This window comes from Pezoporus occidentalis, unplaced genomic scaffold (assembly GCF_034315485.1).
Source record: "Pezoporus occidentalis ecotype Australia unplaced genomic scaffold, CSIRO_AGI_Poc_V1 ctg127, whole genome shotgun sequence".
Classification (NCBI taxonomy): Eukaryota; Metazoa; Chordata; class Aves; order Psittaciformes; family Psittacidae; genus Pezoporus; species Pezoporus occidentalis.
In genome coordinates this window covers 2088508-2211090 of record NW_026913071.1, presented here as the reverse complement: position 1 = coordinate 2211090, position 122583 = coordinate 2088508, and the positions used below count along the sequence as shown (strand labels likewise).

General features: G+C 44.0%; 4 protein-coding genes across 13 annotated transcripts in view; 1 reads left to right on the top strand and 3 right to left on the bottom strand.

Annotated features, from left to right (window-relative positions):
• Positions 1 to 5863: 5863 nt before the first annotated feature.
• On the bottom strand, positions 5864 to 25146 carry VWA2 (von Willebrand factor A domain containing 2). Of its 2 annotated transcripts, XM_062607922.1 has the most exons (13): positions 25092 to 25146; positions 24425 to 24499; positions 22657 to 22790; positions 21019 to 21128; positions 15757 to 15951; positions 15268 to 15398; positions 14526 to 14658; positions 12758 to 12813; positions 11787 to 11894; positions 10336 to 10917; positions 9474 to 10025; positions 6768 to 6890; positions 5864 to 6207 (listed from the first exon to the last, which is right to left on the bottom strand). In XM_062607922.1, the coding sequence occupies exons 1-13, from the start codon at positions 25138 to 25140 to the stop codon at positions 6074 to 6076; spliced, it is 2382 nt and encodes a 793-aa protein (XP_062463906.1). In that variant the 5' UTR covers positions 25141 to 25146; the 3' UTR covers positions 5864 to 6073. The 2 variants fall into 2 exon arrangements, with proteins under 2 accessions (XP_062463906.1, XP_062463905.1); XM_062607921.1 differs by lacking the exon at positions 25092 to 25146 and having other exon boundaries at positions 24425 to 24732.
• An 8409-nt stretch (positions 25147 to 33555) lies between these two features.
• On the bottom strand, positions 33556 to 58411 carry TDRD1 (tudor domain containing 1). Of its 4 annotated transcripts, none has more exons than XM_062607915.1 (25): positions 58390 to 58411; positions 56275 to 56336; positions 55917 to 56064; positions 55402 to 55507; positions 54195 to 54255; positions 52110 to 52214; positions 51566 to 51748; positions 50797 to 50943; positions 49160 to 49331; positions 48209 to 48292; positions 47268 to 47444; positions 45815 to 45922; positions 44256 to 44426; positions 43514 to 43549; positions 42539 to 42787; positions 41662 to 41784; positions 40523 to 40633; positions 39884 to 40054; positions 38580 to 38825; positions 38185 to 38301; positions 37867 to 37971; positions 36650 to 36817; positions 36118 to 36333; positions 35903 to 35949; positions 33556 to 34479 (listed from the first exon to the last, which is right to left on the bottom strand). In XM_062607915.1, the coding sequence occupies exons 2-25, from the start codon at positions 56326 to 56328 to the stop codon at positions 34387 to 34389; spliced, it is 3198 nt and encodes a 1065-aa protein (XP_062463899.1). In that variant the 5' UTR covers positions 56329 to 56336; positions 58390 to 58411; the 3' UTR covers positions 33556 to 34386. The 4 variants fall into 4 exon arrangements, with proteins under 4 accessions (XP_062463899.1, XP_062463901.1, XP_062463898.1 ...); XM_062607917.1 differs by lacking the exon at positions 58390 to 58411 and adding an exon at positions 57497 to 58039 and having other exon boundaries at positions 55402 to 55459; XM_062607914.1 differs by lacking the exon at positions 58390 to 58411 and adding an exon at positions 57497 to 58037.
• Positions 58412 to 65673: 7262 nt separating this feature from the next.
• CCDC186 (coiled-coil domain containing 186) lies at positions 65674 to 103638 on the top strand. 3 transcript variants are annotated; one of them, XM_062607918.1, is made up of 16 exons: positions 65678 to 65753; positions 82424 to 83117; positions 85435 to 85561; positions 87909 to 88037; positions 88974 to 89186; positions 90719 to 90838; positions 91390 to 91494; positions 91801 to 91899; positions 92626 to 92712; positions 93452 to 93594; positions 95112 to 95367; positions 96041 to 96230; positions 97308 to 97388; positions 98630 to 98840; positions 99822 to 100041; positions 100742 to 103638. In XM_062607918.1, the coding sequence occupies exons 2-16, from the start codon at positions 82441 to 82443 to the stop codon at positions 100823 to 100825; spliced, it is 2742 nt and encodes a 913-aa protein (XP_062463902.1). In that variant the 5' UTR covers positions 65678 to 65753; positions 82424 to 82440; the 3' UTR covers positions 100826 to 103638. The 3 variants fall into 3 exon arrangements, with proteins under 3 accessions (XP_062463904.1, XP_062463903.1, XP_062463902.1); XM_062607920.1 differs by lacking the exon at positions 100742 to 103638 and having other exon boundaries at positions 65674 to 65753; positions 98630 to 98851; positions 99832 to 100042; XM_062607919.1 differs by lacking the exon at positions 87909 to 88037 and having other exon boundaries at positions 65676 to 65753.
• Positions 103639 to 120781: 17143 nt separating this feature from the next.
• The window catches only part of ADRB1 (adrenoceptor beta 1), a 17154-nt gene continuing 15352 nt past the window's right edge, over positions 120782 to 122583 (bottom strand). For all 4 annotated transcript variants that reach the window (XR_009962638.1, XR_009962640.1, XR_009962641.1 and 1 more), the window contains one exon: positions 120782 to 120997. Coding sequence is in view for 1 of the 4 variants with exons in the window: in XM_062607912.1 (XP_062463896.1) it covers positions 120990 to 120997 (8 nt within the window). In the remaining 3 variants the exon portion in view is untranslated. The remainder of the gene's footprint in view (positions 120998 to 122583) is intronic.

Genomic DNA, 122583 nt, shown 5'->3' with positions numbered 1-122583 from the left:
AGTCTTGGTCAGACTCTTCCTCATTGCCTAAGCAGCCTTTTTATTCCAACTAGATTTGCATATCCCATATGCCCTTGGTCATCGCGCTTGTAGTAAGCGTGCTTAAAGCCCTTCCCAAATCTTCGCTCACACAGCCAAGCCATCAAACTTAATATATAGCCTTTGGGCCCTGGCCCACAAATCCCACCCATCTCTGCCCTGGCCAAGGTTTCTAATGAAAGACATTGGACATTTGGGACTGCTAAACTTAGAGACAGTGGAAGTTGAAGGAGAGTAGGGAGGCTGTCAGAAATTCATGCACGCTCTCCTCTCTCTAACCTGCTATCATCTCTGATGGCCTGGGGACACCTGAGGCCCAGACTCAGTAACTGAGTTGATGGTGCTAGGGTTGAAGCTGTTTTCTAACCCTGCAAAACTAAAGCAGCACCAGTACCCACCAGTACCCTGGCTGGGTTGCTCTGGGGTCCTGCAGCTACACCAGCAAGCAGCACCCAGAGCTAGGGTAAAGACAGGCAAAATGCTGTACCTTCCTAAGCCTTGAAAACCTTTGGCAGGCCTGAGATCACTTCTAAAAGGATGCTCCTTCTTCACACAAAGGGTCTGCAGGGCAATGACCCCAAGTTGGTGGTGGCACTGGGCTGAGTGAGAATGTGCTGACCAGGGGCTCTGGGCTTGCTTGCCACTGCCATGGGGCTGGGGTGCAACAAAGCACTTGGTCAGGGTATCCTGAAGGCAATAAGGGTGACCTCACTCCTGTTTCTTCTTACTTTGAACTCTGCTGTGGTGCACATGGAGCAATGGCTAATCCCAGGCCTCGGAGCAGTACATCAATCACCCTTGTCCCTGTGAAAGGTTTGCACATGGGAAAAACTCATGCAAACAAACCACTGAATCTTCTAGTTCAGGACCCAGGGGTCTTCCTTCTCCAAAAGCACAGATGGAGGCCATGGACACCATGAAGCTTTTGTTTTGACCCGTGATGAGCTGGCAGGAGACCTCTCTACACCCTAAGTATCTGTGTAGTACCATGCCCTCACCATCCACCCCGCTGTCATCCTCCAGAAGTTGTCCAGACATTTCACAGTGGTACTGAGACAGCGATGGATGAGAGCAGCTCTGCTTTCCCCTCCACAGCCCAGTCAGCATCAGTGGTCCTGCTGGGATGTCTCCATTAGAGGAAGTAAACATAGGCAAGTCCTGAGCAGCACACATTCCCCAGACAAGAAACATAAAACAATTCCTCTGCGTCCCCATTGTTTTCCTAACTCAAGGCATTTCCTTTGTTGTAACTGTGACCTATAAAGTGACGCTTTAGAGGGTTTTATAATAAAATGATGAGTATATTATGTTAGTGGTTTTTCTTCACCGTGTGGCTTGTTCTTGTGCTATTTTCCAGTAGAATTCAAGTACAACCCCCCACAACACTGTTGGTTACTACAAAGTTCCTTAGCTATGCAGTCTATAGCTACAATGGACTATATCTTAAACAATGTAGTCATCTATAGTGGCTACACCGTCAACAAAAAGCATTTTCAGACAGCCACCCCACTGAAAAATAGCAATAACCGTGACACTTTGCATGAATACATGTAAAAGATTCCTGCCTGTGTCTCCATAGCGCAGTTCTATTGCATAAAACCAGCGGAGAAAATTGCGTCCACTACCTTCCTCTGGCCACTAGATAGCAACTGTGTGCAAGGCTTAGTGCCTGCTGCTGTCCCTGAAAGGAAAACCAGGATGGGGTTTAGGTGGGAAGGAAGGAAGAGCATTAGTGAAGTGGTTGAGGCCAGTCTTTACAGAACAGACACCAAGCCAGACACGTCTGTAACATAGCTTTTGGTGGCTGTACCACGCCTGCAGAAAGGCACCCTAGCTATGGCACAAAGTCCTGGGGAAGGTCCTGCTCCCCTGCCTTTCCTAGCCCAGCCACTGACACAAACCTGCCAACAAGCCCATTAGCATCCTGCCAGCCTCCAAGCCTGGGATTCCCAAAACAACAGCTCGATTTGGGGTTGCTGTTTCTGTGAGCTGAAGGAGAAACAGCAGTCAATTCTGTCTTTTCCTAGCATCTCTCACTGGCGCTTTGTAACATCTCTATTATCACTAGCTGTCCCCAGCACAACACTGCCTTTAGATGGCTGTGGACCATCCTGGTAGCAAACACAGCTGCCTCCCAGACTAAAGGGCTTGCTCACCCCAGTCTCGTCCTACCAAATACCGTGTTGAAGGACTGGGTCTAAAGATACTGCTGTGCAGGGAGGCATAGCTCCTACTGCTGCTGACTGCCTAAGGCACTTTTTGTTACTGCTTTGATAGTTACTCCCTGTGTAATTCTCACCCCTGCACAATGCAGCCACGCCACCATGGGGCCTGCAGGGTGTCACAAGCAGAAGCCCATATTCTGCTGGAAGGGAATTTGCTGCTACAAATGCTTTTTCTTATCAAGTTTCTCACATAAGTACCTTCAGTTATTGCTTTGCATACTTGGAGCAACCCTACAACAGCTACTGGGGGATCCTGCCTAGCACATCCAGTGAGCTAGTGGCACTTTGATTTGCAGCTAAGACGCAAGTGCCAGGGGGAAAAAAAACCTGCCTCTCATTGATGGAGAAGTTGGCCTATATAAGTTGTCTCAGATATAAAAATCCATTTACTTCTATTGAGCAGAGTAAGACTGCAGGTGTTTTGCAAGCTGAAGAAGCCAGCTGGCTTTAAGAGGAGTATCAACCGACCTCTCACAGCCTTGTCTCAGCTCTTGGTGCTCAGAGAGGGTGGTACAGCAGGATCTAAAGTCCAGCTTCCCTGCTGCAACCTCTACAGTATGGGCACCAAACACATTTACTCATCACAAACAGGCATGATTTTGCTTGCTGAGGGAAGGTAAAAATAAAGGGGCTAAAATACATGCTACCTGCTTAAAACCCAGTTTCTTAAAGGAGAAACAGGCTCAGCCAGCAATCCTACAGAGCGAGAGTAATTCACAGCTCCATTAGTAACAGCAGCCCAGACATCTAATGACAACCTGGCACAGACAGCATGCTCTGTGCTCCCCCAGTGCCAGACAGGATTAGTGCTGGCTTCATAGGAACCCCAGCTCCTCAGCGGCTGTGCCAGTCTCAAGGGGATGAGCTCCCATGAGGTAAGTTCTCATTAAGTATTTCTGATTGGATCCCAGTCTGTAAGAGTGAATTTAATACAGGATCATGTCAAAGACCAAAGCCACTTATTCTTTCTTAATTAAAATTTGCAGGAGAAAGAGCCTAGAAATTAGCCTTGATCTTCAACTCAGATTTGCAAAAAGGAAAAGCCAACAGCCTCAACAACTGTTCAGCAGTGTCCTGCCTGCCTGTGGGATCAAGCAGGACTCTCCAAGACCATCCCATATACCCTGATCTTTGTTAGCAGCTTGGCTTTTCCCACCTCCCCAAAATGCCCCACCACCTTCTTACCTTGCAAAGTGTTTTGCCCTGTCCCAAAGGAGAGCTGGTGGGTGCTGCCATGGCCAGAGCACATCTAAGCAAGCATCCAAGGCTTTAGTGATCACTCGTATTTAGGAGGAAGGTTGCACTCTCAGCACATCCCATCATAGATCACTACAGCTCAACACATAGATCACTAACACATGGGGATCCCTGGGACACTTTGGGCACCGAGACCCCAGCCAGATGCACTTGGAGGCTAAGGGCTGGGTTTAGGAAGCAGCTTTCCTGAAACTGCTCCATGAGTTTCCAATCTCTCATACCATCCCTACCTGAGGAACTGATGCACAGGGCTAGATGGATCCCACCCAGCATTAAAACTTCTCCTGCGTGAGATTTTGCAGTCTGTGATTCATGAATCACACAGAGAGGTTCGGCTATCAATCAGTGCTTAAAAGCCAGCAGGATGGTATAAACGCAGGGTTTCCCCAGCTCAGACCCAGGCAAGCATCCCTTGTCCCAGTAAAGTCCATGCACTCTAAAAATGTACTTGCCAGCTATGTATTAAAGCAAAAAGAAGCTACGAAGGTTACACCAAACCACAGCTGCCACAAGACAAAGTGCTCAGCAGCTGTGAAAACTATCCTGCAGGCAACAGAGATATGGGGGAAAGGCTTTAAGCATGTGTATGAGGCCAGGAAAGCACACCCCAGCTCCAGAGCTGTGTGCCAGACAAGGTGAATACGCTTCCATTTGAGAGGGAAGACCAGTCTTACAGAGTACAAATGCCCCTGAGGAGTGAACATTAACAGATTAGTTTCTCTTTCTATCTCAAATATCAGCCTTCGACTAAACCTCTATTTTGCTGTGCCTTAGGACACAGACAATCTACTGAGTGACAGTGAAAAGAAAGAAGGAATTCTCTCTTCTCGTAGCCTTGTCTCTCCCACAGGGTAGGACTGTCTCAGTGCCAGCTTTCATCCCCGAGAGTGCTTTTAGACCATTCTTCTCTTGACAACAGACCTGAGGAGTAATTTGTGTCTCGCTTTGTACATCTAATGTTACTGTTCACACACAGGGCCAGGACATCTGGGTGAAGGCATTTTTCTTCTTCTAGGAACAATAGATGCTATTTTCAGGAGTGCTGGCAACCACAGTTAATGTCTCTGCCTCAGCCCTGTCCAGAGCTGCTCCTGCTCTCCCAAGGTAATGAACACCATGGGAAAGGCAGCAGAGAACAGCCCCACACTGTGAAGCACAGGCCCTAGGGAGCAATTTTACAGCATCATGGGCGAATTGATCTAGTGATCCACTGAGGATGATGCTCCAAAGGATGCAGGCAAGTGGCCAGACTGTCTTTGGAGACACGTGAACCACCCCAACACACCAGAGACCCAGCTTGTGCTATAGACTGCTGTGCCAGGGACAAGATCAGTTTAAACAGCAGGGGGAGGCAGAAATGCCATTCAGCTTGTCTGTCCGGGTTCAGGCCAGGACAAGCATGCTGTTCCTGTTCTCCGAAAGGAGAGCTAAGTAACATGGCAAAGCTCTAAGCCATGGAAACAGCACCAAAAAGATGAGGTGGGGCTTGACCTGGAATGTGCAAAAAAGGAATGAATAAGAGAAAAATATGTATGGGTAAAGGAGAGAGTAAAGATGTGGCCTGCAGGAGGAGAAAGGAAAGGGTAGATGGGATCAGGGAAGAGAGGTTCAGCCTTCTTTCCCCTCTGACATATTCTGGTCCAAGCACCCATGTGAAGCCACTCAGGAGGTTGTCCTGGTCCTGTCCCCTCCAGGTCAGACTGTGGCTGGCAGATAACAATGAGGCTGGCAGGGAGTTAAACCTGAAAGCAGACAGACAAAGGCCAAAGACCAGCAGGATGGAACAAACTATGGCTCCATCCAGAGCCTATAACAGAACAGATCTTTGCTTGGAAACGGTGGGGGATTGCCCTTACTTGGTGTATTTGAAGCCCTGCTAACTAGATTCGACCTGGGTTAAATGTGGGTGAAAATCAGTCAATGAATCTATGGAAAAACTGCCTGTCCCAGCTCTTTGGAGCTGCATAAACCATTCGATGATCTTGCCAAACCCATGCTTTTCAAACCTCTCCTTATTAATGCTTACAAATGACTGTGAAGCTAAACCATATTCAATCAGCCCAAATAAAGTCAGAGAAAAAAGCAGCATGGGCAAAAGCAGAATAGAGGCTCATAACCATTTCTCCTTCCTCTTATTTGTCTTCCTGGGTGTAGCAAACCGTTCACTCCAGCACCTCCTCTGCCAGTGCATTATCTACATTATACCCCTAGCAGGAGCTCCAGAGTTGCTCAGACTTCCACGTATTTTTAGACTGAAAGATCTCTTAAGAAGTCCATTAAAGAAATAATAATACTCACACAGCACTAGAACCTGAATGAGGAAATGCTAAATGTCAACAGTAAATACTTAAACACAAATATTTACTGCAATTACAAAAGAAAGAGAGCACTGGGAAGCCCAGTTTGTGCAATGCAGAAACTGGGAATGGCCTCAGCACAGTCCCTGTGCTGGAGCATCTCAGTCACTGCCAGGGACAGTGGTGGCTTGCTAGGTTGTGCCTAAGAATGGCAGTGTTCCTGGATGGAGAACTGGAGCACTCAGTGCATCTGTGTCAGTGTCCATGACCCATGTGTCTTCTGGTGTGCTGGGGGGCTCTGGAGAAGTGCTGCAAAGCCCTTGGAGTCCACTGCACATGGGAGTGTGGAGGAAGGACTGGGGATCGTGGAGAATCACCCCGGAGAACTCCTGTTGTAGAAGAGAAGTGCAGAAGTGGAATAGGGGTTTTTGGACCAAGGGATAAGCTCACACTCAGTCCATTACAACCCAGGAAGCATCATCTTAAGACGTCAGACATTAGAGGCTATGGGGTGGAGGTCAGAACTCCTGGGATCAGGTAAAGAGCACAGCATTGGACCCACCTTAACTAAGAACTTCCCACTATGGGCACAAGACCACCTCTGGAGGGCTAGAGACTCACCAATTCCTGGCCATTGCCTCCCAGCTATAGAGAAGAAAGGCAATGGGGAGGCTTTCACACCATGGAAAGCACTGAAAGCAATAGGGGTGGTGTCTCACATTCCAACAAAGACAGCTCCCTCACATTAAAAAGGAGGCAGAGATTTCCACCTTGGGGGTCAAGGAGGGATTGTGACAGAGGCCACATTAGCACCAAGACCCAACCACCAAACAACTGCCCAAGAGTTACAGCCACATCTCTGCTCAAGGGTGGGAGATGTGGGATCCCTTCAGAGGGGCTGGCAGACCAGACGGTGTCTGCTGTGGTTGCTCTATCTGCTGATCCTTACTGCTCTCACAGTGGGGTCCTTCCCAGCCGTGGCACTCACACCGGTAGCTCCCAGGCCCAAGGATACATACGCCCTGGTTCATGCATGGGTTGGGCTTGCAGAGGTTCACGGGGCTTTTTGCTTCTGCAACAGACATAAGCAGAAAGCAGGCTCAGGTGCATCTAGCATTAACAGCTAGGACACGTGTTCACATTCACTGGGAATGCTGCAAAAGTATCAGGAACTATCTATCCCAGACATCAAAAAATGTTACCTAGGGCTAAAGAGATTGGAAAACCACATTAACATGGCAGAGGATGCAAGCTCACAACCCTGTCTTGCCACAAAAGACAAACTCCTCTGTGTTTAACATAGAGAAGAGGAAGAAGAATGGCTTTGCTAGATGTTCTAAACTGGAGAACATTCCTAATAAATGACAATTCCTAATGACATGGGTTAGTGGTGGACTTGGCAGTGCTGGGGTAACAGTTGGACTTGATGATCTTAGAAGTCTTTTCTAACCCAGTTGATTCTATGATTCTAAAGCTTAAAAATATGGCAATATGTTAGGCTGCCTATCAAAGAAGAGCACAGTGGAGCATCTTCAGAGCTCTGCACTGAACATGTGAGCACTCTAAGTCCCTGCATCCAGACACTGCCAATACAGAGCAAGACATATGCCCTGCTCCAAGCAGTTTACAACCCCAAAAGCTACTGGAGTTCAAACCCCATTCTGCCCTGGAGAGGACCTGAGTTCCCACCAGTGAGGAGCAAGGACAAGAAGTCAAACGGGAAGCAAGGGTGGCATGAATGGGAAGCAACACAGGAAACATTTCTGTGCTGCTTTCTAGGAGGCTCAAGAGAAAAGCCTGCAACCACAGCCCAAGTTGTTATTAGCCCTGCTCATATGAAGTATGTGACAGCTTTCCCAACCCTCTTAACACCACAGAGCCCAGCTGTCAGCAGGGCTGGCAGTATTTCATGCTGCCTTCCTGCAAATACTTTAGGTGAAGTAGCAGCATCCCAGAGGGATTTGCTTCCAGTCTGCTGACAACACCACTGCAGTGTTGGTAAGGGTGTGAAATTCCTCTGCTGAACAGCTATGTGGGGTAGAGAGTAGAGCTGCTAGCCTTGCTCTTTGCTCTGTGGTAGAAAACGCATAGGAGGTGTAGGAAAAGGGGGAAACGAAACGATATTAATTCTATCCTCTATTCATCAGGAAAGTTACTACAGCTCACCACACTTTGTTCTTGTTCTCCCTGTACAGATAACGATGTGCACATCAACTCTCAACCTCTGCCTAAGCTTGGCAAAATTATCATTGAAATTCAGGTTTTTGACAGTCAAATCCTAGATCTGAGACATCTCAGTCTTTAGTTCTTGTTGATTTTTTATGGAGCCAAGTTGGGTTCAACAGCATTGTCATCGTGGGACATCTCAGATGGGGTCCTGCCTGACGCTATATCCCCAGGGATCTGAAATAAGTTTCTTCCACTTGAGGGATTATAACCTTTGATGATCTCAAGACTTTGTCTTTCCATTAATCAGATTCATAGACATTTAATGCTTAGGATATTTTCTCCTTGCCCCAGATCTTTTTTTTATGGTCTCTCTCCAGCTGAGCCTCAGAAGAAATGGGATATTGCAGGTGTCCAGAGGCAGGACCTGTTTCTAAATGCTTTAATCATAAGTCATAAATATTTTTTAAGCCCTTTCACAGACAATGATTTTGTTATTGAGCCTTGGACTTGGAAGCAGAAGCCTGAATGAAGGGTTTATCTCCACATTGCCCTTGGTCCTAGCCTATCTAGTGCAAACAGTGATTACCTGCACATGAAATGAAAGCAGCAATTCAGTCTCAGGAAATGATATGTTATTACCCTGACTCATTGAACCTTGCCATCTTTTCCCTTTCATCTGTGGAGCTGTAGTTAATTTCATGGTACAGTACATTGTTTTTGTAATAACACAGCTGAAAATACCACTGCAAAAGGAGCACATTGAAAAGCTCCAGGTAGAAACCATCTGCAGAGCCTGCCAAGAGACCAGCTCCTCACCCCAAAGAGACAGTGCTTTAGTTCTTTCTAACCCTGAAGGAGCCACAGGCATGCCCAGAGATGAAAAGGACCTTTGATAGTGCTGAAGCTCAACGTGCTTCTTCATTTGATCTTACAAACGAGTTAAAACATAACAAAAACAAGTAGCTAAGTGTTAGACTATTTTGAATGAGAAGCAAGGCATGGCATTTTAACTAGAAGCACTTTGGCCACCACTAATGTCTGCAGACCAGGGCTGCTATGCTTTCTGAAGGGCTGATTTTCAGTGAACACATTCAACACCATTGGCTGTGGAAACGTGTTCCATTAACCCCCCCAGTGACACTGCAGGGGGTACATCAACACAACTAATGCACAGCAAGTTCTACAGGTTTAAAGCAACCTCAGAAAAAGAGCAAACTTCTTTTTCTTCCAGGGAAGGCAGAACTTAGGCCTGGCAGGACTGGAAAGAGCCACTCACACTAAGCCCAGTCTCACCCAGTGGACTGAGTCAGTTGGTTCCTACTCCTACAGAATTGCTTTGAACAGCCATTAGATCTCTATGCCATAGTTTGCCCATCTGTAAAAAGCAAAAGATAGTATTGAGCTTACTTGGTAAAGCATCAGAAAACCTACAATAACAATGCCTGGTGGTACCAGCATAAAGAGCAAGGATGGGATGTTCTCTCACCTTCACAAATTCTTTCGATGATAAGGTCTTGGTAATACTGCAGGTCCTCATAGGAGGAGATGTGGACCAGGTAGCTGGGAGACCCAGCAACCCTCAGCAGCGCGTCCCTCTCTGCATCCCCAATGGCAGCCACAAACACCAAGATGCCATTGTTCCTCAGCTGCTGAGCTGGGGCAGCCGCATCTTCCATGCCACCTCTGCTTGTGAGCAGCACCACCACCTTGTTGACACCAGGTCTTGCTCCTTTCTGCACTGTCATCACATCACCATAAACATGCAGCAAGGCGCTGCCAGCAGAGCCCGAGCCCCCGAGGAAAGGCACCTGTTCGATGGCTTGAAGGAGAGCAGAATTGCTTGTGTGGGTGTCCAAAGCGAACACAGTGTGAGCTCTGCTGCCATAGATCACAAGGGCAATTTGGGTGACATCCCGGTTGATGCTGAAATGTGAACAGCTGCTCCTGACAAAGGCCCTCAGCTGCAGGAAATTCTCCAGGCCAACTCCAGATGAAGCATCCACCACAAATGCCAAGTCAAGAGACTGTGCCTGGCAGCCTGGATAAGAGAGTGGAAACATGGGATTTCTCAGAATATGTATGTACCCTTTTCTGACCAAAAGAAGTGGTCAGAAGGGGAAAATGGTGGGCAAAATTCATCACTGCTGATCACTGAAGGGTGATTTACAAGCCTTTCACACCAATAAACACAGACCCACCACAAAAAGCAGGGATGGAAGGTTAGTCCTTGGATCTATGACTGACACAAACAAAACAAGGACATTCATCCTTCTGTCCTTCCCTTGTCCCCAGTGGAGTTCAGAAGACCTCCTCGTGGTTTGACAAACTCATCCCACAATGAGTCTTACCTCCAGGATTGTCCACACTGCAGATTTTTCTCTGCAGCTCCGGGATCCTGTTGAACAAGTCCTGGGGATCAGAGTAGACAACAGTCTGCTTTGGACTGCCAGTCACCTTGGTCAGCTCTGCTCTCATGAAGCTGCTGCCTACACCAATCAAGAAGAGGTCTTGGTCTCTTGTGTACTTGGCAGCTTCTGCCACTGGATCTTGGGACCTGGAGTCAGTGAGCAAGACAACCACACGTGGGATATCATCCTGCATGTCTGCAAAGACTGGGGTGCTCCTAAAACCGTGCTGTGCGACGTACTGCAAGGCTCTGCCTGTCAGGGTTCCTCCTCCACTGAAATTCAAAGCATCAATCCTCTTCATGAGACTGACTGCATCCTTGTGTTGCTCCACTTCAATGGGTATCCTAACACTGCTATCATACTGGGCCACTCCCACTTTCATTGGCGAGTCCTGGCCCATCACTCCTTGGAGGAACCTCTTGAGGAATGCCTTGTAGCGTAAGAACCCTTCTAGCGTGACTGCCGATGAGCTGTCCACCAGGAAAAGGAGATCCACGCTGCACTCCAGGCTCAGCTTTGGTGCTGAAAAGGGGGGTATCAATTTGTCAGTGACAGGGCAACAAGACCAGCCCTGTGGTGTGGAGAAGGGACATGGTGTCCAGTAACCTAAACTGGTTTGCCAGGCACACCATGAGCTGGAGGACACCTGTGCCAGGAGGGTGCTTTGTTTTGGTTGGATGCCACACAAGGCTTTAGAGACAGGAAATACCCATGGGAGTCTGGGGGGATTCCTGAACTTTCGGATGGCAAACTTCAAATTAAAAGGGACAGCTCCTCTCGCGGAGTACTCTGGGAAAAACACCCCAAATTTTCCAGAGAAAGGAGAGGGTCCAAGCACCAGGCCCTTTTTTTTGTAACATCCTGAGACACTTTAAAGTGGGAGCTTTGAATCTGGGGGAAGCAAGTACAAAGCATGTCCTGAAATTGGGACCTTCTTGGATTTCTTACATTGAACCCCCAAAATCAGGAGTCCCTCTTCACCCTATGGGCTCAGGGAGGGAACCAACAGCCACACCTATGTGTCTGTCCCAATTTCTCTGTTCTGCTCACATGGCACCTGCATTTAGACCCAAAGGCCCAGGATGAAACTGTCAGTATTGCTGCTCTCCATATCCACAAGGTTTCTGAGCAGTGAGACCCAGTCACTGGGACTGACACAGACATAACCAGCATGAGACAATCATAGAAACATAGAATACCAGGTTGGAAGGGACCTCTGTGATTGTCTGGTCCAACCCTTATAGAATCATAGAATAAACTCATCCTGTCTTCTGGAGAGAAGCTCAAAGGCTGCAGCCCAACCCCAGTTGTCCCTATGGCCATGCAATAGACACCACAAAGGGCAGGACTCGGCCAACAGGGAAGGAGGAAGAACGCAGGTTTACACCTACCGCAGTGGATGTCACCTCCATACCCCACTGGGCACAGGCAGTGGTATTTGTCCAGTCCCTCTGGGACACAAGTGCCCCCATTCTGGCATGGCTGGGAGTCACAAGGATCTAAACGGCATCAGAGAAAGGAAAGACAGGGATTCAGCAGGGAGCCTGTCCCTTCCCATCTGTGCCATCAGTGGAAAAGGGGTCTCTTGCTGCAGAGTTTGAACTAACACAGGGCCACGTGCACCCTCACCTCCAAGGCAAATTCATTTTGGGATGGCTTTCCAACAGGCAGTGTTGCAAATCATGAGCTCACTTCATTTCCTTTAGAATAACACCAAGGAAGTTACATTCATGTACATACAGGATTGCTAAAGGTCAAGAAGCTTGGTCAGATTTACACTGGCAACGAAAGGATGAGAGTGTGGCCTGCTGCTTGAGCAATGTTGTACTGACAAAGAAAATTAAGCCACTGTCACCTGAACCAGGAAAAAGATGGAGTTAGGGGCAGAACTGAAGCACCACAGCTATTTTCATGGTCACAGAAACAGGCTGGCAATCAGCAAGGGTCATGTTCCCTGCTAAACTGACCATGGTACCAAGTGAATGAGTGGAGGCATCTCACTGCATACTCCTTTAGCTGGAGAGCAGTGACTCCTGGCAGGCATTGGGAAGCAGCACAAGCCTCTACCCCAGAGACACAAGCAGATGAGGATTAACTGGCTCCTCAAGTGGGAGGAGAAATGACAGGGTGATATTTTAATCCAAAAGACCTCTGGCTATAGATACCGATGACACAAAAAAAAAATGGATGCAACATCAACTTCTTGCTAAGGATGACATTTTCTCACTCAGTACAAAACTTTTAGAGATAAAAGTAAAACACCTTTCCTTTCATTCTTTTCATTCTTTATTTTAGTCTTTCTGCTGTTTAGTTCTCATCTTTCCTGCTTTGTAAATAAAAATTTTCAAAGGCTAAATCCTACCTGGACATACAGTTCGGAAGCATCTGGATGGGTGTTTTATCAAGACTCTCTTCCACCTGAAACAGGAAGAGTAAAACCTACCATGAATTTAAAGATGAACAAGGTGTCTTCCAGATTGACCTCAAGGTTTTTTCAATGGAACAGATTTTCTTTGAATACACAATTTTTCAAAACAAGTATTTCAAGAAAATGTCCATTCTGCATGGGGTGGCAAAAGAAAGAAAGAGAATTTCATCAAATCTACTCTTTTGAGTTTAAATTCTATACAAATGTTTTGCATTTAAAGATTATGGATGTATTTTTCAGGCTCCAGATTATTTTTTTTTGTTATTGTTACTGCAGAAAAGATGTCACAGTTTTTATTCCAAATTTGAATGAAACGAAAAATTTACAGCAGTGAGAATTTGTCATTCAGTGCAAATTCTGGCATCTGATTTATCCACCTGTAACTAGTGGACAAGCAAGGTTTAGAGTGGGAGGAAATCCTCAGTCTTCAGCTGTGCCTCCCAAGTGAGATTTTTTTAACTTCCTCCATCATTTCCCTTCCCTAAGGTGACCTGAAATAAACCCAGACCTTAGAGGACAAATGTATATTTGCCCCGCGTAAGAAGGCAGGTAACGTTGGTTCCTGACAGCGAGCTGATTTCTGCTTATTCTCATCCCTGTTAATGAGGTTTCTATTTATCCCATACCTGCAGCTTCACTATGCCACTGATTTTCCAGTGCTTTGCATTAGGGCTGCTCAAACTTGCAGCAACTGTGGCCAACACCATCACAGCTGGGATGCTGTAGGCAAGCCACAAGTTGCTCAGCTTTCCCACGCTGGCTGTAAAGTACAAGGATCTGGAAACACCCTCAGACATTAAGACAAGCCTGAAATTATCCATACAGTCATCCCTGAGTATATCCATGCACAGGCCATTATGCACAGCCCAGATCCAGGGTGATTTTCAAACATGAATCTGACTGCCTGGTATTAAAACAAACACACAAAGCATCTCTTCAAAGGAAGAACAACCCCCCACACACCAATTTCTGCACACCACCACTTGCACTCAGCTGCTTTTATCAGCAATGAGCACGAAGCAGCTTTTCCCTTCACAGCTCATTTTTAAAGCATTTCTCCCACTGTGTCAACTACAGTGACAATGTTATTTGAAGGACCTGACATGGTTTATGGGTTTTCAGCTCCAGCCTCCTCTCCCTGAGCAAGAGAACATTTCCTCCATGCAACTCATTGCCATTGACCTGATAATGCAGCTCTTTGTGCGCATTCTGGTTTTAGCACTGCTGCACAGGGGGTATTTTGCCAGTGACTGGAGCCTCTCCATAGGAAAGTCCTTCCCATGTCCCCCAGGGCAGCCAAGCAAAGGAAAAGGGGTTTCTGCAAGGAAGAAACCCTGAGTGGATGAAACCAAAGCAAGCACCAACACAGGGAGCCAGACCTAGAAACCTCTGCAGCAGAGACAGTACAGAGATGTAAACTTCAAAGCATCTCAGTTCAGCAGGTAGGTAACCAATCCCAAATCCGTTTTCTAATATTCATGGTTCTCTTGGGCTAATGATCCTCTTGTCTCAGCTCCTCCTCTTACCCTTTGCATCACATATAAGTCAATGGTCAGGGCAGGGAGAGCTTCTTCCCATGTCTAGGGACCATGTTTGCACCAGTCTTCCAAGCAACCTTCATCCCCATAAAGAATTAAGGTCAGATAAAAGCCTCAGATTCTTTCAGCCCCGCTCATTTCTAGAGCTGTGGTGTCCAACTCACCTGTAGAAAGGGCATAACGAAGCCCCGACTGCATTTGGCTGCTTTGAGCCTTTCCAGCACACATAGTTTCCAGCCAGCTCTTTCACAGTCTCCAGGGTGCTGCGTTCACAAGGGTGGGATTCAACTCTGCAACCTGTAGCAAAGAACAAATGCAAGCTTGGATCAATGCAGGAAAATGCAAAGTCTGTATGGGAGTGAAGCACCATTCCAAAACACGTTAGCCTTCCTCATCTACCTAGCATCAGCAGACCAGGCAGTGATTCACACAGCCTCCAGAGACTCCAGAAGGGTATTTTCCTGTTGACAAGCTCATCAGCCTGTCCCACTCTCTGGATGCTCACTATTTAGCCTGCTTTGCTTCTCTATAAAACTCTCACTGTTGAGTTCAGAGGTCAGTGACAAATTTTCAGCCCCTTTGGTGCCTTCATGATGGAATCATGGAATCAACCAGGTTGGAAAAGACCTTTAAGGTCATTAAGTCCAACCTCTACCCCAGCACTGCCACGGTCACCACTAAACCATGTCACTAAGGGCCTCATCTACACGCTTCCAGGGATGGTGATCCCACCACTTGGAATCACCAGCATGCCATCCAGTTTGGCCACCAGAATCAGGATAACCCAGAGCACAAGACCTACTAATTCCCTTGTACACTTTCTGACACTGCCTCATCTTCCTCACTCAGTGACACGATCCAAGCTCAGAGCATGGACCTGAAGAAGGAGCCAGGACGAGGGGTTACCTGGAGCGGTGGTGCTGCAGACAGAGCCGGTGAGGGTGCTGTACAGGCCGTTGGCAGCATCATCAGCATCCCCAGCAAAGACCACATGCTTCTCAGTGGGCTCACTAGCCAGCATGTGCAGCTCCTCCCACCTGCAGAACAAGGGGGTGTTCAACCACTTAGCTATGCCCAAAGAACCAAGTATCAAAACAGACCCTGTGCAGTGAACAGAGAGCTGATGCAGAACCATGACACCCTTCAAACAGTTTTCAAAGGCTTTGTATGTTTAATCTCAGGCAGTAGCATAGCTCTAAGTCAGTGGAAGAGCTTCCTTCAACACTAGTTCTCCTACACCAGCAGCCAAATCAGCATTCCCTCCCTTTGTTAACCCACAAATCCCCCTTTTCTCTTTCCAAAGCTCACATGAGGCACAGGGCCACCCTTTCCTCATGAGAACTTGCCATTTGGCTACCTGGACCTCCATTTCCCACTCTATGGGAGGTTTCCTACCTTGGAAACTTGATTCCCACTGCAAAAACCGTGATGTGTCTGTCCTTCACCTGCATTGCGGGCATCACGGTGCTGCCCTGGGACTCGCCATCCGAAATGATGATCAGGACTTCAGGGACACTAGAGTTTCTGCCACCAGGGAATCCCTTGCGGAGAACGTACTTCAGAGCCCGACCCGTCTCTGTGCTCCCACCTCTAGAAGGAAGGGAGATAAAATCAGAACAGTGGGAAGCAAAGCTCTTCTCTTGCGATTGTATTTACCATTTGATTTTCAAACTTCCACCCTCTGGTAAAAGGGAACTTAGTATATTTCTGCCTGTTGCAAGACCACACATCCACAGAGATGTCTAACCCCGTCATTCCTCTCATCTTCCTATCGATAGGTCACATCTACTCACCCTTGCCTCTCTCATCTCCAACAAAGCTTCTAGCACACAGCAGTTTCTGCAACTGGAGCAAAACCAGAGCTCTCAGATATTTATTTACAGCTTTGACAAATGCCTCAACTGCTTTTGGTCTTCCATCTAAAACTGCAGTCACTTCTGCAAGAGTTGTGAGGAAAAGCTGTTTCACAACAACCTCTTGTATTCCAGTCAGAAACACAGTACAGGTGGGCAAAACGAACAAACACCAGCATCTCAAAGTGGTTTCCTTTCTCTTGATGGATAAAGATGCTATAAATTCTTGCCACATTTCATCCCTTTCCTTCCACGGAACCTTCTGCCATTCTTACACCAAGAGCAAGAAGGGAGATACGTGTCCCAGTTTGTAACCGAGTGTCTGCAGTCCAGCAGTATGCAGAGTCTTGGCCTTTTTCTCCATGGTTTATTTGCAGGTTAATTTGATTTTCTACTAAAAGGCATGTGTCCATCCTGTAGTAAAGCTCCTGGAAATACAGATGCTGAAAGCTTCTTAGTGTACCTCTAGAAACTCAGAAGGACTGGACACAAGCGATGCTTTCTTCAGGGCTTCACCAGTGCCTTTTATGTGAGGAAAGTAAATGTTAAGAAAAGCCACCTCATGCTCCAGTTATCTAAAACCATGAAAAACGCAATCAAAATCAATACTCTCATCTGTCAGGTTGCTTGCCTCTGGCAAGATAGAGAAGGTGCACCAGCCATTGATATTCACACAAGCTGTACCCATCACTTCTCATTTTGGAGATGGGATCACCTGGAAGAAGCACAAGGCCATTTGAAACTGGCACAAGTTACCTGCTTCAGCTCACTTGTGGCTCAGATGCCAAAGCCACCTTACTCCTCATACTGCCTGCACCAAGTAGTGTCCTGAAGTCCCTGTGGGGCCTGGCTGCCCTCAGGTCTGGGCTATCATGGAGCTTTCCTGTGTGTCTCTCCTGTGAAACGTTTCTTCCAATGCATGTAACTCAAACAGTGGGTTTGGGTAGCCCTGCCACCCTTCATTTACAAATTAATGGGATCTCGAGAGTTGAGGGGACAGATGTGTAAAAGCATCAGATGATCCCATCTGAAAATCTGCTCTGAAGAGCTGACTGGTCCTGAAGAGAGGTGAATGTGGGGAGTGGGATCGAGGGGTGCACATGCTGGGCTCTGAGGGAATGAAAACTGTTACCTTGGACCAAAGGTACCAGAAGCAGATTTCAGTGCTGATTCCAGGTCCTTCTCCACAAAACCATTTACTTTCTCTTTCCTGGCTCCCCAGAAGCAGTTCTAGGGTGTAAGAAACCAGCTACTTCCATATTTTGGCAGCCCCTGGATTCTCCCCTGGAGAAGGGAATGTTTCTGAGGTAGAAAGTGATCAGTTCAATACTCATCAATCCTCTCAGTAGCAAAGTACTAAACCTGCATCAGGATTCAGGTGCTAAAGGGCACACAATCCAGCAGGGACACATGCCAACGGCAATATAAATCAGCAGGTAAAATGTGCTGCTGCTAGGCATTAGGGAATGGCAGGCATCAAGCCTTGCAGCTATGCAATAGCACCCAAGGAAAAGCAACCGTGATTGCAGTATAGGTAGAAAATGAGCTACGTGTTGCCAGAGAACAGCTTTAGTCAATGATGCTTTAGAGATCCTGAGACTCATTTCTTGTGAGATTATTAAAGAGTAAGATTTGCTGACTGCTGGATGCCTCCTTAGCCTAAGAGCCTGACTGGCCTCCCAAGCCTGTAGGCACTGGAGCTGTACGCTGCACACCAGCACAAAGCCACAGGGAAGGAAAGAGAGTTCCCTCTGGCAGCAGGGATGCTCACCACAGGCAGGGTTATGGCCAGTGTCTGCACAGCACAAGGGTCTCGGTGATGGCATGCTGGATGTGAACTGGGAAGGAGCCCCTCATTGCAAGTGTGCTGAAGATAAAGCAGAAGGGAATAAAAAAGGGAGTGCTATACATACACATGGGTCTAAGAGGGGAACAACAATGCGTGTTTTTTATGGGCTGTACATTTACTCTAGTTGTTCTTTCCTCTTAGTGAGCTCTGTGGAGCAGGGACTGTCCTCTGCTTTCAATACTCCAGACTGGGCTCTGTGTTTTAGGTACCATAAAACATCACCAGAATTATATATAAAACGATCACCTGTATCAGGCTGAGGCAGGAATGATGACACTGTGAGCCAAACACTGCAGTTTTATTTAAGTAAAAGCCACGAGTAACCTGATAGAGACCTTGGAGAGGAGGCAGGAGATGGTCTCACCTCTGCCTTGCAGGGTGGACTGTGCAGCTGGACCCAAAGGTGAAATCGGCCCCCACTGCCCCAGCTCCCCATCCATCTCCTACACTTGGAGATGTAGGCTACCCAGGCAGCCCCTGGTGCAACCAACTTAAGCTTCACATCAACACCTACTCTCTGCACCCCGTCAATACCAGGCTAAGACCTTGCTACAACACAACACACTGGGAAAAAGCCTTTCACCCCCTGTAAAAATCAAGGGCAACCCACACAGCAAGTTCTTCAGCTGCTGTTGACAGCTTTGACCCCTTCCTACAACTCATTAACTCTTTTTGGTGTTGGAGGAACAAACATTTGCTTATCTCAAATGGGTAAATCCTGCATTGACACGAGTCTCCCTCTTCCATTCTTGGTAGTTCTCCATCTGCACAAGGCGAGAGGTCTGTAATGTGCCATGCCTGACTGGATGTTTGATACCAAAGAGAGCCCAGTTCACTGGGAACTTGCTCCAGACCTGTTGATAACTAAACCGTGAGATCAGAGGAGACATTTCCAGCTGTCTTCTACCAAGGAGCTGTGCTGTAAATCACTTCCTATAATTGCCTTTTACATCTGCTTTTATAGGCATCCAGAGCAAGCAAGGAGAACCAAACCACAAGTGTTATTCATTTATTGGAGGCATCATGTTGTCCTTCAGCTGTGTTGACACAAACACACCCCATTTGCTTTCTGAACATCCATCCTGTGCTTTAGCATCTGATTCCTGATTCACCTGTTCAAGGAAAGCATTTGATCGTGCCCAAGTTCATCATTTCATGCTCATTTCATACTGTGTTCATAGCATGTCCAAATATGCCATTTCCTGACCAGATGTCAGCAGCTGTCAGATGCTTCAGTGAAAAGTGCTGTGCATGAGGGAAAATATATTGTGCATAGTCAGTCTGATGACTGAATCTCGATAACTCAGCTGTGCCCACATGAGCCCTGAGGGTTAGAAAAACCTAATGAAGAGTCTCTGCACAAAAGCTCCTTAAATTCAGTTTCTTACCAATTTTCACTGGTTTTGACACAGTGGGTGTGTGTTTAAGGCATTACTCCAATGAGGATTTTCTGAAGCTGAAGGAGATGTGGATTTTACCTGCTGCCTTTCCTCCAGGACAGCGCTAAGAAAGTTTTTCTCCTCTAACCAGTCATTGACTCGTATGAAAGAAATTCATGAGAAGTTCAGCTTCTGAGATTACTGCCAAATTTGGTTGGGTTTGGCCAACGAATTCAAAGGCTGACTGGACAGGATTCACAGAGAGAGACCAGCAGGCTCCAAATAAATCACAGAAGCTTCACTTTAGTCTGGTGCTGCCTCCTTTCAAGTGCTCTCAGCTCCATGCCTAGAGCACAGGGCTGAAGTCAGGAAACGCCTTGCTGGCCAAAGGCTCATCAGAAGCGCATCAAGAAGCCTCTCAACCGAGACATCAGACACACAGCTTTTTCAGAAGCCAACTGGAATCCATCCATAGCTGTTTTATCTGCTTTGAAATGTCAGCTTTTCATTTAAACTAGATGGAACAGCCAAGCACAAGGTCATTCTTTCTGTTTGATCTGTCAGCATCCATGTGTTCTCATCAAGGAATTTCAGTGCCAGACACCAAACACTGCTCCGCTTTCTCTGTTCTCACTGACTTTCAGCCAACAGCCAAAGAGGAGGAGTGTAGCTTGTTTTCTGAGAAGTTTTTCCTTTAACGTTACACGAGAGATTTTCTTGATTTGATAAACTTACCAAAAGCAATGCAGCAAAACCAGCCAATTGGTCTTGCTTGAGAAAGTCAAAAGTGATCCCATTTGCTTGCACTATGTACATCATGCTGAGAGTAGCAGACATCCGTAAGAAATGCAGAGCTAACTTTACCCCTAATGCATACGAGCTGAAGAAGGAGTAGACTCCCACAGGCCACACCAGTATCTTAGCTATCATCAAAACAAGAGTTATTTGGGGGTGGTTGTCAGATCCTTCATAGATCCAAAAGTATTTCGCAGACATGAAGAATTTGGATTTGGAGAGGCTGTAAGGACAGGTCTTTTCTGGGCTTCTGGCTCCATTTCCTGAGGTCGTGGGAACACATCCAAGTCTTATCATCAGGAAGAAAAAAGGTTTCCCTCTGAAAACCTGATCCTGTTGAGTTCAGCAGGTACACATGCACAGACATCCGGGGAGCAGGAATTCATCACTACTTCATAAGACAAAGGAAACTGTAACCACCAAAGCCATGTCCTACCTTTGCTCAGGTGTGTGGAACACCACACTAGCTTTTCCCTGGAAGCATGTAACCTACCGCCCGGCACAAATGGCAAGAAAAACTCACCAGGAGGGTCATGGAAAATTCTCCCTATTTACCGTGTTACAGTGGGACACTGAAAACTCCCTCCCATCAACTTCCACCAACAAAGCCAGACCAGGTTTTAGCAGGCTGTGGGTTATGGGCCACAGTGCTCATCCACCCTCCTCCCTGAGGGCATCACATTGGTGTATGCACAGCAGGGCTGGAGGTGTCCTGACCTCAACAAACTCCCAGTCCAGAGATCATTCATAGCCCCCAAAAAGAGCTGTAAAATAAGCTGACCTGAACACAATCCTCTTGATTCTCTCTTTCACTTCTTGTTTGGTTACATATGAATCCAGCGGGAATTCAAGGTGAGGAGTTGAGCTGAACTGTATCAAACCCACGCGGACCTAACAGAAAAGGTTGAAGATTATGAAAGGTATCTGTGAGATTCTAAATAAACTTCAACAAGGAGCACAGACCACAGCATCTCCTTTGCAGACTGTATACAAGGCAAAATAGTTCATTAGCAAACAATGCAAGCCTCTGCTGCAGTCACAGGCAGCTCAGGATCTATATTTATCCATTCAGAGCAGCAAGGAGCCTCAAGCACAGTAAGTTCATAAATAACACCTCTTACGCCAAGCCAGTTATACACTGCACAGCAATCTTTCCATTACTAAAAGCAGCTCCCTCCGGCATCGAGCACAGCAGGCAACACAAACCAATTATTTTTCCACTACCTCCTCTAAAACTGTTTTCTATCACTGAAAATGCAAATAGACTGAATTGTCTGTATTGGGCAATACAACCAGGATGTTCCACTGAAGCCTGACAAGAAGTTTCATGGAATGTGACAACTTCAAAGGTGAAAAAACTACTGATTTTCAATCTATAGGCCTATATTGCAGTCTAGTTGAAGGCGTCCCTGCTCATTGCAGAGGGGGTGGACTAGATGACCTTTGAAGGTCCCTTCCAACCCAAACCATTCTATGATCCTATACAAGTCTCTACTCTCAATCAATTTAATATGAGCCATGAAAAGGGAATGTCCATTTAACCTGAGCTGCCCAGCATCTCTCAAAGCCTCAAGTGTGCACTGTGACTCCTTGCCATCATTGCCCAGGCTGCAGGAAGCTCCCTGTGCTGTGTGGCTGAGCTGAGATCTGAAAGGTGAAAGATTTCTTACATAAGAAAATGATGAAGGGGAATGGTGATTTCAGCATCCAAAGGATCCTTCCACAGGGGCAGAGCAGCGGCTTGTGGTTTTAGGATCTGGAGCAGTAGAGGCAGTTGGTCTGGAGGAAGTTTTTGGGTACAAATCTAAGTATCCCTGCTGTGGGAACCAGAAGCAAACACAAGAGCTGCCTCCACTCCTTTGCTCCCAGAACTCTCTAGAGAATCAGACATGGACCAAGGGTCCCCAAAGCTGCAGCAGGCTCAGACCCACCCCCTGTCCTGCCTCAAGTTTCTCTTCCTGCTACACAGATACCTTGCATCCCTGGCACAACCTTCCCAAAGACCTGCCAATTATTTGGAAAGGCTCTGGCAGGGAATCAAGTACAAAAACCACTCCAGCCTGCTCCAAGGCCCCTGACTAAGATGCCTTGCAATGAACGTTTTCCCTTCCAGTCATTTTAATCCATGAGCATCCAAACCAAACTAAAAATCGGTAAAAAAACCCACCCAAATCATAATCTTTAACCTGAAATATTATGTCTTTTTCTCAAGACCAAATGGAACTGCTTAAAATCTGTGGAGAATCAAGAAGTGTCCTCCAAACCCACTGCTTCACAAACCTCCACCTCATCTGTCTGGATAAATACCCCATGGTAACTGCTAGGTTGAATGCTGCAGTTTCACTCAGCACGTTATCACTGGCCTTTCCACACATTGACAAGCTGTTTGAACCTAAAATGAGACATTCCTGACACTCACCCTGTCTGGGTGGATGTCCAAGGCATCACAGAGCTTGCTTGTGAAGCGCTTAGACCTTTCAAAGCTTCCTTTGCCAATGCTGTAGGAGCCGTCCAAGAGGAAAAGGACATCAAATGAAGCAGAGCACTGCATCACTAGGAGAAAAGATAGACACTCTGAAACTGCACCTTATTAGTCTGACTGTCTGAAAACAGATAGCCAGGAGCAGAAAATCCAGACAAATAGATTTGCAGAGGACAGACACAACCCAAAGCCTGGATGCACTCCTGCTCTGGCCTGCACTGGTTCAGACTTGTCATGGTTTAAGCACAGCCGTGATTTTTGCTAGCAAAACCCTGAATTTAGAGTTAGGGTTTTCTAACAGCAGATTACAAGGGATTGAAAGCTGTAAAGCATTCCCTTCTGGGTCACTGGTTCTTCTAATGGGGCAACCACCCTTGCCCTGGAGCACTGCACTGGGGATGAGCTGGAGCACAGCCTGCCCACCAGCACTGTCCCAGCTTGTCAGCCTTGCCCTCACTGCTGGTCTGGATGCGGAGATGCAACAACCTGGGTGCTGAGTGCAGGCACTAGCCACAGCTGTCTGCTTAAGCATGCACAGAGAAAGCTGCTGTGCCTCCATCCCAGTGTGGGCTTGGCATGGGGACTTGGAGACCAGGCTGGATGGGGCTTTGAGAAACCTGCTGTAGTGGAAGGTGTCCCTGCTCATGGCAGGGGTGGGAACTGGATGAGTTTAAGGTGCTTTCAAACCCAAACCGTTCTATGATTCTATGCCTGCAGCCCACCAAAGGGCTCTTGGTGATGTGCATCAGTGAGAAACATCCAAATAGGGCACATCAGGATGGAAAGTCTGAGCTGAACACACAGTGCTAAGGATGGGGGCATGCCTGACATAGAAACATAGAATCATAGAATAGTTAGGCTTGGAAAGGACCCTAAGATTATCTAGTTCCACCCCCCCTGCTATGGGCAGGGACACCTCACACTAAACCATGTCACCCAAGGCTCTGTCCAACCTGGCCTTGAACACCGCCAGGGATGGAGCATTCACAACTTCCCTGGGCAACCCATTCCAGTGCCTCACCACCCTCACCACCCTCACAGTATCTCCTTATATCCAATCTAAACTTCCCCTGTTTAAGTTTTAACCCATTACCCCTTGTCCTATCGCTACAGTTCCTAGTGAAGAGTCCCTCCCCAGCATCCTTGTAGGCCCCCTTCAGATACTGGGAGACTGCTATGAGGTACATGTAATTTATCACTTGACAGGCAGACAACAGGAAATAATAGCTAGCAGGAGAATGCATGATACTGGTTGTGAGTAACCAATTGAGTGTACGTCAAGGGAGCTGTAGGTGAACATGGTTTGGTGGCAGCCAGAGCGCAGTCATCCCTGTTCACTGCACTGTGGCTGTTGCTGGCTTCACAGGCTGAACAAATTAGCCACATGAGAGGTCTAATCGAGCCTGTGATTAGACACAGCTCCTTAAACCAGGATTGCTTGAAACAGGCTCTGAAGGAACTGACAAACACCAGCCAGGTGGCAAATATCCAATATGGGAAAACCAGAGCAGGTCACATCCCAAAAGAGCTATTACCAATGAGGGGGGAAACCAGGCTAGGGCAGAAGCAGCCACAATGCTGTGCTTGCCAGAGCATTACAGACTGAATGAGGTCCAATAAACAAACAGATAAATTTAGGGGAAAAAAAAGATAAAGAAAGAAAAAATTCAAAAACCAGAAAAATTTGCTTTAAAAATGAACTTACACTGGCCAGCAGCTGCGATCTTGCTGATCATCTCCTGGTCAGCATGAATCTCTTGTATACCCCACACCAGCAAAACTGTGGGATCAAACAGACAATCACCCATCAGCACTAAGACCTGCCTTAATAAAAACAAACAAACAAACATGCAGGCTTTAATCTAGAGCAGCAGAACTGCTGGCTTGCTGGAGAGATTTCATGTTTGCATTGATGTGTGTCTATGGGAGGAAATTCCTTCTGGCAGGGACACAGAGAGCATGAAAAATGCCAAGGACCCACAGCACAGGAGACAGTCCTCTGCTCACTGCATGCAAGGACACAGTGCAAGAATGACAGCAAGGCTAGGCTTAGGCTTCAAAGATTACAGGCATAAGCAATGGAGACACCCAATAGTCGCATTGGAGGCATTAATGAGCTTTTAATATCATAACAACATCAGCTTTTCCCATATCAACAGACACTTCACATATACAGATGTGCAAATTCTCAGCAAAGCTGTTTCTCCAGGTATTATTTTCTCCTCTTCTGTGTGAAACTGTTTCAGAGATCTATTTGTAAACCTCCTGGAGAGGCACTCATTTGGCCCTCATTCCTCAGAGCGAAGAACTCCAGAGACAGGGAAGCACCCGCGATAGAAACCACCGATGAAACATGGCAACTTCAAACATACCTTGGGAAAGCAGGAAAACACAGATGGACTCACGTGACAAGAGGCTCATGGTGACAAATCTGAAAGAAAAATAAAGGAGAGGAGCATTGATCCAATGCCTAAGGCTGGATTCTTTACCTGCAGTTGATCACCTCCTTGCTGGTTGTCTCATGGGATGAGTTCAGATGAGTTCTGAAGAGCAAAGGCAGCTCCTGGGGAGGAGGGTGGGAAACAAATAGAAGGAAAAAACAGGAAAATGAGGAAACTATGGAAAAGAGTCTCCCTGTGCACTCATCTCCTTTCCTATTCAGACTGGAGAAAGCAGGTTTCAAGGGGAGGGAGCACCCAGCCGCCCTCCTCTCCTTCTCTCCATAGCCACCCAGACCTCTGTTCTCCTTCTCATCACTGCACCTCACTCTCAAAGCCGAATCCCACCAGGTTCCCTGCTGCCCTCAGGGAGCCAAACACAACTCCTCAGGGGGCTCACTGAGCATGGGGCAGAGCAATGTCCCCCTGACCCTACCATCCAACTGAGACATCCCTGCCTCAGCCAGCGCTGCAGCCCATCATTGCGGGTCTTCAATAACACTCAACCACAGGCTCTTTCATGCCTTATATCTCCCAAGGACTGGCTTTCTGGGGACATGTTTTCATGCACAACTGTCCAGCAAAGTCCATTTCCTGCTCATTTCCCCTTTGAAATCAGCAAGGCTGCCATCACATCGCAGATGGACTTCAGTGACACTTTCAAGCAAGCACACATTTAGACCAAGCACATCTGACTGAGCTATGGCTTTCAAGTTAAAGCATGTGTATTTATTTTTCCTCCAGATTAAGAGCACTGGGTGCAGTCGCTAGAGCAAATCTGACCAGATTCATGCTGGGTCTCTGCCTCTCTCATTACAAAAGCAGATTTTCTCATGCAGTTACAGACAAATACATGCATTTCTTGATAACCGCCTCTATTAACCAAGTGTTTTCCTATGAAAATAGAGAGGGCTTTTGCTCAGGGAACACTTAGCCTCTGCAGCAAAGGATATGTTTAATAAGCAGGTGGGAAGAACTGATGCTTGTTAGTGAAAACACCAAAATAGGCACATTCCCATCGCTTCAGGTGTCAATTCTTTGTAATGTGGCAGACCTCATGAGTCACAGCAGCAGTGGTCAGGAAACGGCTTCATGGAGTGTCCTCACACTGCCTACCCCAGTCCAACCCTCGACTGCTATTGCCCTGGACACATCTATGTTAGCTCCTGTGGGAAGGAACACACTAGTCTGAGAAAGGTTCCTCACTCTCACTGTTTGACACTGGATTTGGTGCTCTGTGCTGGCATCTCATTTCCTCAGTTTCCCCAGTCTTTAAGATTGGGTGCCACCATCCCTTGTGCTTCCGTAGGTGGGAAGACCTCATTAACACAGATGAGTCCCCGGGGACACATAAAACTTTAAACCCCAGGACACAAGCCAAGCTTTCAGCAGTGGAAACTTCTCCTCTGGACAAGCTTTTCTATTCAGAGGAGCACATAAGACACCTGAAGTGACGGACTTGCCTTGCCCTAGAGCATCAGTCTGGGATCCTTTGCTCTGCCAGGGGTACCTCTAGCACCCACCCCCAGACACCAAATGGTAGGAGCAAGGGCCCATTAAGCCCATGCCTGCACCTCAACACCTCTCACAGACAAGGCAAGGCCCTGCTCAGTTACCTGCATGGGGCCATAATGAAGAGGGGAACTGGAAAGCATCATTAGGGATTACAGACACAATAGCCCTCTGTGTCTTGCAGCTCTTTACCCAGTACCAGGTGCTTTATAAGCATCACTCTTCAACACATGCTCCCAACACCCCCAAATTAACAGATCCCAAGCTTGCTTAAGTAAAGGGGGGTAAACATAACACATGCCTTCATCAAAGAAGCCCTTGTGTCCCTCAGTAGCTTCAAGCCCTGGCACATGCCACAGAGGTAAGGTCATCCTTTTGCCATGCCCCAAGGACATTCTGTCTAGCAGCTAATTCCAGTGCACACAACATCCAAAGGAGGACAAGCTTCTGCCTGCAACCAGATGTGAGGGGATTTCAGATTGTTTTCATTGCAAAATGTTGACAGGTTGAGATATTTCTACAACTTAGCCTTATCTTGGGTTTACATCAACTAATTTGAAGGATGAATTCTTTGTCTTTCAGTCCAGTTAGACTCTCAGCATCAGGAACTGAAAGAAAACTGCATCATCATCCACTGTTCATCAGCATTACCCCAGGATCTTTAGACAGCAGCTTTGCTGGGGATGCTGTGGTGAGTGAAGGAGTTTTTCATTTCATCTTTCTGGACATTAAGAAAGGAAAATTCAGAAGTATCTGCATTAATACTGAGTCAAAATAATCTCTTTTTTTAACCATGATTAGTCAAAAGCCGTATTTTTTGTAACCAGATTCTCATGTATATGTAATCACAGCTTATGTAAAGCTGAGTAAGAGCATAGCCACATGTACCTTATTGGGAGGAGTAAGACAAGAGGGGTAGAGGTGGAGAAAGCTCCTCTTGACAAGTACTTCTCAACATGGCTTTCACCATCTGCAAAACATCTCACCTTCCCTATCCTTACTAATGGGACAGACCCAAACCCTGATCTGAAAACACAGTGAACCAAAACCATGGGGTTGCTCACCTGGATGTTGACCCATGTCCAACAGCAGAGCTGTGCCTACAGCAGAGCAAGTACCTGCCTAAGAAGGGATCTAAAACATAGCATGGGCTGGTGTCTCTAAAGAAGGAAGGGAAGGGAAAGGGCTAGCAGCTGATGTCATGTACCTTGCCAAACTTGCCTGCAACAAAACACCACCATGAGATGCTATCCTGTGTATATCTATAAGAGCACATCCCTTTTTTACAGTGCGTTACTTCAACAGTTATCATCACGTACATTAATTTGGGGCAAATGCTACTCTTCTAGTGGGACAAGTAGGAGATACTTAAAATCACCAGTTAGCTGCTGTAATTGATTACCCCCTCTTCTCATCTCAGAGACCTGGCTTGCAACAAAAGGCATTTCCAGCTCATTTTTCAAGCTGTCCACCTTTCATTTCGTAATAGGGGGGAAAGCAGAAATTATTATGCTGCATATTCATTGAAGTATGTTCTCAACAAGCCAAACAACCCTCTGTCACTGTAGGTGTAACTCCATAGTTCCATTCAGTCTGCCTGAGGATGTGGACCCACCTGCTGAGGGGACCCACTGTTCCCCTGATGTTTAGGTGTGAGGAGAGAAGAGAGGAGGCCAGTTTTGCTTCCCCCTCTCTCAGCCTGTTTCCCATAAGTCAGTTTCACTTCTTGCCCAGGCTTGGAGGCAGTTGGGCATCCCTATTGGGAGCTCTGGGTGTCCACTCTGCCCAGCCACAGGAACAACTAATGGGGGAGTCAAAACTGAAAGGGGAAGGAGGAAGATGACAGGGAAATATTTAACTTCTCCTTAAAGCAAACAACACAAACTCCAGTCCCAAACTTCTGACACTTTTTTTCTCCTCAAGTGGTAAGATTTAATTTCCATAAGATGCTCTGCAAAACCAACTTGTTTATTCTCCCCCCTGTTTCTGCGTGGAGGAACAGTTTTGACAGGGCCTTTTCCCCTTGTGCAATAAGGGCTCCTGTATCTTAAGAGACTTAATCTTGCAGCGTTCATATGGGGTACTATCAAAATCAGCACACAGCGATCAGGTACAACCCACAAGTTATGGAATAAAAGGCACTTTTCTTCCCCCAGAGCTTGTGCTAAACTCACTGTGCGGTTTGCTCTGCCAGAAGCACTCGTGCTACCGACTTTGCCTGTGGCAAAGCAGCAGGAGTGTCTCTGTGAATGCCTCATCTTTCTTACCTTTTGCTGGATGTCACATATGCAAGACCACCCAGGGGAGCTGGAGCCTGCCTCAGCATTGCAAGCACTCAGTACTTGAGTACAGCAGCAGGCAGCCAGTGCTGGTACCAGGAAGAAATGCATGGAGTGACAGAGAAAAGGGGTGCAAGGGATCTGGGGTAACTTGATGTCTTAGGAGAAACCAATAGCATAAGGAACTGAATATGCAAATAGTGTAATTATATTGAGACTATGAAAGAACACAGGTAACTTGGTCACATACCCACTGAGAACTGCTAATTCAAGGGAATGGATTCTGGTGCAATGATTGTGACTGTCCCTGTTGCCCCTCTCTGTGAAAAATCTGTGGAGGCTACAGCTGGGGCCAGACACTACCTTGTACCAGCCAGAAACATGCCCACCTGAGTCAGATAACTACTGATGTGCCCACACTGTGTGCAGGTGTGAATGGTTCACAAACAACGAGGGTGCTCCCTTCTCATGCACATCAAGACATCTCCCTGCTTCATTCCTTAGATGCATCGCCATGCCACACAGGTGCCTTGGTCCAAAAGCTTCCCAGAAGGACAGGAAGACCTCAGGTTGGTCACCTTGTCTTACAAGACAAAAACCCCTCTGCTACGTCACTTGGTGGTGTCACTGCCCATGCTCCTGCAGGACTGGAAGGGGTGTTTGCTGCTGGTTGCTAATGAAGCCATCATTCAGACCACAGGCGCCTGCTGGATGGCTCAGAAGGACAAACCTCACAAGCAGGAATAAGGACTTCAAGGCTGCTGTGATGAGCCTGCCTCTTGAGGAAACTAAATTGTGGTCTGTCCTTCCCCAGGCATCCAACGCTGCAGAAGAGGAGGAACTCTGCCTTTCCAAGCCAGTCAGTTGCAATGGTTGCCTGCAGCAGAGGTAACATCTCTGGTATTCAGTTTAGTGAGACAGCCTGTCCTCACCTCATCATGCATGACGCCAAGATGTTCCTGATCATCTCATACCCAACCCCTCTTACAACACTAACCCACGTTCACACCTTATCCTCCTGCTGCATCTCTGCAAGCCCCAAGGACAAGCCACGACCTGCAAATTTTCTCCACAGCATCACTCCTGCAGACACATACAAGCTGTTACCTGCATGTATTTCCAGGGCAGCAGTCTGTGTGCCCTTCCTAAAAGACGTTTAGAAAGCAGGACTCTCCCACAGGTTTGGGTTGTTTTACAGAACCAGGGTAGGGTCAAAAGAGAAGGTTTTGTTATTCCATCCACTTATTCCTCTTAGAGTCTTCTCAGAAGACCCAGACATCTTTAGGGACACCCACAGAAGATGATGTGGCTAACTACCCCAGCACAGAGTACACGAGCGCTGGGTCAGCACACACACACAGCCCCTCTAAGCAGAGCCCTTGCTGAAGGAAGTGGGAAAATGTGTTTGTACACGGGCATTGCCCCCCTGGTGATGCCTCACCTTCACTGTGCAAAATCACAGAACCCCAGACTGGTTTGTGTTGGAAGGGACCTCAAAGCTCACCCAGTTCCAACCCTGCCACGGGCAGGGACACCTCCCACTAGGGCAGCTTGCTCCAAGCCCCTGTGTCCAACCTGGCCTTGAACACTGCCAGGGATGGGGCAGCCACAGCTTCCCTGGGCACCCTGTGCCATCGCCTCAGCACCCTCACAGTAATAAACGAACACAACGGAAGCCAACTTTGCAGAAGCCACTTGTAAAATCACTTTCACAACTTCCAAGTCACGTTTTGGTGTCTGTTCACATTTCCTCAGATCACTTGCAAAGCAGGGTCCTGGCACCTCCCTGCTTCCTTTCCACTCCAGACCACGTGGGAAGGCATTTTCATCCCTCTTTAACACACACAGGAACCAAGATACAGAGAGACAAAGCGACTTGCTCACAGGTGCATGAATTTATAGTACAAGTGGGATCCAGCCTGAGCCCTCTAGCCACTGCAACACATCAGGAATACCAGCTATCGTGTGTACTCAAAGACAGGGGCTTCTCTACATTCTTCCATGAAGTGCCACTACCATTCCAGGTCCTTCATTCTTTGCTTCATCAAGCTGCCTTTGTGTCTTCTGCAGGTGGGTTTTCATTAAGGACGTGAGACACAACCTGTCTGAAGCCTGCCCTGGCAAGTTCAGCACATTTCCCCCTCGCCGCACCTCAAAACTGCTGGAAACGAGTCAATTAAAGCATTAGAGCAGGGGCCAGGGCTGCTTTTCTGGGTGGTGGTGGTGGGGTTTTGTTATTTCAATAACCCAGCATGGCGCTATTCCTTTATTACAGTGAACAAATTCACCCCTTGCTCAAGACGAGACTGACCCAGTCCGCCTTACCAAGCACAGGAGCAAACCTTGTGCTCCCGGGGGTCACCGCGCTACCGCACCAAAGGCGGAACACACAGAGGCTGGGCTCAAACCCCCCCGGGTGCCAGGTCCTCCCCTGGCCTGGGACTGGACATCGGCTCAGCAACGGGGTTTTCAGGTGCCTTGCTCCATCGCCTCCCTTCATCCCAATCGGCTCACGGGCTTCAACGTGGCCAGCAAGGGCCCTCGTTGCTCCCCAGCACCCCCTACACCCCGCCGGGGGCCCGCCCGGCTGCCCGGACCGTCCCGGCGCTGCCCGAACACTCACCCCGATGCCATCGCCTCCTCGTCCCGCCCGGACGGTCAGGAGAAGGCGACCGCAGCCCCGGTCCCCGAGCTCCGGGACAGCGAGGAGAGAAGGAGGAGGAAGAGGAGAAGCTGCCCGCCCGGCCCTTGCCCCTCTCCCGGTGCCGCAGGGATCCGCCGCCAGCCCCACTCCGGCCACCGAGCGCATCACAGCCACGGTACCGCTGCTGTCCCACATGGTGCTGATCCCGATTCGCCGAGGCGGAGCTTTAAGATGTTACGAACTGAAACGGGGGAAAACCACCCAGTTTAAATTGCACGTTACCTTTTGTCTGCCAGGTCTGCTGTGCGAACCCTTGTGCACCTGAGGGTTTGTGAGCAGCTCCCTTCACACTTGGGATTTATATCGCGTTCAGCTGTGCCAGCCTCTCGCCTCACCCAGCACATCCTGCCACCTACAGTTAGGACCAAACCAAACCGGACAACACCCACCTTGCTCTAGGTTGCCTTCGGGATGCACACTGCTGTACCCACTCATCCCACAGACTAAACACAGCTGGAAATGGTGGTGCCCCAGAGCACAGGTAACTGGAGGAGAGGTAAAACCACAGACCAGAGGTTGCTTTGCAACACCCACAGCCATGATGTAATTTCATTTATGAATCAGCTTTTTAATGTTTTTTAGAGAATGTCTTCCCTAATGTTTTTGCACAGCAAACTATTCTCTACCTGTGAGTGAAAATACCCTAATCATACCTGCTACACATAGAGGAATCATTTAAGGGACCCGATTTAAATAATTATGGCTATTTTCTTTCTCCTTTTACAACTGAACACATGCAAAAGAACTCCACATTCCACTATTATTTGAAAATTATTAACTATTAACCTAGATTTTCTAAGAATAAAGCAGAATTTAAGTGATAATATTATTCCATTAGCAGAAGCCATACCAAAGTACCAGATCTCATTCCTGCATCACTTTCCTGATTCTGCTTTTCACATCTTCTCTCCTGCAAGCCATGGGGTGCCTGCCATACTCACCATCAACAGTCCTTATTTACCCTTGAAAGCAGAGCAATGCAGACTCCACAGCAAGAATAAGGACACACAATGAATTGTGGTCACAGTAAATAATTTCTTCCTAATATTTGACTTAAATCTTCAGACATAATCACACACTACAATTTAGATTGTGTACTAGCATTTAGATAAATATAGCTGATGATTTGTCACTTCAAGACCAGATTTCAATTACAAATTAAAAGTAGCAGACTAAAGCAAGAGGAACCCAGAGCTACATGAAGAAGTCACAATAGGTTTCCAGATTGTTGCTTGGTATGTCCCTACATCAGTGTTCCCAAAGGTTTCCTCTGAAAATAAGGAGTGAAATAGGTCTCTGAACCATACCAAGTCTCTTCTCTCCCAAGAGGGATAGAGGAATTACTGTCAGATACCATTGTGCTGCACCAGACATACACCTTCAACCGAGACACAAACCACTGCGTTCCAGAGGTTTTTGCCCAAGTATAACCAGCAAAAATTCCCTTTTCCTTTCCCCTGCTTATAAAGTGTGGACAAAGTCATTGCTTTTGACTGCTATAGTCAGAGTCACCTTCTGAAATGCAGTGCCTAGGTGCTAGGAGAGTATGTGGAAAAGTGAAAAGCATCAGGGAGTTGCTTTCCAAGTGGGTAAATGCTTGGTAAAGTCACACTTGCCCCAGGAAGTCAAAGAACACTTGACAGCCACAATCTTGGTTCAGAACCAGGGGCACAAAGAGCTCAACACCCCAGCACTTTTCATTAGAATAATCATTAGATTATGACACAACAGAAACCAAGAGGCAGGAAAGCAAGTAATCTGAGCCAAGTGTAATAAAACATTCAAACATAAAATATTTCACTTTCACACCAAGTTTAATCTCAAGATACTTCCGAGTTGCACAGAGCCTCAAATACATACTTCAAGTGGAAAAAAAAAGCTGACTCCACAGTTCCAACAAGTATCTGCTGTGCTGTATGCACAGTAACTTGGCATCCTTAGCAACATTGCTTCTGGATTAGTCAGAAATGATAACTAAGTATCTGCTCCACTTTAGAGAGGTACCAAAATCCCCACAATAATCTGATTCAGTATTTTTGTCACAGCCCAGAATGAGACTCTATTATGATGTGAAAGAGCATGATGGTATAAAAATCCCAACAATGTAGCTACAGCCAAAACAGCTCCAATACTATTTACTTCAAAACAATATTCACAGATGCAGATTACACAGTATAAGTGTAAATAAAGAACTGTGTGCTTTTACATGTTTAGTGATTTTTAGACAGAACTACCTTCAGGTAGTCCAAGACAAGATTCAGCCGTTACTGATACTGAAACCAAGCCGATGTAAAACAATCTTCAGTCTAACTTCAGACTGGATATCAAACTGAAAGACGACTATATCAAGATACAGTTTTTTCATGTAAGACAAATGGATCAAAATTGAAGTAAGCTTTATGATTACAGTCATTTCAAATGTCAGTTTGAAGACTAGACTCACAATGCAATGACCATTCTCAGTTATGTGCATTCAACAGCAAAATGAAAGGCAAAACCAGCAGCACATGGTTGTACAAAGCAAAAACATAACATTAATTTGAGCTTGCTGCTTTGAAATCCTTCAAGCTACATATTTCAGAACAACAATCCCAGTATACAGATAAATACAGGTACTTAAACAGAAGAATTCCTATAGAGCTACTCATTTTCAAGCTGATGAATACACCTGGCTCTTCCAATATAGGAACTGCAGCAACTTGGTATATGTAGAAGTGAATGGCCCATTGGAGACTTAGTGTTCCAACAGTTTTTTCATTTCATTGAATCCCTCCGGATTCCCATACTTGTTTAAAAGGAAGAGTAGGATCTGCTCATGCTTTTTAAGCTGTGGAATAAACAGAAACATAAGATTTGTCTTTTAAATTGCTGATTTCCTATTACGATACTTCCTAAAACTACAGAACTCTTGCTAAATCCTGTATTAGTTCAATGAATATACAAGTCCTTTCCGCTGTAAAACCTTCTGGATGTGTAAAAAGCCAGTAGAATTGTAGCTGACTCCCCCCTGTCATTGCTCCCCTTTTTTCCCCTGAAGCAGCAGCTCCCTTGAACCATACTGATGAAATACTCAAATTGGTTATTCACACATCTATTTCCTGATGTTTTGAGTTATTTTGGAATCTCCTGTCCTACCTTTATCTGTCATGACAGTGAGCCAAACTTATACAGTAGGATAACAGAAAACAGAAAGCTCATATTGAAGTCAGAAGACATTAGCTAGATCTAACTGGAAGATCAAATAGATGTAGAGGGGAAAGGGAAATGGAGGTCCAGCTACCTACAGTGGGACAGACAAATGAACTACATTCAGGAACAGCATGGTTCTGCCTTTCTGCCACTAAACTCCTGGTAGCAAAACTTACTCCAAAGCAGTAAAGGTCTAAATGACCTTGAGAGAAATGCTTTTCCTACCTCCAAAATATCACAGGGCATGTTTTTGCTTTTGACCTTGCTGCCACTGGCTGGGGTGAGAGGGGAAAGTTTGAACCACACCTGAAAGAGGTTTCCATCTTGAAAATTCAAGGTTTTTCTCATCCCTCTGACAAAGATCCTCACTTTGCAAAAGGCCGATGTATTTTTTCTGGTATACTTTAAGTTACTTTTAGTAAGCTTAAAGTTCTAATTTTTCATAAATAGCCCAATTCAAAATTATGAGAAAGCTTAAAGCCAGAAAGCTTTCCAAAATTACAGGAATATGTCCTAAGTGTAAAGAGACAATCTAGCAACACTCTTACAGATTCCAGTATTCTGAACTCAGGTTCTCACCCCTAGCTCCATGAATGACTGTGGCACACATTAGTATTAATCTCTGCTACCTGAAATACACACTGTAAGACTTATACGGGCAGCTGTCTGCCAAGCTGCAACCACAGCAAAACATTGCCGTATTACTGGAAAAATCCAGCTGCCCTCTAAGTGACATAGTTTATGCAAAACACCACAACTACCTTTACACAGCAGACAAAATGAACCCTCCTGAGCCTATATACTCTAGGAAAAGAAAGAAGAGAGCTGTGCATGGGGCAAAACAGACTAATGGAGTGTGTGTGATCTGTGCACTATCCTCCCTCAGTTTCAGGGTGCTCTAATTATTACCACTTGTAAAACAAATCGAGAACAAGTGTTGGTATGTTCACTTTGCTCATCTTCAATGTTAGCAATTATCTCCCTGCTGCCATCTGTGTCCCACATGGGGTTTCTTTTAAATCCTGGAAATGTAGAAGAGTGTTGCTTGGACTGAATCTTACTTGTATTTTTAATTCTGTGCAGCAGCATTTGGTCCCACATGCATTGCCTATAAAAAAAAAACAGAAAGGAAGTGAATGAGCAAAACACACATGGACATTGCTTCCCTAATTTAAGGGGGTGACACATGGAATTTGTCTGAAGTTTTTAGAAGGAAAAGCCAGGCATCTCATGTGCTCACAGTTCTTCAAATTAATCTGAAGTATTAAGTGTGTACCTTGACGCTCAGTGCGTAAGCTTTCAGCACTGCTGGATTTGACCAAACCTTCTGTTACAGCTACTTTCAGACTGCCGTTTTCCCAAAGTTTCTCCACTGTTACTAGATTAGTATTTCCATTAATCCCTTTCACTTTAATCATGATGCATTTATTCAATAACATTTCTTTCAACTTGTCAACTTGTAATAATGGAGGCTGCTCAGATTTCTCTATGCCTGCAAAAAAAAAAAACCCCAAACCAAAGTTTGCTCTATACAGAATTCCTTTATGATGCGACTTGAATCTTACACATAATGCTATCACCGCTTTTTGAAAGTACGATACTGCTAAATTTTTCTAACATAAATAGCTTAGATTCTACAGATAATTAACTAAAACCATAATTTCTGAAACAGCTTCCACAGATTACCTCTATTTCAGCAGATCACCTTATTGTTTATCAGAGTTAAGGAATTAACATGATCATCAGAATAGGTACAGATTTATTTATTTACAGGTTTTTTTGGGGTGTTTTTCTGTATATTTTGTTACCTGCAAGTGAACATGTAATTGCCTGAAATGGCAGCTTTAAGTAGGAATCAGTGATTGGCAGCACTTCTGAAAGTGGTAAAGTTTCTTTGTTCCCGTAGTCTGCATACAGGACTTCCACTACAGACCGAAAATCTTTCAGAACAAGAGCTCTGTACCAACGGCCATCACCTGAAAAAGATTAAGACAAGAATCACATGAAGTACAATCTTGCAAAACACAGCTCATCCAGAGAACAAGACTCTATACAGCCTTCCAGGCGTTTTTAAATACTCTGGTACGTACAAAAGGCCACTTGACAAGTAGCAAGCCCACAGAACAAGCTTCTGATTGCTGTCTTGTAAATAGGTAAGATTTTCACTACAAGACTTTAAGGCTATCTGCACACTGTATTACCAGCTTCTTAATTTTCCAACACATACTCCCTCTCAAAACATAACCAAAATTAAAAAAAAGAGAAAACCCTAAACATTTTCCCTCAGTTATCCTGAAGAGTCATAAACAAAATATAATGCAGAAATCAGTGGAAGTTAAACCCAACTGTCAAATGCTTAGGTATGCTCTTGTTGTCTGCCTAGTACTTTAATTCACCTGTTTCCTAGGAGCTGCTATCCCATCTAACACCCAAGCTCATTTTCAGCACTCAGATCTCCTGCAACAGCCTGCATGCAGTCAACTTACAATAGTTATGAGCCAACACTCCTCTCTTAAAATACTGTGCTAATAATCCAGCAGAGCATCCCCTCTTCTGAAAGATTAAGGCAGTAAATTCCCTCACTTAAGAATACTTCTGACTTGGACTAAGTGTGCTAACATTGGACAGCTTGTTACACTAACAAGGCTGAATGATCAGCTGTCACAGCCAGCATCAACAAAACACATGCTCAGGGACCCACAAACCAGAAGTGGGTCTATATAGATGCAAGTACACTACTGCTCTGCCACAAATCTCATGTTCCTGTAACTCAGACACTAATTTCAGTTTAAACAGTAACTAGCTTTCTTTTCTCTTAAAGCTCCATGCATCCTGCAGGGCACAACCTATTCCTTATATTTTTTAGGCTGTCAGATGGTTTCCTTGCCCTAAAGATGCAGCCAGACTACCTTCTGGAGCAGAATTAAGAGCTGGCACTTTCAAGCTGGCAGCTGTCCTTTTCCTAAAGCAAAGGTGAAAACTGTTTAACACTAGTCAAGGAAATAAGAACAAAGGATTGCCTCACCTGAAAACCTGGCACAACAGGCTTCACCCGGTTTTGGTTTGAAGGGCTCCTTAATACAAGATTTACAATAGTCTTGTAGTTCAATCAACTGCCTATGTAGTTGATCTACAGGAAAAAAAAAGCAATTTAATAACTAACCACATTTCAGTATAATGAAAATACCTACCTTTAAGCTCCTCTGCTTCCACCTTTGATATTTTGTTTCTACTGTCCAAGCTACACTTCCACAAGGTTCAGTTCACTACAGGCATTCATTTTATGAACGAGCTTGCAACAGGGACTTTTTACTGGTATTAGGAACAGTGAACACTTTCTTACCTTTAGTTTTAACTGGTACAGCATAGAACAAGTCTGGGCTTACAACTTCTGTTACACAGACAGACATGGTTTCATCTATAGCCAATCTGATCGACTTCCAGTGCCCAAGTGAGGTTTCTAACAGAACAGTAAGAAAAGGTAGTGTATCACTTTTCTCCAAGCACAGACATACCATAAGTAACTGTTACAGAGTACCTTTTCATTTTTATCTTTCTCTTTCTGTCTATAATGCCACCTGCAGGGCAGCTTGTGTTTAACTGTAAAAACTGATAATACAATCAAAACTATGCATGGTTATTATTGATATTAACTACAGCTGAATGGCAAGATCGTGGTTAAAGACTGGAATGCTGAAGTTGCTTGTGGAATCTAAAGGTTACCATTCATTTAGTTACCTTTCTTGTCAACAGGCTTGTTTGGAAGCTTATTTTTTTCTTGTAGAACTTCCTTTACAGCCAGTTTTTCAGAAGTTAGTAACTCATTGATCACTTTAGGACAACCTGTGGAATTATCAATAAGCTCTACACCCGCCCCATCCCTGGAAAGGGAAGTTACTCTGGCTTGAAGCTTCATCCCTACAGCATACGTATGAAATCTTGCTGTAGCTTCTGGAATCCATTTGCTGCTAACAGGCTTTATACCTAGGAAATAGAAGAACTTTTCAAAATGCCTTCATTAAGTGATTTTCTTGAACATTTTATTTTCCTTTACCCTCCCCACCACCTTTATTTTTAAAGATAATTTAAAATTCCAAGGCTACTTTTACTACATTTGGGATACACATTGTACTTCACCCTGTTAACTGGTTTCCCTCTTACTCCTTTCTTCTAAAAGGAGGCATTTCCTCAAGACTCTCAAGCTTGGTTTCCTACATTTTATGGTATTTTACCAAGTAAATCCTTGTGCCTTAGCACAAGCAACAACTGTTAAGACTGTTTATGAATCACTTTAATATAACCACTTTGTCAAAACAGCAGAAAAAAAAACAAGTGTTTAAGAGACAACCCCCCCTCCCAAACCAGCAAAACCCACTTTGACAAAGTGTGGTCTCAAGCTTTTTCCTGTTTCCACATTTTTTAAGTCAAATACACTACATTAGGAAAACAGAATAGTTCTAGAATTCTGAGTGATTTGGTACAGAAAAGGCAGAGAACTGGTAGAAGACTGAGAAATAGCAGCATGGTGCTAAACTCTGCAAGAATCAATTAAAATATCTGTGAGAACTGAAAAGCCAATTTGCTTCACAAAAACAGACGAGCTCCTTTGCCTGCAAGAGTTTTGAGTAATAATTAAGTTCTGTACAGAAAAGCACATTTATTCTTAGCAAGGCAACAACCAAAAGTTAGTAAGCATTACAGATGAAGCAGAACTAAATGACAAGTTCCCTTTGACTGGTGAATCAGTAAGTAACCTCCATGCAGATCGCTCCATAGCACTGTCAGGAGCTCAGGGAAGAGCCACCATCTTTCTGTTAAATGCCAGTCTGCTGTGTAGTAAGGCTAAAACAAGAGTTCCCACAATTTCCAGAAGCTGGAAGCAACAGACACACATACTAAAAACCAAACAAATAAAACCCACACACCCCCCAAAAAACAGAGTATTGTGAAGTACAGACCATGTCACCACCTCCACCCCACAGAGCAGCAAGTCTCTAAATGCAATAACTCTTAGAAGAGAAAGAATCCATATGAAAATCCACCTGAGAGCCAGCATTTAATTCCTTGAAATGGAAGTTTTAGGAACGAGGATGAGATCTGACGTATTTTATCCAGTGGTACCTCCTCCACGTTTCCATAGTCCACAAAGCACACTTTAACAGTCCCACCTGAACAAACATTTTGCACCAATGCACGGTACCAGTAACCATCATCTAATTAAGAGAAAAAATAAATTACTTAGTACATTTAGTAGGTTTACCAGCATTTAGCTTCTAATAAATAAATCCAATTCTTTGCTATACTCTGCCAATTCACAGAATCATGGAATGGTTTGGGCTGGAAAGGACCTTAAGCTCATCCAGTTCCAACCCCCCTGCCATGGGCAGGGATGCCTCACTCTAGACCATGTCACCCATGCTCTGTCCAACCTGGCCTTGAACACCAACAGTGATGGAGCATTCACAGCTTCCCTAGGCAACCCATTCCAGTGGCTCACCACCCTCACAGTAAAGAACTTCCTTATATCTAATCCAAACTTTCCCTTTGTCAGTTCAAACCCATTGCTCCTTGTCCTATCACTACAATCCCTGATGAAGAGTCCCTCTCCAGCATCGTTGCAAGAAATTAAAACTACTTTTTTTTTGCTTTACGTTCACCCTATAAAAACAAAGACATTTTACCAGAGAAGAAGGCACAGCAAGGTTCTCCATTCTCAGGCTTAAAAACATTTGGTGGTGTTTTCTGACAGTATTCAGACAATGATTTGTTAAGTAAGTTTAGAGCATTTAACTCTGAAAGAAAGAAAAATCAGAGATGAGATCAACAAAGTAACTTGACTTGAACTTGATCAATGGTGTTTGCTGTGCAGCTTTCTTAAAGGTTTGATGGGAGATTTCAGTGAATTTTAGAGCTTCATGAATAAATAACTGTTGACACTGGGTCATTTCACCTACCAGACAGACTTAGTAGCAGGAAGAAGTGAGATAGCTGATTTTTCTCTGACAAATTACTTCAGTATAATAACTAAATGATAAGCAATTCTATCTGCTAATCCAGCAAGCCCCCTCCACTCCAGAAACTGAAGTATGTTTTACAACCGCTGGAATTATCTAGTTCAGCCAATGCATATGACAGGTTATGGGATCTCATCCTACTTGCTTCTATATTTCTTTCTATAGCATCACTTCTAGAGAGGAACTCGGTTGTGTTTGAAAGGTGAGAAGCCATGTATCTATACTATCCCTAGAGACAAAGAACAAACCTTCCCCCCCTTTAATATCTGCCTTATTTTTGGTTTGAATGCATTTATCTTCCACTTCCAGCCACTGAATTTCATCATGCAGGTCTTTTAGTAGGTTAAAATGGCAGTGGCTATTAGAAGTCTTTATACAGGATAGCACAACAACATTATCTGGGTTTTTTTTTTTTAGCTTATCCAAGGGGAAGTCAAGTCTCAAAAGCTGGGTACTAGAGGAGAGCACTAGTAAATATTGTACGGGCATAGGAAACCTCTTGCCATCTTCCGTTTATCTCTCCATTGCCTTGGTTATAGAATCATATAGTTGCTCTTCTCACTTTTCTCTACATTCTTTAAATTTCATTTAACTGCTTATCTTCAATATCTTCAGCTTGCAGTCTCAGAGTCACTACATACCATCACCCAACTTCTCAAATATTCCACTTGTATCCTCAGACCAAAACTTCAGAGGTAAGTATTCATGCAACAAGCTCACTTGAAACCATAATGCATTAGAACTACAGTAAATGACAGTCAGGAAGCACATAAATCAGCAGAAAGAAAAAAGCTGAACAAACTTACCACTGTTATTTGAAATATGACAGTAGAATTCTCCAGGACTGTACAGCGTACACACTATGACATCAACTGTTTGTTTCAGAGTTAATTTATTCCACTTGCAGATGCTTTTGTTTGTTGTGTCCTCTAGAAAGGACAGAGATGAAAAGAAAGGAAGAGAAAATAATTTTTACAGGAAAAAACGATACATCCTGAATGCTCATTCATGTCCTGGGATTTCTTGTTTTAAATAATCCATCAGATTCATTACCAGGGAGACCCTTTTTGCAGAATAAAGTAAATTAAGAGAAATGTGCTACTTGGTTAATGTACTTGATCAATGGCACATGAAGAGGTATGGGCTAGTGGTAATAATTTGAGCAAGAGGGACTCTGGGAAACAGGGGAGGGGGCATAAAAGAGGGGAAAAGCTGTCACAGAGTACTGGAAATAATCTAAGGACAAGAAGAAGAACAAAAGATTACAAAGAACAACAAAAAGAACAAGGACAGAAAGACTGCTTGTAGAAACTTACACTCCATATTATACTCCAGTACCTGAAAAAAAGCTTATTATTTAACACAAGTTGTAGAACAGATCACATGAAAACTAAATGATGGCAGATTGGAGAAGCCATAATTTCATCCATTAAGCATATTATTAAATCTTCTTGTATTTTTCACAGCTGCCAAGTTTGTGACACTTTGTGGTAAGCAGCAGCATGCAGAAACAACTGACAGGCTTTTTAAGACTTAAGCCTAGCATGGCTGGCATCCACTGTGAAAGCCAGACTTCATGAGCTCGGCTGAGAAGTTCTTACCAGTTAAGGACTTGCATTCTTTCTACCCACTGTAGCAGGGAGGTTAAATAACTCCAGTTCAGCGGAACATGCCTGTACTCACCATTTGCTTGCTTAACATCATTCATTCCAATTGCTGGCAAGGCCATTCTTGGTTCTTCAGCTCTACAGCCTCTCTCTATGAGATGGCTTGATACATTTATTGCTGGAGTAACTGATGCATCTACAAGCTCCACCACAGATCTGTAACTGTGTTTACCTACTACTTTTACTGTAAACACTTTGTCTTTTACCAGTTGTTTCATAAAACAAGTATCTTCTGATGTCCACCCTCCTAATGGTCGCTTTACACCTAAAAGGTGACATAGTATGGAAAGGGTCTGAGGACAGTCCAAGTTTCAGCATGTCAACATCTTTTACAGATTTATTCTCAAGAGCGTATTTCACAGAATTATTAAACACTGTCTAAAACAAAAGATTAAACAGCTAATGTATCAAGTGACTCGTCCTCACTCCTCGTGTTTGTAAGATTTCAAACCTAGTTACTTAGATTCTGAACTTTAGAGTACTTGGATTTAATAAAAAGACAAAGATCATGTACAATTAGCCTACTACTCAAATAAAAGCATAAATTCAGGTTTAATACTTCCTTAGGATGAACATTTAAGAAGTATAGTCATGAGACTCAAAGACTTGCAACATACAGTTTTGAAGAACCTTAACCATCTCAGCCACTGTATCTGCTCCTCTAAGCTTCTTCCTCCTTAAATGTTTACTCTCCATACTACTAAATTTATGGCTAAAATGCAAGTTATAACCAGAACTTTATAGTAACAGATTGGCAGAAGTTGCCTTCCATAAGGATATTTTATGCAGCAGTAATATTTGAGTCTTATCAGAAAAGATCTTCTCTGATCAGTTCTTTGCGTCCATGTTGTGTTTAGGACCTTTTTTCATCTTAGAACACTCATCCTCTATAGGCATCATGGCTTGTCCCAGAAAAGAGATTTGTTTAGGTCACATTCCATATGCACTGGTTATATCTCTACATACAAGGGAACCATTGTTTCATGTTTACCTTCTGAAGTCTGAGGAGCATATTCTAGCTTCCTGACTTTATAAAACGAATGGAAAGCAGATTAAATGTCACATAACATAAAGAAAGGATAAGACATTGAGTATTCTAAAGGAAGGGCATAGAAGCAAAGGGGAGGATTATTTTGCAGAGTGACAGGAACAAACAGAAAACAAACAATTTCCAACAGCAGGTTAAACAAGTATGTCAAAAAGGAAGTCATGATCCTGGTTTAAGACAGAAGGATGAACTAGAAAGTGTTAACATCCTCTCTATAATTTGACAGATTTTACAAGACTACAGAGAGGAGTCTACTGGTAGTGTCACTCGATTTGCCCTAGAGCCAGGGGAGGACAGGAAAGACAACACACAGAGATACAATTCAAACTGCAAGACATAAAATGGAATTGTAGCTTCCCCTGCAGCGTCAGAAGCACATGGATTAAAGAATTCCACAATCCAGTAGGTGACTGAATTTTGCTTAGAAAAAAAGCACACTGAAAACCTAACAGGTACGTTAATATAACACAGTTTTCCAACCATACAACTGCAGATCATCAGGTACATTAGGAAAGACTCAGCCCATTTTGTAGATGTGCCACAATTAAGAATTCAGGAAATAACACCTTCTGTTCTCTATCCTTCCCCATATTTCAACAGAAGATACTACAGATGTGATCATTATGAAACCCCACCCCACTTATATTGCCTTTATCCAGTTTGAAACTGCCGATTTATTTCATACCTGCCAAGGTACACCTTATGGCTTGAGCTGGCAGGTCCATTAATCTTGGAATCATAGGACGAAGTTTAGTTAGTGGAAGAACTTCAGAATTACCATAATCTATGTACTCTGCCACAACAGCCTCTTCAGAGGCATATGCTACAACAGTAGCACGATACCAACAACTGTCTTCTGAAAGAAAGATACAAGTGTTCATTGTAGTTTAACTTCTGAGCACAGAATGCTCTTTTGGGTAGACCAATCTAAAAATACAACACGAATCTCTACATAAACCAACAGCATTAAGTTCATACAGACCTTCACAAAAGGTGAATGGATGATGCAACATCCACCACCATCACCCTTTGCACAACTTCATTGTTGCAAACTTATCCTTCCGTAAGGACATCCCCCCCCTTCACAAATACATATAGCAACAAAGAATTGGTTACATTATGTGGATGTAGTGCTGAAGTTAAATACATTTAAACAAACAGCAGTCTCTCAGATGATCACAATGACACACAATTCAAAAGCAAAACCACAGATTAATGATTTCAGTATTTGAATTCAATTGAAAGATGTGAGGAACAGAAACACAAGCTTAGTGAAGTTTCTCATGATATCTCAGGTATTGATCTCATAGCTTTTCCCAGCTAGGCACCTGAAACCCATACCCATTCAAATGCCAAGACAGCTTACTGTTTATCAGAACATAAAAAAAAAAACAACATTTATTTCCGATAAGTTCCACAACTAATTTGTTCAAAGCAGCAAAGCTACAAGAAACAGAAAGAAAGAAATGACCAGGAATGCCTGTCAATCGCAAAGTAACAGCAGCAACATTTCTGAGCAACAAAAAAGGCATAAGAGCAGCTTTTTTTCTTCCTTAAAAGCTGATGAACGGGACAATGATCTGTGAGGAAGAGAGATTCATCTTCATTCTACTGCCTTCAGGCAAACAGGACTTCAGACTCCAATCAATAAAAGGTATGTCTTTCATACAGACTTCCAGTTCCTAGCACAAAACACTGCTTTATGCAGAGAATTTGCCTATGTTTAGGCAAGGCTCAATTTTATCATGAGACTTGTAAAAGCTTGACATTAGTGATCACTGTCAGACAGAACCTAATTTATCAACATACAACTCAGGACTATCAGGCGTTTGCTAAATAACATTAAGAAGCCATCTATCAAAGAACCATCACTAGATATTATGAGCCCATTTCTTCTGTCTCTCTTTTGGGAGCCTGTTTACTTCCAGCCACAGGAAATGGTGCTCACCAACACAGAAACCCCCAAATTTCTTTCATGGTCTCTTACAAAGCTCCTATATACAAAAATTAATCCAGTGTACAGAGTCTGCACAATGAAGGCACCAATTTATGGTCTAAAATTTTTTAAACTAGTGTTTTCTAGATGTCACCATTTGCTATTAATAATTTCTTTACATTATTACCAAATGCTATCCACAGCTAAAACCAAACAATAAAATTAACTATGAAATATTTCTAAACATAATCATAACACTGTTTTTCAAATAAAGTGATATAAGAGCCATATTTTCACTCCATTTTTACCTGTGAACTGGGCACAGCACACATTCCCAACAGGAGGACGGAAAGCTGGACTACTGGGAAGTTTGCCACAGTGTTCATTAAGAGACACTTGAAGCTCAGCAAGTTGACCTAACGTTAAAATAGAGAGAGATTTGGAACATACACTATGTTGTAATTATTACTAAAGTATACAAATCTTAAGATCAAAGAAGATCTTGCAGTGTAATGGAGATTTTTCACATAATGTTTAATGTAATACCAAAATAGTAATGAAACTAGGACTCTTCAAATCAGAAAAAAAACAGTCAGCCCTCATGTGAGCCTGGGGAATCAGTGTTAAAGAAAATGAACAGGGAAAAACAGTCAATATAGGAAAGAGACTGAAGCCAGTAGGAATTGAAAATGGAAACTGTAAGCATACTAGAAAGAAACCAAAGAGACAGCTCTTCAGACAACACACAGATAAGGTCACTTCTTGCCAAACGACATGTTATGCATTGAGCCTACCCAGAATTAAAAGGCTGCACAAGTACACAGAAGAGAAACCCAATGTAGGAGACACACCATATCACATCCAGCTGCAGAAGCCCTTTTAGCTGAAAACACACAAACACTGGCTTGGACAGCACTAGGAGGTCACACCCCACAAACTTATTCTGCTATTATTCTCCCCCAGACATCTGCTTATGGGCACTGTGGGGCACCAGCAGTCCCTGCAGCCTAGCACTCTGGCCCACTATTGTGTTACTCACAGTCTTACTGTATCAGATGACACCAAAGTGGGTTTGGGCACTCTAATCAGACTTTCTCATACTCAGATATTCTCCCCACACTACATAACAAAGTTCAGGCCATGCAGCCAGCCCACAAGGAAACATTTCCCTCCAGTGATAAAGCAACAAGGTATTGTAGGAATAAAAGGAATCAAACACAAGAGGTTCCACTTAAACTTGAGAAGAAACTTCTTCTCGGTGAGGGTGACGGAACACTGGAACAGGCTGCCCAGGGAGGTTGTGGAGTCTCCTTCCCTGGAGACATTCAAAACCCGCCTGGACACATTCCTGTGTAACATTATCTAGGTGTTCCTGCTCCGGCAGGGGGATTGGACTAGATGATCTTTTGAGGTCCCTTCCAATCTCTAGCATACTGTGATACTGTGATATTTCTGGCACATGTGAGGCAATATATTTAACATTAAGTATTTGTGATACAAACTGACTTTGGATTGCTGAAATCCACACCATCTCTTTATTCTGCAATACTCGGACTCCCCACATATTATCACCTCACAGGCTAATGCCGCTCAAATCTATCCTACACAACGCCATGGCTCTTAACGGACTGAGACATGGCCTAAAGCTACAGGGAAACATCATCTCAGGTCAAACCACAAGAGCAGCAACACCTCCCTCCAGCCACTCTACTGAGAAACCAGAATACCACAGTAGGCATCTTGAATCCCACTGGCACTTACGGCAGTTGCGCACTGGCTGACAGAAGAAGTCTTCTGGACTTTGCATGCCAGAAACCATAGCAGAAAACACATCTCCAACACATACAGAGACATCCTCTGGAGCTGAATGAGCACAGTGAAGATATTCTTCATCTTGAGGCATTTTTGCTTTACTTTTCTTCAAATGGTTTTCTGACACTGTAAAGAAAAACCCAAACAACAAAAAAAGGAAGTTGCTGATCAAAAGCTGGATGACTAAAAATTTAAATATGCTGAAGCAGGTTATTGTTTTTCCTGACTCTTCAGACTTTGAAGGCTCTTGTCATAATAGCCATGAAATTGAATTAGCCATTGAAGTGTGAGCTAACAATGCTCACACGTTCAGCCTGGAGTAGAGAAGGCTCTGTAGAGACTTCAGAGCAGCCTTCCAATATCTGAAGGGGACCTACAAGGATGCTGGAGAGGGACTCTTCATCAGGGACTACAGGGATAGGACAAGGGGTGATGGTTTTAAACTGAAACAGGAGAAGTTCAGTTAGATACGAAGAAGTTCTTTACTGTGAGGGTGGTGAGGCACTGGAACAGGTTGCCCAAGGAAGTGGTAAATGCTCCATCCCTGGCAGTGTTCAAAGGCCAGGCTGGACAGAGCCTTGGGCAACATAGTTTTGTGTAAGGCATCCCTGCCCACTGCAGGGTGTTGGAACTAGATGATCTCAAGATTCTTTCCAACCCAAACCGTTCTATGATCATCACTAAACAAGTGCTTTATACTATTAAAAAGCATATGTGCTACTGTCACTAGTGAACTGAAGGAAGCTTCGCTAACCAGTGCTTTTAAGCAAGACAGTGGTGAACAGCTAGAATATTCACTACTTTCAGAGTATCATGCGACATGGAAGGACCTAAAATCCCCCAATTTTTTTGTTCCTTCTCTTACTAAGAAGCTTGATTTGCTTGCTTACCTCTTGGAGAGTCCCCTCCTTCAGCATCAGTTCCTGTAGTTATATTAGACTTCGTTTCTAAAGGCACTGTAGCTAGGTAGTCTCCTAGAATACAGATGTAAGAAACAAAAGTTATTTACCATGCAAGACAGTCATGGCTTAGTTTCATTTCAGAATCATCTTCTGAGCCTGACCTATATCCCCATCACAAAATCAGCACGCTCTAGTTATTTGTTGAACATTTAATATGCTTAGGATGCAAAATGAAAGTAATTTCGGAGTAATCCAACTACTTGAGTTTTCTGAAAGCATTCACAGCTCCAAGACTGACAACATTAAACGAGCTAGGCAGTAATAACAAGTATGTACTCAAAAGTCATGGCAGACTGGTACAGCTTTTCAGACAAGGATTCATAACATACCTCCATATTTACAACACTCAGCATGCAATGAGTTACCAAGGTTTACAAAGAAATCCTGAGTTTCTTAACTATCCCATATTCCATTTCTAATGCATCAAACAGTATTCCAAGCTTTCTATACAGTCATTTTCAACTGAAAGCCAGAATACAGGTGTTTAAATTGCTTGTAAAGTCATGGAATAGGCACATGCAACGTTCCATGAAAAACCACATTCATGAATGCAGTGGTGTTTTTCGTGGTCTTCTCTCCAAGAGGGTGGCAAGTTACATAGCTTTGTCATTAGTGAGCATGTACTAAATAGACCAAAAGCTAGTGAAATCCTTAGTGGAATTCAAAACTAACACCGTCATTTTTAAAGAGTTAAAAATGCATGTGAAAAAAGGAACAACATGGTCCCAATTTTGCATCTATTAAAGCAAAAGAATAAAGGAGGAAAACAACAAAAATTCTTCTTTTAAAGGTACCGGGCAGGTGGAAGGAAAGTGAACACAGAATACTTACTTGCATTTAGGCTTCCCCCCCCGCCCCACTATACTACCAAGTACTCACCAGAATCTGGAATAACAACTTCTACAGCAAAACTCAACATCATTTCCTTCTGTAATATGTCAACAACAGTTAGCGAACAGTGTTTTCCTATGAGCTGAGAAGAGAATCTGGCAGCACCTTCATTCCACCCTTTTTCTTTTGGATTGTAATTAGCAAAGGAACACCTAATGGCCTGCAAAGAATTGCAATTAGAACATGAGGGGATGGGGGTCGTTTGCCCTTTAGAAAAAGCAAGTGAATAATTAGGGCTCTTAGAAATACCACCTTGCACATAAAAGTTAAAGCTGCTGTTGGCATTTGAAGCAATACCAATTCAGCTAAATTCTTTACAGAAGAGTTAAGAATGAGGAAGGTACATTCAAACTGTAAGCTACATTTCCTCCTATTCTCCCACTATTTATTTTATGCAAGGCATTTTTATATCACACATCACATATGACCACAAATGCATGTCCTAACTTGCCCTCAACAGACACTGAAGGCTCCAAGCAAAGATTTAAACAGCTCTCAAAATCTTTCATGGACCCAGCAGAAAGTCATCTGAACAAGTTATTAACAACTACCTCCAATAGCAGATAGTCATAGTTGTCACCGATTAGAAGAATGCTTTTCTATCCTTCTTTGTGCATAGCTAAAGGTACCAGTTTAACTCACAAATTAAAGCTACAACATCTATGTTATAACGGAAGACATTCACATAGTATGGCAATGAACTCAGATCAACAGCTGTCCTTAATCCAAATTAAGTCTTCACAAGCTAGAAACCATTTTTCCTACTGTACAAGCCCAGATTAAAATACACAAGCAGAATGTTTCCTCTGCCTTCCTCTAGTACAGAATCATATAATAGGTTTGGAAAGGACCTTAAGGTCATCTAGTTCCAAGCCCCTGCCATGGGCAGGGACACCTCGCTCTAGAACATGTCACCCAAGGCTCTGTCCAACCTGGCCTTGAATACTGACAGGGATGGAGCATTCACAACCTCCCTGGGCAACCCATACCAGTGCCTCACCACCCACACAGTAAAGAGCTTCCTCCTTGTATCTAGTCTAAACTTCTCCTGTTTAAGTTTTAACCCGTTACCCCTTGTCCTATCACTACAGTCCCTAATGAAGTGTCCATCCCCAGCATCCTTATATGCTCCCTTCAGATATTGGAAGGCTGCTATGAGGTCTCCACGCAGCCTCCTCTTCTCCAGGCTGAACAGCCCCAGCTTTCTCAGCCTACCTTCATACAGGCTGTGCTCCAGTCACCAAGCACCTTGCTGTTTTTCATGTGCCTTTGCATGCCTTCCAGGAGAATCTGCTCCAAGATTTTGCCAGGCACACAGGTGAGACTGACTGGTCTAAAGCATACAAGGGACATGTGGACCTAAATGCCCTGGAGGGTTCTTCTTATCAGCTCAGAACCCAAGAATTCTGTGACTAGCAAGGAAAAAAGCTAAACAGCCTTCCTCACCCCTATGGATTAGAGAGGAAACATTTCAGAGGGTGAACTTCATGTAGCGTAGCAGTTTTCATGTATCACTTTCACTGAGCACAAAATATTAGTGACAGTTACACTGAGACATGAGTTACACTCACTTTAGAGCTATTCATTTAAAATACCTCAACCAGCATCAGGTAAAGAGAACTTACACATGGAGGAACCAACAGTTCAATGTCTTTGTGCAAAGCTTTAATCCAGGTGAGTGGAATATCTTCTTCATTTCCATAATCTATATAGAATACTTGTGATTTCTTTTGCAATATATCCACATCCTTTACCAGTGCTCTATTCCAGGTCTGTATAGGAATAAACCATAATCTTTGTAAGGACACCACATAAATTTGCTCTGCTTCATCAGATTTGTTTATTAGCAAAGGCACTAACAAATTCTGAAGTGACTTAAATGAAAACAACCCACTGTAGTGTTCACTGCAGTGAAGGTGAAATTCTGCTCCTACAGACACTGGATACTGAATAAGTCAAGATTCTGCCAGTAATGCAGAAAAAGGGGCAGAAATACAAAAAAGGGGTGGGAAGGGAAACAGGAACTACATGTGGCTATGGAAATGCAACCAGAAAAGCTAGGTGAGACACGAAGAATAACTTCTTAATTAAGCAGAGTCGTATTCCAAACTGTTCTAACTACAGTAATCTAGATTTGTTAAAAACACACACATCCTTCAAGCAACAGTAGGACAAACAGCACTTATGGGGTTCAAGTACATAAACACACGAAAGTAAACTTTTTTGCAGGAAGTCAATACCCTAAATATGAGTTCTTGATGACAGGAAACTAGTTAACTACCACAATAAACTAATCTCTAATTAGCAGCCTTCACTGGTAGAGATATAAAAGCCAAACATGCAAAACATGATGAGCTTACAGGAATGGTTATTTTATGGACAACCAGATGTTACCTGATCCAAAGAACACTTTGCAACGCAGACTTCCCCTTTGGTAGCAACATATTGGTCTTGAATAACTGTGCTAGCATAACAGTCCTGCAGTTTCAGAGAAAGTTTACTGATCTGGTCTAAGAAGTCTGGAGAACTCAACTGTATATAAAATTCACTTGGGCTCTTGAACTCTGTTACTATACCCTAAACAGAAAAGCCATAATAGATTATAATCATGCAAGAACAACCTTCAGTATGTAATTCAGGACCAGTGTTCATTTCAATCAATGCATTTCAACCTAAACCTGGTTTTATTCTTTTGTTTTGAATGCAGCAGTAATTAATTGCAGGGAATAAACCCCGTGATGTTCACTTTCACAGAAATAGTCTTCCTCACTCCCCCCAGAGCCGTACTTGCATTTACTCATCTTCATACAAATAAAGAAATTTTACATGCAAGCAAAATGATACAAAATTGCTGAGGTGACATGCAGCTATATATGCTTAACAAAGCTTCCAATGCAACCTAATAAAGCATTGTGGGATTCTTCAGAAGCAAGAGTACCTGTACTTCCATAGCTTTTTTGATCTGTAGAGCCTGAAGATCCGAGAGTGTTATTTTCTTAATGTGCTCTTCTGTCTTGCGAGAATCCACAGAAGCTGAGCCACCCTATTTAAAACAGCTACAAGTTATGCTTAAACTGTAATTATTTACCTTTAGCACCTTGCAGTAACAAAACAGAACTTCTGATCATTTCAAGAAATGTGAAAAAGTGCTGCTATTGACTTTCAATAAGGAATCTTACAGACTTGGTACTCTTGAAAATAACAAACATTATCACAGAGATAAACTGAAAAGACAATGAAAAACAAGTGCTGAAGTCTCACACATTCACCTCTTCCTCTAACACCCGCTTTACAGGACAGCTCAGCTACATTTCCTGCTTATGATGCTCTCACAAATAAGACTAATTGAATTCCACCTGCTTACTTGTGGCCTTAACACCCCAGAGTAGATTACAGCTACTGCTTTAACTGCTGGCATCCATATTAAAAGAAACAAAGAAAATCTAAACAACCTCCTGTGGTGGGTTCATCACACACTGTCTCTGCTGCTGCTCCTTCCTCCTTCAGGGGAGGACACCTCACACTCTTCCCTTGCTCTCCCATGAGACAGTCCTCCACAAACCTCCCTAACCTGATTCCCACAGGCTGCAGTTTTTCATGCGTCCCTTCCATAGGGTGCAGTCCTCAGGAACCAGCTGCTCCATCGTGGGCCCCCTGTAGGGTCACAAGTCCTGCAGCAAATGTGCTCCAGTGTGGACTCACTCCCCCCATGGAGCTACAGGTCCTGCCAGGAACCTGCTCCAGTGCAGGCTTCTCATGGGGTCACAGCCTCCTTCAGGCATGCCCCTGCTGAGTGTGGGGTCCTCCATGGGCTGCACATGGGTATCTGTTCCACCATGGACCTCCATAGGCTGCAGGGGACAGCCTGCCTCACCATGGTCTGCACCACAAGCTGCAAGGGAACCACTGCTGCAGCACTTGGATCACCTCCTCCCCTCCTTCTGCACTGACTTTGGGGTCTGCAGAGCTGTTTTTCCTCACACATTCTCACTCCTCTCTTTAGCTGCAATTGCTCCTGTGCAGCAACTTTTCCCCTTCTCAACGGTGATCCCAGAGGCGCTGCCACCATCACTGATGGGCTCGGCCTTGGACAGTGGCAGGTCCATCTCGAAGCCCACTGGCATTGGCTCCACTGGATATAGGGGAAGCTTCCAGCACCTCCTCAAAGAAGCCACCCTTGTAGCCCCTCCGCTAACAAAACCTTGCCACACAAACCCAATACACCTAATGCATCTGTGTCTGTGACATCCTAAAAACATCAGAAAAATAACCTTATACACATCCTTAGGAAAAACCTCTTATATTTGGACCAACATACTACAGACAATGCGTAACAGCCGAGTTTACTGTTGCAGCTGCCAAATTGTCTACTTACAAAAGATCCTTCTAGATTTTCCATTAAAACATATCTCACAGTACAATACTAAAACCACCTTAAGTATTGTTCAATATGGAATATAAGCTCTCCTACTTCCACAGAACTTCCTTGAGTTTCAGAAGATGAATGAGGGATAAATAACACCTTCTGTTATTTATGCATATTGTATACCCTCTTGAACATAAAGGTCCTGTGTGATCATTGATCAACTTTATCAGAACACAGTCACAAATACACACCAGACATTTATCAGGAAGTTAAAACAGACGAATGAGCTACTTCAAAGAACCACATGGAGTTTTCTTGTACAGTGCAAACATAAGGCTTGTTGCAGGTATGCACATTTACTCACTTTCAGAATTATCAGCCCAAGAAACCAGGAAGACAACAAAATGATTTCCTGCAGAAGAGCTCATGGGAAGACTACAAGAAATGTCTGGTTGAAGCTAACATCAAAAGGCTTCAAAACGTAACATGGTTTTGAATGCTTCTCCTAGTAACTTTTTATTTGAAGCACTGATCTTTCTAAAAGGAATAGATTATAACCTTTGGAACTTGCTCCTTTGCTGTACAGTTTAAACTAAGCATATTGCAACTAGCTCACAGCAGACCTATTTAAGACATAGTAAAAAGCATGTTCTGTACCTTAAGATAAACTCCCTTCTTGTTTTTACCAGGTGACTTGCCTCCATTTTTATTACTTACACTATAACCAAAGAAAAAAAGGATGTTAACTTTGAACAACCAAAGACAGACAAGCAGCATTTTTAACACCTACTTGCAAATACAAAAGGCTGTGTTTATAGCATGTGGTTATCAACCCTTATTCCTCCTCCAGAAAAGTGCAGAATGGCAAATTTGTTAGTTCCCTGTTACCCAACATCTGGTGTGTTTTTTCCCAGTGCCATCAACAGCAACAAAATAAAGCTCTTCTGATTAAACTGTAGAAGAAATTTTACACTACTGTGGAGTTCTGCTATACTGTTGTCCTAGGTTCCCTGTAATCCCAAACTAACTGTAATCCCAAACTAACCTCAAGAACTGTAAAATTGAAATAAAAAAAGTTGGTATTTCAGCTGAACACATAAGATCCAGGTAACACACAGGCCAGATTGTCCCCATTTCTCCCCATTCAGTCACTGTACAAAACTTGGGGGGGGGGGGGGGGGGGGGGGGGGGGAATAAATCTCTAGTAAACTTTTATTACAGACTTCTGGATGCAGACCTACTGAACTGCAGTCACCACTCCTTGCTACAGTGTCAGCTTGAATAGCCGTATCACTCCCCTCAACTGCTCTAGAGCCACCCAGTCAATTCGTACTTGTCATAACCTAATGATGCTTATTTTAATTGAATCAGATTAGTGATCTCTTGAGCATCTAAACTGGCATGTCAAGAAGCAATAATGAGCAGCTTAGAGAATGGCCTGGCTGAGACAATTTCTAATTGCAGCTGTGCTTATCAAAGATAAAATATCCATGAAATTAACTGAGGTAACAGTGAGATTCAAAGCGTGCCTCTTCGGAGTCTGTTAAATGCAATCCATTAAGCATGCCACTGCTGAAAAGCAGTCTTACTTCTCCTCCCTTCCTTACATCATCAACACTAAAGACGTGATAAGCTAGTAAAAACAATGCTTTTGCTTTAAGCAACTCTACGGAACACCTTAAGAACTCCAACATCTTCCAAATTACATTTCTAAAGCAACAGATTTTTATGACAAATATGAGATAATGCAGCACTAGCAATTTATTTCACTGTAACAGCACCTTTAAATGGTCACTTCGGTTGTAATGGGATGGATATTGTCTTTATGTAAAGATTATCTGGCAGAACTTTTTAACAAACTTACTTTGGTTTAACTGGCTCACACACAATACGATGTGCTGGCCAATCTTCTTTCTGACAATCTGCAGAGCAATAGTATATTTGCTTGCATTGTGAACATCTACGGGATCCTTAAAAAGAGAGAGAAGAGTCCAAGAGAAACAGCTATATCATAAGAGACAACAGCTGCTAAGATACACACTCAATGTATTAAATAACTGCTTTACAAGACAGTTCCAAAATAGAAATAGGTGTTTATATTTACATACAGCTAAGATTACTAACCCAGATGCCCCAAATTCCTTCTATAATTAAGGAAAAGAAAAACCCAACAACAGAAGAATTCCCCAAAAGAAAACCAAAACTTTAATGAGATGCTCACTTCTGTTAATCAGTTCTGTAACTCAAAACACGTTCTGAACAGTCTCTACACTTGCATCTGAGATATAAAAATATCTCTCCATTTTAACACATTTCTGAGCAAACCTTCTGATGGGGTTTCACTGAAATACACCAGACTACAGGAAAAAAGGCACTTACCAAACAGACCACAGTGATGACAAGTCTTTGTTTGAGGGGGTGGTACTAATGAACAGAAGACACTCTCATCACAGCTGATAGAGAAACCATTCTCAAAGGAATATTGAGATTTCTTTAGCTTTTCATGAACAGAATCAGAATATGATACCTGTGGAAGAAAAGCATCTTGACTGATTCTTACTAGAAAAAAAAAAGCTGCCCCAAAAGTTGCCCATTAGGGTAAAAATAGTCTAATATACCAAAATGTGACAAGATAGTCAAAATTTTAGTGTTCTAGAAACAGCAATATATGATGATCATTTCTGCTACCTAGAAAGGGCTCAAATATTTGGGGCAATGATGAAGTACAGTAACTCACATTATCAAATGCAGCTGTCAAAAGTAAGTCCCTTCCTTCAGTTGTGCCTTCCATGGATCTTCCTAGAAGCAGAAGTATTTGCAAAAGGATCTGATTACAATAATGCATGCCTGTGTTATGAAGTATTTGCAGGAAGACACAAGGCTCTTATCTACTCCTCCTCTTCTGCTGGCACATTTGAGTAAATGAAGATGCTATGACCATGACACACTTTGGAAGTCACTTCTTGTTACCACTCTGATACGATGTTTATCCAAACCTACCGGCTTCACTGCTCTGTGCCTATCACTTGACCTAAGACTTAACGTCTTTCCTCAATATATTTGTTTTCAATTAAAGTTGTTCAGCAGGATTAAAAATAAAACAAAGCCAGTATGTAATTCCCAAAATCCATAGAGCAAAAATTTAGATTAGGCAATTATACAGTAGCTGAAACAGTATCTCTTCCAATACTGGCCCATGTTAAGCTTATACTTAGAGTTGACCATGAGCAAGCATTCAGAAACAAAATGCTTCAAAAGAGATTTTGACTTTCCAGTGAACACCTTATAAGCCTTGTGGCATTTGCAAGCGAGTTTGTTCTCTATCAAGCCACTATTACAAGACAAATATTCAGCTAAGCCTGCATACCAATATACCATGTTTTTATAAGTATAATGAGTTTTTATAAGTGGGCAACTCATTTACCTACAAAACATTTGTTTCAGCTGTAGACTACACATGCTATTAGGAGTTTGCTCCAGTCTGGCAGGCTTATTAACCCAAGTTCTCCACTGAGACAACATAAAGCTTGTATGACCTTTTTTCTCCCCACCTGGAAGCAAGTTAATCTTGTAAGCTTTGCCTAACCTGAAACTCTTGCCTAACACGCAATCAGATCTCCATGAACCCTCCAAACCCAAGAGGGCTGCAAAGCTGTCTCAAACCTCTCAGAATTAATTCACCTTCCCCCTATTTGGAGTAGAAGAGAATATGGATCACACAGTACTGAAGCACTCATGAAGGCAAGAAACATTGCTGAAGGAACTCCCAAATCCCACTGCATATAGCTGTGCCAAATTCCCTAGTATTCCAATTTCCCAGGGTTTTTTTCACTTATCTAAGACACTGCAGCCCACACAAGTTTAGATAATTATAAATTAATTCTATTTATAAGCCATACTGATGATGTTCATCAATAATCAAGCACATATACAATTAGAGAAGCACAAAGTCAAGATACCTTTGTCAAGCTTTGGACAAAGTCTCTCTTTTATTGCACTTGTGCTGCAGCTAAAACTTCCTGTACTATTTCTACACTTGGGAAAAAAGTATACCCTGTGTCTTCTGTTTACAGAAAACTGATTTTTGTTAGGTATTTCAGAAGCTCAGCCTTGAACTTGAGAGCTTTTCAACAGGAAGTCGGCACCTGCGATTCTGCCACTTTAACTTCCACCTACAACTTGATCATGTTTGTTCTTCATGTGAAGAGGTTCTGACATCACATAAATGTTCGCACTGGTATATGATGAAAGGCAGCTGTAGACGAGTTCACTACAAAAGCACAGATTTAAACATTAAGTCAGGCAGGCACAGAAAATAAATATAACAGCATTTTTAAGTCATGGTCTGAATCTATGCTTAAACATCCATTTTTAAAGGTCAAATCTCTACTTCCCATTTGCTTAACCTGCACAGTAAAAAGTAAAATACTTTTTGTATTAAAGACATAAACAAGGCACACTCTAGACTAACACGGCAAAGTCCTTTAGGAGAGGAACACCCTAAAACCAGGAGGGGGTGTCACTACCTGCACACCAAGCTTGTCGGATCGACAAGAGACCCCTCTCTCTGTAAGAGACCCCGCTCTAGATAACCCACCACTCCACCAAAGCATAAACTGCACCCACGGCTTTGTTGTGACTGGGAGCACAGCCATAGTGAAAGGCTGAAACCTTCGACCACCAGGAGGAAGAGCACGAAGAGCCCATCCCTGAGAGAACAACTGCACGGGCTCTGCCAAAATGAACGTTTAGCACCTTCTATCTGAAGGTTAACACGCAATATAATTACTTTAAATATAAAAATACCCTCTTGCTACACTACCAGAGAGAAAACAAGTTAAAACAAACACACTTCAACTGACGCTGCAACCAACCAGAAATGAGCTTTCTCGTCCACAACCGAGCAGCACCGCTACACGCTACCTTCATTAGCTCCCAACAGAATCACACACCCCACAGCACAGCCTCCAGCCCAGGCCCGCCCCGAGCTCCTTTTCCCGCTCAGCGCGGAGCCCGTGGCCGACCCGCTCTCCCCGAGCTGCGCCACACGCGAGGCTGGGCCGGGCCCTCACTCGAGGGCCGCCGGCAGCTGCAGCGGAACCACCGCCCCTCCAAGGGCTCCTCAAGGGCTCCTCAAGGGCTCCCCCAGCCGGGCCCTGCCGTCGCGCTGCTCCCGCCCCGCCCCAAACTACGCGGCCAGCGGGAGCCGCAACTGCCATCTTACCGGGGAACGGGCGGCCCAGACGACGCCAGCCGTGGCGGAGGGCGGGTAGCGGCGGCTGGCTTTAAAGGGCTCGGGGGGGCGATGAGGCCCCGGCACGGACCAGGCCCCCTCATGAGATGGGCGGGCACCGGCCATCAGCGCACGGGGTCAGGTCACCTGAGGGAAGCAGGGTGGTGAGCAGAGGGTGCCCAGAGAAGCTGTGGCTGCCCCATCCCTGGCAGTGTTCAAGGCCAGGTTGGACACAGGGGCTCGGAGCAACCTGCTCTAGTGGAAGGTGTCCCTGTCTATGGCAGGGGGTTGGAACTGGATGAGCTTTGAGGTCCCTTCCAACCCAGGCTTATGGAGCTATGAGAGCTTGAGAGCTGAGCTGTGTGGTGGTCACTTAACTATGGCCAAAACCATGTCAATCACAAATGGTATTACTCCCAGTGCGTTGCAGAAGACTGCTTTTATTACTCAAAAGCACTACTAATTTTCTCTGCATCAAAACTCATTGAGGGACAACAAAACATCCGTAGTTTCACTCGTAACCCCATGTGTTCCTTGGGGATTCTTGTACTGTACTGCTCTTAGTGATGCAGAAAGAATAACTAAAAGTTACAAAATACTGGCTAGAGAGAGCAATGAGTAGCACTGTCCTTAGCTCTTCATTTCAGAACAACCTACAGGCAGTACTCACAGCTGTGTGCCTGAGCAGCTTAGGGTGGTGAGGCACTAGAATAGGTTGCCCAGGGAGGTTGTGAATGCTCCATCCCCGGCAGTGTTCAAGACCAGGTTGGACGAGGCCTCAGGTGATATGGTTTAGTGTGAGGTGTCCCTGCCCATGGCAGGGGGGTTGGAACTGGATGATCTTAAGGTCCTTTCCAACCCTAACTATTCTATGATTCTATGGCTTGGCCTGTCAGTGGTTCACAGCGGCAGGCACACTAGCATGTTGGGCCAACATTCATAGGTGAGCAGCAGGAAAGCAGTGTAGCTGCTTAATGTAATTTCTTCAATAAAGGAAAATCAGGACATCAGTTAGACAGCCTTGTTTATTACAAGTTCAGAAGGTGGCTGTCAGTTTTATGAAGAATGATGACATTCAATGCATTAAACTGATGCATTTGTATTTTATAATATTTTATTTGGGCTGCATCACCAGCAGCATGGCCAGCAGGTCAATGCAGGGGATTGTCCCCCTACATTCCTCTCTTGTAAGACCCCCCCTGCAGTCCTGTGTCCTTCCCATGCCTAAAGGGGCTACAGGAAAGCTGGAGAGGGACATCTACAAGGGCCTGTAGAGCTAGAGCAAGGGGAAATGGCTTTAAACTGAAAGATTTAGATTAGATATTAGGAAGAAGTTCTTTCCTGACAGTGGTGAGACCCTGGCACAGCTTACGCAGAGAAGCTGTGGCTGCCCCATCCCTGGCAGTGCTCAAGGCCAGGTTGGACACAGGGGCTTGGAGCAACCTGCTCTAGTGGAAGGTGTCCCTGTCTGTGTCAGGGGTTGGAACTGGATGAGCTTTAAGATCGCTTCCAAACCAAACCATTCTGTGATTCTATGATGATTTTTGCCCTGCAGCCTGAAAAATACATCACTTCATCTCCCACTTCCAATATATTCTCTGCTTTCATTTGTTCTTTCTCCTCTTCCTTTTCTATAAAAGGTGTTTTCCTCCTTTAACTTTTGTTTTCCTCTTTTCCTCCTTTAACTTTTGTTTCCCATCCTTATGTCTCTATCTTCACTGGAAAACATACTTTGTCCTCAACGCTGATGCAGTTACGCTTGTACTTAGACATGCCCTCAGGTTTTTCCAGCGCTGTGCAATTAAATTTCCACCAAAACTAAATGAATCTATTCTATTTTAGTGCCTACATTGCACTTATTATTAAAGTGCATAAAGTCAGTGATGGATTTTATTCTTACAAGGTTCTGTGGGGCAGGGAATTAATATCTCTGTTCACGGAGAAGAAACTGAAGCACAGCTATTCTGTCTTAAAGTCATTTGGAGTCTGGCTGTGATGGCATTTCAGTCCAAATCTCCTGTGTTTTAAGACTAGGATCCTGCCTGCCAAACTATTGTTCCCTGCTAATCATTCTCAAGAGAAAAAGGAACAACACATCAAAGGTTGTATGAGATTTTTGTACCTGGTTCAGATACCCCCTACTAAAGTCAGAGGAAAGACTTTCCCTGGCTCCAATAAATCTGTGGCCCTCAGCTGCAATCTGAGTAGAAGCTGACTGTGCTGGAGGCTGCCCTGAAAGAAGGAGGGCAAATTAGGTAAGATTAGGTGGGATTTCAGGAAATCCAGCTGCCAAATTGCCCAGCTTTGCATGTCAGAGTAGGCAGAGTTGTATATGGGAGGCTGTGGGGAGATGGAGCAGTTATGATCCATTACCTCCCTGCACCTTGTGCCTAGGTCCATAAGATAAACCCAATAATCCTTGTGCCTGAGTAGCAATAATACCACTCAGGCATTACAAAATACTTCTCTGTCATTCAAACTTCTCTCTGGGGAAAAGAAATAGACTTTGTGACTTACAATATTCTAGTACATTTAGCTAGCTACACATTTCCATTCCCCAAGGCCTGCTGAACCAAAACAATGTTGCCAGTCTGAACAGTCTTTTGAAATGACAGTAATTAGCACTATAGATTGCGCTGGAATTATATTGACAGGGTGCAATGAAAAGGAAAACCACGTATCCCACTGAAGACAGAACTTTATCAGCATGTGAATTGGCACAAAGTTTTGTTGCAGTTAAAAGTGCCAAAGCATGATTGAGACAGGGCAAATGTTGTTTTCACTGGTTTTGTTCTTAAATGTCAGTCATTGAGGGCTTTTCATGCCTCAGGATACTGCAACAAGAAAGGGCAGTAAATGACCACAGGAAAATGAATGCTAAAATTAAAATCTAGCAGGTCTGGCTGCAGCAGTGAAAAAAGATAAATGTGAAGGAGTGTGAGAGGGAACTAGAGAGAGTGCTGTTAGCATGGAGGCTGATCAGGAGCAGCATCACAGGAGCTGCAGGAGGTTGATGTGGCTTGCCTGCAATTTTTAGCAAGAGCTTTGGGCTTCCCTATGTGCAAGTTCTGTAATAACTGTACCAGTGTGTCATTAGCTCCAATAATGTAGAATCTAAGTGCCTAGGAACTAGGTGGGACACCACTAAGTGCCTAGACTAGCTGGGACACCACTGAGCTACATGCTGAACAAAGGACAGTCCAAGCAACTTATAATGAGAGTAGGTTTTCCAGGTATAACTTACTCAGAGCACTTGTATGATGACAGTCACAATTAGGATTTGCTGTGCATGGATTGGTGACAGTGTGACAGGGTCTTAGCCAGTGGGACTGCAGCTTCAGCAGAGATCCTGTCCCTACCGGACATGTGGGGGGAAGATGGGGCTCCTGTGGTTTCGTGGATGGTGCTCCCTGAAGACCCATGGTAAATCATGCTTGCTTAGAATAAAATAAACAATGAAACCAATTCCTAATGAACAAAATAGTATCTTTTTATGTAATCTTGCCATGATGTGAAATGCAGGAATCAGATCAGCCCAGGGTAATTGCATTATAGCAGACCTGCCTTGTGACAAACACAGAGGATGGGAATCAGGCAACCTGGACTCTGCTCCCAGCTCCTTGGCAATGCCAGCTATAGCCTTGCAGTGCCAGTAGTCCCAGAGGAGTGTGGGGTGTTCAGCACATCTGCTATTTCAAGCCACCTCATTGTTCTCTGTTGAAGTGGCATTGCTAACACTTTAGTTGAAGGAGAAAGCATAGGAACAGTAATAAAACCCAGGAAAGTAAGGCCCTTCAGTGGGCAAAGCTGTAGAAATGCTCTGTATAATTAAAGTCACCTGGAAATTGAGCAATTACATGAACACTTCTAGATAACACAGCACGAGCCAAAAGCTAGAACTACAACCTTGGGAAAATATGGTCTAAATTCTGCTTCTGCCTCTGCAATGCAGAGCTGCTGTCTCCAGCAGAAGTCTGTTGTGTGTGACTGACTGTATTTCAGATGGTAGGTTCTCTTATTCAGAAATTGTCTTCCTCGGCATTTGTACATGCCAAATTACAGTAATTTGGTCATTCTTAATATGAATGCAGGCAGTTTGGGAAAGGGGCTTTCTCTGTATCCTGTCATTATCATTCCCTAAGTATCTGTGGATGCCTCCTGGGGATAAGATACTCATTAAATAAAAACCTGGCCTAAGCACAGATACTGTAAATCAGAACTGTCTGAGCATCAGTGCCAGGACTAGAGCCATGGGGAGTCCAGCCGAGTACTAAAAAAGTGCCTTTTCACTTGCCTTTAAGGGAGAACTGTAATAACCAGGTTCAATTTTCTGAACCTGATTTCAGTCCTGCTGAAAAAAAAGGTCCAGAATAAAAGGTGAAAATCAGCTGAAATTCTGCCAAGTCTGATGGGACACAATAAGCCATGCACAATTAATGCCAGGGGGGCTGCAGACAAAGCGTACAGCAAAGCAGAAGCATAAATCTGAGAAGGCCAGAGTACACTGGTGTCTCTGTAGTTGCCTGTGAATAAGCAGAAGACCAAATAAGAAGCGTTTGGGCACTGAAGTGACTGTGTTACAGAGCAGCAGGACTGTGTGAACTTTGCCACTCAGCTGCAGAACAAGAGCAGGAGTGGCAAAGAAGCATTTCTGAAAGCAAAGCTTAGACTTGGGCTGCATGGCAATTAACAAGTGTGTGTTGCATGGCACTGCTTTCTGAAAATGGACAAATTTTGCTTGTCTCTATTCCATACCTGATTTTTATGTTTTTTTTTAGCAATACTGAATGCACAGCATATTACGAGCAAAGCAAAATATATTTTGCCTCCAAAATATTATTTGGAGGTTAAAGCTGAGGCCACATGTTTTCTCTACAACCTACTCTTGTTTATGCTTTTACCTAAATGACGTTATAAAGACATTCATCTGACTCCACTGCTTTAGAGGTGGTGGTTAGGAGATTAATTATTTGAAGCAGTATTAACTTTCCCAAAATAATGAACATACAAACTTTTCTAGTTATGGCAGTGTTGAATAGCTTGCATATTGATTGTCTCTAAGATCCCATTGTTGTTTTTAACAGTCTGTAACAGAGTTTTGTGCTGGTTTCAGCTGAGATAGAGTTAATTTTCTTCCTGGTAGCTGGCACAGTGCTGTGTTTTGTATTTAGGATGAGAATAATGTTGATAACACAGCAATGTTGTAGTTGTTGCTGACTAGTGCTTAGACTGAGTCAAGGACTTCTCAGGTTCTCATGCTGTCTCACCAGTGAGCAGGCTAGGGGTGCACAAGGAGTTGGGAGGGGACACAGCCGGGACACCAATCCCAACTGACCCAGGGGGTATCTCACACCATATGGCATCACGCTCAGCATGGTACACTGTGGAGAAGCTGGCTGGGGAACTGCTGCTCAGGAATACGCTGGGAATTGGTTGGTTGGGGGTGAGCAATTGCATTGTGCGTCACTTGTTTTCTATATTTTTTCATCTTTATTATTGCCATTATTATTATTTTCTTCCATTTCTGTCCCATTAAACTGTCTTTATCAACCCATGAGTTTGAATCTTCCAGCTCTCTCCTCCATCCCACTGCTGGGGGAGTGAGCAAGCAGCAGCGTGATGCTTAGTTGCTGGACGGGGTTAAATCACAACAGCTTTCAAGGGAACATTTTCTAGGACCCCAAAACTTGCATTTGTGTCTCTGAAATTCCAAATACCTGGAAAGAATGAGGAGGAAAACAGTTCTCCCAATTAACATTTCTAAGTAATGTTATGCAGCACGTTCTATTTTCAAAGTCATCAAAGGTATGCACTGAAGAAATCATCGCTGGGGTTATAGATATGAAGCATATAGGTATGTGTATGGTTTTATATGTATATAAAAGTAAATTGGCCAAAATAAAGGAGCAATCTGATCTAACATCAAAGTTTACTCTGCCATGCATAGGAGATTAAACTACGTATGCATCTGAGGTCCCTGCCAAACCAAATTGTTCAGTGATTTTAACTTGCCTTCCTATTGTTCTGTTTAACAGATTCCTGCAGGAAACAGCCAGTGCTCACTTTAGCTGATCTGCTCTAGTAAATGCAACCGTTTTCACTTAACAGCTTGCCTGCCAGGGTATTTTTTTTCCATTTATTTTTAATTAAATAAAATAAAATGGCATTTGTGTAGTGCTCTGGATTCCAAAGCACTTAGTGTTCCACTGAAAAATTGCTACTCCCCACACTGAGGCATCCTCCAGGTTTTTGATGCCCAATCGTGTCAGAATAAGCAATAAAGAGACTCTGGATTTCCTCTTACATGGCATGTGGATCCAAGAGGCTTTTGACGACGTGTGTAGGGGTTGGTTCTGGAAAACGAGATGCTGTTTACTTAAGGAAGAAGCCACTCTGTTAGTCTGTGCACTGATCTTGCAAGAAGCAGGGTATCTTTGTGCCCATCTCTCTTAAAAACCGTTGGGGTGAGGAGTTTCTCCTGTGTGGCAGCTCCTCCACCCTCACAGGGAAGAACTTCTTCCTAATGTCTAAGCTAAATCTCCCCTCTGGCAGGTTAAAGCCACTCCCCTTGTCCTGTCCGTACAGGCCCTTGTCCAAAGCCCCTCTCCGGGTTTCCTGCAGCCCCTTTAGGCACCGGAGCTGCTCTAAGGTCCCCCCTTAAGGAGCCTTCTCTTCTCCAGGCTGAACCAGCCACGATGAATCACGTTGTCACCGCGGGGTGCCGGGGCCGCGTCAGCCGGCTCTGGGATGCGCCGGGACTGAACTGTCCCAGCCCCTCCGAGCCCCTGGCAGCACCGTGGACCCCTGCACGGTCGGCGCGGTCCGGTCCGGCCCGGCCCCCGGCCTCCCCCGGTCCCGCGTCCCGCCCCCTGGCCGAAACCCCGCCCGCCGCCGCCATCTTTGTTGATGTGTCAGCTCGGGGGCCGGTCCCGCCGCCGCCATGGGGCAGCTGTCGCGTTTGTCGCCGACCTCGTAGAGCTCGGGTAAGTGCTTGCTGCCGGGCCCCCGCAGGCGCTGCCGGGCTCCCTGAGGCGGTGTGCACCGCGGGGTTACCCGCTCGGTCCGGGGGGAGGCCAGGCGGGCCGGCGAGGCGCTCCCGGGAGGGCCCGGCGAGAGGGCGGGCGGCGGTGCCGGTGACCCGCTGCGGCCGCCTGCCGCGGCCCGCCGGAGGCAGCGGGCGGTGGGCTCCAGGGGGAAGGTGGCCGTGGCGGCCGCTGTGTGTGAGGACGGGGCACCGGCTGGCAGCGGTCCCGTCAGCTCTGCGGGTGAGGCTCAGGTCCCGCAGGAGGAGGGGGGCAAGGGGACGTGAGGGCCGGGTGGGAGTCATGAGGTGCCTTAGTAGCGCTTCAGAGTCAGGCCCTCCGAGTGGGCAGCTCTGGCTCCCGTGAGGGCTCAGAGTCTCTTTGTTTCTTGACAGCTTGCTTCTCCGCGTTGTTAATCATCTTGTCCTGTTTCGTTGGTTGTGTGTTGGTTTCACTATGTGGTTAAGTATATTCGGCAACAAAAGGCAGCAACTGTTTCACCGGTGTGTAGGTTGTTTTTTGGAGGCGGCTGCAGTGGTTCGTTAGGGTACGTCTCCTTGTTTTGGCAGATGGTAGTTGCAAAAGCTGCTTGTCCTTCTAGGCTTGGAAGCAGGAAGCTTTAGTGTAACTTCAGTAGGTTGATGATGTGGGCTTGCAGATTTTGGGTCTTGTCGTGGAAATATGGGTGAGTCCGAGACATGTATATGGTCAGTGAGACTGCAGACCAGGAGAGGGTCTCTTGCAGAATTGAAACCTCCGTGTAAGATTAAAAATCTCTTAGTCGGGCCTTAGTGTTTCTTTGCTTTATCTTCTAAAACTGCTTTTCAGAAGTTAAAATATTTTGAGCAGAATACTGTAAAACCCCATATGTGACCAGTGTCCCAGTGTGTTTTGTGATCAGGAAATCGTTGAAACAGCATGAGCTACAGCTGTCTTTCTGTATTGACAAGGAAATGTAATTGCTGACTGCTATGAATGCTTTATATTGCCATTGATTTTAGGAGGAGATGGTTACGCTCTAGGAGTAAGAGAAACTGAAAGTCTGAAGGTGTTTTAAGAGACTGCCAATGCAAAATGCCATCCATTTTGTGGGGCAAAAAAAACCCTTAACTTGTTCTCTAGTACCTTTGAGCCCTCCTTTGACTGAAATTCTTCAATTATCCGTTCTTGACTTGACTTTAAAGCAGTATTTTCTGCTGTTTGGTAAGACTTGTTTTGGGTTGTTGAGAGGTGTTTGTTGGTGTTGTGAGGTTTACCATTTCAAAGTGTTGAGAAAAAGGACTGAAGAACCACATATGGAGAGTGGTTTCTTTGGTCCTAATTAGCAGCTGTATTGGTTATCACTACATAAGGCTAATACTGAATTTCCTGAAGCTTGCTTTTTAAAGAGCTATGGAAAAAAGCAAGTGCTTTTCTGGATTTAGTACTGTTACTAGGCAGTGAAAGTAGATTAAGTCAGTAGTCTGCAACTTTTCGTAACACATGGGTTCCAGTAGGCAATCCTGTACCTGTTCTGGGTTGGCTTGCTCTGAACTTCTTATCCTGTTGCCAAAAACAATACTGGAAAGCCTTATGGATAATTCTTATCTTCAAGGCGTAGACCAAGAGCCTGCTGCCTCAAACTGAGAGGGGAAAAGAAAGAAACTGATGTCAGAAGAGAAAATCAGGACTCTAATTTAAAGAAGTACCCAGAATACTGATTTTCTTTAAATGTACTAATACTGCATATAACACTATCTCTTACACTAGCAGAAGTCAGTCTTCTGTAGAGCTTAGAGTTGACTCTAAGCTCTACTCTGCTCTTGTGAGACCTCACCTGGAGTATTGTGTGCAGTTCTGGTGTCCTCAACATAAAAAGGACATGGAACTGTTGGAACAAGTCCAGAGGAGGGCCATGAGGATGATCAGGGGACTGGAGCACCTCCTGTATGAAGATGGGCTGAGGAAGTTGGGGCTGTTCAGCCTGGAGAAGGGAAGGCTGCGTGGAGACCTCATAGCAGCCTTCCAGTATCTGAAGGGGGCCTATAGGGATGCTGGAGATGGACTCTTCATTAGGGACTGTAGTGATAGGACAAGGGGTAATGGGTTAAAACTTAAACAGGGGAAGTTTAGATTGGATATAAGGAAGAAGTTCTTTATTGTGAGGGTGTTGAAGTACTGGAATAGGTTGCCCATGGAGGTTGTGAATGCTCCATCCCTGTCGGTGTTCAAGGCCAGGTTGGACAGAGCCTTGGGTGACATGGTTTAGTGTAAGGTGTCCCTGCCTGTGGCAGGGGTTTGGAACTGGATGATCTTAAGGTCCTTTCCAACCCTAACTATTCTGTGATTCTATGACTCATTCAGATTCTTAAAGGACTGAAGTCCTTATTTGATTCCAGGGATACTGGAGAAATTCTGTAGGAGAATCAGGTATGAAAACAGAGCCTTCCCATCCTCATGAATGGTGTTTTTCAGTATGCAGTGGTCATGCAGACAGTAATGCCATGGTTGGAATTTTGTAACCCTGTTGCATGTTCTGGAAACATTTGAGAACAGCCATTGATAGCAAGCATGCTGACATCTTCAGTGCCAAGTATGCTAAGACACCTATCTTCCCACTACCATGACGCTACAGTTCTATAAAGTCTGCCAGTGCTCTATTAGAGTGCGAACGAGAGGTATGACTTGGTTATAGGTGGAGAAGACCTGTCACAGAATGTATGATTTTCCACGTTGTGCAGTCGATCATAAATTGATTTCTTCCCGTTCTTTACAACATTCTTCTTTGCACAGGTGATGTTATCAGTGTCAGAATGTAAATGCAAACAAAGGGGTGACTAACTGACTGGTATTAGCCTGCCTGTAAGCAGAGCTGAAGGTGTAAACCCTTAAGTATGCAAGTCTCATGTGAAGTTCATAATAAAAAGGTGCTATTGCTGCATCTTAGACACGAGCTTCTAACCTTGGGACTAGTATGACATAAAATAACACTATCAAGGTGTACACCAGGACTTGTGATAGGAACAAATGCACTCCCACTTGTTAAACCTTAACTGATTTACTTAATTTTAGAATTTTGCTGTTATTTGACTCCATACGTAGAGTTAATATGTCCATAACATCAGTGACTTGTGTGAGATGGGTAGAAAACCTAGTGATGTGTTGAAGGAATTTCTACAGTGTTGCTTAAGGATCTAACTTGTGACATAAACAGAGATAAAGTTTTGAGTAAACCTTGTCTTCTAAAGTACTTGACTTGTGTTAAAAGGATTTATAGAAATGCTGAGCTTTGCACTTTGGCACTGCCGTAGGGCTGTGCAATCTGCCTTTATATAAATTCAGATTAAAAAAGCAAAAAACAGTAGAGATTAAGTATTAAACTGGTAAAAGTAAGGAAATCCTCATAGTATCCACTGCGTATACACACAGTTCCATTCCCCTCCCTTCAGGCATGGGTATCAAAACAAGTCTTTGTGTGAGCTGAATCAGGGAGTTGTGTCAAGTTATGTCTGGGCTGGAGGACATGGTGTCCCAGTACACGGCCAGCATTACCACTAGTACTGTGAGTCACAGTTGTCCTATCTGTGTTGCAGTCCTCTAGCTTTTCTGTGTAAATGGACCATGGTATATTGCACCTTCCTTCTCAGCAATATTAGGTGATAGCCCAGTAATAATCTTCCTAATTTAGAGCAGTGTAGTGGGCAGAAGTGAATTAACATTGGGAGAGCTAGCATAAGTGGGACTCGGGGGAGGGGGGGCGGGGTATGGGGTGTGTGTGGTCTGTAAATACAGGAACACCATCAGTGTATGAAGCTTCATGGACTCATTCTTGTCTGTTTTGTATGGAATACAGGCAGTGATGATCAGATTAATCTCTTAAAATATTCTTTTCCTGACTTTTTCTTGGGTGCTATGATACTTTTCATCCAGTTAATCTCCTTTTATGGTGTTTCATCACTTCTAAACTTGGGTGGCTTGCTGCTCTGATTACATTTCTATGTGGAGATCTAACCAGATTAATTTCAACCAGTCCTTCTGGCTCCATGTTTATACGTCTCATATCTGGTTTTGAGGACCTTTTCTACCCTAGTCCCTTTCTGTTTTGTTGAAACCTTTGTTTATCACCTCTACGCAGCTGGTGTTCAGTAGAGCTGCTTTTTGTTTCTTGTCATGTAGAATATGGCAAGAGCTTTGTTTAGGTGGATCTTCATTTCTTTATAAACTTCAGTTGAAAATAGAATCATCCCTAGGATTTGAGTTTCCATCTTTTGCAGTGTTACTAGGTAGCGTAATGCTTAGTCTGGGAAAGCCGTTTGTGATGGGGTCCTTATGAAAGATACCTTGCAAAATACAGGTAAGTTGGGTCTTAATTGGAAACAGGAAAGTTTTGCTAGTGAATGCAATAAGCAGTAAACAGTAGTTGAGAGTATTTTGCTCTAGAAAAATTAAAAACCTTACCCAACAAGTGGAGAGGTGTGTTCAGTCTGTTCAGATTAGTTTAGGTGAAAGTATTATTAGGATAACGGTTCAGGTAACTGCTGACACAAACAGTAAAATTTCTCTTCCATTTAATTTTGGTTGTATTGTCATGTAAAATCTTTAGCAAGAGTTCTGATGCAGTGACAGCTTGACACTGATTGGGAAAAGCATTTTAGTTTGTTCAAATAATGATTGTCTCGTAAAGGTGTGAAAAGCTCTTTGAAAGATGCATTTGGGTTTTACATTGAACAACACAATTATAAGAAGGAAAAAAACCTGTTCCCATACCCCAAAATCAGTAACTTCTTTATCAGTTTTGTTGAACATCATTGTATGCATGCTAGCACATCAGCTGTCCTACAGCTTCATCTCTAACTTGAGTGTAGTAGGTTGGAAATAAAACCTGAATTGAAATGAAGTGGCAGTTCCTGTGATACTAACAGTTGTCCAGTTGTTAATGGTGACTTTAATGTCTCTGTCTTAGGATAATGTGTTCAAAGATAATAAAAGTGCTTTTTATTCTATTGTGATTCATCTAAGATTATGCTTCTAGTAGAATATTTTGTAGCCTGATATTTAAAGAAGAGGAATAGTCCTTTGTGGAACAAACTGTTCAGACACATAAATTATGGTCTTCCTTGTAAGTGCTGTGGCATTTGTGAAACGTTTTGCCTGCAACTTCTTGCAGTCTTACTATGTGTCGTGGTTTAAACCTAGTCAGGTAATTCGTTCGCTCACTTCCCCCCCTTTTCTTGCCCTCCCCCTGCTCTCGGAGGGACGGAGAGGAGAATCGAAAAGAGTGCAACTCCCACGGGTTGAGATAAGAACAGTTTAGTAACTAAGGTATAACACAAATCACTACTGCTACCACCAATGATAATAATGATAAAGGAAATAACAAGGGAAGAGAATACATCATCTCACCACCAGCCGACCGATAACTCGCCCCCCCCAGCCCGACCAAGCTCTGACCGATACCTCCTCCAACCCCGCAGTCTCCCAGCCCTTCCGGCTAACTCCCAGTTACATCCTGGGCATGACGTGCTGTGGTATGGAATACCTCTTTGGTCAGTTTGGGTCAGGTGTCCTGTCTCTGCTTCCTCCTGGCTCCCCTCCTCCCTGGCAGAGCATCAGGCTCACAAAGTCCTTGGCCAAACCAAAACATCGCTTGTTATCAGCTCTGTTCCCGAGCTGAAAGTCAAAACACTGCACTACACCAGCTACCAAGGAGGAGAAAAATGACTGCTACTGCTGAACCCAGGACACTATGGTTACTTCATATCTGTTGGACTTGTCAGGAAGACTCTAAAAATCACTATCGTTCTCTTCAGTATTCTTCAGTCAGTAAATCCCAGTTAACCCTGTGATATAAAGTTCATCTTCAGTGTTGTACTGGATTGCATTGTCTCATCTTAACACATTTCCATATCTTGGAAATTCACATGACTGCATTTTAATTTACTACTGAGTGATACAGAAAAAAGGTCAGTATTTTCTTCAGCAGCTATAATTCCATAAGGATAATGCTTTTCATTTAAAGGAAGCCTGACTTCCAGATGCCCCAACTGGAGATCTAGCTGTTAATTTGGATTTCTTTTAGTAGGCTTTTTGTGTGTGTCTTGATTTTAAAACTATTTTTGTTATTGGAGCAGCTTTGAAAAGTTGCATAACTAAGTTGGTGGTATTTCTGTCTTCAGATGTAAGACATGCCAGTGAATAGACCTCATGGTGTTTGGAGACCTATTAGAAACACAGAATAAAGAAAGTAGAGGGAACAGTTCGGGTTTCTGCTTGAAGCATCTTCAGTTTCAGGTTCTTCGGTTCTTGTGTTGCTGGTTGGACAATTGCAGGTGAACAAATTGCAGGTGAACAAACAGGGCAGTCAATGTGAAAGCATTACATTTCTGACTGACTTAACTGGGGTATAGATTCTCTGTTCATTTAGCACCTGGGTTATACAGAGATAAAATTCACATCTTTCTAAATTCGTAGGCAAGCTGTACGTCTGCTTTCCTAAATCCAGCTTTGCCAAAACTGGGGTGATTCAGAAATGTCTGCATCTGGCACCTCCAGTATGAAAGTGAAGCTGTTCTCTCCTCGCTTGCCCCCTCAACATTGGGATCTGCTAGCAAAAAGAATCTCTGTAAGTCCATAGAACAAACTGGCATCTTTTTTTTTTTTTTTTCATGGAATTGGGAGAGGAGGACAAAGAGGATTAGAAATGTTTGTTAAATAAGTTGGAATCTGGTGAAGAGGACAATAATGCATCATCAGGGGACAGGTTTCTTGAGTTAGGTAGTGCTGCCCAAGTCTTCTGATCTGGTACTATGGAAAAGAAGTAGTGAAAAGAAGGGATGCTGGGGATGGACTATTCATTAGGGACTGTAGTGACAGGACAAGGGGTAATGGGTTCAAACTTAAACAGGGGAAGTTTAGATTGGATATAAGGAGGAAGTTCTTTACTGTTAGGGTGGTGAGGCACTGGAATGGGTTGCCCAGGGAGGTTGTGAATGCTCCATCCCTGACGGTGTTCAAGGCCAGGTTGGACAAAGCCTTAAGGTGACATGGTTTAGTGTAGGGTGTCCCTGCCCATGACAGGGGGGGTTGGAACTAGATGATCTTAAGGTCTTTTCTAACCCTAACTATTCTATGATTCTATGATATGCTTTCATGGTGCAGGCTGAATATGTTCTAGCTCTCTTCATAAGAAATTGTCCAGAGGACAAGCTTTAAATCTTCTCTTAGTAGATGACAGGCCAACTTGCACACTAAACCTGAATGGCATAGTTCCGATACAGAAGGTTAGTGAGCATTACAGAGCATTTGAAGAGGCTATTGCTTAAGGGTGTTTGCTTAGATTTGTATGATGAATTTCCAGTGGAGCATATCTTGAGAATGTGCCATCTCCTAAAGCAAAATAAAGAGTAGCAGCAGCAGTTTTCTGCGTTATCAATCCAGTGCAGTTTGAGAAAGAACCAGGAAATAAGGATCTCTGATAACAGTGTGAATAGAATGGCTTTGAAGCAATTTCAAGGGGCTTGTCTTTTAGGACGGTTTTTCCTGTAAACATGTGGACTTTGTTTAGAGGTACGCAGTGCTTCCTTAGCAAGTTTACAGCACAGAGTGCAGTGGTAATGCAACTGCCTGATCACTGAGGTGACATGCTGTTGTGGTTTAACCTCAGCCAGCGACCAAGTCCCATGTGGCCACTTACAGTCCTGTCCTCCACTCCCTGTGGGATGGGGGAGAGAATGAGTGGTGAAGGTAAAACTCATAGGTTGAGATAAGAAGAGTTTAATAATGGAAATAATAATAGTTGTAATGAAAAGGGAGGCAACAAAAAGAGGCATAAAACCCAGGCAAGACAAGGGATGCGCAATACAATCGCTCACCATCCCCTGACTGATATCCAGCATGACCCGATGAGCAATCGGTTTCTTCTGGGTAACTCCCCCAGTTTATATACTAGGAATGCTATGCTGTGGTATGGAATACCCCTTTGGCTAGTTTGGGTCAGGTGTTCTATCTCTGCTCCCTCATCGGTCTTTGTGCCCCTCCTCACTGGCAGAGTATGGGAGATGAAAGTCCTTGATCAGAGTGAACATTACTTAGCAACAGCTGAAATAACCGTGTGTTATTAACATTATTCTCAGACTAAAACCAAAACACAGCCCTGCACCAGCTATTAGGAAGAAAATCAACTCTATCGCAGCTGAAACTAGGACAGATCCATGTAAGAGTGGTAGGGACTTGTGGGAACTCAGGCTGCTTGTGTTGGTGTCACCAGATTTTTCTGTCACTTAGCTGCTTGCCTGGCCATATTGTGACAGACATGGAAGGGAAAAGAGGATAGCTTTGCAAATTTACATTGTACTTCTGTTTGAAAATGAGATTGTAAAACCTGACTGGATGTTTTTGCATATCCAGAGGTGAAGAGAATGCATAGTCTTGACTGATGTGAGAATTGTATTTTCACTGTTTTGTGGATTGTGTGTATACTTGCTCAGAGAGTAGATGATTCCCTCTTTTGTCAGTGTCCCTGCTACAAGGTCTCTTTTAGGAGCACAGCTATGAGTGAAAAACATCTACCCAAAGATGATGCAAAACCCTTCTTGTTGAAAGGGGCTGATGTAATTGACTGCTGTTGGCCATTATATCATGCAATGCATGGCTGAATATGTCTGCTGTCCAGTGAACTGCAATTACTGTGTTAACTTCTTGTTATTATTCTCCTTTCAGAAGATTTTGTGCTCAGTTACTTATCTCGGTGCTCTTCGCTTTCACTTTCTTTTAGAATCCACCCTGCTTTGAACAAGTTCTTGTATATACACGCACCTGTGAAGCATTACTCGCTTCTTAGAATCATAGAATCATAGAATAATTAGGGTTGGAAAGGACCTTAAGATCATCCAGTTCCAACCCCCCTGCCATGGGCAGGGACACCTTACGCTAAATCGTGTCACCCAAGGCCTCGTACAACCTGGTCTTGAACACTGCCAGGGATGGATCATTCACAACCTCCCTGGGCAATCCATTCCAGTGCCTCACCACCCTAACAGGAAAGAATTTCCTCCTTATATCCAATCTAAACTTTCCCTGTTTAAGTTTTAACCCGTTACCCCTTGTCCTATCACTACAGTCTCTAATCAAGAGTCCCTCTCCAGCATCCCTATAGGCCCCCTTCAGATACTGGAAGGCTGCTGTGAGGTCTCCACGCAGCCTTCTCTTCTCCAGGCTGAACAGCCCCAACTTTCTCAGCCTGTCTTCATACAGGAGGTGCTCCAGTCCCCTGATCATCCTTGTGGCCCTCCTCTGGTCTTGTTCCAACAGTTCCATGTCCTTTTTATGTTGGGGACACCAGAACTGCACACAATACTCCAAGTGAGGTCTCACAAGAGCAGAGTAGAGGGGCAGGATCACCTCCTTTGACCTGCTGGTCACGCTCCTTTTGATGCAGCCCAGGTTACGGTTGGCTTGCTGGGCTGCAAGCACACACTGCCCGGCTTGTGTTCGTTTTCTCATCAACCAACACCCCCAAGTCCTTCTCCTCAGGGCTGCTCTGAATCTCTTCTCTGCCCAACCTGCAGCTGTGCCTGGGATTGCTCCGACCCAGGTGTAGGACCTTGCACTTGGCATGGTTAAACTTCATGAGGTTGGCATCAGCCCACCTCACAACCGTGTCGAGGTCCCTCCGGATGGCATTCCTTCCCTCCAGGGTATCAACTGCTCCACACAGCTTGGTGTCATCGGCAAACTTGCTGAGGGCGCACTCAATCCCACTGTCCATGTCAGTGACGAAGATGTTAAACAAGACTGGTTCCAACACCGATTCCTGAGGGACACCACTCGTTACTGGTCTCCAGCCAGACCTTGAGCCATTGACGACAACTCTTTGCGTGAGGCCATCCAGCCAGTTCTTTATCCACCGAGTGGTCCCTCCATCAAATCGATGTTTCTCCGATTTAGAGACAAGGATGTTGTGTGGGGCAGTGTCGAATGCTTTGCACAAGTCCAGGTAGATGACATCAGCTGCTCTACCCCTGTCCATCAGTTCTGTAGCCCCACCATAGAAGGCCATCAAATTGGTCGGGCAGGATTTCCCCTTAGTGAAGCCATGCTGGCTGTCACCAAGCACCTTGTTGATTTTCATGTGCCTTAGCATGCCTTCCAGGAGAATCTGCTCCAAGATTTTGCCAGGCACAGAGGTGAGACTGACTGGTCTGTAATTCCCTGGGTCATCCATTTTCCCCTTCTTGAAAATGGGGGTTATATTTCCCCTTTTCCAGTCATTGGGAACTTCACCTGACTGCCATGATTTCTCAAATATGATGGCCAGCGGCTTCGCAACTTCATTTGCCAGCTCCTTCAGGACCCGTGGATGGATCTCATCAGGACCCGTGGATGGATCTCATCAGGACCCGTGGATGGATCTCATCAGGACCCGTGGATGGATCTCATCAGGACCCGTGGATGGATCTCATCAGGACCCGTGGATGGATCTCATCAGGACCCATGGACTTGTGCACGTTCAGATTTTTAAGATGGTCTCGAACCAGTCCCTCTCCTACAGTGGGCGCAAGGTCTTCATTCTCAGAGTCCCTGCATCTGCCTTCCAAGGCTTGGGTGGTTTGGTCAGAGCCTTTGCCAGTGAAGACCGAGGCAAAGAAGTCATTCAGAACCTCAGCCCTCTCCAAATCTTGTGTAGCCTGTTCTCCCGAGAGCTTCCTGAGGGGGCCTACATTCTCCCTAGTCTGTTTTTTATTTGCTATGTAGTTGTAGAGTCCCTTCCTGTTATCTTTAATACCTCTAATTAAGTTTAATTCTAAGTGGGCCTTAGCTTTCCTAACCTTAGCTTTCCCTCTATTGTTCCCTTTCTCTACAGTGCATTTACGTTTTGCAGCTTAAATAGATTATTTTTCTTATAGCAGTGATTTTTATTTCTTTGGACCATGACTGTCAGTCTGCTTACAGAACCCAGTCTGCAGGCACACACCTGTCATTCTTCAATGTGTTTATTGTAGAAGAGCCCCATTGTGATAGTTTCTAGGTGACAAGGCACATGCTTTATTCTTTTCCCTTGTTGTTACTGAATTCTATGCAGCCACACCTCAGAAAATGCTTCCTCTAGTTGTCATTTAGTATGTTTCTTTGAATGTCATCTCGCATGTATTTTGAAATTGGCTGAAACAAGCTCATTTCTTCCTTCTCAACTATTCACAACAGAAGTGTTGATAGCTTCGGTCAAGCTATCTCTTTTATGGAATTAAATGCTATTGTTAATAGTGTATCTGCTTAGGAAAGTCCTTTGTAGCCAGGGATTTAAAAGAATCATGTTTGCACTCTGTAAGAAGATTGAAAAGACAGGCTGTTTGAATATTGAATTAAGATGTACCAGCTTCTCAGTGCATGCCTGTAGTAACAGAATAGCAGGCTGTAGCTGAGAAAGGTTCTGGCCCTAATTAGATCTGTGCAGACAGCAGGAAGCATACAGGGAATTGCTTTCATCATGAATTACCTTCTAGTTTCTGGGCATTAGCAGTACTGGAATGGGGGGGGGGGGGGGGGAATGGGGAGAAGATTTTCAGCTAGTGTAGTGGGTAACCTGATGGACAGACAAGGGTGAGGTTGTCAGTTGCTTCTTTAAAAAGGAAGAGGGCATGTACTTTTCAGCAGAGGAGAAGGGAGGCTTGACCGTTAGAAAACTTGCTTTTCTCTGTGCCAGTGAATGAGCTCTGAAGTGAGAGTTTACTGTTGAAGCATGTATGGAAAGGAACAACTTTGATACTCAGGTTTTCTTTTACCCCCTCCCTCTGTCTTACATCCTTATTACAGCATTTTCTTTCACTTTATAGTGAGTAATGGGCAGAAAGAAGGGGAAGTAGAGAGGGGGAGAGAAAGGCTTAAATTTTGATGTCAAAGTGATGGGTCTTAGGCTGGCTGCTGTGCAGAAAAATACAGAATTCTTCCAGTGAACAAGCACTAAGGATGACTGCTACTGGAGGCAGCTAGAAGAAATGTTCTTTTCTTTTTTTGAGGCATGTTTCAGGATCATGTGTCAGGGGTTTCAATGATCTCCCTAGATAATCAGTACCTATTGTATCACATACTTCACTGAGGAGCTTAAGTGAGTGTTTGCCATGTTTGTTATCTTTTCCATTTGGTTAGCAGTTAATAAGAAGGATGTTTCTATTGTGTAACAAAGCAAGTGAATAAAAAACCCCACTATTTCCTGAGTCTTTGCCTTCTCTTACATACCTGTGAGACATTTCTGCCGTAAAAAGATGGTGTGCTGTCCCCTGGCTGTACTGGCAGGATCTCTGCTGCTTGCTTTTGAGTCAGTTGCGCAATCAGCAGTTTAGCAGATAAGCACATCTCAGTTACAGTTGTATGAGTAGTTGCAGCCTTTGCCAGTATTCACCTTTAATGCTGTGTGTTCTGTGACTGCAGTTTAACTACTTCAGGTATTAATGTAATATTTAAAATGAGCATCAGATGGGCTGATGCAGGCTTAATTTTTCTAAGTACCATGAGATGAGGTAAAGTCCATCTCCTTGCTGCTTTGGAGAACACATTTATGATGAAAAAACAGTGCCTCTTTGAAAAAGGTTAAGGTTTGGTTTTGTAGGGTGCAACTTGTCTGTATTTTGGTGTATATATGCAGAGAACTCTTTTCTTTACTTGTGCAAACAGCCCCTGTGGGCCTGTTGCTGCTCTAAACGGAGTTTGGCTGAGCTGTGTACCTGTTCCTCATTCTCTGCTACTCGCATCACCAGGTTTCAAATTGATGCGTTTCCACGTGCTTTGTGGTAATGCATTGTGGGGAATACACAAGAGGGCTGTCTCCTTAGCTTCAGAATAGGGGCAGGAACATGGGGAAGGTGTATTAGTGTCAAACTAATGGGGAGCTGGAGGAGGACTGGTCAGACCAGTTGTGTGAGTGCCGAGTCCTGTCACAGCAGCGGAAAGTGTCACAAGGCAGTGACAGAAAGCTTTCCACATGCTAGGCTGGCTGTATGGCAGTCTCACAAGATGGATGGCTATTTGAGGTATGCAGTCAGGCTTGGGCTGGGCTAATCTCAAAGTCCCTGCTCTGGGTTTAAATTGACATGGTAGTGATTCTGTCCTCCTACAGCACATGTACTGTGAGGGTGAGACACACATCACCTGGAGGGCACTGAGGAGCAAGACACTTTTGCCATGGTTTGATGATCAACCCTGAGGAAAGAGAAGAGCAAGTGGTTAAGGGTAGAAGGTCACCAGTGTTCCCCTGGCATTTTGCTGCTACTCATCATACTGTGTGCTTGGCTGATGAGTAAACATCATCTCATAAACCAGCTCATCTGCTTGAGTTACCATTTGCCTTTTTTTGTTGTTTTTGACACCTTCTGAAGATATAAAAGACACTAAGCTATTTTGTTTTCTTAATGCAATATTTTGTAAGAGAATGATACCATAAGTTTAGTACTTTCCTGATTTTGGAAGACAACAGTTAGAATAATGAAAGATAGATACTAAACCTGGAAAGACATGGAGCTGCCATCAAATATGTATCTGGTGTCCAGATAATATCCGGGACTTGCTGTATTTGTGCATTTGAGACAAAAAACTGTCAAATATTAGCATGTTTCATTTCAGCCAGCTACTGCTAGGCCAGCAGTATCGATCCTTCTAAGCTATTGCCACACAAAACCTTTTGCTTACAAAAAGCCTTTAATATTCTTACTGTAGTTTTCTGTCTCTGGCCTTAAGAAGGAGGTATTTGCTATATTCAGTTATCTGAGGTAGGCGTAACAAACTGAGTATTCCAGAGACATTTGAATATCAAGATGAACTTACATTGACAGTTGCCTCACATGATTCCTTCGGATTTTTCTGATGTGAAAATAAGTTAGTAATTAGTACATGAAAACTATTCAGTGGCAGTGGGGGATGAGAAGATGTGTGTTGGCCATGAACAGACTCAGATTTGGGTAGATACATACAAAATCCAGTGTATTAGCAGTGAAAAGACTGGGAAATTAATGTGGTAAATTGTATTCTGTGTATGATTGAAAATTCAGAGTAGGTCTGCAGGGAACACTGAATCATCATAATTCCCTTTTCATGCTTTAACTGATTTGTATAGTCACTGTTCAAATTTCTCATGCATTTGATACAAACCCTAGGCGTTATGATTGATATTAAGTGTAAGATGATATGGAGTTGGTGGCATTTTATTGCTCTGTGACTAATTGAGTTATGCAAATAATTGTATTTCTGCTTCCACAGAGATTAATCTTTCTAACATCAATTCACAGTATTATTTACAGAAGGAAGAAGCGCGGTAAGATGAAAACTTAGTATTCCTTCCAATGTGCTGTCTTAACAGGGCTGTATTTTTCACCCATTGCTTTCATATGAAATCCCATCCAGTTTGTTGACTGGACTTCTTAGGTGTAACAACCAATATGGAAGTTCATGTATCTGATTTTACCACATGGGAGTGAAGAACTGCAGAGGTTGGGCAGCGATGAGCAGCTTTGAGGCAGTCCTGCGTCTAAAACTGCACATTTTCGGGGTTTATCTTTAAGAGGTACTTTAGAAAAGGCTTTACATGAGCTAATAAAACCCTCGAATCATTCCAGAGAAAATGTCAGCAAGAACTTAGACTAGAGTAACTGCTGTAGAGAAAGACGGTACCTCAGCCTTATACTGATGCAGTCTCTTTTTACAGCTGAGTCTGTGGGTTATAAACTGCCTGTGACAAGAGGGAACAGATACCAGGTGTGTTTTTGTTCCCTCAGCAGCATAATTTATAAATTCTTATGGTTATTGACTCTACTAAATGTACTAGTCTCAAAACGTTGGTTTTTTTTTTAACAGCTTTTTAATGAAGTAGGATCTAGTGTGTTCTGCTACTGTCAAATTGAATGCTGCTTCTTATGTTTGTTCTCTGCTTGCAGATTGAGATCATAATTGTTTTTTTTGTTTGTTTGTTTTCTTTTGGAATAAGAGCCAGTACGTTGTGAACTTTCATTACTAGCAGAAGTTATCAAAAAGTATAGGCGCAAAGAAAGCCACTGTTTTGGCTTCACAAACCAAGTGGGTGAATTCTCTCACATTGACCATCTCTATTCTCAGAATTCGCTATCATTTGCTTTCTGGTTCTTACTGGTTTGTACTGGATTAGGGCTATAGCACTGAGATTTTTTTTGCTTTAAAACCAAGAAAGAAAAGTGGTTTGCTTGTTACTTAAAAATGTAAAATTGTCATTTGATGTTGTCGAATTGTGGCATGTTCCCTTTCATACTTTCATCCTTATCCTTTATGCTTGCCTCTTGTTGAATAGCTCACAGTTATAGCCCAACTGTTGGTTTCAGATATGAAGTTTTAATTTGATAGTATTTGCTGGTAGAAACATTTGGGACGAGGCTACTGCTTTTTTGCTTACCTGATTTTTATACCCAATATTGAAAGGCGATAATGGTAGCAATTAGTCACAGTCCTGACAGGATTCATGTATCCCTCTGTTTTACCAGCGTAAGCCTCAATACTACGTGGTGGTTAATTAGGCATGACTTGGAGGAGAGGAGCCAAGCAGCAGAAAGGGTTTGTTTCCACACTGAGTCAAAGTGCAGGGCCTGGAGCTTGTAGCTGTATGACTCAGGCTGCAGAACTGCGTAAGAGAAAGCAAGTATGAAAACAAGCTTGGTGTTGCAAGATGGCTTTGAGATGGTTGTTGGAATAGCAGAGTTGAATTTATAAATGAGAAATTTGCCTTGTTTTTAGACTCATTTATCCAGTATTGGGGGATAGGATTGTGTGTAAAAGTTACTACTGCTGTGGTGAACTTCTAATTGAAATGATATAAAGGCTTCATGTGCTTTCTAAAAATGCCAATGGTCTTTGCAGACACCTGACCATCTGGGACTCCTGAAAACGAAGATAGAGCATTCTACCCAGGCTCTTCCATAAGAGTTCTGGCTATTTGGATCTCAGTATGATGTCCTCCTAATAGAACACTTTCTACGCAGCTTTTCAAGTCCTCTGGTGTCTGCTCTGCAGATCTGCTGCAGACCATCTGTGCTTTTCCACAAGGGGATTTTTGGTTGCTTGAAAGCAGATGGGAAAAGAGAATCTCACCCCCATCCTCCCCCAGCCCCTTCCTTTATGGAATGTGGGTACAGATACATTTTTCTGTATGGGTGGTGAGCGAGGATGTGACAGTAAGGAAGTTGAATGTTCTGGCTGGATGAGGGAATCGCACTGTTGTAAAAATGATAAATCATGACACGTTGTTGCTTTCAAATCGTATATAGGAAAATTAAAGGTCTAAGACTCTACAGTCTTGCATATTTTTTATTTTATGTCTGAAGTGTTTTTCAGAAGTGATTTCGTGGAATTTTTGTTGATATAATTTTAAAAAGCTCTGCTGCTTTCTTGTTGTCTTGGCGTTTACTATCTCATTACTTCCCATTTGCTATCCTTGATTTCTCACTTTCTCTTAAAAAAACTTATATTGGAGCATTTACTTTTGAGTCAGGCTGGAAAATCAACAAGCTCTGCATAACACTTAAGTATCTGAATAGTTTTGCCCTTTCAGTTTTGCTTTCCAATAGCCATTCCTTCCCCTCAGTCTCTTTTCATTGTGATTTTGAGTATAATATGTTTTGTAATGTGGTTTTTACTTCTAGATTTGCAAAGGAAAAAGATGGAGGTACATCTACCAGAAATTCAAAGTGTGCTGGAGCCAGTCAGTGTCTCAGATAATGCCTCTTTGGGGTCCCTAGGTAATGAGAAGACTGATGAAAGACCTGGAATGAAGGACTGCTCAAGCATCAGTTATACTGGAGCTGATGCTGGTTTATTGGAAGGGGAATCCAGGTTGTTGCCCTTGGACCAGGATTCAGCGGCTGTTGGCATGAGCAGCAATGGGGCCCTGGCAGAAAGACTGGAGCAGCAGTGTGGAGGGGCAGACTGCTGTGCGAATGCATGCTCTGATAGAAAGGTAGACGGCTCCACAGAACCAGAACATTTATCTAGTGAAGAATTTGAACAGCAAGATCCCAAAACTAACCAGACGGAACAGTCGTTGATGGAAATATTACAGGAGCTAAGGGAGGAGTCTGACTTTGTGAAAAACTCAAGCGATAAAATCTATTCCGAAAGTCCCTACGACACAGACTGCACAAAGAAGCTCATTTCCACAATCCATCAGACTTCCTCACAGGAGGATTTGCTAAAGGAAATAGAGTCTGAACTCTTATCTACAGATCTTCCGAAGGAGCGAAAATCCCCCAATGGTGTGCGGAAGGGTGAACATGCCTTGGCTGTGTTTGAAAAGTGTGTGCAAGAGAAATACCTGGAGCAAGAACAGACTATAAGAAAGTGAGTATTTGAACATGCTCATCACAATTGGAGTCATGTACTGAACATTTTCGGTTGCATGTTGTGTGCAGCTGCATACAACATCTTGGTATGAACCAAGTAGTCTCTTGTGAGTTGTTACAAAGACAGTTAATGAGCGTTTTTAATTATGTTCTTTAAGTGAGGAATTATTTCTACTTGTGGCATGTGCTTGTAAATACAAATGTGTGCTTAGATCTCTGAATTACTGTGGAATTTGGCAGGGACTGAATAGCCAACTGTTGAGTTGAATAGCCTGCCAATGTCTGGAACTACTCAAATACTGTAAAAGTAAGGGCTATATAAAAATAGTCCAGGATTCATTCAGTCCATGTATGTCTTTGGAGAAATTAATCTTCATAATTACTAGCTCTCACAATGTATATTTTATTTGAGTGTGAAATTGCTTGTTTCTTTTTCAAGTAGTATCCAGTCTCCTGCTATGATACAGCAAAGTTGCTAAGCAGTTCAGAGCTAATCTCTGAGTTGGAGATGTCATACATAGATAAACTACTGTCTTACCACATTTTATAGGGGGGCTTTTGAAATGCGTGGCTGATAAAATTTGCTATAATAAACTGGGCTCAATGGTTCTACCAAGCCGTATACTACATAAAAATATTTATATCAAAGGCAGTTCACTGTTTGATTTCTTCATTACCCGCATGGTGTTTCATATTCTGTTACCCCTTTAGAAGTGTTTTTTGCTAACAAAATGTAGTCTCTAACTCCAAATTTATTTCTGCTTTCAGAGCTGCAAATGAGTGTCCCACTCTTTATATAAGGCTCTGATACCTGGTTTGGGAGGGAAACTAGGCAGAGAGATGCCCACTAGAAAAAGCACCTCAGCAGTTAACCTCTGACAGAAATCATAAATGTGAGAGGAAAGTTGATGACAAGAAAGCTTGGGAGTACCTAGTTAAACATTCAGTAATTACAGAGGAGGAGGAGTGGGAATCTGAAGTGGTGGGTGTGTAGATGGTTGTAATTCCGGGAGATCATAAATTTAGAAGTTATCTGGGTTTTAATTGTTTACAGTAAACTCAAAGGCAGGTCAGTGTTGTTGGCCATGGACCAGTTACTTTCTTAAAGACATGCATGTATTATGTACACCTACAGACAGTTTTACATATAAACATGTCTTTGGTCTCTCTTTTTGCCAGCTGCCCCAGCTGTACCCCTTTGACTCTTGGGGACTCACCTCAAGAGTGTTAAAACTGCTGTGGAACATTTTATGTTTGGTCCAAAGGGCATTCTGGGTTGGATTGATTTTGTCCCTTAGTTCATGATTAGCAGAATTGCTTGTTGTGTTGCTTTGGCAGTAGCCCAGTGGTCAGATCTAGGACATATAGCTGAGCAGCAATTGTGTGAATGAAGAATTTGCAGTCCTGGAATAGTCATTAATAGATTAAAAACCAGATCAGAAGTGCTAAGCTTTCCTGCACTGATGATTTTGAATTCCTTGTAATTCAGTAGACTAATTTCTTCAGTGAATTTTTTCAAAGGAGGTAAGCTAGAGGTGGAAGTGTATGTGTAAAGGGATGTTTAAATATCTTGGTTAGGTAAATGCATGCTTCCCACAAATTCATGCAGTTAGTGGCCTAAAATATCCATCATCTAGCTGTATCTTCAAACATCTAAATATATTTGAGACTCTCTTTGTTCAGCAGTCTGACATTATAACGTCTGAGTTTTGGGTGTAGCTATCTTTTATTGCAGTGCTAGGTCAGACTAAATATGTCAGCTTCAGCTCAGGCTCTAAACAGTTCAGCTGCAAAGGAACAAACTACTGCTCAATAAACCTGAACTTTATAAGGAGCATGAGCATGAATGCTATTGTAGTAGTTACATACTTACTAGTACTGGAAAAAGCAGGGTTGTGTCTCTTACCAGGTTGTGAACTTCAAGGGCTGTATTAAATGAATACAGTATCTGTGTTTCCAGACATCTGACTGTCAGAGCTGGAAGCTACTGTCTTATGACTACCTGAAAATTATTAACATTTGCAGTTCTGTAGCTGCATAGAGGTACCAGATGTCTTATGTTATCATGTGCCATGTAATCTCAAAATGCTGGAAACAAGCAATTTCCTCACAAAGAAGATGCTGGTTTGGAATTGTCACAAGCACAATGTAGTTCTGATTTGGTTTTGTAAGGCTGTCCTGGATTTCACTAGTATTTCTGGCTGTGACTCCCAATAGAATTTGCAGATCAAAGAGCAAAATCTCAAAACTAAACCCAACCAAACACCCCCCCCCCCAGTAATGATGTACCTTGTTTTATTTGTTTTTCTTTACAGATTGATTAAAGAAAATAAAAAACATCAAGAACTTATTTTAGAAATCTGCTCAGAAAAGGAGAACTTAAAAGATGAATTGAAAAAACGAACAGAAACAGAAAAGCAGCACCTCAACATTATTAAACAGGTACAGATAATAAACCAGAAGCGCTGTTTAGTGTCAGACTTGTATACAGTGTTAAACAGTGGCAATAGTGACAAGACATCCTTGGTGGCATAGAGAAGGAGAGAATGCCTGTGCTTATTATGCTAAACTTAAGGGGGTAAATCTGCTCTTCCATTCCAAGAAATATTCTTTGTCTAAAAGCAGATAGTGTCTTTGGATAAATTGACTTTCTACATTCACTTCACTTAAATATTCTGTTTCTGCAAGTCTCTCTTCAAGTCAAGAGAGTTCCCATTTCATGGGTTGCCCTCAAAGGTGAGTCTTGTGTACCTTGGCTTTCTGCTGGAGAAAGTGTCTGTTGAAGGCTGTGTCATTTTACAGAGAATGATGCATTCAATCTTTCATCCTGATGGGATGATTTATTTCTTGTATGTAGGCTTAAAGGAGGTCTTAATTTGTCATCTTTATCTTCTGTTAACTCCTATATCTGCTAATAGAAGTGGCTGGAGGTGTAGTTACAGCAGTTAACAATATGTGGAAAGTGTATAAAGAGTAGAGCATATTAACTGTGGTCTTTGCATGTTATTTTGGTATTTTCAGTTACTGTACACAAGCATTTCCCTAGTGAATTGTTAGAACCATGACAGGTCAAAGAGGAACATAGAGCGTGCATTGGTGTAGGCTGTTATTAGTATGGGAAGGAAGGTATCAGATGTCATTGCTTGTTTGATATAAAGTTATATGCTAATGTTCCTACAGTTTGTTGCCCAGCTTCATACACTGATTACAGCTTGGGAATCTGCCAGGAGAGAACATTTAGAATACTAATTTGTCAAAGTACTGCTGATACTACCCCACTTGTCAGGTTTCTCTGTTAGTGTCTGCATTGCGCAGAAATCTGTTCCCAAAGCAGTGTATTGGGCTAGTAGTGCTGCTGAGGAATGTTCATGTATGTAAAAGCTTAGTCTGTCTTTTGTTAATGTCAAAGAATCTTCAAAATCCATGATGTGATTGAAAATGGAATTGAAAAGTCTTGTTTTTAAGCTGCAAACTGGAATTGCATATGCCTGAATATAAATCAGTATGAGAAGCTTACTCATTCTCTCTTGTCTGTGTTTCCATGATAGCTTCATGAAATCATACAGTGCTGTATCATGCAACAATTGCTTTATCCCATTTGGGGGGGGGGAACAAATTGTAAGGGAGTTTGCTTTGCTTTCTGGTTGGATAAGTAGGATGGTAGGATTTGTGATATTACATGCTTCCAAGTAATATCAGAAAATACCAGTATGGATAACTGTAGTTGGGTAGCACCTGAAGTTGTAAGAGACATCACAGTAAAACACTTGAAGTTTCTTCATTTGTGATGTGTTTTATTGTTACAATTTGTGGATTAGTGTGTTCTGCTGGCTTTCAAGTCAATGAAAGCTTGGCTGCGCTCACAGCCATAAGCAAACCATAAAGACGTGCTTGTACACGTAAACCTTTTGGTATGGGTAGTGATTCATTTGCAGAGCTGAAGAGGGTGTGATCAATTTATTGTGTGGTAACAGAAACATTTGAGGTTTTGCTTCCCTTTTATTCTTCCAGCAGTTCAGAGTAGCCCAAAAATGTAAGATACGGACCCTGTGCTTCTTACACCTCACGCCAACCCCAAAACCAAGCCAACTTAACTGTGGTGACTTGGCTTCCCCTGGAGCAAGCAGATAGTCATTAAGGCACAATTTGAACAGCCTTTGGACAGTTATTACAGCTTATGTTCACAACTTGCTCTTGGGCTGCTGCCGCTTGTACTGGACTTGCCTAGCTGTGCAGTGAACATGCACTGGACGTGTTCCAATTGAACACTGGTAATTATTCTTCAGCTGGATCACTGACTTGCTTCACTAGGTGGTTAAAAATGTGCCAGCACAATGACTAAGCACCTCTCTATTTGCTGGGTTATTTTTCAAAGATTTAATTCCCAGTTCAGTTTGAATGCATGACTGCTTTGCTGGCATGGTGGAGGATATGGCACAGGGATAGCAGCAAAAGGGTGTGGAAGGTGAGGCAGCTTCAGAGAGCAGCCAGCTCTACTCTGGCATCTCAGCATTTTCCTGTCAATTTAACTTTTTGTGTAGTAAATTACTATGCCTCATGTTTTACTTGACTTGATGCATCTTCAGTCTTGCTGAAGATGAGAATTGACATCTTTCACGCTCATACTGTAATGCAAAGCTAGGTGTCAATATGGATAGTTGCAGCTTGACAAGTGTAAAATACATGTAAATATCTGTTGAAGCTTCTAATGTTGTGCAAAATTTTCTTGCCTGTATGAAACACAATTAAAGTCTTATTTTCCCTATAATTATATGATGATCTGTTTCAGCTGGAAGCGAGAATGGAAGAGCTTAATAAAGAATTGAAAGCTAGTAAAGACAAACTTGTAACTCAAGATGCAGCAGCCAAAAATGCTATTCAGCAGTTGCATAAAGAGATGGCCTTTCGAATGGAACAGGTAATATGGAAAACCTTTAATTGTTGAAATCATCTTATGAACAACCTTAGTTCTGGTAGGAAAAATGTAGCCTCAGTTGTTAGATAACTGGGTAAGGCAGGATGTTCCAAAATGGGAGCTACCAGCATGAAGTTATGTATGCTTTTTTGGTAAGTGTCATCAGTGAATTTCTAAATAGCTGTTAACATTTTAGGGTGCCTGATAACTGTTTTTAATGTGTATATTTATCTGTATGGAATTGGGCTCTTGAGGCAATCTCATTTTTTTTGCCTATAAGCTGATCCTGCTTCAGAAAGAAGTTAAAAAAGGCTGGGAGTGGCTTTTTCAGTCAGGATATCATGAAATTAATATTTTTCTTGGCTCCAGCACAAAGCTTTTATTTTGTATTACTGAAAACGGATTATTTTTTTCACTTCTTAGTATCATATTATGCCAAGTGTTTTCTCTGTTGTGTGAATTCTAAAGCTATATTTGATTTTTTTTTTGTTATTTTTATGTAATTTGAAGCAGAATTTGTTAGGTGTGGGGTGAGGGGAATCTGCAGAAATAAGACACTGTATATTGATTGTGCAGTTGGCATGTGGGTGAGGGAAGGCAGAGGAGTAGCACTGGTATTTGCAAAATTATTTTGTCACTGAATCTTACCAAATACACTTGTTTCCTTCTGAAACAACAAATTATATTCCAAGTTACTAATATATTGATATCGCATTTGAGATGTTTGGCTGTGAAGCTGCAGCTGCTTAGATACAGATTTACTGTTAGAAGTATGAGTAATTGCAGTACTTAAGTGGGATATAATGTTAGTCTTTGCAGAGCTGGACCTTTTGACTCCTACTCTGATACTATACTGTGATACTGAAAATATCCAGTAATGTCCTATGAAGGCTAATTATGAAATACAGGATTGATTCCTTCTGTCTTCATATTTTTAAGGCAAACAAGAAGTGTGAAGAAGCACGCCATGAGAAAGAAACAATGGTGATGAAGTACGTCCGAGGGGAGAAGGAGTCGCTTGATCTCCGAAAGGAAAAGGAGACACTTGAGAGAAGAGTGAGAGATGCAAACAAAGAGATAGAAAAGCATACTAATAAAATCAAACAGCTTTCTCAGGAAAAAGGAAGGTTGCACCAGCTCTATGAAACGAAGGTACTCTAAGCTGTGTGACTTGAGTGAATGATTAAAAGCACTATCAGAACAAGCTTATCACTTGTTTGCTGTTGGTGGAAGAAACCTCTTTTCTTTCAGTTTGGCTGTACTACTGTGAAAAAACCCTTTTCTTCAAGGGAAGGAGAGGAAGTTACTGAGTTCTCATTGCCTTTTTGAAGTTCCTTTTCATATTTCCTTGAATATTAGTTTGTGAAGCATGAGGGCTTTTTTCTTTAACTGAAAAAACTGCTTGTTGCAAATGCCTGGATTTTGAGGGAATTTCTAGCTTGGTTGGATTTATTTTAAGATTGTAATGACATTAAATTCTTGCAGTCTCTTGCTGGTTTTGTGTGGTTTTGCTCTGCATTTTCTGTGGTACTAGAAATTAGTAATAAAATAATAGGATTTTTCAGGCTCAATTCAAATAATCTGCCATTCTTTTTTTTAGAAGCTGGTAAGAGATTTCCACCAGCCTCTTAAATTTTCCAGGTCTTCTTTTGTTCTGCTTCATAATTCTATTTCATATGAAAGACCAGAAAATGGGTAGTAAGGCTCAAACCTTGTTTTGGCCCTCTTCTGAGCAATTGTACTATGCACAGAAGGGTCAGAAAAATACATCATAATTCTAAAAGTTAATGTTTCCATTAACCACCATTCACTACAGCATCCTGTCTCACATGAACAGGAAGCAGGAGTGTGAGTTCAGGTTTTCTAAACAAAACGTAATATACTCTGTCTCCTGAGGATTACACTAAAGCCTTATAGGACTTGTGCTGCCCTCATATGGTGCTGCTTTAAACTTCTTTTGTAAGATGAGCCTATTGCTTCAGAAACACAGAATGGAAGTTTGGTTTAATGCACTGGTTTACGGATGTTAGTGGAGAAGGTTACACTAGGAGTATGCATGTGTTTACATCCTTCTTGGGACAGGTTAGTGATTTGACTTGCATATCATAGAAACATAGAATGGTTTGTGTTGGAAAGGACCTTAAAGCTCATCTAGTTCCAACCCCTGCCATGGGCAGGGATCTATTCTACTATACCAGGTACGTTTTGCTCACGCCAGGTGCTCACACTGGTTTGCACCTCTTTAGTTAGTATTACCATTCCATTAGTGACACTATTATTTTTCTGTAGCTTTGTATAATATATGATTTTACCACTTCACACCTGTGATTTCTCATCCTTTTACCAAAAAAGAACAAAAATAGGGCCATGCAGCTTACACAGGAGATACTTATTTTAGATTGGAACACTATGCCATACTTTGACTTTTAAAACAAATATGTAACATTGATGTATACAATGAATATATAGTCTTACCTTGCTATTCAAACCAGAACACTAATGGGCTTTTTTCCAGTGTATTATGGACTAAAGCATTATTGACTGCTCTCAAGAATGTGCATGCTTTTGTAAAATCCAGACATTTAAGGAAAATAAAACCCTGCATTTGACACTTGAGCAGGAGACTTGTTGTAGAAGTACTGGATGATTTAATGGCTAAAATAAAATCCATGACATTTTCACAGGATGGTGAAGCCACTCGACTCAACAGAGAAATAGAAAAATTGAAAGAAGAAATTAATTCTCACGTTATCAAAGTCAAATGGGCTCAGAACAAATTGAAAACAGAAATGGATTCACACAAGGTTAGTGAAGTGGTGCTGATACCATGACGTGAAAATGTAGTCAGAGGAATGTAGTTACTATACTGTGTGTGTATTACTAAAATCTGTTTTTAAAGTGGGTTTTGTTTAATATGAATGCCTGCAGCTAAAGCCAGAACAGTGGTTTTAAAGATACTGATACTGAGATGGAAATGTTGAAAAGAGGTGAGAGGAGGATGTGTGGGGGAATTCTGTTTAATCTGGTGATGAACTTTTAATTTGGGGGTGTTTTTGTGTTTTGTTAATTAACCGTCAGCTTAGTTTTTATGTGATGTTAAATCTGTCATCCGAAAATGTTCATGGCACGTAACCAGGAGATGCTTTTGTTGTGCTTTCAGTGTTGGAACAAACAAAATTGCATGAAGTAATAGTTGAATGGAGGCAAGATGAAAAATAATGCCAGATGGGGTTTTTTATTGTTATTTTGTTAATTCTTTCCTGACTGAAATAGGAAGCTTGTATTAGGAAAAATGCTTTTCCCAGATAAAGGTAGATAAATAGGTTTAACCCATTATTTTCTCCTGTTTTTATAGGAAACCAAAGAACGTCTCAAAGATGCAATGACAAAATTAACTGAAGCAAAAGAAGAAGCAGACCAGATCAGGAAAAACTGTCAAGAAATGATAAAAACTTATCAGGTAGGCATGTGTTCTTAGGAGGTGAAATTAGTGTTTAGCGTTTGAGTCTTCTTTATTCCTCCGTTTCTGTCTTAAGCTGTATCGGGAAGAATTATCTCGTGTAAGCTGAAAAGCTGAGATGACTAGTCACTGGTTCCTTTACTTGGAAAGTTGTTAAATGGAAGGGAGAATGGTTCTCTTGATTGACGTGCAATGGTCTTGCTTGGCACGTTCACATTCTTATATGTGATGTGAAAAGCTGTGTATATGCTCAGAAAACCAGAAAGGGGAATGTGAAACTCTCAAAATCTGCTTATGTCCTTTTAGGAGTCAGAAGAAATTAAGTCAAATGAATTGGATGCAAAACTCCGAGTAACTAGAGGAGAACTAGAGAAACAAATTCAGGAGAAGTCTGATCATCTGGAGGTAAGTATGTGGTGTGGGGAGGCAAGTTGGCAACTTAGTAGTTAAGAATGCCATGAATTTTTAATGTTGAAAATCTTATTTTAAGCTGCTTACAATTTTTGGCCTTATATTTCATCCTACACTACTATACTTACATCCTAAGTGTTTGCCTCCAGCTCTGCTTTTTGGAGGATTTTTTCAATTATCTTAGATTTGTGTATTAAAAATGAAGTTATGGGAAACGTATGATATGGTGAGGATGAAATAACTGCATTTTGATTTATAAACATGAGTGTTGCTGTAATTTGGAGTACAAATTCAAATGACAGGCAGGCCTTTCTCTGACTGGTATTTGACCAAGCTGTGTGGCAAGGAGAGACAGCCTTTGTTCTGTGTAGAAATTTGCTAGCCCAGAAGCTGAATTCTCTAATCATGTAGTACCTGCTCACAGCTCAGATGTGCATATGCTGTCTTCAGAGTTAACCAAGTGCCTAGAACTTTCCTCGGTGGCTGTTGTGGCATAGATTTGTACACCTAAAACCAGAGTCTGTAATCTCACTTTTGTTCTCATTTCTTTTGAGAATAAAGCAGCTTTTAGGCTTTGCTTTTTGAATAAGTAAAACAAACCTTTAGGGTACCTGTTCTGCCTCAAGTCCTTTCAGCTGTTCTGGCCTGCATTGGCCTGGATATTTTTGAGATGCCACTGTCCATTTAGATTTCACAAGGAGCTTCTCACTCTTTAAAAAGGTGCATCATGCTAAAATAAAAGAACTGGAAGACTTGAAGAGAACATTTAAAGAAGGCATGGATGAGCTTCGAACGCTGAGAACAAAGGTAATGTGTGCTGTGTTGGGTTACAGTGGGGCTGAAGGCATACTTCTTTTGGAATAAGTGGTGTGACTAGATGGGCTGACTTGAGACTAGTAGTAGTATGTAACTGTTGACTCTGGGTAGCCTTTCTCAGGATGTTTCAATTGATCCGTAGTACAAAGTGTTGTTTCATGGTACATACCTTGTTTGACTGAAAAGTGGGGAGGAACATTTTTGTAGACATCCAGTAAATTTAGTAACTTTGGAAAAGGAAAACAATACTTGTAAACTCTTCCCACCTGTGAAGCCAGTTCTGCAGAGTACATGCGACCTCTGGTAAGGAGTATATGCTATCCATAACTTCTGAACAGTCAATAGATTAATGTGCAAGTCCCTCCTTCCAGAGCAGGGATTTGGCTCAAAAGGATCTTAGAAAAAAGGATGAAGACATAATATGGGGTTGGTCTGGTAACTGGGGAAAAATGATGTCTTTGTGTCGCTGTCCATTAGACTGATAAGTTTGAGGGTCTGGACAAAATTAATGTTACTCACACTTGTTTAATTTGGTTATTTTTTCCTTTTTCTCTTTTGTGTCTGTTTTAATCAAAAATACTTCTAAAATGTTCTAAGCTTGGCTTGGAGCCACCAAAAATGACACAAGAGCTTTGTATAACAATTTAGACATTTGATCAGAATGATTCAGTTCTGAAGTTTGGGAGAATAAATAGCTTCTGATTTATTGTTATGTTTTTCTTCTATTTAGGTAAAGTGTCTGGAGGATGAGCGCTTAAGAACAGAAGATGAGTTATCCAAGTATAAAGAAATCATTAATAGGCAGAAAAGTGAAATTCAGAATTTGCTGGACAAAGTGAAAACTGTGGATCGGCTGCAAGATCAGCATCAGAGGTACAGCTGTGCACTTTGGGAAATGGCTTAAAAGATTGTCTGGGATATGGAAAGTTTTTGCTTACTGAAATTATTTATGCTTTGATTTGAACTTTGATTTGAATAATCCATGTCCTAGTGTAAGTGTTTTTTCTAATCTAAATCAATATTGTTAGTACTGGAGATAACCTTGGCAGCCTCTTTATTAGACAAGAGGATTAAGACTAATAAATCTAATTTAATGTCTGTCTTTATTACATTAAGTGCTTGCTTTCTGGCACACACTATAGGAAGTTAAGTCTAGCCCAGTGCTTGGTTTATTAAAAGACTGGGAAAAAGCAGCTAAACTGGAAAGATAAATTTCTTCAAAATTGTGGTGGATGAATGAAAGCATTTCACAAAAACAATTTTTTGTATTTGCTCTTTTGCAACATAAATGGCTGAAATAAATCAATGCCGTAGTTGTTCAGTTTTAAGTCTTCCGAAATGTGGAATTAGCCTAAAAAATCCTGAAGGCAGGGTGCAGTACATCTGATGTCATCCTTTGGTAGTCCAATGCTAGCTGACTTCTGTCATCAACCACACAAACTCCTCGTTCTTGTAGCTGGAAGCATATAACATACAGCAGTAAAGTTCTAGCAGAATTCAGTTACTTAGTTTTGCTAAATTATAGTTCATTTTCAGAATTATTAATGATTGAGATTGCCTGAGCCTCACCTCTACTTGAAGAAACATGTTGAGATGAGATTTAAATTTGAATATATACAGTCCATGTGAGAGAAGTGAGAGGTTTTTCTGCTGCTGTTGGAAGATAAGGTTTTAGAATGATGTGGGAAATCCTATGATTGAACAAGTATGAAATAATATTGTAAGAGCAAATGAGAGGAGGAAGTTTTTAGTCTGTAACTTTAACAGCTGTTTAATTTTGGAATTAATTTCACTCACTGAAAGATAGGCTGTATTGTCAGTTACAGTTCTTTCTCAAATGGATTGCAAGTGATAAAGTGTCTCCTAATGGGAGTGCTTCAGTAGAAACAAGAGCTGTTTTGTAGAGGGATAGTGGAGTGAGACAGTCCTTTGAATAGAGCTGCACTGTTTGGAAAAGGATGCTTGAGAAGTCACTGTACCACTGTCCTGGAGAAGCACAAAGCTGGAGTATTTCCCCATCTCTTAAAGACAAGTCCTCTTATGGAATGACTACCTTTGGGTTTGCAGACCTTCCTTTTACCTACAGAATGTTGTTTTGAAGGTTTTGCTTATACTCTATACTGAAGCTTATGAAGTGAAATACAGAGAAACTGTCTTCCTTGAGGAGGCAAATGACTACACATTATTCTGTGGGATACAGATATCCGTCACATGTCATGAAATGAAATCTGCAAAGTCCCTTGGCATTTACAATGATCCCGTGACAAACAGATGGCCCAGCATCATTATTTCTGTGTCTTATTTGGTCTTGACCTAAATGCTTTTATTTCAGCAAAGTTTTGTATCCTTAAGCTCAGGCTGTCCCTAATGAGATACAATTGTTTTGACAGAGATGAACAAGAAATCAGTGCTTTAAAGGAGGAAATAGATGGTTTCAATTCTCTGATTGCTGATCTTCAGAAGGACATTGAAGGTAGTCGGAAAAGAGAATCTGAGCTATTGATATTCACTGAAAAATTAACCAGTAAGAATGCACAGCTTCAGTCTGAAAACAATTCCTTACAGAGCCAGGTGGATAAGCTTTCTTACAGTGAAAGAGAGCTGCAGAATCAACTGGAATGTGTTCAACAGACTAAGGATGATCTGGTGAGTACAGCATGCAGCTTGTTTTTTGCACTAATAAGATGTCTGATACCGATAAAAGAGACTGACACCTTGTGTCTTTACTTACCTGACCACAATTACTCACCGAGTTTGCCAGTTGGGTAGAATAATAGCAGTGGGATGTGAACACCTTGTTTCCTAGGGGAAAAGAAATCCTGAGGCGCGCTGCACTGGAATGAGGGGGTGTTACTGTGGTTCTCTTTCTCTCTGTCTTGGAATACAGAGTTGTTATCTTGTGCAGCTGTCATTGAAACAATCAAAATGTAATTTCAGGAACTTATCACTGTGAACTGTTTCTTAGGTCAAATTTGTACTATGAGATAAATGTAATTTTTAGTAAACTCAGTGTGTCATGGAGTGTAATGTGACTGCACTGTACAGCTCTCTACAGCCATGCAGATCTGTAGAAGGAAGACTCCTTAACTACCTCAAAAACATTTGCATAATGTACTGTATCATGCAGTACAAAATAGCTCAGGAGTCTTCCTGCAGCATTGCACGGTGCTGCATATCCTTTTGCAGTGATAATCTTTAGCCTAAATAATAAATGTAAAATGTGAATGATTCTGAGGTGAAAAGTGCAGAATTAGAGCTTTGTATGGTTAAGCTGGAGCTTTTTTTTGTATATGACTGAAAAATAAAACTGCAATTTCAGGCCACCAGGTTACAGAAGGAGCAGGATCAGCGAAAGCTGGAGGTTGAGACACTACAGGCTCAACTGGCTTCAGAGCAGAAAGAACTAGCAGCACTGAAGACCCACGTGGATGAACTGAAAGATGAACTGGCTACCCAGAAGCGCAAGCATGCAGCAAACCTGAAAGATCTTGCAAAACAACTTCAGCTAGGTTGGAATTATTCTTGGTTATAATGAATCAGTTCCCTCTGTAGCCCACTACAGTGTCTGGTAGAGATGAGGGTCCTGTCTGTGTAGTTTGAGTGTGGCACGTCAAGCTCTCCCTGTTTCTAAAGACAGTGAGAGTGAGTGAACAAGTTAAATCTTGTAGAGCAGAAACTGCAGTTCAGGAAACAATCCTTAGTGCCAATTTTCAGTCTTAAATGCAACGTCTGAAATTGGTGTAGATATAAAATGAAATATTTGTTTTCAGTAGAGCTTGGTCTTTGTTATCACATACATGACTACAGAAATGTCACTGTGGGTATATTTGGATCCTGGTCTGTGTAGGAGTACATTCAGAAGTTGCTAGAAGTTTCTTACTTCCTGTGACTGTATCAGGAATTGCTGGTGACAGTTCAATTTTTTTTTTAGTATATTTAACAGGTTTTTAAAAATAGATATGGAGAGACTGATGACTAATTCTGTCAACAAATAGAAGTCATTAAATACCCAATAATACATATGCTCTGAATGCAAATAGATTTGAATATCAAAGCCTTGCACAATGCCAAGAGGATCTCTTCTCTGAAATAGTTCCTCAAAAGAGTTCCATATCTCTTCCTGTACATAAATGAACAGTTCTGCACTTTCCCTCTTCATCCCTGATGAACTGAGTGGTTCTTCTGGCACAAGTGCTACACTCAGTTCCCAGTAGTGGTATAGTTGAGAGATCTTAGAACAGAGTTGCCATTCTGCCATTCATCAGTTATTTACATGGCGGTCCTATTCAAAAGTAAAATCAAATTTAAATCTTACGGTTCCCAGTTAATCCTATGGATGACAGCTTCAACTAACAACTGCTGCAGGGTATAGGGGTCATTGTGGATGTCGCATCCAGGTGCTTCATGGTTGAGGCAGGGAGAGGAGCTGCTTGGTGGGTTTTCTGAGTTGCTACCTTTACCTTTTAGTTGTCAAGCCCTGTTAAATCAGTGCAGATCAGAGACAACTCGAGGTTTTGTATAGTGGGTGACACTGATACTTGGGTTTTATTCTGCTGTTGTTAACCATCATTTTGTTAAACTTTTAGCACGGAGGAAATTGGATCAGATGGAAAATGGTAATTATGACAAAGAAGTCAGCAGCATGGGGAGCCGTTCCAGTTCATCAGGTAATATAGCACATAGCAGGGCTGCCAAAGCAATCCTTTCATCTTAATATGGTTGCCATGGCATGCTGCCCCAAGCCTTGCTCTTTCTGTGCTTGTGCAGCATCCCAGTAAAGCTGACAAAATAGCCTTTAAGCAACAACAGGCACTTGGCCGAATGCAGTTGTAGGCTCTTACTCGTATTATGAGATTGAAGTTTAGTGTTTATAATGTTTGTGTTCTTGTTCTTTTTCAGTGCCTACCTTTTTTACTTTGTTGCTTTTATGTTCAGAGGGCTCCAGTTTATAGAGGACCCTCATGCATACTGCCAGAGGCAAAGCAAAGATGAGCAATGGCTTCCAACCTTGTTTAATTGCACTATTTACAGTTGCAACTGTGTAAATGAGAAATCAATTGACATGTTTGGAGGCATCAGTGTATCTGTGTCAAGTTCATTACTTTCTATCCAGTTAGAAGTGGTTATCTTTAGGGTAGCAAACAACATCTGTTTTCTTCCCCAATATCTTTGGGTTTTAAGTTGGGTTAGTTGTGTCCAAGTGTCCTGTAATCTCAACTGTATGAGAGAGGGAAGTACTTAGAAGAAGACAAAGAAAGTAAGATACTTCAAGCTCTAAGTGATCAGTTTTGCATAGTGTTTATATAAAGGGCTTTTTTCAGTCTGCATGGTTTTCATAGTGCTGCAATTTTAGCAACCAAAACATAGAATCAACTAGATTGGACAAGATCTTTAAGATCACCAAGTCCAGCCATTACCCCAGCACTGCCAGATCCACCACTAAACCATGTCACTGAGGGCCTCATCTACATGGTTTTTTGAATACTTCCAGACACAGTGATTCCACCACTTCCCTGGGCAGTTTGTTCTAATGCCTTATCACCCCCTCTGTGAAAAAGTTTTTTCTAATATCCAGTCTAAACATGTATGCTTAAAATCAGCTCAGGTTTGTACAAAGCAATATTAATGAACATGAGGATATTTGTGCAGGAATAAGTATTACTGAAGCAAGCACACTTATGCTAAAGGAGCTATGCCAGTGTTAGGGGACTGTATTGCTGACTGCATGTAGCACTTAAATGTTAAGGACTGTTTATATAAAACCTCACTAACATATAAGGGAAACTGACATTCTGAAGGAAGCATTTTAAGCTTCCGAAATGTAATGAATTCATACACTGCACTGATAGAGATATTTTGCCTGGTATGAAAGCAAAAAGAGCTTTTACAAATACAAATGTATTGGCAGGGTCCCTGAATGCGCGCAGCAGCAATGAGGATCGGTCGCCTGAGAATACTGGATCTTCAGTAGCTGTGGATAGTTTCCCAGAGGTGGACAAGGCTGTCTTGGTTGAAAGAATACTAAGGCTGCAGAAGGCACATGCTCGAAAGAATGAGAAGATGGAGTTTATGGAGGATCACATTAAACAGCTGGTGGAGGAAATCAGGAAAAAAACAAAGTATGTTCTGAGTCCTGTTAATACAGTTTTTCAGTGTTGAGCTGGTGCATTAGACAAGTATTCTGGATTTTATCTAAGACAAGTAATGGAATGGAAATATTTAAAGCAATAAAAATATTGCAGTGTTAGTAGATCTTAAAGGTAAGATTAGTCTTGAGGTATTTTTGATTATCTTTTCCCAGCAGTTACAGTAATTACCTATTTGTCTATTACTATGTGTTTTCAGGAGGAATAGACTGGTGCAAGTGGGTTTTTTCGGTAGCAAAGTGGTCACCAGGTGCCTGATTTGAAGTGGACTGCTGCCACTGGCTAACAGGAGAGTCTGTTCTTTTCATGTGTTTAAAAGGGTGCTGATTGTGCCTGTTTTGGAAGGAGAATCTGCGTAATTCCAGATGGTAGTCTGGCATGCCTGTCAAACAGTGCATCTGAGTCTAAAGGGGTCAGGATTTAACATGAAACAAGATTCCACTTACATGGAAGTCTCTTCTTACAGAATCTCATCTTCTGGAACTTCATTTAGGAGGGGAAGAAACTGTGGCATACACCTTCCTCTGGAAAGTCCAGTTACATGTTAAGTATAGCTCTTCCTTAAGAAGCCTATGCATTTATGCCCATCTGGTGCCATTTAATAAACATGATCACAGCTCATGAAGGTTCTTGAGCAGAAACTTGTCTCATCTGTAGAAGGCTTAAGATTCCCTGTCCAGAGTCTTTCAGCAAAGTAAAGGCATTTTTTGCTCCAGTAGCAATATTACTTCCTCAGAATACTTTTAAATATGTAAACTTTGTGTATTGTAGTGAGTCAGCTTACCAGCACCTCCTATTTTGGTGTCCCAGGTTTTCCCTGGCCTAGAAATCGCGGGAGTTGATTTTTACTGTCTTATTCTACCAGGAACTTATTCTACACTGCTTCAGTGTCTGATTTTCATTGCCTTGTAATGCTGGGATTTTCCTTTCAAATTTTTTCCCTCCCCCCCCCAGAATTATTCAGAGCTACATTTTGCGGGAAGAAGCTGGAACACTGTCATCAGAGGCCTCTGACTTCAACAAAGTACACTTGAGTAGACGCGGCGGGATTATGGCATCTCTGTATACATCGCATCCTGCAGATAGTGGTCTCACCTTGGAACTCTCCTTAGAGATAAACAGGAAGCTACAGGCTGTGTTAGAAGATACGTTACTGAAAAATATTACATTGAAAGTGAGTAGCTATGCCAGTTATCCCACACATTCTTGGAGTTCTGAGATACTGCCTTCAAAGAGATACATGCTGTTAAAAAGAGGTGGTTTTTCAGAGCCATATCACTGTGAATTGGTGCTGCTGGTAGCATTGGGTTAAGATTAAGTTAACATAATTCATGCTGAACGTCTAGTTTGGGACCCTTGTAGTTTGCTGCACTAATGAGTTGCTTCTTGAAACAAATTGTAGGCTGCCTGTGCAGGAAGGGGTCTTTCCATACTTTCCCTTAGTGAAATGGAGCCAGGGGCACAGTCTACATGCCTGGCCCTGTGCCCTGTTCAGCTACTGGGGCAGTGTGTCTGCTGCAAGGGAAAGAATGGCAGGCTGGGAAATGTTGTGCAGGCTGCCAGCTGGACTGCAGTGTTCTGCAGGAGTTGGAAATCTCTTCCTATAATCATCATTTCCCTTAAATACTATACTTTCTAGACAGCTTGTAGAATATTAGTAACTGCAAAAAAAGACCTGCTGAGAGCTTTGCATCCTTTATTGAAATGAGCTTGGTTTTCTCCAGCTTGTCTAATCATTTGTGCTTGTTCTGGATACTTGAAAGTAACAGCCTGCTGACATATAAACAGTAATTTTAACTTCTTGGGGCATTTTGTGCTGACTCACTTTCCCTGTATAACTTATCCTATCTTTTTTTTTTTTTCCACCCCCAAAGGAAAACCTTCAAACTCTAGGAACAGAAATAGAACGGCTTATTAAACACAAGCATGAACTGGAACAGAGAATAAAGCAGACGTAACTAAAACTTCTGCGGAATAACCAACATGAAGATGCAGAAAAGGCAGGTGCGACACACCACTCTTTTTTACATTTTCCCTGGAACTTGATGGCCTGCCAGCACAAGCATCTGCTATTTTGCATATACAACCTTTAACCCTCCAGGCTAACTCATGTGAGAGATCTACAGGGTTTGACATCAGCATGGTTCTGTTTCCCCAGTACCAGCCTGAGGTGTTGCTGACTTTCACTACACACTACATTTATCTAACCCTTTTGTTGGCAATGCCATACAGATGCTTTGCAGTGCATACTGTGTTTTGAGTGAGTTGCAGTAAGATTTTAATTCTTGCACTGTATAATGAATCAGTCTCTTAATGACAGAGCTTGAAAAAATAAAACCAATTATGTCTTAGTTGCTGTGGAACATATCCAGTGTTACTGAGCTTTAAGGGCTTTCAGACATCATTTCCTTTCTTGCATATTTCTGATATTTAGGTTGATGAAGCATTTCTGACATTCGCATGGAAAAACGCTTTGTCACAAAGCTTTGTTTTTAAATGGTGGCCATGATATTGCATATTTTCCGCTTTAGATTAACATTCAGCTGGTCAATTTCTTTAGTCAAGAGAAGTGAAACTATGGGATTAAGCAACTTTCTGAATCCTTTGAGTGTGTGTAATTGAAACAAATGTCACTTTGACAAATCCTGTAAATTAGACACATTGATCTAAAGAAGTCTGATAGTAGATAGCTGGTTAATGAAGTTCTCTGGCTTTCTGCATAACTAACAGTATTTAAAAAGTAGGAGCTTTAACTGCCCACTTGTATGTGTGTACAGGCAGCCATCATGATTGCATTTGTTTATAGAGACAAATGGAAGCTAACTAAATTTTCTGGTTAGACCAGCCAGTGAAAGTAATGGTAAGAAATGGGAAGTAAATCTAAATGGGATTTTAACCTATCGGTTGGACTGTGAAATCTGGGTCACTGCTTAATTTTACTGTTGTGAAGAATTAGTTGGTCAAAATGGCACAAACTGAGAGCTGTTATTTAGTCCTTCAGTGGCTGAGAGGGTGATGGAGAAAAGAATATCAAGGTGACAAGATTCTGGTTAGTCACAACATCATGTTCACATTTGAATTCTGGGATAAGTTATTTACAGGATATGTTTATTCCAGCAGTAAATGTATAGATTCTTTATTCATTGCCTTTTGACCAAAATGAATTGACCAGATCACAGTGTAAACAGATACTTTGGGATTTTTATTAAATACCAAGAACTTCCCATTATCATGGAAAATAAATGTAAATTTACTATAGCAATGCTTTAGCTATTTTAATTAGGAAGGATACAGGGCTGGGGCACTGGGGATCCATCTTACTGCAGGAACCATTTGCATCATACACAAAACAGGGGGCCTGAATCCAGCACACGGGAAGATAATTTCTCAAAGCATCTCAGTGACTTAGCGGTGTGTACTCATTTTCAGGTGCCACTGAGTCACTTGAGCTTTGTAGTGAACCAAATTGACCAAGAAGGGTCTCATTTGGTTTGAGTAGTTTGATTCAAGACAGTGCCACTTCCTTTTTACTCTAAAGATGGGCATCTCTGAAAGTCCTTGTGGGATCAACACCCGGGTTGTGGTCCAGAAGAGCTTCAAGAGTCTTGGATAGCAGGTCCCTTCAGTGTCAAAGGGTTAAGTATTTCTTCATAAAGGGGGGTTGGAAACAAATGATTTAAATCCTGACTGGGCATTGTAGAAACTGAGTCTTTAATCTGGGTGGGTTTTATACATCTATTTTTCTAATTCCTGAGAGCATTATCTGAAGTGTTAGGGAATTTGGACCAGTGCAGTCATGGGACTACCTCTGCTTTACTGTTGTTTTAAGTGAGGGGAAGAGGAAAATACCTGGCTCTGCTGAAACAGATTTGTCACCAGCTTCCAGGAAGTGAACAGGCAGTTAGTGACTGAACTAGACCTGCTGAAAGGAAGTATCTAGAACAGTTTGCATGTCAAAACATAGCTTAGCTCTTATATGTTTATTTTCATGTAACGTACCAGGTCTCTGGATATTTTCAAGCTTTCAGCTGAATGACTCCAGTATTTTAGATACCATGTTAATACTGTCATCATTTAATGTATGTTCTCCAGGTGTACAATGTAAATGAAGGAGAGGTGTGGTGCAGATGGAACAAGTGCAATGACATTGTGGAAGTTCTTATTTCTTTTTGACATGGTTGTTTTTCATTTTTAAGTTATTTGAGCAACCGAGTTATCTGTCCTCCTGCCCTGCTGGAAATGCTGCTTTCTCTCTCTGTAGCATTAGTAGCTTCTCATGCTTTTTCTTGGTTATGGAGATGCACAAAGCAACCAAAATACCACATTGTTTTCATGGACCAAAGCCACCTTCTACAGGTATTCTTTTAAGCATACCCCTTACAGATGGAAATTTCACTCTAGCTTGCACATTGGCAAATGACTATCCATCAAACCCAGAATGCAGTGAATAAATACATCACTGGGTCAGCCAGCAACTTTGCTTCACAGTGTTGCTCATTTCTGAGAGGCAGTGTTGTATTAGCCCCAGACATGTTGCTGGCAAGCCAGCTGCCTGTTGATTCCATGGGGTAGATTGTCAGGGGTGTAATGGTGTTGGTGCACGTAACAGGAACGCTTCCCCTGAAAGGTGGGTTTTTATGGGGTGGTTCAAATAGGTGAGCAGTAGCTGGTGTGCAGGGCTTGTGAGCATAGGGCTTGGGTAGCAATCACATTTTGCTTACCCTTGTGTTGGAAACTTTATATGGTGAACCTGAGATTGAAAACTGTCCTCTTGTAGAGAGATAAGTGATAAACTGATTTTTGAAGGCAGTCTGGAGCGGTTAGTTGCATAGCTGTCACTGAAATTCAGTGTCCATTAGACATGGAACTGCCACAGGCTGCTTTTGAAAATCCCAAGCTTGTAGCTAGTTGTATCCTACAGGCTTAAGCGTCTGTTTCTTAAATACTCAGGGTGCTCTTGGAATTCCAACATCACACATCCAGATGTTGTTAGAGGCCCTACAGAAAAGCTGCCTATGCTCTTACCCCGCTCTCTAAAATCCATGATGTCAGTGTCTAAAGCCAAACCCTCTGAAGAATATAATTTTATGCTATAGAAATCAGTGGCTCATGGCCACATAGACTTGTGCAATAGTAGTCCACAAAACAGCAGAGGTCAGTTTGTTCCTCGGATACATTGTCATCATCCTCACTGGTTGCTGCCAACACCTGCAATATCCAGCTGATAAAACCGAAGCTACTCTTGAGATACTTTTCATCACAGTATTTTGGTTCATAACTAAAAAGAAATAAAAGGAAATCGGAACTCTGGCTTCTGAGTGTAAATCTGGGAGCCCGCATGCTGCAGAGACCCCAATTTAGGAAGGGGCTCAGGGAACAAGATTCGTCCTGCTGTGGAAAACGGCTGTGATGGTAAATAGCAGCAGTAGGTGGCACTAGAAATTTGAGTTCCCGTGTCTCCACAAGGACCTGAAACCTGGCAGAGGGCAGACAGAGGGAGCTGGGTGGTGGTGAGATCTTTTCCAGGATGGAAGGGGGCTTCCTTCCCCCTTTTGTGTTTTAACTGAAGCTACGTCGAATCTTCCAATATATGTATGTATGTTGTTTGAATATACACAGAATGTCTATTGATTTAATTTTGTAGATACCCATTTCTGTATAAAGTTTTTGAAGATATCACTTTATGTATATATTGTACTTTGAAATAATAAACATACAAATGTATGGAAGTCTGTTTGGGGCTGCGGTTTGTGCCGTTGTTTACTGCTGCCTGACTCTAGGTTGTGCTGATAGCTCTCAGTGAAGGCCTGTGGTGGTGGAGAGGTGCTCCATGGTGGGTAGTCATCTTCAGTGAGTGGAAGCCTCCCCTTCTCCCTCACAGGGCTTCTCTGGGTAAGCTGTGCCAGTGTCTCACCACTCATAATAAAGAATTTTGTCCTAATCCCTAACCTAAATCTCCTCTTTGTCAGTTTAAAGCTATCCCCCCTTGTCCTGTCCTTACATACCCTTGTAAAAACTCCCTGTCCAGATTTCTTGTCTGCCCCTTTTAGGTATTGGAAGACTGTTACAGAATCACAGAATCATAGAATAGCTAGAGTTGGAAAGGACCTTAAGATCATCTAGTTCCAAGCCCCCTGCCATGGGCAGGGACACCTTACGCTAAATCGTGTCACCCAAGGCCTCGTACAACCTGGTCTTGAACACTGCCAGGGATGGAGCATTCACAACCTCCCTGGGCAACCCATTCCAGTGCCTCACCACCCTCACAGGAAATAATTTCCTCCTTATATCCAGTCTAAACTTCCCCTGTTTAAGTTTTAACCCATTACCCCTTGTCCTATCACTACAGTCCCTGATGAAGAGTCCCTCCCCAGCATCCCTATAGGCCCCCTTCAGATACTGGAAGGCTGCTATGAGGTCTCCACACAGCCTTCTCTTCTCCAGGCTGAACAGCCCCAACTTTCTCAGCCTGTCTTCATACGGGAGGTGCTCCAGTCCCCTGATCATCCTTGTGGCCCTCCTCTGGTCTTGTTCCAACAGTTCCATGTCCTTTTTATGTTGAGGACACCAGAACTGCACACAATACTCCAAGTGAGGTCTCACAAGAGCAGAGTAGAGGGGCAGGATCACCTCCTTCAACCTGCTGGTCACGCTCCTTTTGATGCAGCCCAGGATACGGTTGGCTTTCTGGGCAGTGAGCGCACACTGAAGCCGGCTCATGTTCATTTTCTCATCAACCAACACCCCCAGGTCCTTCTCCGCAGGGCTGCTCTGAATCTCTTCTCTGCCCAACTTGTAGCTGTGCCTGGGATTGCTCCGGCCCAGGTGTAGGACCTTGCACTTGGCATGGTTAAACTTCATGAGGTTGGCGTCAGCCCACCTCACAAGGTTATAAGGTCTCCCCTGATACCTTGAAAGCAGCTGAACTGCCAGTGAACTGTTCTTAACCAGGAGTGGGTCTAACTACACGGTATGGTCTGCGGTTGGAGGCGTTGCTACTACTCACACACAGCCTGGCAGGCAGTGTTCCTCTGTTGCACTATGTGAACAAGAGGTGGCAGTGCATCTCTGCCGCATACCTCTGGTACTGCGCCTCAGGTCTAACAGCAGAGCCCAGGAGGACGGGGCTGCCCGCCTTCCATAGCATCACAGACTAGTTTGGGTCAGAAGGGACCTTAAAGTTCCAACCCCCTGCCACAGGCAGGGACACCTGCCACTAGAGCAGGTTGCTCCAAGCCCCTGTGTCCAACCTGGCCTTGAACACTGCCAGGGATGGGGCAGCCACAGCTTCTCTGGGCACCCTGTACCAGCGCCTCAGCACCCTCACAGGGAAGAATTTCTTCCTAATGTCTAATCTAAACCTCTTGGGAACCTGTGTGAGACTTTTCCACCCTAAGGAGAGGTGATAGGTGTGCAGCAATTCAGAACTGCTGTGAGCTACTGCCAGTCCCTTGAGTCCTCCTTGCCCTTGTGTACTGTGAATTTGGCAGTCCCAGTAGCAAGGGCTGATTCCCTTGGCTCCACGTCTGGGATGCTATTTGCTGCTCTGGTTTATTTATTTCCTTGAAGAAATCTAATGTACTTTGGGTTTTGGCCGTGATAGTATTGCTTTAACAAAAAACCAAACAACGAGAAATGATGCTGTCAGGTTGCTGGCTGTTCACTGTGCCTATGCTTACATCAATCTGAGATTGCCCTTGCAACCTGATTACAGGGAGATAGAAAAAAGGACAAAGGGAGGAGATGAAGGGGATAATTTACAGAGTTGATTATATTATCTCCCAGAGTACCTTAAATGAGAGAAGGAGGTATCCTCTTTTCTGTTGGAATTTAATGGCAAATTACCACTACCTTCCTAGGTGAGGGTTCCCAGTAAGGTTTTGGTTACTTTTACCTCAATGAATTGGTTTACAGCTCACTCTTTTCCTTTCAGACTTTTCCACTGAGCAGATACAGCTCTTTGTGACAGATGTGACCAAAACCCAAGGTTGATTTGTGCTTCCCAAGTACTTACCACTGCTGTTTGGAAACAACAGCCTGAAGCTGAACTTCCTCAAGTACTTATTTTGGCTTTGGTGGTGTTTGCAAGTACAACTTCTCACCCTGTTCTTAGTGAGGTCTGTGTTTCAGGCTGACACAGCACAGCTCTGTGTGCAGAGGAAGGGTTCTCATGCCACGTTAGTGTTGAGTACTTACTCCTGAAGTAAGCCAGTCTGATACTGGAGCTATTGGGCAATAAATACATAACCCACTGCTAGCAGTTCATTGTCCAGCTGACTGAAAAGAGGAAATCAGTGCTGCTATTTCCCCCCACCCCGGCTCTATTTCAATGGGAGTTTTAAAGAGAGCTATGGTTGGGTTTTGTTGCTGTGGTTGTTTTCAGGCTATTTTGCATTAAATCACAGCGGGTCTGTGCCAGATTCTGCAAGGTTTCTGCATGCATAGATGTAACCGTTGCAGTAGCAGCGTACTGCTGAACAAATTGTTCTCGTCTAATGTGTATAAATGGGCTGTTCAATGTGTTTGTGGCCGTTCTGCTCCGGTGGATGCCCTATAGTCAGGAAATCTTTCAGCCTTCAGGTTTGGCAGGGCTCTTCACCATGTGCAGCTGCACACTGGTGTCAGAGGGGCTGCTCTATTTGCTCAAAGTGAAACACCTTGCTCACTAAAAGGACGAATCCATCCCAATCTGCACACCTATGGGCTTCTTAAGAAGTTCCTATTTAAGAATAATCCCACGTGTGTGGAATAAGGAGAAGCAGCAGAGGAGCATGGAGAAGTCTGTAAGCTCTAACCAAAATGCTAATGTTTGACACGAGGTAGGTGGGCACAGCCTAGCAGGCACCTCCAGGGTGGCTTATGAGTCTTTAAATGCTGCCGTGGGCCAACCAACCTCAGCTCTTCAGGAGCCAGTGCTGCCTCTGAGGATGGAGGTGGCTGAAACAAGGTGCAAACGCAGGGCAATGTCTTTTCAAGTTGTGGCTGCAGCCAGAGGGGTTGTGAGGCTGCACGGTGAGAGCTCATTAAAGAAGGAGCAGCTCTGCTCCGGAGCCAGGCTGAGAGAGCTGGGCTGGTTCAGCCTGGAGAAGAGAAAGCTCCTTAAGGGGAGACCTTAGAGCAGCTCCAGTGCCTAAAGGGGCTGCAGGAAACCTGGAGAGGAGCTTTGGACAAGGGCCTGTAGGGCCAGGCCAAGGGGAGTGGCTTTAACGTGCCAGAGGGGAGACTGAGATGAGCTCTTAGGCAGAAGCTCTTCCCTGTGAGGGTGCTGAGGCGCTGGCACAGGGTGCCCAGAGAAGCTGTGGCTGCCCCATCCCTGGCAGTGTTCAAGGCCAGGCTGGACAGAGGGGCTTGGAGCAACCTGCTCTAGTGGAAGGTGTCCCTGCCTATGGCAGGGGGTTGGAACTGGATGAGCTTTAAGGTCCCTTCCAACCCAAACCAGTCTTGGGTTCTATGAAAAGTAACTCTGACAATGCTAGATCTGAAGTAATTTTAACTACCGTCAGTGCCTGGCACGGGGGAGAGAAGAAGGTGAGAATTCCTTGTATCAACATTGAGTAAAAGCAGCATATGGCCAAGTTATGGGTTGAAAAAACAAGCCCAGCGCCAGTCAGCCTAAACCTGTTCCATGGCTCTGCACATTCTGTAGAGTTTGGCAAGTCGAAGAGGTTGTAAAACACTGAACCTGGGCTCAGAGCTGTGACCTGTTCATGCTGTACATGGCTTGTACTATTTAGCTGGTGTGGCCTCACCTTAGAACTCAGATTATCAGGGAAATATTGCTTAGATGGACTCTGCAGAATGTTTAGGGGCATAACCCTTCTGGAGAAGGGATCTTCAGCCATAAGGTGAAGTGAGAAATCAGAACGAGCTGCTGTCATCTTGCCATGGGCTAACATCGAAGTGACACAGGCTGCTGGCAACCAGGCTCACAATGCTCTTTCCCAGGTTCCTTCCCCTTGCCACACGGCTGATCTGTCCCTAGGGCTCAGTAGGGATGGCTGGCATAAGGAACAGGCCTCCACTGCAGTGGAGGTGGAGACACGACTGTCCCAGGGGTGATGTTATCACCCCTGCTGTCCACCCGATCCCAAGCTGTGTGGCTCTTTGGCTCTTCAAGCAGCTCCTTATGCACTGCATGTGACTGCTCAGCCTTTTGACAAAGCAAGGACTGTGTGTTTCCCCTGGCAATGCCACACTGTAACCTACAGCCTGACGAAGGTGGTTGCAGAGCTCCCACATCCTCCATGCTGCAGAGACAAAGCTCCTTGAGTGAGGCAGGGTGGCTGGCAGTGAAAGCCCTGCAGAGCTCTGGGTAAACCCTGCCCCAGAGTCCACAGACCCTTGTTTTGCTTGGCTTGAATCAGACATCACTGGGCTCTAGGAAGATCCAGCTGGAGCCAAGCAGGCCTTTTCCATCAGCAAGGACTGGCGGAGGAAAGCCTCCGCTTCATAAACCACAGAATGAAGCCAGCAGCTGTCAATTGAGGTACCCATGCCATGGATGCTGTGCTTTGAAGCCCTCATGGGGCTATGCAATCCTGACACCAAGTGCATTGAGACAGTCTGCTGGCAGGGAGTGACTGCCACTTCAGCATGTGGGACCTCTACCCCAGGACCTGGCTTGGACTCCTCAGGCAGGTGAAACCCCTGGAGCAGGGATGTGGAAGATTTGGCATCAAGCCTGCAGCACGAGGCACACAGATTACATTTTGTTACCTGAATTACGTCAAACCATTTCCCTCTCTCAGATTTCCCCTGCAGTCTTCCAAGGCTGCTTGTTGACGGTGCAAGACCAGTCAACTATTGCAAACTGACCTTAGCTTGCCTGGGTTGGTGGCATAACCCAGACCTTGCTGGTAGTGGTCACCTTGTAACGCCAAACCCACTGCAGCGTGTCTCACTACAGACAATGTTTAGGCAAATGCTGAGGCGCGGTGGCGGGTGAGCTCTGTCAAGGAGAGCATCATTTAGTGTTCCTTGGCTTTGGCGGTAGCTGAAACAATAGGAATGTCCCCAGTGGCCAGGCCATTCAAGCCAAAAAGGCATCTCTAGGGAGCAATAAACAGAGGCAGTTACGTTGCGTTAATTGTGTATCAGAGCAAACACTGGAAAAACCCCAACCCGACCAACCAAAGCAGCGGGGTTAGCACTGACTGCCGGGGGAGGCTTCTGCCAAGAAAGCAGCCTTGGAGCAGACAGCAAGGAAGCAGGGCCCTTCCAAAGGGTGACTCAGAGCAGCCTTGCAGGCTCCTGTGCTGGCGCCCCATCCCCACCGTGCTGATGGGGGCACGGAGGAGCAGCTCCCAGGCAGGCACCATCCTATGTGCAGTGACCTTGTGACAAGGCCAGACACAACAGTCAGGGAGGTCAGTGCAGGTCCTGACCCCTCATATCATAATCATAGAATGGTTTGGGTTGGAAGGGACCTTAAAGCTCCTCCAGTTCCAACCCCCTGCCACAGGCAGGAATAACTTCCACTAGACCAGGTTGCTCCAATCTCCATCCAACCTGGCCTTGAACACTGCCAGGGATGGGGCAGCCACAGCTTCTCTGGGCACCCTGTGCCAGCGCCTCAGCACCCTCAAAGTGATGTATAAACAAGAGGGAAAAGGAGCCAGTCTGGCCCCAGACCTGACTTTGTTAGCTGAGGCTGTGAAGACAACCAGAAAACCCAGCTTGCTCTACCAAGAAGGTGCAGCAGACCTTCACCTGCGATGCGCTTTTCACTTGTGGGATTTCCGTACCTGTGATTCACTGTGAATTGAGGAACTGGGCTGGTCCGTGACACATTAAGGCTTGGCCTGAAGAAAGACTTGATTGCATGAAAACAACGTGCTTAGAGAAAAAAAATGCCCTGTTTCAGTTTGGGTTTGTGCCTTTGATGGGCTTTAGAGGAAGGAAAGCTTGGGCTGGGCAGTATTAATCACAGTTTCAGGTTAGTGTGGTGTGCAGAAACACTGAGAACAAGTGATGCAAGCAGCCATGTGTGTTTTCCCTTGCCCTGATCTCAGCCCTTGCTGCTCCTTCAGGCTCTCAGGCTCTAGGGAGCTGCCTGTCTGCAGGACACAGAAAAGGCTTAAAACCAATGTATAGGGGAGAGGAAGGGACTGGGAACTGGTTACCTGGGGAAGGCCTAAGGGATGGCATGGGGTCGGGGGGGAGAAATACATAATAGTTTTTAAACAGGCCATCCTGGCACAGGAGCAAACCCCGCAAGAGCAAACCCCACTTGCTTTTGGCATGTCACAGCCCCTCCTCTGTAGAATGAACTCAGCTCAATGCAAGCCCAGGTCTGGAGCACAGCTGACAGCATGACCTTAATTTCTCCTTGGTCCACCCCACGGCATCCAAAACATGCACTTTTGAGTGGATATATGTCAAAAGGAAACAGAAAAGTCTGTCCTTCTTTGGAAACGTGGCACAAAAATGGTTTGTACGAATGTGTTTACTTTGGAAATTTCTTTTGGGAAGTATCCTTCTGCGTTGGGCTCCATGGCAGCTCCCAGTCCCATCAATTTTCCCTTCCCCTCTTTCTTCTCCATGCTTCTGGAAGCTTGCTGCCAGCAAAGGAGCCAGGGACCCCAGCCCCTGCCAGACCTTGCTCAGCTTTGGGATTACTCACATTGTGTTTCCACACCAATCATCCCATCGGCACCATCTCTGATTTAAACCTCGTGCTTCCAGTACCTGTTTCATGCAGAATAATCATGGGGACAGGTTTTGTTCCTGTTTCTTCTTACATCTTATGACAAGAAGCCATGAGGGCAGATGCTCCTTGTGTTTCCAGTTTGCTGCTAGGCTCCTGGAGGCCAAGAGTCTGGCAAATTTACTCTGTGTGGTAGGAAACGTGGAGCGTAACAGTTTGTCCTGGGTGCATGGGGTGATGCTATGGCACCTAAGAGCAGGGAACGCTATATGGGCAGGGGGGAGAGAAAATAAAGAGGTAGATTCTAACTCAAGGACTTCATAGGATTTCTGATGGGTTTAGAGAAGAAAAAGATTGTTGCTGGGGGGGTGGTTGCTTTGGTTGTGTTTTACAGAAAGCACAGGCAAGAAATATAATTGATAATAGCAGAAACCACAAGTCTCTACTGACAAGTTATAAATGTCTGATTTGACTGTCAGCTCTTCCAGGAAAGGACAAATTGTGTTATAATAGTATTGGGGATGAAAAATGTGAGGATTTAAATGAATCCACCAAGATCCCTGCACTATTGTGGGAAGCTGGAGACACCTTGAAAGCAGAACTGCCAGGAGTAAGGAATGGGCTTATCTATACAAAACACAATCCTAGATGCGTTCTGTTGGGAAGGTGTGCATCCAGAGAAGGACAAGGAAAACGTGACAGGCAGTGATGAAAACCACTCCAAAGTACCTAGTTATTCTTCACTGCTCCTTTGAAATCCCTTTGCATGGCTGCTGACAAAGGTCTGAAAATGAATAGTGCCAAGCACGTACATCTATCACGCTGGGTAATGCTTCATCAGCATTTCCTGATGCTCCCATTTTCCTGTCCGTGTCCCTCTGTTGTCCCGTGTGAAGATAGAGCAGAAGTTGGGGAACAGGAGCATTGGGTTTTGCCTGTGCAGAACCAGAACAAACTCTTCCTGATTCTTGCCTGGATCTTCTAGGCTCTGCTATAGAATCAGAATAGGTAGGGTTGGAAAGGACCTTAAGATCATCTAGTTCCAACCACAAAGGAAACGTTAAAGATTTCATGCAGTACAAGGACAACGTTCATCCAGGATAAGTCCTGACGTATGAAAATCAAAGGTGAAGAGAAATTGCTTTGGCCATTGTGACCAAGAACTGCGAAACAAGTACTCTGCTGTTCAGATTTGCAGAGGCAAGCGCAAGGTGCACACAGGGAGAAGCGGAGTGTGCAGCAAGTGTACATGTCTGCAAAGATGCCCTGACTGCAATGCCAAGAAAAGCAAACCTGCAGCCAAGAAAAGCACCGTTAGAATAATGCAGTGACATAATCTAAAGGCTGCTGGTGGAGTCTAAATTACACACAGGGCAATCAAGAAGGAAAACACCGACAATGTTCGCTTGTGTAACAGGGACGTAGACCTCAGCTTGCATGCAGGAGAAGGACACAAAGCAGACACGAGTAAAACCAGTGTTAGAAAGAGGGCCTTGGCCTGAACAAAGCCGTCAATGTGTGTATCTACATTTGCATTTTCTCATGTCTAGTTCTATTACCTGACTGCATTGCTGGTGTGAGCAATGCTGGCACCACAAAATGTTCATAGCCTACTAAAGGCATGAGCAGAAGTCTAGAAATCACATCCTGCATCTCTCTCCTACCTTCGGTGCAACCTCCAGCACTGTTCCTGAGGAGTGATACTGAAGCAAGCACTGCACGCTCAGGTGTGTATGTTTTTAACTAAGTAGTTTAAATCCTCCACACTTAAAACCCCCTAGAACCCCACGTGGTGAGAAGAATAAGCAAGGAAAGCTGCACCTCAGCACCAGGGTGCTGCATCCAACAAAAAGCTGGGTAAGGATGTGAGTAGGGTTTTATAAGGAAGAAGGAATACACTTCACCAAGGACTTCAAGACCTCTGATGGGGAGAGGTCATATCTGTAAGATATGGACTGGTGGTTGCATTGAAGGTAGGAGAGAGATGCAGGATGTGATTGCTAGACTTCTGCTCATGCCTCTTATAGGCTATGAACATTCTGGGGTGCCAGCACTGCTTATAGCAGCAATGCACTCAGTTAATAGAACTAGACATGAGAAAATGCAAATGTATAAATATGCTGGCTCAGGCCCAACACTATATTGTGCTAGAAAGCAGTAAGCAAAAATGTCTTGGTCAAGGAGTAAAAGGCATTTTATTCACCCAATGCCCTTTATTAACAGGATGTGCTTCTGGGGTATCTACTGATGAGCAGCTTTTATTACTCATGTTTCACAGCTTCATCTGTATTTTAGACTTCAATATAAGCAACATGATGCAAACCCTGATAAGAAGGAGAGGGGAAATGCATGCACAATACAAGATGTTCCCATCAGAATCTCAGTTCCTCTTAATGCAAAGAGGACCTACAGGACACAGCGTTGCTAGGGCTCAAATACAAACATCCCATTCAACAGCACCCCCTCAGACTGGAAAGGAGAGGTTGTCTGGTGTTTCCAAACACAGCCTTCTGTTACCATGTCCTCAGAAACATGGGTTACCCTTGGACCAGGGCAGTGGGATGCAGCTGCAGGTTCACATGAGGCCATTTGTGGTGGTCCCCAGGCAACAACTCAACAGGCAAAAACCTTTCATTGTGAGCCTCCAGGCAGGCTCAAACCCACAGGCAAGTCACTTCATACTCTTCCTTGCCCTACTCTTCATCCTCTTTGCCTGCAGCTTTGGGACTTATGGGTCTGCAGGCGAAAAGGGAGAAGTAGCACCCAGAGCCATCAGGCTGCTGAGAGTACCAAAGAACAAAGGATTAACTGTAATGTCCCAGCTTGGAGCAAGCTTGGCCGTTAGCTTCAGGAAGTCTTCATCATTTATGCAGGGGAGGAAGCAGATGGAAATCACAGAATTAATTTGATCTGAAGAGATTGTGCTCTGGAAAAACACACGTGTCGGGCCCCATTACTCAAGAGTGCAGTACAGGGACAGGATGAGCTGCGCGTGGCATGCGAGTGTGAGCACGCTGGGTGCTGGTCCATGGCATCAGCTGAACTGCATGGTTCCTCAAGCCAAAGGCTTGGGTCAGCTTTGCACACTTGTGGTGTGCCTTGGTGGTGAGCAGGGAGATGTCCCTTCCCCAGAACAGTGTCACAGAATCATAGAACCATAGAATAGTTAGGGTTGGAAAGGACCTTAAGGTCATCAAGTTCCAACCCCCCTGCCATGGGCAGGGACACCTCACACTAAACCATATCACCCAAGGCTCTGTCCAACCTGGCCTTGAACACCACCAGGAACGGAGCATTCACAACTTCATTGGACAACCCATTCGAGTGCCTCACCACCCTCACAGTAAAGAACTTCCTCCTTATATCCAATCTAAACTTCCCTGTTTAAGTTTTAACCCATTACCCCTTGTCCTATCACTACAGTCCCTAATGAATGATCCCTCCCCAGCATCCCTACAGCCCCCCTTCAGATACTGGAAGGCTGCTATGAGGTCAAATGTGACTTGAGAGTGACCTATGTCCTGAGAACATGGGTGATGTCAGAAATAGCCATGGGGAAAGGGGGAAAAGAGGGCCTGGAAGGGCAGTTCTGGGCTTCTCCAGGGATGGAGATCCCATGTGGGAGCCAAGTCCTATGGGAGAGATAAGACTTCTCTTTCCAAGGCCCCGCAGACCACATGTGTGAGCTTGGCAGCTTGTGCTGCATTTAACTTCATGGGTAGCGATGCAAGCCTTGATTATCACTTCTTTCCATTGCACAGTAAGAGAAAAACCACGAGGTGACACCTACAGTGACAACTGTAACTATCCAATGAGGGCTTTGCTGTGCTCTGGGTTCTGTGCAGAGGCTGGTGCAGGTCACAGCAGCCTGGGCTGTATTCCCCTTACTTTGCAATTGTTCTTACAAACAGTGAGTCCAAGGATCATTTATACTGAGCTCCATTCCCCACGCTGCAGACACTGACCCTGGCAGCTCTCTTAAAGGGGGTGTACCCAGTCCTTTGAATAAATTTGTTTGAGTCCTCGCAGTCAGAAAGCCTTATAGCTCACATTTAGGATGTTTGCAAAAGCAGACACAGTACAGCAGAGACACCAAAGAGCTGCAACCTACTTACCATGGCCAATAGGTTCCTCATTGGGGGATGCCACCAAGCTGGCATCTAAAACTACTCCTGATACGCACTCACTCCTCCCGTAGAGTTTGGGATTGATGGTTTGGGAGAAAGTTCCATTTGAACTTTCCCATCTCCACAGAAAGAAGACACTATGGTTTGCTGTGCGGCAAGCAGACACAGGACTTCTCCATGATACCTTGCTGTCATCTCTGCACACTCTGCCCCAGCCATGCTGCAGTGCAAACCCAGGGCAGGGTTTGGCTTTTGTTTCCAGTGTAGAGGAACCCAGGAGCAGCGCCGTTTGGGAAGCTGGAGACAAGAGACTGGTCTAAAGGAGGCTGAGGACATGCATGCCAGCCACAGTTTCAATGACACTGAGAAGACAGGCTAGTGACCAAGTACCAGACTAGGTCAAGGAAGGAGGTTTGATTTCCTGTTGCAAAATGGGAGAACACTGCAGACCACACAGCCTTGCAGACCCTGGCAGGGCTGAATGCAGAAGCATTCCTCCAGCCCTTGGCCTGGCACCACATTGCCATGTTTCTACATGGACTCAGCTCTCCTCTGAGACCAAACGCTGCACAATGCGATGGAGCTACAAAGCTAAACCCTATGCTCACCACACTTGTGCTCTGGGTGAGTATAAATAGGCTACACATTTATTGACACAAACAGGCTGACAGGCTTCTAGCAGAGTTTGGGTTATGGCCTGCAGGGCAGCTGTAACTCAGGAGTACTTTCTAGGTCTCCCTTTCCTTGTGTGAGAAGCCGCCTTAGTCCACAGCTGCCAGCTCTCCAATGAGGAGGAGTCTGGGATGTGTTAGACAAAGGAACAGTGAAGGAAATTCCTCAGTTTATCCATAAAGCCCGTTTCATCTGGCAAACTTGTGTTATTTGAAGTGCCACCCATGCACTGGCACTGGCGGAGGAAGGAGAAACAATGCTTGTCACTGTCAGGTGGAAGGACAACCCTTTCTCCTTGATCCCACAAGCATGCTGCATCTTGTACACACCTAATACAGGTGATGGGGGCTCAAAGAAGGGCAGCGCTGAGATGCTGGAGTGTCTTCTCCCATTTGGCAGAGCACAGTGCAGCTGTAAAGGGCACAGTGAGCACTGGTACCCTCTCAAGCTACTCTAACCTGAGGACCTGCCTCTCTCTCAAAGCAGAAGCGCTTTGTACAATGCCACTTGAAGTGACCCCAGAGCAGCGTTCAGTTAGTCGTCATCAGTCCCAAAGCAGTTGAACAGTTATTGGAACAAGTGCATGATAAAAGCCTTTCCACCCCCATCCTCCCAGCATCACTTTTGGATTCCATGATTTCTTCCTTGTTTAAAATGATTCAGCAGCAGACTCTCAGATAGTCTCTGTCTGGTTAAAAATAGCCGCTTGCCTCATGCGGGTGTAGCATGGTGCTGTCAACTGGAAAATGTTCCACCTTCCAAAAAAGTAGAGTGAAAAATGAAAGTGAGCTTTCACACATCATTACTCTCTGCAGTTAGACCTCCAGAGCTCATTCCAAACCCATCAGAGGAGGAGAGGCAAGATGCTCGCGTTAGTGCCTGGTGTCCCCCACACAAAAGCAAGCAGGCTGATCCTTCACTCATTTCCCAAAACAACACATGAGCTTATTTTCAAGAAGCACTTTATTTATTGGAACTGTGGAATGTCAGAAGAGCTTAGTCACTGCAGTCTCCTGATGTCCATTAGGGGAACATGATCCAGCAGGGAACCAGTATAGCCCAGTTAGCTGAGCCACATTCCACAGTCGATGCATATCACTGTGGCATGAGAGCCCAAGGGCCCTTCATCCATCTCACAGCTCTTGTAGGCATGTGGATCAGTGATGGGCTTGCACAGTGTGACCAGCTGTCCTGCATGTGCTTTTGGGGTACAAAAGGGCAATCTGGTTGCGATAGCAGACAAATGGTGCAGGTGGGTGATTTCACTTGGCTCTCTGTATCACTTGACCGTGTTTGCTCTCCAGCTGCTGGAGGGTGTATGGTGGGACCCCTCTGCCACAGAGGTGGCAGTGAGGCACACACAGTGGTAAATGGGAAGTGCTTCAGCTCCAGCCTGTGAGGAGACAGATGTGCAGTGCCTGCAGCGCTCCTGATGCTCCTGCCAGAGAAGGAACCATGGCACAGAGGGAAAGGCTGAGCTACAGTGTGCCCCATGGCCCCAGGTCAGAGGAGAGAGCAACTTGCAGTCAGCAGCTGAAGCATTCATCATGGGTTCTCCCATTTGCTGAGCAGCACTGAAGAACTCCAGAGGAGATGCAGAAGGATCCATCACTTGTCACTGCACACTTGACAGCATCAGCAGCTGGCGTTAGAGGCTGTTTGACAAATTGCTGGTTAACACCTGATTAATTCATCTTTTTCTCCAAGAGCTGCATTTACTGTGCACGCTGAGCCCTCCTCTGCTCTTTTCCTCAAGGTGATATGCTCAGTCCTGCTCCCTGCACCACGGCAATCAGCTCTTGCTGGAATACGATCCAGCTGCACATGGCAGCTGTGGGAATTGCAGGCACTGCACGGCTGAGCACCATGGTGAAAACCTGTCCAGCATCAGTGGGGCAGGATCTGACCAGAGTTAGACCTCCCCAAAGACCTAAGCAAGCCAAGTGTTGCAGCCTGCCCCTGGGGTGCCCTCAGCACCTATTTCTGCCCTGGGCAGCACTCTCTGGTGCTGCTGCTGTACTTAAGAGCCCCTGAAGCATACCTGTTGCACTGCTGCATCACCTTATATTGATAACTCCATTTGCTCTGGGTCACTCTTGACAAGGGGTGAGCGTAGACATGACTTACTGCTACAGAAACAAGTGCTTCAACCCAGTGTAGACATGGTCCAAGTTTTCTAGCTTTGGATGCTTACTTGTGTACCAGACCCCAGCTGTGTTTATAGGAAAGGATGTTTTCACACGCCAACAATTTTAACGCGCACCAGGCCTCATGCAGTTTTCCTTTCTATTTACAATATTACGTATTTTATATCATAAAGTTTGAAGTGCAGATTTTGTGCATGAATGATACAGTTTCCATAATATTTTTCTACATGCAGAGACATCTTGTTTTGCTCTCATGGGGCATGAGTCAACTCCTATTTGAGGCCACTGGAGTCCTTCCAGTGACCTTCCCAGAGCCTGGCTAACTGGGCAGCTGGAGCATGGTGTGCTGTAGGTGTGAGCATGACCTGCTGAGGCTCAGGGCAGCTCAGAAGAGCAGGTCAATCCAAAATAGACTACATCGGGAAGCTGTGCTGATAGCATTCAGCATTCTTGGTGCAGAAACAGAGTCTTGGCCTCAGAAATGTGTAGACTGCAGCATCATGAGCCCACTGGGACAAGTTGGCAGCAGTGGGTGTTCAGTCCTGTGGGATCCACAAGATTTGCCCTTGCAAAGGAGATGCTTCATTAGGGACTGTAGTGATAGGACAAGGGGTAATGGGTTTAAACTTAAACAGGGGAAGTTTAGATTGGATATAAGGAAGAAATTCTTTCCTGTTAGGGTGGTGAGGCACTGGAATGGGTTGCCCAGGGAGGTTGTGAATGCTCCATCCCTGGTGGTGCTCAAGACCAGGCTGAATGACCTGGTCTTGACCACCAGCCTTGGGTGATATGGTTTAGTGTGAGGTGTCCCTGCCCATGGCAGGGGGGTTCGAACTGGATGATCTTAAGGTCCTTTCCAACCCTAACTATCCTATGATTCTATGATTCTATGCTAAGTCCTAGGCTGCAGGAGTCAGGGTGAGATGCAGGACTCGTTTGTCCAAGATGCTTGAGTTGGGCCTGGGTTACACAGGCCAGGTCCTGCACCCTCACAGGAGCAGTAGCCCTGTGGATCCAACTTGGCTGCTCAGCAGGGTTGTCTGCATGATGATGACTGCATGGCAGAGCTAGGTTCATGTTCTAGCACCACTTCCCATAAACACCCTTAAGCATGCAAGGGTGCTTCCCATGAAGGCCCTCAAGTTGCCCCATGCAAGTGTGGGATCCCACATATTCAGGCATGTCCCCGTCCAGTGTGCACTGAATTTATTCCCCCTTCTTAAGGGCTGGTGGAAGTCATTTCTGTTTTTTTGGTAGGAGCAAGTTTCAATGGGGAAACAGAATCATAGAATGGTTAGGGTTGGAAAGGACCTTAAGATCATCTACTTCCAACCCCCCTGCCATGGGCAGGGACACCTCACACTAAGGTTCCCAAGTTCAGCTCAGGAAGGTGCCTCTCTCCTGCAGGGCCAGCAAGGATGAGAGCACACCCCGACTCTGGAAAACACATGTCAGACCCCAAGCAAGCAGCAAACAGATCAGTCCTACAGAGCTACTCATTGAGCATCCTAACCGTTTACACAACTACCCCATCTCAGTAGCCCTGTTACTGATGGAGAGCTAGCGAGAGGTGTTTGAGCCATGATGCTCAGCGCACAGCATTTTGGTGCCATCAGTAAATGGCATTGTGAGGAAGTTCAGAGCAGGGACTCAATGAGAGAGGTCCAGCAGGTGGTAGCCTCTGCCTGTCTCTGCTGCCAGCCCCGGGCACTGTTCTGCAGGACACAGGGCTCAGCCCATGTCTGCTCCACCGCCGGGCCTGCAGAGGAAATGGCACATGATCTGGGCATTAAGCAAAGCATTCTGTGTTTATGAAACAGCTCCTAAGAGGTTTAGGAAGGGATGAGCGGTGTTTACACACAAGCTGGATGGACTCTAATGCAGTGCATGCTCTGTTGTGTCAACTCCCACACCTGCATAAGATGGTTTAAAAAGTCCCCACAAAATGAAGGAGCCAAACAACTGAGTCCAATCAGCCCTGTCAGGGTGCTCTCACACAGAGACACAGTGAATGTTTTTCCTAATGGAGCTGCAAGATGCTACGGAAAACCTCTCTTAAACCTCTCTTAAGAGGCTCTGTTCGTGTTTGAAGTTAAGGCTGGCCAAAAACAAGGAAAGGGAGCTGCAGGGCACTTTTGTTGGAGCAGGCTGGGTGCAAACTCTTAGGGCTGATTGAGCACTCCCTAGGAAGAGGGAAGACCCTGGAGGCAGTCCAAGCCCTGCAGCACTGCAGCCCACACAGCACAGGAATGGGAGAGCAGCAGCACTGCTACCACCACCTCAATCCCCCTGAGGCAAGAAGGAGATTTGGCCGAAGAAAAATGAAGTTAAAGAACATTTCCTTGTGCTTTCCCAACACCAGAATGACCAAATGGACTTTTCACTGCGTGTTTCAGTCTGCTGCGCCAGAGTGTTTCTGGATCCCGTTTTATAGCAACACGGGTTCTCCTCTCTCTTGTATCACTTGCAGCAGGTCCTGCCTGGACCGTGTTTGCTCATAGAGTGACACCAGGCTGCAGTCCATAAAAGGTTATTGACCTGGGAAGAGAGGGTTTCTAGAAGTTAAGGGCTGGGCAATTTCTTGGAAACGGCCTTATCAGCAGGGCTGCAAGCAGGAGCTCTAACAACCCTTCCTGACGCGCACGTCTCTGGTCCCTATTCCTGCAGCTCGGCATTCCGCTCTGCACACACATGCTTATTTAGCAGTTTGTTGTTTCAGAGAATCACAGAATGGTTTGGGTTGAAGGGACCTTAGAGACTAACCCAGATTACCCTGTCATGGGCCGGGGCCCCTTCCACTAGAGCAGCTTGCTCCAAGCCCCTGTGTCCAACCTGGCCTTGAACACTGCCAGGGATGGGGCAGCCACAGCTTCTCTGGGCACCCTGTGCCAGCGCCTCAGCACCCTCACAGGGAAGAGCTTCTGCCTAAGATCTTATCTAAATCTCCTGGCAGGTTAAAGCCATTCCCTTGTCCTGTCACTGCAGGCCCTTGCAAAAAGTCACTCTCCAGATTTCTTGTTGGCTCCTTTAGGCACTGGAGCTGCTCTAAGGTCTCCCCAGAACCTTCTCCAGACTGAACCAGCCCAGCTCTCTCAGCCTGTCTCTAGAGCAGAGCTGCTCCCACCCTCAGAGCATCTTCATGGTCTTCCTCTGGAGCTGCTCAAGCAAGTCCAAGTCCCTGTTATGTTTAGGGTCCCAGAGCTCAACACACGACTTGTGCAGTTCTACAAGAGTGCAATAAAGGGCAGGATCACCTCCTTCATCCTGCTGGTCACACTCGTTTTGATGCAGCCCAGGACTCGGTTGGTTTCTGGACTGCAAGTGCACACTGATGTGTCATATTGAGCTTCTTGTCAACCAACACCCCCAAGTTCTTCTCCTCAGGGCTGCTTTCAATCCAGTCTTTGCCCAGCCTGTATTTGCACTTGGGATTGCCCTGACCCAAGTGCAGGACCTTGGTTGAACTTCATAAGGTTGGCATCAGCCCACCTCACAAGCATGTCAAGGTCCCTCTGGATGGCATTCCTTCCCTCCAGGGTATCAACCGAACCACACAGCTTGGTGTCATCAGCAAACTTGCTGAGGGTGCACTCAATCCCACTGTCCATGTCAGCGACAAAGACCGGTCCCAACACCGATCCCTGAGGCACACCGCTCGTTACTGGTCTCCAGCTGGAAACCGAGTAAACCCTAGAGGGGTCTGCAGTCCTCAGGCCTTCCTGTCAGAGCAGACCTGGCAGCCCAGAGCTGTCACCCCTTGTCCTCCCCAGCTCCTCCACTAGTGCCTTGTCCCAGCCCAGGTTTTGGGGTGATGCCACTCACTGCTGCGGTCAGGCAGTCTCTATCCTACCCACAACGGTGGGGCGGGGGAGAGCTGTAGAGAGCATGGTCTTTGCCCCTGGGATCCAGCCCTTGTCCCCAGGGGCATGGTGCAGATCTGAGTGAGGATGGCAGGAGCCAGCCAGCAAATCCCTTGGGTGCTGACCACTCACCTCCTCACCCGCTGCCCCCACTGGGCAGGCTGCCCAGCAGAGCTAGCATCTGCCTTGGAAACTGATGTCCACAGAGCCACACAGCACCAGTACCTTCACCTCCAGAATCGCTGCTCTGATAATCCTGTTTGC

Excerpts from the sequence above, each read along its gene's own strand:
- VWA2 (XM_062607921.1), bottom strand. The coding sequence starts at position 24,569 with ATGTTTGTTTGTTTGTTTTTATTAAGGCAGGTCTTAGTGCTGATGGGT. Across the intron at positions 15,952-21,018 it reads ATCAAGAGGATTGTGTTCAG|AGGTGGGAGCACAGAGACGG; the intron begins GTCAGCTTATTT and ends CCTTCCTTCTAG. Across the intron at positions 6,208-6,767 it reads AGGACCCCACTGTGAGAGCA|GAGTTCTCCGGGGTGATTCT; the intron begins GTAAGGATCAGC and ends CTTCTACAACAG.
- CCDC186 (XM_062607918.1), top strand. The coding sequence starts at position 82,441 with ATGGAGGTACATCTACCAGAAATTCAAAGTGTGCTGGAGCCAGTCAGT. Across the intron at positions 89,187-90,718 it reads ACCAGCTCTATGAAACGAAG|GATGGTGAAGCCACTCGACT; the intron begins GTACTCTAAGCT and ends ACATTTTCACAG. Across the intron at positions 91,900-92,625 it reads AGAAGTCTGATCATCTGGAG|GTGCATCATGCTAAAATAAA; the intron begins GTAAGTATGTGG and ends CTCTTTAAAAAG.
- TDRD1 (XM_062607915.1), bottom strand. The coding sequence starts at position 56,328 with ATGGAAGGCACAACTGAAGGAAGGGACTTACTTTTGACAGCTGCATTT. Across the intron at positions 54,256-55,401 it reads TGTGAGCCAGTTAAACCAAA|TGTAAGTAATAAAAATGGAG; the intron begins GTAAGTTTGTTA and ends CTTTGGTTATAG. Across the intron at positions 52,215-54,194 it reads AGAAGGGAGTTTATCTTAAG|GGTGGCTCAGCTTCTGTGGA; the intron begins GTACAGAACATG and ends TGTTTTAAATAG.